Source organism: Pinus tabuliformis, chromosome 3_1, assembly GCF_031772625.1.
Source record: "Pinus tabuliformis cultivar Carrire ecotype Pingquan chromosome 3_1, CPIR1, whole genome shotgun sequence".
NCBI classification, from domain to species: Eukaryota; Viridiplantae; Streptophyta; class Pinopsida; order Pinales; family Pinaceae; genus Pinus; species Pinus tabuliformis.
In genome coordinates this window covers 172,603,691-172,747,869 of record NC_142301.1, presented here as the reverse complement: position 1 = coordinate 172,747,869, position 144,179 = coordinate 172,603,691, and the positions used below count along the sequence as shown (strand labels likewise).

The 144,179-nt window shown below is 38.4% G+C and overlaps 1 protein-coding gene across 1 annotated transcript; it reads right to left on the bottom strand.

The window, feature by feature from the left end:
- Positions 1 to 29,353: 29,353 nt before the first annotated feature.
- On the bottom strand, positions 29,354 to 121,734 carry LOC149186354 (putative copper-transporting ATPase HMA5). Its single transcript, XM_089412604.1, has 6 exons — positions 121,287 to 121,734; positions 32,618 to 33,973; positions 31,946 to 32,200; positions 31,670 to 31,792; positions 30,570 to 31,052; positions 29,354 to 30,045 (listed from the first exon to the last, which is right to left on the bottom strand). The coding sequence occupies exons 1-6, from the start codon at positions 121,644 to 121,646 to the stop codon at positions 29,632 to 29,634; spliced, it is 2,991 nt and encodes a 996-aa protein (XP_089268730.1). The 5' UTR covers positions 121,647 to 121,734; the 3' UTR covers positions 29,354 to 29,631.
- Between the last annotated feature and the right edge of the window lie 22,445 nt (positions 121,735 to 144,179).

Below are 144,179 nucleotides of genomic sequence, written 5' to 3'. Positions count from 1 at the left end.
GAAACTCCTTTTACAATGATTTTGTACTGGTGCAGTCCTTTACCAGTACGCAGGATGCAACTTGCAGAGAGCTACAACTCTCTACTTTTCATAAAGCATCAAATGATCATCAAGTACATAACAGTTACTGTCTACTACAGTTATCAGATCAGCAATAACAGAATTAACCCAGAACACCTTATCAACAGAGAAATATAATCAACAGAACAGAGACGCAGTTTTCCCTTCTGTGGCCTGCGACCAGACGCAGTTAACCTTCTGCTCCCCTGCGTCCACACGCAGATATCCTTCTGCTGCGCTGCGTGCCCACGCACTGTTCCTTCAACTGTACTGCGTCCTTTTGCTACAGGGACGCACCCAAGAACACTATCGCGCCGCGTCCTGTTACCCCAAAGACGCACCCAGAGACACTATCGCGCCGCGCCTTTTTACCTCAGGGACGCACCTGAACCTGGTCTGTCCTGCGTTCCCCCGCAGATCTCCCGTTACTGAGCTGCGTCCCGGACGCACCTGAGCCACGACTGCCCTGCGTCCCCACGCAGGTTTCTCTCTGCTGCGCTGCGTCCCGGCGCACTTGGCCTTCACTGAACCTGCGTACCTTCAGATATGAATGATTTCAAGACCTTAAGTGTAACCCAAACAGTCAGATCTACAGATCTGATCTTGCGCCAAAGAGATCTTAGTCCTTCAGTAGATTCGCCTTCTTTAGATTTAGACTAGATCTCACCTAATAAGATATTCAACCAAAGACATACTCAAACCAAATGATCTCCTTTGCTTTATATGGGCAAGCTCCTCCTCAAATCAAGGAACAATACCACGAGCCGACACCTTAAAAACACAATACCGTCGGCTAGATACCAGGAGTAAATCACAAGAAACCCCCACGTGTGCTTTTCTCTGCCTTAAAAAATGTGCACTGGGTGGACGCACCTTCTGAACGGCTGGACTGCGTCCCTGGACACGGTCTATGCATGGATTACCTGCGGGTACGCACTTTCTGAAAGGTGTACCTGCATCCTTCTTAAATTTTTCAATAAATTAAGAGCTGATCATCAATCTTTGTTGCTGACATGAAGAACAGTGATCTACCACCTGAATGGGTTGCCATCAAGGACAACACCTGAACCATAATGCCAACAATTTTCCCTTTTTTCCCCCATTTATTTTTAGATAAGTAATTGTCTAAAAATAGGGAAAGGAACAATTACTTTTGTACGTGTTTTTAGGAGGAAAGGCCTGAAATGTTTAATGCATTTGAAGATTGCAAAGGCTTTCTTTTCAACCTCTGAATAATTTAGCTCGGCTCCCTGTAAATTGGAACTAAAGAAGGAAATCAAAGCTTCAATTTGTTGCTCATTAGGTTGAGTCAAGGTTGTTGCATAAGATTGTTCGGAAGAAAAAGTATAAAAAATGAATGGTTTGGCAAAATTAGGGGTTGATAACTAAGGGAAATCAATCATTTTTTGTTTTATTGATTCTAACTCTTTTCTTTCGATCAACCCCCATTTGAAAATCGACTTCTTCTTTGTCATAGCTTGGAAAGGAAGTACAATATGAGAGAAGTTTGGAATAAATATTTTAACAAAATTAATTTGTCTAAGGAAGGATTGCATGGATTTTTTGTTATGTGGTAATGGAATTTCATATATTGCCTTAATTTTGTCTAGATATATGAATATTCCTTCTTTAGATACTATAAATCCTACAAGATTTCCTTCTTCAAGAGCAAAAAATGACTTTTTAGGATTTAGGGAGTTTCCAAACTTTCTACATCTTGGAATAAATTATAATGTCATCTAGATACACTACAACTATCTTATTGATCAAACCTCTGAAAGTGATATCCATAGCTCTTTGGAAAGTAGCTCCAGCATTAATCAGTCCGAAAGGCATTTTTTGATAAGTGTAGTTCCCCACTTAGTCCTAAATGTGGTTTTCAGTTTGTCATTTGGATGTACACGAATTTGATTGTAACCTGAAAAGCCATCTAAAAAAGACATTAGTTCAGACCCAACAACCGATTATAAAATTTGTCCCATTGGTGGCAAAGGAAAGTTATCCTCTTCACAGGCTTTGTTCAAATTTCTGAAATCTATACAATATGAATATCCCCATTTTTCTTTCTAACTGGCACAAGGTTTGAGACCCACTTGGAATGTCTGACAGGAAAAATGATTTCAGCTTTAAGAAGCTTATTCAATTCAGTTTTAATCTGAGATTCCAAGTTAGGGTGGATTTTCTTGAGCTTTTGTTGGATTGGCTTGAAATTTGAAAGCATAGAAATAGTGTGTTGAAAGATGGATGTTTCATAGGTTTTCAGATTATCATAATTCCATGCAAATATATCCTTATATCTTTTCAACAAATTAATGAAAGCAAATCTTTAATTTGGTGAAAGTCCAAGGTCAAAATTAATTTTCTGAGGCTTATGATTAGATCCTGCGTTAACCAATTCAAATCTTTGAGTTGAACTTTGAAGTTTTCAATTAGTTACCCTTTTGAATCTATCTTTCAGGTCATATAAATCTTCTAGTTTAACTACAGGTTCAGGTAAAGAATTTCCCTTAGAATATTTATTCAATTGTTTGTCATGTCCATCTTCATTGATAATCTGATCAGAGTAAGACCCTTCAGATGTTAGAAAACTCAAGATGTCATTGTCATCATTAAACACTCTCCAATTAGTAATGTTGTCTAGAATGGAGGGGCGAAAAATTAATTCAATAGAAAATATATCTGGATTGAAATCTTCAAGTGGAATGAGTTTGGAAGCAACATTTGCTAGGAGGTCGACACCAAAATTTTGTATTCTCGGAATAAGAACTATGTTGAATGCAGTGAAATGAGAGATGTGAGTTCTTGAGTCAAAGATTGATAATGCTTAAGGTGACTAGAAACACAATGGATGTTGTTTCTAACTTGTTTGATAGCAATATCTGAGTCACCAAAAAATTTAAGATATTTGATATCAAGACTAATAGCCTTATGTAAGTCGTGTACCAATGCTTCATATTCTACAACATTATTGGTACATTCAAACTCTAATCTTCAAGCTAGCAAAGTTTTTTTTCTCCATAAGGATTAACCAAAATGCAGCCAGCTACTGCTCCTTCATTAGATTTTGATCCATCAAAATAAAGGGTCCAAAATACACTATCATGCTTATTTACAAGGTTTTCTACAACATTTATACACTTAGAAGAATCTGTTTGGGAGAAATTTTCAATTTGAGATGAAACAGAGTCAACTAAAAAAGGAGATTCATGCACTTGAAAACTGCCAAAGAAAGACTCAAAGGAATAACTTCCAAGAATATTGTTTGTAAAAACCACTGATTCATTTTCTTCATCAAAATCAGTGACTGAATGTTTCATGTGTTTTTCCCTATCAACATGAATTTTATTGGGTTTTCCATTGTAGGGAAGCCACATGTGTGACTAATCGGTTGCAAAGTAACCATGTCGTTTTTTAGACTAGTCTCTTCTTTGAATAAGACCATAAAATTCAGGAATGCTTCAACTATTATATCTATTATTTGACAAACCTTTGAATTGGAAGCTAATCTTATTAAAACAAAATTCATTTCTCCCAAAACTTTGACTTTTGTCCGATCTAATTGAACAATTTGGACAAAATCGTGTTATATTCAATTTAAGACATATTGCATAAGGCATGACATTTGATGATGCACTAGTATCCACTAGACAGTTATGAACATTCTTTTTAAAAATATCAAAACTCAATAAAAAGGGACAAGTATGTGAATTTGATCTATCTTCGATCAAAATGGAATCTGATGAGTCAATCTTATCTAAAGAGACATTAGGAGGTTTTCTCCTCCCTTTTGAGGCTTTTGTAGTGACAACAGTAGGTAATGGACATGCAGGAACTACATTCAATTATTTAAATAAAATCTTTGTTGTTGTTTTAATTTAATAACCTCATAAAGGGAGATGTTGGATTTGACCTTTTTCATGTCCTCAACAATATTGTATTCCATAGTGTTAGAGATTATCAAAGTCTTGGATGAAGAAGGAGATTTAGAATTAGGCAGAAGAGAATCTGAAGGAGTAGAAGACTTTTTAATTATGTTTTTGTCATTATTAGGGAGAGTAGGGGACTTCTGTTTTTTATTTGTTGTATATGAATCAACAAGTCCCTTACTTATAGTACCTACTGGAAGGGCATCTTCTTCTTCTTCATTTTTTGAAGTAGTTAGGATGAAATCCCATAAACCATAAGCTTCTGCTAACTCTTCTTCTCGGGATTCTTCAACAGATAAAGATGATTCTTCTTCTTCATCATCTTGATAAAATTTAACATTTTATATAATGGCAGGTGGTTTTGATTGTGATGGTTGAGTCCTTTTGAAAGGTCGAAAGGCATTTTTAGAGGTTTCAATTACTTGCTTTTTAATTTCTACCATTTCATTTGACATTGTCTTCAAAACCTTTTGTAATCCTTCCAAGTCAAAAGGATCATTGAGAAATTTATTTTCGGATTCATCTTTAACAGTAACATTTTTTATTTGCTTTCTTTCATCAAGAGCAATTTTATTTTCAAGGGTAAGGATTCTCTTTTCTACAGATAGAGATTATTTCATGTTATCAAGCATAAATGTTTTGTTGGCTCTATCTACAAACATAGTTACATTTGAAGGAAGAGCAGAGATATACCATTCAATTTGCACATCAGTCCCTAGTCTAGAAGTGGCTGGGATCTTATTCAAAAAGAAATTGAATCTGGAATTAAAACCTTTGATTCTTTCGTTTAGATTGGTCTTAAGATTTGATAAGTCACTAATCAAAGTGGCAGTTGTTTGATCATAACCAAGTTTCAATAAAAAATTCTCTTCGAACATATCCCAATTTGTTATTGATCCATAAGGAACAGAAAAATACAAGGATCCTGCAGAAACTTCAAATGTGTATGGAAAGAGTCTAACAGCACAATCTTCTTCAGTGACTTCATTTAGATTGATGGATAACATGAAATTATGAAGTTATTCCTCTGCAGGGAGGTCATCATCATGATTAAACTTAGGAAGCCACCTCTCTAGGTGTTTAGGAAGAGGGTGTAATGGTGGATCCATCTATATTGCCCCAGAGTTATTCCATGGTCTTTGGGCCATTATCGGAGCACTCGGAGCAGAAGAAGTAGTATGAGATGAGGGGGAGGATGGTGGTGATTGAGTCATTGTGAAAGATGTTCTTGTAGTACTACTGATTATAGTTTCCCTGCAGGTTTGTGTTTGAGGAATGTGAATGGATGGAATGAGAGGTTGATTAGAAGAAGGTAAAGAGGTAGAAGAAGTGGAAGGACCAAGAGAAGAAGTAAGAGGGGAAGATGGTGATGTAATCTTGCTAGTGGAAGAATGAGTTTCTGGAGTAGTTTTCTTTCTCCAATGAGTGGTTAATGGAAATTCAATAGGTTTAAATCCAAGTTTTTCACTTTGGGATCTAGTTAATACACCAAAAGACTGTAAAGATGAGGAAACACTTCCTTCAGATATATTGCTTTGGACAATTTTTTCTCTAGAAATGGAAATTCCTTCCAATTTTTGGATCAAAGACTGAAATTCAGGAGACTCAGTTGGTATTTGAGAAGAAGTTTGGCCAACTGACTTTGGAAGTGTGCTAGGAGTTTTGGTGGATTTTTGAACAACTTCAGATCTTGGATTAGGAGATTTAGAATGTGATCTGGAAGTTGGTGGTGATTTTGAGGGAGACTGACTCTTAGAATGAATTTTTGATTTAAGAGTGGATCTTCTTGCCATTCATAGTCTGAAGGCCCTCCTTCTAGCACCAAAAATGTTGAAGGCTCAAAAATCTCTGCCTCAACATTGGGGAAAACCACCTGGTCGGGAACTTAGGGCAGCTCCTTTTTCGTTTAGAATAGTGGCTCTGAATGGGTTTATGAGACCATTTTCCCTTAATAAAATATAAAAAGAAGATGTGATATATAAGTGTGCAATTGATTATGTAAATAAATTTACTAAAAAAAGAAATACATAGACTTAAACTATCTATCTCACGAAAGATTTTTCTGTACATGTGACTTATAAAGATCTCGCATTAAACATGATAATATAGATCATCAAATCCTTTGTGAGGTTAAAATATATAAAGATAACTAATTTAATTAAATAGTTAATTAAATCAGTTGTTGAAACATATCACACATATCATATATCATTGTTCATTCATATACTTAAAATATTTCAATTAAGCACATCAATAGTGATAAAGCTTAATTCTTTGCAAACATGTATATGATAAAAAACAAATACAGTAACCATTCAAATCATAAACAAAGAACTAGTATTCAGATAATAGTACCTGATAAACGTTAACTCTGCTCATAAGTGAAATAGTAGTGGTTCCTCTTTCTATTAAGATTCCTCCAAGATACAGTAGTGCAAACCAGAAGCTTTCTCGCAAAAATTCAGAACCCTTCCTTCATAACAATGAAGGGGATTTATAGTTCACAATCAAAACACAAATCTAGAAAAGAACCATATAATGTTGAAGAGGTTTTAATTAACCATACTAAAAATAAATTAAAAGACAATAATCATTTGCAGTTACAACAACTTGACTATTCGTTAGTTGTTGAATCTCTCATATATTTGTCGTTTGGCTTTTAACTCAGCTGAATGATGGAGTTGTATATACATATGTGCAGTGAATAATGCCTATTTAAGTGTTGAAAGTAAATGAGTAGTGGTGTTGGAGATACGTCTCAGTTTCAGCCACCAATTATAAGGTTTGACTAGGAAATGCCAATGGAATTCCAAGTCAATCTTTGATCCTCTTAGCCTTCTTTTTTTATGATTCTTGCCATACTTTAGTCGCCAATTTTACATATGGCAACAATTTGAGCAGTTCTTTAGCCGAAGGATTGATTTGCTGCCTAAGTGTTGGCCTTTCTCGGTCTTTGTTACAACAATATCTTTAGTGTAGAACTGTGTTGTGGCACAAGGCAGAGAGTCTTCAAAAATTCTGGATCAAACTGTTACTTTCTCCTTATCGACCTTGGGTTCATCCCTATTTCAGCCAATCATAGATTATTAGTTCTTTTATTAAACTCAGATGAAAACCAAATTGAAATCTAAACTAACAAACTTCCCACAAAACCAACGAAAACATACTTTTCAATTATTATAACAACGACCCCATATGGAAGTGACAAGTGGCAAGAACCATATGGTATTGTGGAAAGGCTCTTCACAACTTTTAAAATACAACAACATGAAAAACTTGTGATATAGGTAGCTCCGATATGGATTGGATGCAAAACCATATTCAACCCTTTTTTATAACTATATCGAATCCACAATATCAGAGCTTTGTTTCAGCAATGTGATATCGGAGGTCTCATTCAAAAGTTTCGATTTGACAAGCAGACGCAAAAATATTATTAATCAACATTAAAACACATATCGAATCTGGATATCAGAGCAAAGGGTATTTCATGGATCAGAGGTCGGAGGCGAATGGTTATCGCACATCAAAGATTAGTGGTTCAGGAAATATCAGAGATCAACAGATGGACGATATCGTAGATCGGTGGATGGAGGATGTCGGAGATCGGTGGATGGAGCTATGTATATTAGTGACATGAGCATATTTTTAAAAATTCTGATATTGAAATCTATGATATCCTACATGGAAATCCTGTGAGGTTGGGTTTTGTTGTTATATTCACAAAAAAGCGCATTTATTACTTTTTAGGCTTAAACGTTTGAAAACTCATTCAAATAAAGTTTCAATTCACAACTTTTTAAAAGAGGCAATGTTATCATATTTGAAAAAAACCCCAATAAATTTTTGTCGATAAGAGATTTTAAACATAACCTAATGTTTGTGAAAACGCGTGATGGACCTAAGCTTTGATAAAGGTTCCGATAAGGCAGATTTATCATTTTAGTCAAGCTTTTGGAAAAATGAACCTAATATTATCTTATTTTATTGAAACTTAGAGGATTTTATTGTTGGGTTGTGTTATATCTTGTCCAAGACTAGCCCACATAGTTAACCAGGGGGTTAGAGGGGGGGCGGAACCCCCCCTTCGTTGCGTCGATTGTGTAGCGGGGAAGTCACAGGGGGTCTGAGGGATGCAGGTAACCCCCCTCTATGGGGTCTAGGACAATGCCCCAGAAAATTTTGTTTTTTGGACCCTATATTAGATTGGGTAGACCTACCTATGGTTTTGTGAATGATTTTCGCACATAGTTTTGTGCATGATTTTCGCACATGGTTTTTTGGACCCTATATTAGGTTGGGTGGACCTACCTATGGTTTTGTGCATGATTTTTCGCACATGGTTTTGGACGCGATGGTTTTTGGTCCATGGTTTTGGACGTGATGGTTTTTGGTTCATGGTATTGGATGCTTCGGCATGTATAAATATGTATTGTAACATTGAAAGGAACATAATGAAAAATCAAGCTGGTAGTCTTCGTTTTTTGATCTAGGGGAAAATCTCTATGTATATGTGTTTTATGTGTTATGCTCTCACACTATTTATTTTCTGTGTTTTATAATTCATATGTAGGTAATTTTTGTACAGGGTTAAAACCTACATTTGGTATCAGAGTTGTTTTGGCTTCAAGGGGACGCCTTTGTTGCTGAGGGGTTTCGCTCGGGCCTCTGGTAGACCCTGTTCAATGGGAGATCTGCGAGATCGATTTTGGTGGTGAAAGAAGATGACGAGCATTGGAAAAATAGAGATTGAGAAATTTAATGGTCAGAGTTTTGAGTTGTGGAAACCCAAGATGGAAGATCTATTGGTGGATAAAGATCAATGGATCGTGGTAGATCCGAGTACTAAACCAACGGGAGTGTCCAATGAAGAATGGAAGAAGTTGGATTGGAAGGCAAAGAGCATAATACGATTGTGTGTCTCAGATTCAATATTTTTGAATGTATGAGGGGAAGCTACGGTGAAGGCTTTGTGGGACAAGTTAGGGACCTTGTACCAATCTAAGTCTTTGGTGAATAAACTGTTCCTGCAGAAAAAAGTTATATAACCTTAGGATGAAAGATGGAGACTCAGTGACAGAGCATCTGAATGCATTTAATACTATGGTAAGTTAGTTATTATCTATTGATATTAAAATTTCAGATGAAGATAAGTGCATCAGTTTGTTGTGTTCTCTAGAAGATTCGTGGGATAGTCTAGTTATTGCAATAGGTAGCAATGCAACTGCCTTGCAGTTTGATGAAATAGTCTCATCCTTGCTAACCGAGGAGATGAGACGGAAAAATATGGAAAGACAGAATGGTGATGCCTTGTCTATACGAGGATGGTCCTAAAACAGAGACAAAAATAAGTCATCGAGTTTGAGATCTAAATCTAGAGGGAGATCTAAATCTCCAGGAAAACCTATACAGGTGGTGTGTTGGAAATACAGAAAGGAAGGGCACTACAAAAGGGACTGTAAATCTAAAGCTCCTGATAAAGGAAAGGGATCTGATGATGCTCCTTCTGCAGAGGCGAAAACCACCTCAGATGAAGGTGGGGATGTGTACTTGGCTTCTTCAAGTACACATGTAGATCATGAGGCATGGTTTATTGACTCAGGTGCATCCTTTCACTTCACTCCCCATAGAGAGTTGTTCTGCGAGTATGAGAAATACGATGGTGGTGATGTCTTCTTAGGGGATCATAGGAAGGCTAGAATCGTTGGTCGCATAAAAGTAAGGTTGAAGTTGCAAGGTGGAATGGTTAGAACACTTCCGGGTGTTCTGCATATTCTTGCATTGGCCAGAAATTTGATTTTTTTAAGCAAGCTGGATGATGCAAGTGTAAAAACAGTGTTCGAGAAGGATACCTGCAAGATGGTTCGAGGAGCACTAGTATTGATGCGGGGAGTTCGGATTGGAACTCTGTAAAGGATGCAAGGTAGCACTGTTGTTGATGGGTGCAACAGCTCTGTGGTTCTTGAAAGTGGAGCAAAAAATCTAGTGGTCTCTAGAGAGAAGACCATGTTGTGGCATCAAAGGCTTAGACATATTAGAGAGAAGGGACTTTGAATACTTCATGGTAAAGGTATGGTAGAAGGTATGAGTAATAGCTCTCTGGATTTTGATTTCTGTGAACATTGTGTATATGGGAAGCAAAATCGGGTGAGTTTCCCCTCTGGTGGTAAGAGGGTGAAACAAATAATAGAACTTGTGCACAGTGACGTGTTTGGACCTGTGAAGGTTCCATCACTGGGCAAGTCTATGTACTATGTATCATTTATAGATGACTTCCCAAGGAATACACGAATATATTTCCTTAAGAAGAAATCTAAAGTCTTTGATAGGTTTAAAGAATTCAAGGCTCTGGTGGAAAACTAGATAGAGAAGAAGATAAAGGTGTTGAGGAAAGATAATGGTGGAGAGTTTTGCAGTAAGGAATTTGAAGAATTATTTAAAAGTGTGGTATAGCATGACAGAAGACTACTCCATACACACCTGAGCAAAATGGAGTTGCAAAAAGAATAAACAAGACGTTGATGGAAAGGGCAAGAAGCATGCTCAGTGGTGCCGGGTTAGGACAAGAATTCTCGGTAGAGGCGGTGGAGGAAACATTTTACCTGGTCAACAGATCACCTTCATCAGCGTTGGAGGATAAGACTCCACAAGAGGTATGGACTGGTAAGAAACCCTCTCTTTCACATCTGAGGGTATTTAGATGTGATGCATATGTACATGTTCCAAAGGAGAAACGAACCAAGTTGGATAGTAAGGATGAAAAGTGCATCTTTATTGGCTATAAGAATGGTTTAAAGGGTTATAAGCTTTGGAACCTAGTAACAGGAAGGTTTTGTACAACCAAGATGTGGCATTCAAAGAGGTAAAATATGTTATTAAACATGAAGTCCAACCAAAGGAAACTAAGAAGATAGAGTATGAGCTTAAGGAGGAAGAATCAGACTCTACAATAAAGGAGGAATCAAAAGATGAAGAGCCACAAACTCTTGATGTAAGAAGATCAGTGCGAGAAAGAAAACAGCCATAAAGGTATAGTCCATCTTATTTATGTTCAAATTTTGCTTTATCTATTACTGACAATGATCCCAGAACTGTGAAGGAAGCAGTAGATTCAGAGAATGGCAAACTTTGGAAAGAGGCCATGGTTGATGAAATGGCATCTTTGCACAAAAATGAGGCTTGGGATCTGGTGGAGTTGACGGCTTGAAGGAAACCCATTGGTAGCAAATGGGTGTTCAAGAAGAAGACAAATACAGAAGGAAAGGTGGAGAAATACAAAGCTCGGTTGGTAGCAAAAGTTTATTCCCAAGTGCCGGGAATTGATTTTGGTGACATTTTTTCTTCTGTTTCCATGGTAACTTCTATTAGATTACTTTTATCTGTTGCTGTTGCTTTTGATTTTGAGGCAGAATAGATGGATGTGAAGACAACATTTCTTCACGGGGATCTGGAAGAGGAAATCTACATGAAGCAACCTGAAGGCTTTGCGGTGAAGGGTAAGAAAGAACTGGTAAACAATCACCAAGGATGTGGTATCAGAAATTTAATACATTTATATGGGAACTTGGCTTCACCAAAAGCAAAGAAAATCACTGTGTGTATTTTAAATTAATTGGTGACCATGTTATTTCTTTGGTCTTGTATGTGGATGATATGTTGCTGGCTGGAAATGACAAAGAAATTATCCAGGATTTGAAGACCCAGTTGTCCTCCAAATTTGACATGAAAGATATTGGTGCTACAAACTATATTTTGGGCATGGAAATTAAAAGAGACTCGGCAAAGAGGAAGCTCTAGTTAAACCAGAGGAAGTATGTCGAGACAATACTACAGAGGTTTAATATGTAGGGTAGTAAACTGGTGAAGGTTCATATTCCTATTGGTGTGAAGTTATCTGTTGAACAGTGTCCCAAGACACAAGAAGAGGAAGAGGACATGTCCCGTATTCCATATGCAAGTGCAGTTGATAGCCTGATGTATGCAATGGTCTGTACTAGACCAGGCATTGCACATGCAGTGGGAGTATTGAGCAGGTTTATGTCAAAAACAGGGAAGGAGCACTAGACAGCAGTGAAGCAAGTTTTCAGGTATTTGCATGGCACTAGTGATTATGGTTTGTGCTACCAAGGAAGACCAGGATTGGACAGTGTTGGATATTCATGGGTTTGTTGATGCAGACTGGGCTAGAGATCTGGATTAGAGAAGATCTACAAGTGGGTATGTGTTTAACCTATTTGGAGGTGCAATCAGTTGAATGAGTAAGAAACAATCTGTAGTGGCACTATCAACTACAAAGGAAGAATACATGGCATCCACTCATGCAAGCAAGGAAGCAGTTTGGTTGCAGAGATTGTGTTCAAGTATGGGGTTAGTACAAGGAGCTATAAGGATAGACTGTGACAGACAAAGTGCAATTTTCTTGGCAAAGAACCCTGCATATCATTCAAAGACAAAGCCCATTGATGTTTAGTATCACTTTGTGAGGGATATGATAGAAGACAAAAAGTTGTTGCTAGTAAAGGTAGACACTTTGAAGAATATTGCAGATGCATTGACAAAATCTGTGAGCTCTGAGAAGTTCTCTTGGTGTCGAGAAACAATGGGCATTGCAGGGTTGGATAAATGACTAAGCTCTCTTGTGGCCCCCTGTGGAAAGAAAACAACAAGTGGGAGAATGTTGGGTTGTATTATATTCTTTCCATGACTAGCCCACGTAGTTAATCGAGAGGTTAGAGGGGCGGCGGAGCCCCCCCTTCATTGTGCTGATTGTGTAGCGGGGGGGGGTCACAGGGTTTTAAGGGGTGCAGGTAACCCCCCTTTATGGGGTCTATGGCAGCGCCCCAGAAAATTTTGTTTTTTGGACCCTATATTAGGTTGGGCGGACCTACCTGTGGTTTTGTGCATGATTTTCGCACATGGTTTTGGAAGCGATGGTTTTCGGTCAATGGTTTTGGATGCGATGGTTTTCGGTCCATGGTATTGGATGCTTCAGCATGTATAAATATGTATTGTAACATTGAAAGGAACATAATGAAAAATCAAGCTAGTAGTCTTGCTTTTGGGATCCATGGGGAAATCTCTGTGTATATGTGATTTGTGTGTTATGCTCTCCCATTGTTTATTTTCTGTGTTTTAGAATTCATATACAGGTAATTTCTGTATAGGGTTAAAACCTACACTTATCCTAAAATGAAAAGGGTCCCCCATATTTTATTAGTTCTACTATTAACTATAATGGGAGGGTCGTTGAGTAGTACAACAAGTTCCTTCCAAAGCATGCTCGAGCCTGAGTCCGCTGGAATTCATCTTCTCAGTCTTGGAGAAAACGTACAACACTGATCTTGTAATTTGAACCTCTTTGACAAACTTCAAATTCTCTTGTCTACTGTGATTCTAGCTTTGATACCATGTATAAATTCCTTGTAGATTCAAACTGCTTATGTAATATGCTAAAACAAAAGACTTGAATCTACTCTAATCATTAGCGAAAACAATTAATCAATCGAGAAATAACAACATAAACATGAGACAAGTTTCAATCACATATGCTCAGAGATTTATCTAAGGGGAAAGCTATTACTCAAAATCCCTTCCTATTTGTATTGCATTAGTCAAAAAATAGAGAAGAAATACAATGCTTTTTCAAGTCTGAACAATCTCTGCACTAGTATAATCTATCTCACTGCCTCACAAGCTGACTCTAGCCAATACTTAGCCAATTATGTTGTCTATCAAGCTCTTATTTCCTTGCATTGTTTCCTTGGGAATTATTCCCCTATTAATTAGGGAAATTCCCAATTAGAATTGGCAATCCCTGGAAGCCCTTCTCTGATTGCATGCACCACCTGTACAACTCTGAAAATTATACAACTGATAGTACACTTCCATTGAACTCCAATCTCAACTGGGTAACTCGAATTTCATGCATGCATGAGTTAATTGTGGTTGATTTATCAGTTAATTGGTTGAACACCGAAGTTGCACCCCACTACTAGACCTCCCACTAGTTCCTCCAGCATTTGGAACTAGTTTATATGACTTTAACTCACTTTAATTGAATTGAATTATCACAACTCAAATTAAACTCAACCTAGGCTCCTAAAATTTAGGAACCACTCTACATGACTCAAGCTAGGCCCTCAGCTCGAATTAACTGAGCTAACTAAGTGAAACTAACTTAGTTAACTCATTCTTGTTGTCTTATGATGTGGAATTACAATTTTCTCCTAATTTAATTCTAGTTAAAATTAAATCAGGATTTTCTTGTTGCCATTTTCAACAACGTGCAAGGCGGGGTATTGGGTTCCTCCGGGTCACAAAAAATAAATATTATTATTATTATCCAATTTTAAGGTCACGTCCAAGCTAGACATTAAATTGGTGTATGAGACCCCCTTATTTGTGGGACAAGGGACCCACCTCCACACAAAGATTTAATTGTTAAGTCTACAAAGGCATAAATCCTCTACCCCCTCCAGTTTTGAACCTATGACCTCTTAGGAGGAAACACATGCTCTTAACCATTAAGCCCACTCAAGCTCTCTCTCTCTCTCTCTCTCTATATATATATATAGAGAGAGAGAGAGATATCAAAAAGGAAAATAGAGAATAAACAAGGAACAATAAATAAATAATGATTTATTTAATTATTGCAAGGTGATTAAGTCAAAAGTGATAATAAATAATTATTTCTAGATAATATTAAATAAGTAATTATTTGTTTAATTATTCTCATTGGGTATTTTAGATTTTAATGAGAAATAATTTAGAAAACTGATCTACTAAATTATTTCCTATGGTGAAAGTGGGTTTTACTATGGTAAAATTAATCCTACAAGGTGTATTTCCATTCACCTAGTAAGAAATAGCTAGGTGAACATTTTTTTGGGTGATAACAACTTTGTCCCACCATAAAGCATCATGTCCTTTCAACTTTGTGACAACAAACTTAACTTGCTTGTCTTCTGGTATCTATGCATATTCAAAATTCTTATTCAATGCATTTGTCGAGTCCACCAATTCGTCTAAATCCAAACTTCCACTATATGTAGGTACTTCTTCTTTTGACCCGAAACTTAGATAAAAAACTGACTTCAAAATCTCACTTTTGAGGGTTCTACAACTATTTCCTCTACCTCCTCTAGAAGTTCTTCGTCACTTATATCACCTGTATGATCATGATGTCTGATAGCTTCCATGGCTTCTGTTGTGTTGATGGGGCCTAACCCAGGTTCAACATTATTTGCGACAACCAACAAAACCTTAAACTACCAGCCCTTTTGGCAACAACCCGTGTAGCGCAGGCTGCAAGCTCACCCTAAGCAATACTGGGGGATGACAAAACTAGGTTTTTGCATCTAGAGGCATGTGTGATAGGTTCCTGCGGCTCCTAGGGCTTAGTTCTACCTTCATGAACCCTAATCCTTCCAAAACAGATAATTACAATAATTCATTCAAACAACATATAGACCTTTGCGAAGGCATTTAACTGTTTATAACATGTATAATTTGTACTGATCTACTACTTTCACACACAAATTAAACATTCATTCATATAAAGTGCAATATAGAGCGAAAATATAGAAAATTGTAGAAGTAAGAATAAACACATAGATGCACAAGAATTGGATCAAAACAGTCTTTATTAGATGTAATCGTTTATATACAAACTCTTTTTCCTTGTGCACTCAGTTGCAGGGGCCTGCGCACTCAACCTACAGACTTACCAAGGTCTCTGCGCACTTAGCTGCAAGAGCCTTCCCCTTCGCCTAAGTATAAGAAACAGACCTGTCCTACCTTATCTTACTTGTCCTTACAAAGATTTCTACCAATCAGATAATCCCTTAGACTTGATATGAATATTCTATTTATAGCCTTGCACTTACAATACCAAGGTTTGTGGACCATGGGCAAGTCTCAAAACCTTCCTATCATCTACCCACTTAAGGGAATAAATCCACTTCGACTTTGACTATCTTCGTGCTTCGCTTCCGCATTTCGCGAAGACTTTACATCTTTACAAAAAGGAATTGTAAAATTTTACCAAACTTTACCCTAGGGACCCCATCCCAACAGGTCCCCAACACAATTTGGTGACTCGTCCTTGAGTCAATAAGTTGGCGTTGCAATCTTTTCCTGGGGTTCGTGGAACTCCAACTTCAGAACTTGCAGATCAATTGTGCCTTGTATAGCTGCCTGTTGTACTTCGTCGATAAGAATTTTTTGTAGTAGGGCCTTCCACTGCGAGGCCCATAGTCCTTTGTGTCTGCTGGATGCCTTTTAACTTGTTTTGCATGGACAAAGTGAGTTGGTTGGCTTCCTCTGTCCAAGGTTGGGTTCTAGCCCTTAGAATGGCCTCTTTCCTGCGTAACTCTTCAATTTCAGTTTGTAGCTACTTCCCTTCCTGCAATCACGTGAATCGCTGTACAAGCGCCAAACTGCGTGCATTCGACCTTATTTCATCAAATTGTTGCTGCTTTTCTCTAATGTCAGTGCCAATCTTCTTCAGAGTGGGGTCCTCCTGCAAAGATGTCCAGATCTCCATGGTCTGCTCAAATAATTTGGTGCAGTCCTTGACTGCTGCATCTAGTGTGGCCATTCCCTCCTTGATAGCTGCTTTGCGCTGCTCCCAGACCTCTGGCAGATTTTTTGGTTGTAGCTTCAATTGCAGTTATAAAATCTGCACCTGTAGTTCAAATCAGACTTGGTCGATTTCATCCTTTGACTCCATAAATTCTGCAACCAACTTCTATATCTTCTCTATTGATTATTCTTCTGTTGGAATATTGAGTTCAGGCAACACATTACATGCCTGTGTAATCGATGCTTCCAAGTGTTGGATGTGCGTGGCAATTTCTTATTTCTCTTTCAGTGCCTATGCCTTTTCTGCGAAGATCTGCTGGTTGTTAGTCTTAACTTCAGTGATCACTAGCAGAACGCCCTATTCTGGAGGAGGTTTGAACTTACCTATACAGTTATCAATTAACTCCTAGAGCCCTTCTACCACCTTTCTATCCCATAACAACTTCATATGAGTCTTCAGAAATGTAGCTGATAACAAAGGATCTATGTCCTGTGCTTTGTTAATTCTGCTAGACTTTTCCTGACTTCCTGAGGTGGAGGCCTCAACAAAGCTCTTTTTGGCTTCCATAAAGGTTTCTTTGGCCCAGTTTAGATCAAATCCAACTTCCTTCTCTGCAGCCTTGTGTACCCATCCTTCACTTTCTAGATGATTTCCCTTATCTTCTCTTGTGGCAATACCACTTCGCGTTATGATATTAATACTAGGCTCTTCTTCGTGAGGCTCCACTCTCATCATTTGAATATTCTGTGTAGGTGTTTGAGCTTTCTTCTCTTGAATCTTGGTTATTAATACTAGGCAATCTTCTATAACATGATCAAACTGTCGGCAATACTTGTAAGAATGATGCGTTGGGCTCTGACAGTCGTGCGCAAAATGACTAGCCTATCCATAATTATAGAAAATTATTTTTCTGCGACCCCTTCCAACCCCTCCTCCTCATCCTCTTCCTCAGCCCTGGAATCCTCCACACGTTGCACCCGCGCCCTGATCCTGGGGCCAGTTTTATATCTGCATTCTATACATGGGGGTCTGCTCCATCATTAGTTTGTAGCTCCGACAATTGCACTCATCATGGCCAACTGATTTACATAAAGTACAAAATAACTATTGTAGTGTCTGCACAAAATTTTATGGGAGATGACATTTATCAGTCATGTGCTTCCTGGCTATCTGATAGATAACGCACCATAAGGATACTCCCGCGCTCAGTCCAACGATGTTTTCCGGTTTTAGAGGAATAGGACCTCCCCCAATGAGGTAGTTCTGATAAATAGGACAATGATCCTTATCATGACCCTAGCCTTTATATTTCAAGCACCAAACTTCTGCGCGCACCTCGGGCTGAACTTCCTTTCCCTTCTTCAGGCTCTGCAATTCCATGTGCAATCTTGCCAGCTGCGATTGAACCTGTTGCAACCCTATATTCATAACCTGCACTGGTGAAGCTTCTAATCTCATGGAAATCTCCATTGCTTCTACTTTTGTTGTTATTTTCTACAGCGACAATGATAATCTCAGATGCGGTAGGAGCGAAGCAATGTACTAGTCTCTGTGTTGATCATCCATGATGTTCATATTCCCCTGTTGAATCAAACACTTCAATCTTTGATCAAAATTCCACGTGAACTCATTTACCCTCTATTGAGTGTCCTTGAGATCTGTTACAGACTAGGTTTGAGATTTAGGCTTCTTAAACTCATTATTCAACGCTTGTTGAGTTTCCAGCATAGTCGCGTTGGGCTTATCTGTGAATAACTTGATGAACCAACTCAACACCCTATCTTGCAGCGTTGTGACTAGCTATGCTTTATTCATATTATCATCAGTGATTTGTTGTGTCGTCCATACAACATCTGTGACAAACCAAAATTGTTCAGGGTCTTCAGTTCCCACACCCTTAAATACATGCATCTTCATTGTATTCACCATATTAAATGATGGAAGTGGAGGTGGAGGTGGAGGTAGAGGTGTAGGTGTAGGTGTGTGAGGCAGAGGTGGAGTAGATGGATGAGGTATCCCTGCGATACCCTAGCTCACAAGCTGTAGAGCACCTCGTAGTATTCTCAGAAGATTACCCTCTTCGTCACTATTAGAAGATCCTAACAGCAAGCTATATTTAGAACTTGACTCTTCATTCCTTCTGAATGCTCTCCCACTTTGCATAGTCCCAAACATCAATGTAAGGGCATAAACCATTTTTTGCACAATAGCATCTTAATTCAGGTCTTCAGAGATTTTAAGTACTTACCTCTTGGTCCTTTGAAGAAGTTGCACTCTACTTCACTATAATTGGTAGACAAATAGATCGCGAACTCAATGATGAATCCTCCCAGAATACGTTTGATCCAGTGGCCGATGACCCAGGTGATGTTATTTTCTGAAGCCTCCAAGAACTTAACTAGTTTTGGGGTCCACACAATAGGGTTGTCAATCTTCCATGTACCCTGACTATCCGCCAATCTGGACAGCCACTCGTGTAATTCACAGGGAAAGAGAAGAAGAATATTTTGAGTTCATCTGTGAACATGTATCTATTCATCCAATCTTCCTTTGATAAGCATGGATTTCTGTTCTCCTGAGCTGCAAATGCGTGAAACTTTCGATCGATCCACTTCTCAATTTCCTTATTAGTTGGGAACCATTTATTCGACATCACACATTCCTTAGATAGATCCTGGTCCCAGTAACGAAACCATTAGTTGGCCTGAGATGGCCTGACCCAGGTCCAACGTTATCTGTGCTAACCAACAAAACCCTAAAATGTTGGACCTTTCGGAAACAACCCGCATAGTGTAGGCTACAGTCTCACCTGAAGCAGTATTGGGGGATGACAGAGCCAAGTTTCTACATCCAGAGGCCTGTGGGATAGGTTCATGTGGCTCTTAGGGCTTAGTTCTACCTTCGGGAACCTTAATCCTTCCGAAACAAATAATTACAGTAATTCATTCAAACAGCATCCAGACCTTCACGAAGGCCTTTAACTATTTATAACATGTATAATTCATGCTGATCTACTACTTTCACACACAAATTAAGCATTCATTCATATAAAGTGAAATACAGAGTGAAAATACAGAAAATCACAAAAGTAAGAATAAATACACAGATGCACAAGAATTGGATCAAAACAGTCTTTATCAAATGTAATATTTCAGATACAAACTCTTTTTCCCTGCGCACTCAGTTGTAGGGGCCCGCACACTCAGCTTGAGCACTTACCAAGGTCTCCACGCACTCAGCTGCAGGAGCCTTCCCCTTCGCCTAAGTATAGGAAACAAACCTTTCCTGCCTTAGCTTACTTTCCCTTACAAAGATTTCTATCGATCAGATGATCCCTTGGACTCGCTATGACTCTTCTATTTATAACTTTTCTTTTACAATACCAAGGTCCGCGGACCATGGGCGGGTCTCAAAACCTTCCTATCACCTACCCACCTAAGGGACTAAAGTCCCTTTGACTCTGACTATCTTCGCTCTCCGCTTCCACATTTCGCGGAGACTTTACATGTTTACACAAATAAATTACAAAATTTTACCAAAATTTCCCTTACGGACCCAATCCCAACAACTTCCAACCTTTGCCGGAGAGTTATCATGTAACAACCCTGGTGAAAATCCCATGTAAACATATATAATACCACAAATGATGGGACATGTATTCAAGTTGAATGGTGGGGGAAACATCCTAGTTGGCATTGATTTAGTTTATTATGGTTAAGGAAATTGGCAAAGGCTAAGGCTAAGGCATTAAAAGGCGAAAAGCCATTTTTGGCACAATTATTTATGAAAATAATGGAAATTAGGAGAAAAGTAAGGTGAAAGGTCACAGGTTTCTTGTGAAGAGAAAATTGAAGGAAAGTGATGGAAGTTGAAGAAAATAGAGGCCTCATTTGATAAAACGGCTTATGAGGATCAGTGTGCAGAACTTGGTCAATTTAGTGTTGGAGTTCTCTCTCTCATTATTCTCTCTCTCTCTCATACTCTTGGATACTTAGAGTTTTCTTGGAGCACTATTTGAGGGTGTGGCATACTTGGATTCTTGGAGCAAGAAGCAAAAGGAAGAGCAGGAAAGTACAAGAAGGCATTGGCATCAGCATCTACATCAGATTTGCTTGCAAGTACCGAGTTGCATGTATGATTTCTTCACTAGTTTTGGCATGCATGGCATATGCATGTGGATCCTTGGTTATGATCTGCCATTGACATGGAGGATTTCTTGGACTGACAATGGATTGCCTAACCTTTCCATTTCCTAGATAGTCATGGTGATTGTGGGTTTACTTTCATTGTTTTTTTTGTTGGTTCTCATGTTTCCTTAGCTTGGGTTGAGTTATTAGTCCTGGAAGCCTTGGTTGGAGAAACGCTCTGGAAGCCCTATACCAACTTGAGTTGAGTTATTAGTCCTGGAAGCCCTTGTTGGACAAATGATCTAGAAGCCCTTGGTGGGTTGAGTTACTAGTCCTGGAAGCCTTAGTTGGACAAACGCTCTAGAAGCCCTGTATAAGTTGTGGGTTGAGTTACTAGGTCTGGAAGCCTTGGTTGGATAAATGCTCTAGAAGCCCTAGAAGGCTTGGATGGAGACCAATCTGATGATGTCCGACTGTGTGGTGGAATCGTTGTTTGATGGGTTGAGGTGGATGGCCTCTGGAATCCCTGGATGAGTTTTAATTGATGTGTTCTATGAGATCCCACATTCATGCTTGGAATATGGCAGGGGGGTGAATGGTTGAAGAGAGATTTGGCTCAACCATCCTATGGTCAGGTCGAATGTGGTAGTCCCATCTTTGGTTGGTTCATCCCATTCATTAATGAGAAATCCATTCCATTGATTTTCATGTGTAAAGGTACTGATGTATTTATGGATTTGATGGTTGATTTGTTTATTGTATTTATGTTCCTATTATGCTGGCTATATGCACATTTTATGACAGCAACTATGAATGGCTCTCAGCATGTTTTTACTTGTATGTGAATGGATAATGTGTTTATGACTTAATGGAGTATAATGCAACAAATGACATGAGGGAACAATGGTTCATAGCGATTCTCAGATAAGTATGAGATCCCTACACTTAATTATGTTATTTACACCTGTAGATTACATGTCAATGATATGTTTGACGAAACGATTATCATGGCTAGTAGGGTTTTGGTTATGGTCTTGTTTAGTTTATTGCTTTTGCATCCTTGTTTCCTTGTATTCTTACCAATTTTAAGTGATCATTCCATTCTAGGCAGTGTCTCGGGCTTTGGGTTAAAAAGGTGGCTCAATTCCCGAAATGCTAGCAAACAGAGCGTTAGTTTAGAGACTAACTCACCTTGTTAGTGTCTGGGGAGTGTTATAACTCGCCTTGGCAATGTCTGGGGAGTGTTATAACTTGCTTGGGCAGTGTCTAGGGAGTGTTAATATGCCCTATGTCTCTAAAACAATAGTAGGACCTAGGGACAGGTTGTCTGAGTGGCTGACTTGTCTCCTGAAGGTTCTGTGGATGATGTTGGATGATTGTGTGTGATGTTCCATCGATTCCATTGCCTTAAAGTCGCCAAGGAGTTTGAATCTTATCATAGTGGCCTCTCGTCGCATGTTTACCCCGGCTGGTCGATTGCTTGGGTAGATGTGGGAGGAGGGTGTTACATCTCACTTCTTCCCTCAACTCTACATTCACAGTTGATTGACCCCTTCATCGGCCTCTACCTCTTCCAACTCTAAATTCCATCTTTGATAGAATAAATCAAATATAGGGACACTTAACAATGTTTAAATCCTTCCTTTCCAAGAGCTTGTCGCACTCTGATACCACTTGAGGCAGAGTCGGCCCTTCACTTTTCCTCTAACAGTTTGAAACTGTAAACCAATTCACTCTTCAACCTTCAAATTGCCACTCGCATCACATTTGCCTTGTTGTAAGTGACTTTTTCCAATGCAACACTCAGACTTTTTCTCTCGGCTCTATCCAACAAGGGATTCTTTTTCACATCATAATCGAGACGCTTAATGGTTCTGGAATTGCAAAAATACCCATTAACTTTACAACCATATGACTCCTCCTTTCAATAGTCGTATATCAACCTTCCAAGGATTCGATCCACTACTAAATTTGATGACAGGTTGTTCTCCCTTATTCTGGTAAAAGACTCAAGTTCCCATGAAACCAAGCCTTCGTCACGATTTCCATGAAATTCTTACGATGGATCAATCAAATACTTTATATCTTCACAACTTCTGTCACTGTGTCCTTTGTGATGTCATATCGATCTTAACCTTCAAGTTGCCAAAGACTCATTGCGATTTGAAGATAGGGATTATGATCATTACTTTGGTTCTAGGCATAAGAAGAAATCCCAGAATCATCAATAATTACGATACCTTGAGGAACTATTAAAATCACAACTTCCCTTGTAGGATATTTGATCACTACAAACCCCCATTGAATCACCTCTATTCAACACAATAAAAGATGGACCACTATATTCCCATCGTTGTTTCTTGGATCTGCAATGAAAAAGACTTATACTAGAAATTGTGATGCCACTACAAAGTTGATCTGTGTATTTCTAGGTCAACACGATCCATGCAACACTTCCTGCAACACATTTGATCCGGATTTAAACAAGAATGCAACAAATTACAGAGGTAACCATAAACACCTATATGCAGCGGAAATAATAATTCATTTCATTAATGTAAAATACTGAAATATGCTTATAAACAGTAATGGAAATAAACCAGCTAGGGCGATGGTAACTTATCTCTGAGAAGAGATGTGGCGGCTACATGCCTCTGAACTGTGTTACAATAAGGCTCGAAGGCCTATTTATTGTTGAGAAACAATGGAAAACCCTTTACATCCCAAAACCTAACTCTAGAAGATGAAACGCCAAATTGTGGGCCCCGTTTTGGGTAAGTTTGTACATCAACTTCCCGGGGTCGTAACTTTGGCATACGATCTCTGTTTGACGCGTACAATAGCTCATTAGAAAGATATATCCGAGCACTACACACTTTGGGAAGGGCAACATCGATCCATGGGCCCATGTTGCTCCCAAAGTTTCCAAAAAAACGTCGTTTAGGGCCTTAAAACGGCTCCGGAAGTTCAGGACCCGAAAAATTGCTAAAAATAGTAAACTGTGCTACAATTTAGGAAACTGAAAAAACTGAAAGAGACAGTTGTGGGGGTCCAAATGGGATAGGTGGGTGGCCACCAACATCCACCTAGATCATTCCTGCCCCCTTAGGAAGCATTGGTCCCCATTGCGTTGAGTTCCTCCCTGGGATGAGGAAGCTTTTGCTGAGCTAGGTCTCTGGTGAGTTGTTTTGCAATCTCTAATGTGTCCAGAAATGGTGGGAAACATGGTCGACGACGGTCCACATTGAACACTCGGTGCAAGCAAAGGAATGGAGGAATGTTGTGCTTCAAAGCATTGTTGCTCGTAGCCTTGGTATTGGTGTAAGGACCATGTCGGAGTGGTCTGAGTTTCTGATGAGTTCTGGTAAGGTATTCTCTCTGCAAATTTAACCAAACTTTGTCGCCCACCTGAAACTTGTGTGGTACCCCCTGTGGGTGAGGAGAAGTTGTTCTTGTGTTCTTTCATGACCATATCCCTTTGTTGCTGCTGCTACGTGGAGGAACCCTTTGCGGGGGTCATGGATGTAGCAACGATCTTCCCCTTACTTTGGGAGCGAACTAGACAGGAAATGAATTTCCTAGTCTGGGAGATGAGCTTGCTGCCTTTCTTAGCAGTGATCAAAGAGGTGGTGGTAGGTGGGGCTACCTCTGGTATCCTATACAATTAATTATCCAAAGAAATAATGACAGCGCAAGGCCTTGACTCATACACAACATGTCACCTCCACAAGTATGGCTGGCTTAATAGTGCATCGCAAACATCCAGAGGTGTAACATCACACAATACCTCATCTGTGAAAGGCTTGATGCTGTAGGGAAGGCGGCATTGCTGGCGAACTTTGAGATCTCGTCCTTCATGAAGTCACCCAATATTGTACGGTTGCGGGTGTGGTGTAGTCGGTAGGCCCAATCGCTTCACGACCTTTGCTGAAATGAGGTTCTTTTGGCTCCCACTGTCAACAATGAATTGCAGAGGTGAACCTTTCACCCACATTTGTGAGTGGAAAAGGCGTTCCCCCTCCTCTGGGTCTTCAGGCTCATTCTTCTGGATCTTGGCGGTGGCAACAGTGGCGCTGGGCTCTGCATCAATGATCTGCTTCCCTTTGCCATTCCCCTTATCGAGTTCTGGCTCAGGGTCGGAACATGCATTTGATTCGGAAGCCTTCAACTCGGCCACCAGTGACTGCTTGGCTCGACACTCACTTGTGTTATGAGTGGGACTCTTACACCACTTTCCTGTGTCTTCTTCGACTTCGTGGTGTTGTTATTTTCTTGCGGCTTCGATGGGTTGTCTTGGGTCACCCCGCCTTGGCTTTGTCCTTTGGGCTTCGGATTTGCAGATCCAAAGTCTCGCTTCTTTTCTTTGAACTTTTGCTCGATTTTGACAGTGTATCGGTATGTTGTGCCGAGTGAGGAGATGTTCAAGAACTCCATCTCTTCCTGGATGTATCTGTGTAGGCAGCCGCGGTATTTGAGTACCAGATGCAGCTCAGAATCTTTGATACCCAACTGTGTGCGAAGGGTATGAAAAATGTTTGTGAACTCCGACACATCTTGGTCTTCCCTGCCGCAGTGTGGTCCATTTGATGTATTTGTCCTCATAGCTTTTGACAGGGTAGTACTACTCCTTGATGGCATCCCGGAAGTCATTCCAAGTGGGTGCGGCTGAAAATAGTGAGCCTGTACTTTCATCCTTCTTCTCGCAGTAGGTTTCCCACCAGTCCTTGACGTGGGGGCCTGGTTTGAGAAGAGCGAAAACAATCTTTTCCCGACTCGAAAATTCATGAACAGAAAAATACCCATCTAGCAAATTTAACCATTTATCTACGACATCTGCGTCTATTTGACCCTCGAAGATGGGGATTTCAGAATTAAATTGTACCTTAAATGGTGTGGCGTTTCCAGAGTAGCTGTTGGAAGTCGATGCGTCGCCTCTGGGTAGCCGCTGAAGGATTTGCACAAAGCTATCCATCATCACATTCCTTTGTCGCTTGAGGGCTTCTTCGAGCAAGATCTTGATAGGATCTCTTGCCCCCTCGTCTTTCTTCTCATCCGTCATGGGAGGCCGTCAGGATTTGCGAGGCTGGTCTTGCAAAGGTTCGACCAGTTCAAGCCCTAACTCCTTATATCCCAACCTTGTTGGGGACATGCAAAGAAAAACAGAGAAAAAACATACCACTCTCATACCACTAATCCAGATTTAAAGAGGAACGCAACAAATTACAGAGGTAACCATAAACACATATATGCAGTGGAAATAATACTTCATTTCATTAATGTAAAATACTGAAATATGCCTACAAACAGTAATGGAAAGAAACCAGCTAGGGCGATGGTAGCTTATCTCTGAGAAGAGATGTGGCGGCTACATGCCTCTGAACTATGTTATAATGAGGCTTGAAGGCCTATTTATTGTTGAGAAACAATGGAAAACCCTTCACATCCCAAAACCTAACCCTAGAAGATGAAACACCAAATTGTGGGCTCTGTTTTGGGTAAGTTGGTACATCAACTTCCCGGGGTCGTAACTTTGGCATACGATTTCCGTTTGATGCGTACAATAGCTCGTTAGAAAGATCTATCCGAGCACTACCACTTTGGGAGGAGCAACATGGGTCCCAAAAAACGTCGTTTAGGGCCTCAAAACGGCTCCGGAAGTTCAGGACCCGAAAAACTGGTAAAATAAGTAAACTGTGCTACAATTTAGGAAACTGAAAAAATTGAAAGAGACAGTTGTGGGGGTCCAAATGGGATAGGTGGGTGGCCACCAAAATCCACTTGGATCAACATTCCTGTAACATTTATGGAAAAAAATGAATTATAGTAAAAACAGATGGTTGCAACAGGATGATTCACAATTTCCACACAAGATTTTCCAAATCACACCTCACTCGCCTCTCCTGTGCAGGTGTATTTTATTTATTAAAATGTGGACACAAAATGGTTACAAACAAACAGTGTTTCGTTTAGATACAAAAATGTAGGATCTAATTGACACAAATAGAAAAGGAATCATATTTAAATTTTATAAACACGACACACAACAAGTAGCTCCCAACCTCCGAATAATTGCAAACTACACTTGACCAATAGCCATTTAGTAAAACACACTTCATCATCCACTCAACAAACTTAGATTTTCGAGAAATTACATGGAAAACAAAAATTTTGCATGATGCTACTGCATCAATGGATCTATATGTTAGTTCTTAAGAATGTGTGTGTGTGTGAATTCCATGTTGAGCATGTGAATCACACTTCTCCCACATGTTCAAAATCACACTACTCAAATGTTTTAACAGCCATCTTAACTCTAATCTATCATTTGCCCAAAGCTCTTTGCTTGTAAATCTTTCCTTAGGTTTTTTTTTGGGGTTAAATGTGGATACACATCAATTTATAATAAACATCAAAACCTTTACTTCATGATACATCTCATCTTGATTAAAAAAAAAAGATAAAATCTACGTATATTATAACTTTATTATTATTATTAAAAGAATTAATATATAAGTTAAACATAGGCACATTTAAAAAAACATGGAACACAATTTTTAATCATGGAGAATTATCTCCACTTCATCATGAAAATTTATAATATCTAAATAAGTTTTATTACAATACCGTGACTTATCAAATCCAAATGCCCAAAATACCATAACTCACTTCATATGTGATTTGTTCATATAGTATTTTTTTAGTTAATCAATTAAATTAAAAAGGATAAAAATAACATAACTATTTTGAAGATAAATATCAAACATTACTTTATGTATATTATTATAAATATGGTAAAATATTCTATAAAAAATTAAATCTTTATTATCCATTTAATAATAATTATTAATTAAATTAAAATCACCCTATCAACTTAATTATAATATATTTTTAAAATATATATACTTTTTAAAATACATTAAATTTTTATATCTCTTTAACTGGTTATCGTCTTTATTTTCTTGATTTTTCAGATGGCAATGATTGGTTTGCCCAATGGCGTTTATATTTGCTACTTCTTTGCTTTTGAATGGGGATAATGCTCTAGCATTGTAGGACTGGGTAACCAATTAATTCTTCTAGAAAAATTCAACAATTCCAATTTAATAATCCTATAGACCTCTCTTTGTACCTTTTGAGACAATTGCTAATTTTAAAATATATATATTTTTAAAATACACTAAATTTTTATACACATAAAAATTTGAATGAGCGAAAATGTGGAAGGCCTCCTTTTCTTTATCGACGAATGACAAGTGTCTCTGCAGGTAACATCATATTTTTTCACATCTCACAAAAAGCTACGAGGAGCTTAACTATTTACGTTTAGGTCCGCAACAAGGTTGAATTGTTAACTTATTAACTTTGAGACATTTTCCACTTATTGTTAAGTGGATCATATAGTTTCCGCGGCATTTCCAACGTTTTCTGGTCGTTCATATTAGGAGCAACTAGTTTCTAGTTTCTAGTTTCTGCACAAATTAGGTGAGGAGCGTTGGCAAAAGGCATGAATCAGACCCTGAATAGATTTTGAAGGAAAGCATTATAGGCGCCTTTTAAATTTACACGCTGACTCATATGCTAGCCTCCTTCCGTCAACGCTCTGCTCGTTTTGGTTTCTGGCATTATCTTTTGAAAATGTCCTTAGTTCACTGAAGAGAATTTGTGAAAAACGAGAGGCGAAAACTTAAATTTCAAGGCAATGGACAACATAGCAGAGATTAATGCTCTCTCAATCATTTCGGGCCTTCAATTCCAGGTACATCCTAGCCCCGCTCTCAGAAGCCCTATACTCCCTATATCTCTCATTTCTGCTATCTCATTCATATTCGTTAATTTGTTGAGAGCAGTAATGACGGTTGGGTTCGGTTGTGAGCTGCGTAAATTGTCCCTGAAAATATTGGATTTTCTAGTGAGATTTTGGTGAAATCCAATATTTTTTTTGGGAATTCTTAGTTATAAGTTTCAAGATTTTAAGGGTTTTTAGAGTTTTAATTGTGTTGAATGAATATATATATATATATATTTTTTTTTTTATGAAAACAAGATTCAAAGCCAAATTCTAATTTGCAAACCAATTTACTCCTTTGCTAGACAACTTGGTTGAGCTAGGCTTCTTGCATTACCAAACTGGATTGTCGTTGTTAATTTCTCTATCAAAAGCCCTACGTTTTTCCTCTCGAAAGCCGTAATCCTTTCATCGGCTTTGGAATGAGAGATGGGTTCCGTTTTGAGCTCGGTTGTGGATTGCTATTATTTCCTATGAGACCACTTCTCTGAGCGCTCTCAGGAGCCTGAGTAGCTTAATTTAATGTGGACAGACGATGAGGGGCTAAGGTTAACACTTTTATTAAAACACCTTTGATAGCTATGACTTTTACTAAACATTACAGCTAGACTATCTAAATTACTCTCATAATGTATGAAATTGAACTATTTACACGGTATATTGGTTAAATCTTCCCCATACTAATAATTTGCATAAAATACCTAAAATTCATTCCATTTGTATTTTATATTTACTTATGAAAAGAAACATAACATAAACCCTGTAAATTCGCTTATTATCATTTCTGTATCGAAGAAACCTCATCTACTGAGTCCATAGATCTACCATGAAGAAAGAACCGTCATACCACATCATATGCACATAATCTGTACCTCAGAGTTGACATTAAACGCCGTGTTTTTCAAACTTATGCAACCCCTGAGCAGAATTTTTTTGGATGTAAGATTTAAGGCTTCCCAAGCAGAATTTCTCATTGAATGCTAAATGACTAATGCATTTATTGATTATTCAAGAAATCCCGGCTTATGAAACCGTGCAAACATCATCTGGTAATCTGCATTTCTGACTAACGTAGCATCGCCCAAAAGTAGATCAGTAAATTATTTTGCTTGATCTTAAGCTTGTAAAGCGAATTCACTTTCAATTTTATTAAATTTTGACTGCTTGCATTGGAAACAAGTCCAGCTTCCTCGGCCTCTTGTAATATCTTAATAACAGTGAGCAGCATACAACACTCAAAGAAGAAGCTCCCATGGCAGCCCCAGAGATCCATGGAGGAAGAGGGAATCTAGTAAATGGAAACAATAATCCACCTGCTAGGGGGATAGCCATTACATTATAACCTAATGCCCACAAGTAGTTCAGTCTGATTCGGTTGAATGTGCTCTTTGAAAGGTCAATGGCAGTAATGACATCTTCTAAATTGCTTCTCATCAGTACTATGTCAGCAGCTTCAATTGCTATGTCTGTACCGGCCCCAAGTGCCATGGCCACATCGGCGGCCGCAAGAGCTGGGGAGTCATTGTTACCGTCACCTACCATTGCCACCGTCATCCCAGACATCTGCAGAACCAGAAGCACAGGGAAACAACTTCTCTTAGTAAGAAATTGAACACCTTTCTACAGTAAAAAGTTACAGTAAAAAGTTAAAATATTGAGATGAAAAAAGTTGTTTTTGTTTTTTGTTTTTAATTAGGTTAGGGCTAGCCTCAATGTTGGATGGAAGCTATTATCGGGATTGTGCGAAACTCAGTTGAGTTTGGATGCCCTTTGGATAGTTTAATTCCCCAAAATGACTGCCCAACCTAACCCCTCCCATGAGATTTGAACCAATAACCCAGTGGAAACTAAACCCCAAAGAGAGCACTTCACCTACACTTGATGGGTTGAGAGATGAAAAAAGTTTCCAACCTCTTGTAATCATACAGTATACAGAAAAATGTACCCAATCAGAGTAAATAAAATGGACCCAATCAGAGTAAATAAAATGGACCCATTCAGAGTAAAAAATAATTTAGGGAGGAGCAAATGACTTGGGTGGTCATCAAAAGAGAAACTGAAATGGTGCTAGCGGGGATATAAAATACCTGTAGTTCTTTCACTTTTTCTGCTTTTACTTTGGGCAACATTTCAGCATTGACAGTCTCAATTCCAACCTCCTTGGCAATGGCTTTTGCAGTACTCCAGTTGTCTCCTGTGACCATAATGCTTTTAATTTTCATCAATTTCAAAATGGACACCACCTCCTTTGCCTCTGGCCTAACTGAATCTGATACTGTGATAATTGCAACCAACTCTCTGTCAATAGACACCAAAACCGCCGTTCGAGCCATCCCTTCAGCCTCATTCAAAATGTCATAGGCATCTTCAGAAACAGATATTCCGGAATCTAACATCAGCTTAATGTTGCCCACAAGAATATTCTTGTTGTGAACTCTAGCCCTAACACCATGGCCAGTTACCCACACAAAATCCTGCACTTCAGGCAGCCTTCTTGTTTCTGAATTTCCTTCACCAAGTGTTTTGGCATACTCAACCAAAGCCTGAGCCACAGGATGCTCGCTCTTTGCCTGAAGCACAACCCAATGTTAAATATCGCTAATGAAAAATAAATCCCTTGGCCCTCAACTTAAAAAAGAAAAAAGACGGATGCAACTCAATGGTAAATATCAAACAATAATGTGTTTGCAATAGATAATGGTAAGTATCAAGCAATGGACGGTTACAGGGTTGCAACTTCAAAATGAAACCTTTTGGACAACTTTATTGTTAATTTTGATAGTTGTAACCAGGAAGGTAGGTTTGGAAGAAGTTTTAACAGTATTTGAAGTATTGTCAAATTCCACTTGTAGATGGTTACATAGGGTTGTATTAATGTGTACTTTAACTTTATTATCATTCTTTTTATATTTTTATGATCTGCATCGTAGGTCAAATTTGGCTTCCCTTCACAACAATTTTTATCTGGTACAATTGGTTCTTATTCTCAAACTTTTCTTTAAAATTTGAATCAAAAGTCTGGCACGGATTAAATCTCACACAAATCAAATTTGAATCAAAAGTTTGGCACAGACTAAATCTCACACAAATCAATCATCGAAGCAATAACTTTAATCACATAAATCACTCAGAAATCAACCAATTCCGATATAAATAAGATAATCAAATAGTAAAATGCAGGACTCACCTCTGCGGCAGCAACAATTTTGTAGAAGTCACGAGGGACCTTGTTCTGTAGAAATTTAGTATCAACAACAATAGGTTTTCCAACCGTGAGTGTCCCCGTCTTATCAAATATAATGCAGTTCACCTGTGGATAACAGAAACTCCATTCATGAATGAACTTTTTCTTTAGAAGGGCCAAACATAACAGGACAGGAAAAAAGTACTTCACTCGCACCTTTCAAGTTCACACAACAGAACATAACAGGAAAAACCACCCAGCAGCTAATATGTCACTTACTTTATGTGCTCTCTCCAGCACCTCTCCCCCTTTCATTAGAACACCTTGCATGGCACCTACTTCAGTAGCCACCATGACTGCAATGGGTGTTGCAAGGCTCACAGCACAGGGACAAGCAATAACTAAGACAGATATCCCAAACTGAAGAGCAAGCTCAAACTCATCCATGGAAGAAGGGATCCAAGATTTGGGGTATAAGCCAATCATGCCTGCTACAAACCATTCTAGCCAGGTAGAAAAGGAGAGAACAATAACCTACAAAACAGGGAACAAAGGTAATTGATTTCAGAAACATATTTCTATATGAGCTGTGTTCAACCTACCAATACTTTTTCGCTTTTGGTGGAATCATAAAACTACCGAAATTTTATATTGATTGTTTGTAAAATAAATTTTTAATTTGAATTTCTATATTATGATTGTAAATGACAAATTTTATTTCTTGGTTATCAGTGAAAAATGTTATGAGTGAAAGATATTTATCTAACTAATTATACAATTATAAAATTACCCTGTATTAACAAATAACATCATGAGAATAAAAAGAATAGTTGTGTTGGAACCATGAAGACATCCAATTATCTCAACCAAACCGCATTCAATAATATGGTTGTGATAATTTTGCTAAATCTAGCCAAGCAGGAAACTACTAAAGAGCATTTTGCTCAATACCATTGGGACTAAGAAATTTGCAATTTTGTCTGCAAACTTCTGCACCGGTGGGTTAACCATTTGGATTGTTTCAACAGGCCGAACTTGTGTAACTCTTATATGAAGTACTCCATTTTCATTTACTGTTCCACCAATGACTTCATCACCTATTCGCTTAGTAACAGGCCTGGCTTCACCTCTTATCATACTTTCATTGACATGACTTCGTCCCCAAACAACCAAACCATCTACAGGGACTTTCTCACCTGGTAAAATCTTAATAATATCATTGCGTTGGATAAGCAGACTGCTAATTGTTCGTTCAGATAAAACATTCCCATGGCTGTCAAGAGTCAATAAAGTAGCCATAGCTGGTGACAAATTCATCAACTTGGCAATAGCTTCAGAGGTTTTTGCTTTGGCCAGAACTTCCAAATATTTTCCCAGAAGAATAAAAGAGATACGCATGGCACTAGTCCCAAAATAATCAGTACCCTTGAAGGTGTTATCAGTTGCAGCCCTGAGGATTGTGTAGACTGAATAGAAATAAGCTACATTTGTTCCCAAGGCAATTAAAACATCCGTGTTGACTGAGCCATGGCGTAAAGAATTATATGCATCGGTATAAAAGCGCCGTGCAATGATAAATTGCACAGGAGTTGATAAGATGAACCTTAGAAGTTCTCCTACTGTTAGCATATTCACCAACTTGAATTCCCTGGCTGCTGGAGTAAAGATAAAAATCATGTTCAGGAAAAATACTGGTACAGAGAAAACCAAACTCCATAGAAAAGACATATAGTACTGCTTAATCTCTCTACTTCTCTCAGCTCCTGCTAGTCCTCCAGGCTGATATAAAGTTGCCTTGCAGCTTCCAGGACATGTGCCCTCAATCACGTCGATGAATGTTCTGGGTCCAGTCAAATCTGGGTTAAATGACACAGTTATTTTCTCTAGTTGTGCATCTACTTCTGTATCTTCTACTCCTGGCAATGCTTGGAGTGAATTCCGAATCACTCTAATTTCCCCCTCAGAAGGGATTCTCTCCAGTTTGAGATGAACCTTATTCTTATCTTCTCTGGTACTAATCAACGTAGCTTTGTAACCAGCGTTAACAACTGCATTAATCAATTGTTTGTAATTAATTTGGTTAGGATCATATCTGATTTCAGCTTCTTCAGTGGCGGGAGAGACTGAAGCTTTATTCACTCCTTGAACCCTTTTCAAGGCAGATTTCACAGTGGTAGAGCAAGAATTACATGTCATTCCTTTTATGCGAAGACGACATACAGTTCTTGCAGATGTACCATCCACATCTTCCGTTATGATGGCTTCCGAAACAGCATCTTCAATTATTTTCTCCGCATTCGATCCCTCCTGTAGACATGTCGAAAACGGTTTTACCAAAATGAGAAGAGTAGATCACATAGTTGGAAAAAACCATAATTAACTTCGATTAAATGGCATGTATAATTTAACGTGGGAAAATTTATGAAGTTTATTTTTCAAGGAGAAAGGGGTGGCAGCCGGTGGTATTTGTATGGCCTCGAGGCCATGGGTTCTTGGTTAGTGTTGGTATTTAATATTATAAACAAGAAAGAAATGCACATAAGAAACAGAAACTAAATTCACAGAAGTAGAGAAGTAGATATGGAATTTTACTTGGTAAAACTTGACAATTTATTAAGAGAACCTCTACCGGGTAAGGGATTAGAATTCTTATTATTTAATGTCAAAAATGATTCTCCAACAATACATCAAGCCTCTCGCTTCCTATAGTTACACAATTGTGTAAAGCTAGATCCACTGAGGTAATTACATTTATAACAATCTTTTAATTGTTGTTATTCTTAACAATCTTCACCTTGACAACAATTTTCCTAATCCATTGCCCATGCTCGTTCATCATCTTTTATGCAAGCCAAGAGAAGCCAAACATCGCTGCAGCTTCTTTACCAATACTGGTTTTGTGAACATGTCTGCACAATTCTCTTGTGTGGACCTTCTTGAGAGGTACTTTGCCACCATCAATTATGTGTCTTACATCAATATGTTTAGTCTTGCTGTGATAAGCTGGATTAGCAGTGAAATGAATAACGCTCTGACTGTCGCAGAATGCATTCACTTTTTCCTACATCCTTCCAAGCTCATAAAGTAGACCTTTCAATCAGATTGCCTCTTTACAGGCATCTGAAGCAACTATATACTTTGCTTCAGTAGTGGACAATGCACATGTTTCTTGAAGCTTTGACATCGAACTAATTGCTCCACCTGCAAGAGTAAACACATCCTGTACTATATCTCCTCTTGTCTAGGTCACCAACATCAACATATCCGCACACTGAATCCCCACAATAATTAAAGATGATACAATGGTCACTTGTGCCTCTCAAATAATGAAGCACCCATTTCAATGCTCGCAAATGTTCTTCTCCTGGATTTTCCATGAACCTACTCGCAACTCCCTCTGCATGTGAAATGTCAGGTATTGTAAACACCATCGCATAAATTGAGTTTCTTACTACATTTGAATATGGTACACGAGACATATACTTCTTTTCTTTATTAGTTCTAGGATTCAAACCTGAAGAAAGCTTAAAATGAGAAGCTAAAGGAACATTAACAGGTTTCAAATTGTTCATATCAAACTTTGCAAATATTTTCTCTGCACACTTTCATTGTGATAACTAGAGCTTTCCATTTTTCTTGTCTTTGTGTGTCTTCATGCCTAAGATTTGTTTTGCAACTTCAAGATCCTTCATATCAAATGTCCTAGAAAGTTGAGCCTTTAACCTGTTGATCTCTTCCATGTTTTTGCTTGCAATAAGCATATCATCAACATACAAAACTAAGATAATGAATATACCATTGAAATATTTAAAATACACACAATGGTCATATTCACTTCTAGTGAATTTTTGGCTCACCATGAAGGAGTCAAACTTCTTGTATCATCGCATGGTATGCTGCCTCAAGCCATACAATGATTTCCTGAGCTTGCAAAATAATCTCTTGTTGCGACCTTGTACAAAACTTTTTTGTTGTTCCACATAGATCTCCTCATCTAAATCTCCATGAAGAAAAATTGTTTTAACATCTAACTGTTCTAACTCAAGGTCAAGTTATGCAATTAGTGCTAACACAGTATGAATAGAACAAGTTGTTGTTGTTGTTGTTGTTTGTTCTTGTAAGTCAAGGGAACTAGAGACCTCCATGGATATATGCAAAAACCCACAAGCCACATATATCGAAAACTCACAGTTTAGCCTAGGACTGAGACGTCTAGAGACCACTGAAACTGGAGTCGGGATCCCAGACTCTAACGAGACGCCTATCCTTCCAACATTACTATGACCGGCCATGTCTTCGGGGTCTTGAACTCGGGTGGATGGGATGGCAAACCACCATCCCTACCACTCGAGCTAAGCACTCGTTGACAAATAGAAACAAGTTTTACGACTGGTGAAAAAATCTCATGAAAGTCAATACCTTATACTTGAGAGTACCCTTTTGCTACTAGCCTCGCCTTATATCTTTCAATACTTCCATCTACATTTCTCTTCAATTTGAAGACCCATTTGCATCCAACAACACTTCTCTCTTTAGGAAGTTCTACAAGATCCCAAGTTTTGTTCATGGCTAAAGAATTCATTTCCTCATTCATAGTCTTCCTCCATTTTTCACTATTTGCATCATCCACTGCTTCCTAATAACGAGAAGGTTCCCCATCCTCAGTAATCAAAGATACAAATGAAGCATAATCTTCATACCTCTTGGTTGTTCTTCTTTCCCCTTGTAGACCTCTTTAGAGTGATTGGTTGTTGAACTTTTACAGTTTCCTTTACATCTTCTTCACCTTTTTTTTTAGAAGTTTCTTCTTCCTTCCAACTTCCCGAAAAAGGTTGAGTCTCCAACTAAATTTGTTGATTCGGTGATACCCATTCCTGTTCAACTTTTCCAACATTTGATTTTAGGTTGAAGATTCATCAAACGCTATGTCTCTACATATAACTATCTTATGTGAAGAAGGATCCCACAATTTGTTTCATTTCACAACATCGTCATACCCAACAAAGACATAACATTTTGCTTTTGACTCTAATTTAGAACATTGATTCTTTGGAACAAGAGCATAGGCATTACAACCAAAAAATCTTAAATATGAATAATGACAACACTGACCCGACCAAACTTCTTCAGGGATTTTGCAATTAATAACGACTGAAAGTGACCTATTTACCCAATAACGAGCAGTGGATATTGCTTCTGCCCACAACGCCTTCTATAGATTAGCATTGTTGATTATACTTTTGTCTCTTTCCATAAGAATCTTGTTCATACGTTCGGCAACACCATTTTGCTGAGGAGTATAAACAACAATTTTGTGTCTAACAATCCCTTCATCCTTGTAATATTGTTCAAATTCTAAGGAAGTAAATTCACCACCATTGTCAGTTCTTAAATATTTAATTGTATTCTTGTTTTGTTTTCCACCATAGCTTTAAACTATTTAAAAGCATTAAATACATCAACCTTTATTTTTAACATATAGACCCAAACTTTCCTAGAGTAGTCATTAATAAATGTTACAAAATAGGATGCACCTCCATAAGACATTGTAGGAGATGGTCCCCAAAGATCAGAATGAATATAATCCAAAATTCCTTTACTATTATGACTACCAATTTTAAATTTTTGTCTACATTGTTTTCCATATACACAATGTTTGCAAAAATCAAAACTCAACAATTTCAAATTAAGAAGTAATTTGTGATTCATCGGTACTTGAAGGCCTTTCTCGCTCATGTGACCCAACTAGTGATGCCATAGGCGAGTGTCTTCTCCTACCTCCTCATATACAATTGCTTTCTCATTGATCTGAGTACTTCCTTTAAATCTGTAAAGGTTTCTAATCTTTTCCGCCTTCATAACAACTAGAGCACCTTTTGAAATTCTCAACTCCCCACCTTGACCTGTAAACTTGTAACCTTCTGAGTCCAATATTCCCGAAGAAATAAAGTTCTTTTTCAACTTAGGTACATGTCTAACATTAGTCAATGTTCTAATTGTACCATCATACATTTAATTCTGACATTTCCCACTCCAATAGTTTGACAAAATACATTATTACCCATAAACATAGATCTTCCATTCATAACTTGATATGAAGTGAATTTCTTTATGTGGAACATTGTTTTTTCCATTCTGGTTATCTAATCAACGATGATTATAGGGGGGAAATTTGAGGTTTCGTGTCTCTCTAGTTTGTTTCCCTATCAATTTGCAGTGTACTTTATTACTCCTCTCCTTCCCACCTCGCTTGTTAGCCCCCTAACCCACCTTGCCATCAAACATAACTCTTTATTGTCTTACACTAGATGGAGGTTAGGGAGATGGAACAGGTGGACTTCAAAATCAATCCACCCCTTGACCCTATTTTTGGTTTCTAGCATGAATTCTCCCTTCCCTTGGGCCTCTTGCCTGTGTCCGTCGAGGTTATGTCTCCATACTTTTCCAAATCTTCTTTGAAAGGGATAGGTGTTTCCTTACATGCTCCTTCTTTTGGTTTATCTACTCTCATATATGATCCCTCATTCTTTTCCATTCCCCCATCATTTCCCTTTCATCCTTCCCCATCATCTATTCCACCTCCTATTGTATCAGTTCCCTTGTGTCAGTTTGAGCCTCCCTCCACCTTGGCTAGCTCTGCAATGTTGTGACAATTGGGACAATACATGTGTAAGTGAAAAGAGGCAGTGTGCTTAACTATTGGTAAGGATATTTTTTTTTGTAAGCTTGGTAGGATTTTTTTCGTTCATTCATTTTCATCAAAAGCAGGTTACAACCATAGTCAAGATGTTTAGTGTCCTCAACCCACCCATTGGGAAACCAGGTTTGTTGGCCATCGAACAACATTATATGCCATCGAAAAACAAAATATGTTAACTTTGTTTAACAGTGCCTTGTAGGACCGAATCTTTGGAAACCATTTCAATCCTAAATATCTATAGCATAGAAACCTAGTCGACATATACATCATAAAAAATTAAACAAAAAAAAAGTGCAGCCATAAACAAGCCAATTGCTAATCATCAAAGGACTCCACAGGAGCTGGGTCCTTTGCACTTGAACTCAGTAATTCAGATTGAGGAAGACACAAAATGTGTTTTTCAATGCGGTTGAAAGAAACATTTTGCTGTTGAATTTAGAACTGTATGAGTTGAAATTCTTTCTGAATTTCTTGAAAACCTAGATCAGATTTGATAGAGCCATCTGGAGAGGTCATTAGAGCCTTAAACACATGCTTTTAATCAACTAGTAGAGGTGAACAATTTTCTTGTATTGTTTGGTGCAACCTCTAGAATGTCTTGGGTCAGGAACTAAGTCATGTCACTCTTCCACCTGAACTTTTGCTTTTGCCGCTGGTTCAATTCAACTTCCCAATTTGAAATTAATTGTCGAACTTGAGCTAGAGTACCTATTTGATAGGCTTGCACTGCATTGTAGATGATCTTAGAAACTGGTTTATGGCCACGTCCTCACGTTTGACGAGCCGAGGATGGGTTGTTACCTCCTCGCTTCCCCATTTTCCTTCCCGACCATGGCCACCTCTACCTGAAGAACTGGCATTGGCGGTTGGGCGAGCCATATGGGTTTTCCACCAAACAACAGAAAAAACAAAAGCCTTAAGCCACATAGAATGAACCACGAACCTGGGCAACATGTCTTCTTGGAGTCAAGGTACTTATAGTGGTTGTGAGGACCCGACACAATAACATAGCATAGAAGCAAGGTGCAACTTACATTAGGCTCGAGCTTGTCAAATATCCTAAGGGTTGAATGGGACTGCCAACCTTGACATAAGATATCGAATCCTGGTTCCCTGAGCCCAAGTGAAACCATAAACAAAGGCAAGCCAAGGTGGGTCTGTCTCCCGAGAAAAAAGGCTCCATAGACCAGTTCCTCGAGCCCAATTTTAGCAAAACCCAAAAGAGAGACACAATGAATCAAATGCAAAAGGTTCAAAATCCTTCCCATTCTTAGAATCAACAATTCAATAAAATATCCAACACCGATGAACAGACATGCACCAACCAGATAACTCCAAACTAGGGAGATATAATACAATCCATGTGAGATAAAATAATGCGAAAGAGGATAGATACATTCATAGAAAACGCAGACAACACATAGGACAAGACAACGAAAACTTTCCAATTTTCGAGACATCGATTCCATTTCCCTTACAAATATTATATTGCAGGACTTGTCTTTTAGGATCCGAGAGACAATAGAGTAATTTGCAGACCACAGTTGGAGAGGAGGAATAAAGAAAATTACATACCCAACAGAAGATGCCATTAAACTGAGGAAACCAGCTGTGTTCGAGAAACTGACTCACCTAGTCTTTCTTTTAGATGAGAATATGCTTACCAGGAGCCTTCAGTCACCACGAATTACCAAAACTATACGCAAAATAGTTAAACACTTAGAGTTGTGAGCCCTTACCACTTGGAGGGAAAGTTCACACTTGCTTGTCTCATCACCATTAAGAATTAGCATGCGCGCTGCCACCCAACATTGACAACCAAGCATGTGAGGGCATAGGTAGAGCCTCCCTCGTGCCCCTTCATCAATCGACATACTCATAACGTGGATCTTGAGAAGAGCCATTAGCTGTGTCGGACCCCAATCAAGGATCTTGGTTCACTGCATTGTCAGAGGTCTGATTGGGGGAAGCATCCTACACCAAGATCTACTTCAGAGGGTCCATATCTTCACTTTCGCTTAACATGCGAGGGAATGATGTAATCGAAGCAAGGAATGAACTCGATTATATCTTGAACCAAGCGGGTTGTCCTCCAACTGTTGCTAAGATTCTCCCAGTGAGTGCCATGATTCAATTTTTTAACTATTTCAATGACTAGATTAGAATCTCCTTCAACCACCAACCTTCTGTAACCTTCTCTTCTAGCAATGAGGAGCCCATGTTTTACAATAGTGAATTTTTCCTCGCTGTTGCTTGTAAAGTCGTAGTTGGTTGCATAAAATATTTACCTAGAACTAGGAGTCCTTGAATAAGCCTCTTTACCCAACATCTCTTGGGTTACCTTGGAGGCCCCATCAAAATTAAGTTTTAAGAAAATTAACAGGAGGAGCTAAGACGCTGAAAGGAGAGGATCTAGGGGAAACCAAAATATTCCAGGAGGATGGGGCAAGGATTTGTGGAGATAGATTCAAAATATTGAGGATCCTTGCTTCATGAGGGACAACCTGCTAATCATCTAGATGCCATTTCTTAGCTAAGATAGTTTCTCTGATATTCTGGATGACCCTTGTCCATACCTCTGCCTGGGAGAGTCTTTTCTCTTTGAAGATCCTTTTATTACGTTCTTTCCAAATTGCACATAGGAGAAAACCCAAAGCAGTGCTCCAAGCCTATTCAAGATAGGGCTTGAGAAAATTCCATTCCTCCACATGTCAATGGAATATTTGATACTATTATTATCACGGTCTAGGTGACCAAAAAGTTGATCGATGTTTCTCCATAGTTGGTCTGCGAAGGGACAAAGGTTCAAAAGATGTTCCATATCTTCGTTATGAGATTCACACAAGCTGCATAGGGAGGGTCCTTGGACACCTCTTTTCTGGAGTTGATCCCATGTAAGAATTCTTAGTCAGCACAACAACCACAAGAAGTATGTCACCTTCGACCAAAGGTGTCTTGTCGATATCTTCCTCCATACAGGGCTAAGGTAGTCTTGAAGCTCATCTGTAGCAAGTTTATAGGCTTCCTTGATATTAAACATTCCTCTGGTTGCATAACCACATCGTAAGATATCTTGGCCTTCGAGTTTTGCAATCTTTCTGGATTGAAGCTCCTTCTCCATGTTCTCCTAGTGGTCAAAGTTTGGGGGATTAGGCCAATCTTGTTTCCCTTTTCAATGCCTCCACGCGGGATCTTGAGAAGGATGCCAGAAGTGCTCCACATATGTACATTGATGCCTGCTCGTAAAGAGGAATATGTCCCCAAGATCCTGCCTACTGAAGAACTTAGCTCGTTGTTTCCATGAATCTTGTTAGAAAAGTGCTCTTATTACATCTCAGATTTCCCAGAAAGTGTGTGATCGAATGAGATCTTTATTATTCGATGCTAAATTCCAGATTGAGGAACCTTTAGGGGTGTCCTGAATTCTTAATTTATCTTCAATAGAGTCAGGGATTTGGTATTTTTAGTTCCATATAATCTTCCATAGATCTGATCCGCCCAGAATCCATCTCCACCATAATTCCGCACCCATAACTTGATTGAAGGTATAATGATCCCGAAGACCAAGGCCTCCTGCTAATTTGTGCTTGGTGATATGGGTCCATGAGTCTAAAGCCCATTTCTTGGCCTCTTGAGCACCCCTCCACATAAACTTTTTGAATATTTCAACCATATCAGAGCACGAAGATTTGGGAGTAGCTAAACCCGATAACTGGTAAATAGACATGGATTAGAGAACAACCTTCAGAAGAACCACCCGACCCGCTAAATTAAGAGCTCTAAAGGACCAGCCATGGAGCCTGGATTGAATTTTCTAGAAGGTATTTCCAGCAAGCGGTTCTTAAGGAGTTAAGCACCAGAGGAATGCCTAAATATTTGGAGGGAAAATATCCAATGCTAAAACCTAAAATACGGGCCAAGAAAGATTGGGTAGGGACTGGGGTATTTAAGAAGAAAATGTTAGATTTTTCATTATTGATCAGAGTACCAGAGGCCTACATAAAGTCATGGAGAATATTTTTATTCTCTCTAATTTCCCAGATGGAGACTTGGGAGAAGTGCATGATGTTGTCCACTACATGGACTAGAGAACAACCTTCAGAAGAACCACCTGGCCCGCTAAATTAAGAGTTCTAAAGGACGAACCATGGAGCCTGGATTGAATTTTCGAGAAGGTCTTTCAAGCAAGCGGTTCTTAAGGATTTAAGCACCAGAGGAATGCCTAAATATTTGGAGGGAAAAGATCCAATGCTAAAACCTAAAATACAGGCCAAGAAGGACTGGGTAGGGACCGGGGTATTTAAGAAGAAAATGTTAGATTTTTCATTATTGATTAGAGTACCAGAGGTCTGCATAAATTCATGGAGAATATTTTTAATCTCTCTGATTTCCCGGAGGGAGACATGGGAGAAGTGCATGATGTTGTCCACTAATTGTTGATGAGTAAGTGGAAGGTATTCACCCCAAAGGCGGATGCCTTTGATGCAACCCGATTGAATTGTTGATTTAATGTAACAACCCAAGCCTTTTGCAGCCAAAATAAAGAGGAAGGGAGAGATAGGATTGCCTTGTCGAATTCCTCTTGAAGGATTGAAGATTCTCGACGAGGAGCCATTGATTAAAATCGAGAAAACCAGAGAGGAAATGAGAGGAAACCCAGTGGATCCACCGGGGGTCAAAACCGAAGGCCTTTAGGATATTCAGTAGATAGGGCCAGCTAAGACGATCATAAGCTTTAGAAAGGTCTAGCTTGATCAACATACCCTTGGCTTTGAGATGCTGAAGAGAATGAATAACTTTCTGGGATGTTATAATTCCATCTAAAATTTGACGACCTTGAACAAAACTGGTTTGTTCATGGGAAATAAACGAAGGAAAAAGAGGATTTAATCTCGTGACCATGATGATGGATATAATTTTATAAACTAAATTATACAGGGCAATAGGTCGGAAACCTTAAGGATCCTCAAAACGAGCATATTTAGGAATTAATGCTATAAAAGTGGAATTGAGAATAGGGTGTACCTTTTGGGATTTGCGAGATTCCTCCACCACCTCTAGGATGTCTTACCCTAGAAAGGACTAGGTTGCCTGAAAGAACTCCACCGTGAAACCATCTGGTCCTGGCGCTTCATTCTTAGCCATCACTTTGAGAACCTCCTTTACTTCCTCCAAGGTGATGGCCCTCATTAGAGCCAGGTTCTGGTCCCTACTAACCAGTCGGGGGATGTGTCTGGTTATTCTTTGTATAACTCCCAATCGATCTGGACACGACTTGAAAAGGAGGGTATGAAAATGGTCCACCAAAAGGTTTTCCATCTCATCATGATAAACTAGACGATTTCCTGATGAGTGTTCCGCTCCCCTTCTCTGAGCCACTGGATCTGAGATTTTTGTTTCCAAAGGATTTCTTCTTGCTTTTGCCTTTCTTCTACCCAGGTGAAGATTTGTCCTTCCTCTACTACAATGGCCCCTGAGCGTCCTTCAGTGATCATCCGTTGTTGAATATTCTGCATTCACTATTGGAGGTGGTGTTGGTCCTTCATGATATGGCCAAATTCCATTTGGTTCCACCGTTTAATTTGTTTCTTAAGCTCCTTTAGTCTAAGTTGGAAGGTATGCATGCAGTTCATGCCTTGCACCGAACTAGATTTCCACCAACTCTCTATTTTACCAAGAAGGGAGGGGTCGCGAAGCCAGAAGGACTCGAATCTAAAAGGCCTGTTTCTGGGGGCCAATTTCAGATCCGAAGAATAGAATATTCAAAGAAAATATCTCTGCTTATGATATTTTCTGATACTAGGAATCTATCGAGGCATGAGGAAACTTGGTGAGATCCCCCCCCCGACAATTATTCCATATGTACACTCCATTAATGGTAGGTATGTCTACTAATTTCAGATCTGAAATCAAGTCTCTAAATGTCTCCATCTCCGGATCCTATCTCGTGATCCCTCCATTTTTCTCCTCAGTCAATGAGATAAGGTTGAAGTCCCCGCCAATAATCCATAGTTCATCCAGACAACTATTTCTAAGCTTTCCTATATTCTGAAGGAAAGCAACTTTCTCTCCTGGAATGTGAGGACCATAGACAATGGATAACAAGATCTAGTGTCAAGTTTTGATGTGTCTGAATCTCCCCGAGAGAATTCGAGGCATGCTGACCCAGTGTTCAAAAAGGATCTTGAATGGATTCCAAAGAATGGAAAGCCCACTCGAGCTTCCCCTTGCATCTAAGGTCATCACCTACTACAAGGGTCACATACTTCTTATAATTGCCTTTAGTCTCTCTTCAGACACCTTAGTTTCTTTGAGAATCACAATACTCAACGTTTCCTGTTTTAAGCGTTCCTTCAAGTACCTTTGTTTGCCTCAACTGTTGAGGCCTCCTACATTCCAGGAGATTATGATCATTGGGAAAATTTATTGATTTGGTGGAAGACCGCCAAGAGAGGCACCACCCTTCCTGAGTTGACCAACAGATCTCCAACCATCTGTATTGATTCTTGTAATTCTTGCGACCCCGTTTCTTACCTCCTTTTCCTTATCCCCCTTGATCTGTGCTATTACCTAGCTGAGAGCCAAGTGGGTTAGGAGGATCTGGAGGGATTTGGATTTGCTTGGCTTGGTATTGTTGAAATGTGTCTCAATACAACTTATTTTGATCTTCTGATATGAATCTCTCATCTAGATTATTCCATTCATTCAAAAGCCTCTTCGGCGCTTGTTCCTTTGTACTCAAATCATCCTTTGATCCATCGATCTCCATATTTTTTTGGTGCTTGGGCGGTTCATGATCTTACTTCTCTGATGGTTCTCCTTGAGATTTTCGCTTGGGCTTTGAAATAGTCTTTGGCGGAACCCTACCATTCGCGGTGTCTTTTTGTTGATCTACCACCTTTGAACTTTCACCTCGATCTTTCAAAACCTCATACCTATTATGATTCTCCCGATTTCTCTGCGACGGGGTAGGAGGGTTTGCCTTGCGAGGTTTTGAATTTCGCTTTTTGTGGGGAACCTTCACTATCATCCTGCGGCTAAGGTGATTCATCGGGGGAGTTTGTTTCCACAAAATCCATTTGATTCCAAGGACACACAAGTGCCCATATTCATGACATCTTCGGCATCGAAGGGAATATGTTCATAGTCCAACAGTTGCTGCCAAACCTCATCCTGGTATTCAAGCTCCACAAATTCATGAGGAGGCTATGTGATATTCATATAGACACATATTCGAGCATATAAGTGTATCTCCCGCGGCAGTTAGAATCAACTACTTTGACAATTCTTCCAATAGAGTTACCTATCCCTTCTAAAAATTTTGGATCCCAAAAATCGACTATTAGGGAAAAAAGTTCAACCCAGATCGGGGCTACCATGAATTGTTCCCGATCTGGGTTATAAAATTCTTTCCAGAAACGCATGAAGAGACCAACATTGTAGTAAAAATATGGACCATTTTAAAAAAATCTCTCCTTATCCTCTAAGCTGGTGAAAATGACTGTGAAAAAACCCATGACTCCCATTTTTAAGTCTATATGGCCTTTCGGTTGCCATTTTAACTGGATCCACTTGATCAGATCTCTTTCTGAAGGCCATATGCCAATTAACTTACAAATCAAGGCATGGTCCTTCGTAAACTTGCAGTAGTTCTCCAATTTATTGGATGGGATCACAAATCTTGGTTTTTTGTTTGCTCTAGGCAGGCATTGTCGTCTCAGTCGAGCTTGCACTAAGATCCCATGATTGGATCGTTGTTAGGTCTAACTCCATGATTACTCACTGAGGGGTCTCCTCCTTTGTTGCTCGATTCACCCGCAACAACACTTCGGTAGGAGGGGATCTCTTCCCTCCCCACAGGGGCGCTCATACAACCTGTCAAAATCTGCGGATGTGAAGGAAGCGTCCAAAAGTCTTTAGATATGACACCAAAATATAATTTAGAACCAGTCATCCAAAACCCTAGCGTAGCACATGTTCAACTCCCACTTGGTTGGAATATTTGGAGTTAAAGCCTACACTTCAGCCTCGTTGAGAATGTGGGTTACATCATCCTTACAACCCATCTTAGGATATGCGCTGGCTTTTCATTCGCTGGTGTGAGGATGGATTCCATTTGTTTTTAAGTTGGAAGGTAGATGCGTGAGGATCAAGAACCAGAGGTGGAATTGGGATAAAGACGATTTGCTATTAAAGTTTTTGTTTGTAGGTTTTGACCCCATAAGGGAGCTTGTCAAAACTCTTAGGGTTTGGGTCATTCTGCCCGATTGTCTCTTCACTATTGGAGTATGGAGTGCTTTAAAGCCATTGGGGATAATCTTGGATTATTTGTTTGGGTTAAGGATAGATGAAAAGAGGAGGAGGATTGGCAAATGACCTAGGTTCATGCAGATTTATGCCTCAAGGGTAGTTTAGTGGACAAGTCATTCATTGTAAAGGATGAGTCTTCCTAGCAAAAGGTGCACTATTGGAAACTCTTGTTTTTTCCATAGATGCCATGGGGTTGGTCACATTAAAAAATTCTACCCTCGATAGGGCCCTACTGTGCCTCATCATTTTGCTTCTCAATGCTTGATGGCTCACGCATTAGGGGAACTTCAAGGTAAAGAAATGGGCCCCAAAACAAAACAAAAAATGTACTAACAAAATTAACTTTAAAAGAACCAATAGGATTAAAGATGATGATTTCATCCCCCTCTTGACTTTGATCTGGAAGAACTTTTTAGATTTTTCTCCTCTCTCCCTAGACCGACCTTTGGCTACCATAGCTTCTGGCATGGAAGTTTCAATGCTAGACTTCCTCCATACTTCTTCAGATAACAAAGCTCCTACAACAGAACCAAATTCTAGAGATTCGGTTGTGCTCAAATTGATAGGAGTCACAAAGTGATCCCAAGGCTCAGGAAATGAACATAAGAAAGTTAATGGCTATATCTTCTTCTTCAAATTTGACCTCCATATCAGTCAATTAGCAAATAAGTGTGTTAAATACATTTATGTGTTCTACAATTTTAGTGCTCTCCTTCATTCAGAGGTTATACAATTGTCCCTTCAAATAAATTTTGTTGGTTAAAGACTTATTCATGTACAAAGTTTCTAATTTACCCCACAAACCTCCCGCTGAGGTTTCTTCAACAATGTTGAAGAGAATATCATTTGCCAAACACAACCTGATGGTACTGAGAGTTTGGACATCCAAGTCCTCTCATTCCATATCTATCATGTCAATAGGTCTCTTTCTAACCTCATCTAATGCTTTGTGCAACCCTTTTTCCACTTACAAATATCATACCTTCAGTTTCCACAATGGAAAAATGTTTTTACCAGTGAATTTATCCACCTCAAACTTGGCATTTGTCATTTTTTCCATTTTCCTCCTACACAGGCTCCTTAAATAATTTTATTTTTGACGACTGGATTATTTCAAAAAATTATACTATGAGTTTTGCCTTCAACTAGGGTTTTCCTAAATTTATTTTTTCCTAGTTTCTTTCACTAGGGTTTCTCTTTTTTTAATATCTTATAAAAACAAAATTATGCATCCCTTTTCCAGAATACCCCGAAAAAAGTTGTTTTTTGTCTTTCAAAAGAAACAAAACCCTACATCCTTTTGACAGAATGGAAACTAGAAAAAAAAATGAATTCGTTTACACAAAAAAACTTCAACAATCTTCGGAAGCCCTACTTATTCTTCAACAATCTTTAGGAACCCTACTTATTTTCTCATTCACAGGAAAAGTCAACTCTTCAATGATTATTTCTAGAAATAAAACTCTACAAGGTTATTTGAAAAAATTACCCGACATTCACAGTGAGCTGCGTCTAGCTCCAAGGCTCCTCTGCGACCCTACTCGATAGTTCTTCTAAGGCTCTTCCTGCTTTGTGCATTTTCCACAAGTTTATTATGACAACTATCTTTATGTGTAGCTTCCCAAATTGATCAGTTATGCGTGGCTTTTCTTTCATGCAAATTCCAAAAAATAAAATTGTGGCTTTCCTCCCACCAGATCAACGCACTACGTACTTACCTCAATTTACCGCTGCTACCAGACTTCTCACTGACTGAAAATTCCTTCACTAGGTCAACAAACATGCGGCCGATACCCTTGGCGGCTAAACAAAAAACTAGTGGTGGCCTTTCTTTTGCATGATTTGAAAACGGCTAGCCTTATCTTGTCATCACACAAACTGTCCTTTCCTTCAACGACGTTCTAGTGGACGTAACTCACACAACACTGGATGCGTTGTTCACCATGGCCTAAACAAATATTTTTGTTTTTGGTCACAACAAGAATTCTCTTTCCATTATTCCAACTTCGTTCAACCGCATATCAGTGAATGCATATCACGACCCTCACAATCAACTAAGCTTTGATACCACTTGTTGGTATTTGAGCCCATAACTATCATAAACAAGAAATAAAATGAACATAAGAAACATAAAATAAATTCACACAATGTGTCAAGTAATTTTATGTGGTAAAACCCTCACAATGTGTCAAGGAAACCTCCACAGCGCAAGGGATTGAAATTCTTATTATTCAAGGTAAAAAGTGACTATCCAACAATAAATCAAGCCTCTCAGGAAACATCATTAAAATAAGAAAACATCATTACATAACTTCCTATTGTTACACAATTATTTGAACGATAAAGCCAAATTTACTGAGGTAATTACATCTGTAACAATGTTTTAATTATTGATATTTTTAATAGTGATATGACAAATAATCAAACATAGATATATGGTCTTTACCATGGGCTTTTGTTAACCAAAGAAAAAATAAAATTAGGTGGACACACTTATTGTTATGGGAGGTTATCTCATAATCCTACATCCTCTGGTCAAAAGCTCCCTCTCAAAGGAGAAATCTATGGAAAACATTATGAAAAGAATGAGGCAAATTGCGGAAGATATTCCATCCAAAGCATATTGTTGTGTCCTATGAAACTTAATAGAGAAGTAGAAAGTATTCTGATGAGGGGTATAAATTGAAGATAGGTGAATTAAATATTAATGGCCAAATTAGAGCCATTATAATTCCCTAATGGTGGATGAAGTTTGCTAAAAAATTCCCTAGTAAGTTTATAATTTCTTTTTCCTAGTAGTATTATGTGTTGTAAATTTTATGTTTTGGTGGGGCAGTTTTGTAATTTATTCAATAAAGAAATAAACAAGTATGCTAATTGTTAGGATTAGGAAAGAGTGATATAAGTGGTGGTGTTTAAGCATTATTGTGTTCCCAGTGGCCACTGGGACAAATTAGCATTGACTTTTTGAATTCTAAATAGGTTACATTGGGGATTAATACCATGGGCCAAACCATTGGTTGTCATATCCCTGAAGCCCAAAAACCACTGGTAACTTGATTGCGTCAAGTTTACATGAGCCATTCTAACAATCTCCCCCTAAACTTGACTAGGGGAGATTAACCTGGTCTCAATCATTCATTAACCAAATCACCTCAATCATTCATTAATCATCTCACCTCAATCATTCATTAACCATCTCACATGATATTTAACATTCTCCCCTCAAGCTAGGATACTAGTACACCAATACATCTGCCATCATGGTACCTCTCAAAGTGGTCCATCCACAACTTGATGACTCCATGCGCCACTACAATGCATGTATGTCTGATCAAAGATCTAATGCCTTACAACAATGCATATTCCTATGCAACATGTATGCCTAAACATCAGGTCTCACAACCTCCTGAAGAAATATACCTACCAATGACAGGATTTCATAACTTGGACCAAAACCCTTAGGGTGTTCACACATCACACAGATGATCCTCACTAAACATCAACACCACTGACTCCATCTTTGTTTTTTCTCTTGTCCATACCACCTCTCTCTCTTGCTATAGCTTTGCATGATCCATACCTTGACTTCGCTCATACCTTGACTTCGCTTTTAATTGCAATTTATACTTGCCACTTCTATGCTATTCATTTGCGTCCTTGTTATCCTTATCTGTCTTCTCCCTGGTTTTTTTTTGTTCCTCGAGAGTTGCAATATTTTCTTCCCGTGCACGACTTAGTTCTTCAGGTTCGTCCGTGTGATCTATAGGAGTGTGCCAATTTCCTTGACCAACGCGTTTTCTATTGATCTCATAGCCTTGTCCAATACAACTCCAATGTTCATACTACCTCCAAGGCCTCTCAGTTTCATCACTAGCATCATTTATACATCCTCCATTGCCACGTCCCCTTCCATATCCTTGTCCTCAATTGTTGTCATATCTGTTTCGATTAAAATGGTCACCATTGTTTCATGGCCTCCAAAACGTGGATTCTGGTGTCCTCTTCACATACTCCACTCCATGGGTCTCTAGAAACCACTCAACAACCTTACACTCAGATTCATCGTTGGCATACTTATGATCACCAACGTCATGTAACAATGATGCTAACTCCATGATATGATGTTTACTATTTTGTCTCTCTCTTGCTATTTTTCATCAACCTAAACTATTGCCTGGATCCTTTCCTATTCTTTGCTTCACCACATATTTTTTTCTCTGCAAAATTCCTCAGCACAGAGCTAAATTCTCTTCTGGAATTTCTCTCCACAAACTCTAGCTCTTGCACCTATTGGTGGTGGCCTTCTCTTCTACTTGATGTCGTTGTCTATTCTTTTAGTGATTGAATACGCGTACCCAAATATGACGAATCTTCTTCTAACTGGTCGCAAATATTATGATATCTCTTGTTGAGTACTCGCTTCAAATAATTTTTGGGTGTTTATATCTGCTCTACGTGCAAATTGTTGACACATCTAATAAAATCATTTCTGAGCGCTTATATTTGCACTATGTGCGAATTGTTGGCACCTCTAATACAAATAGGAGGAAGAGGGGACAATCTTACATGTATTTATATTTTGAGGTAAAATTAGTTGTCTCTCGGTCCTTTGATTTCTTTCCCAACCAGATGGGACACTAACCATCGTTGTTAAGTGTCACAAAACCTAATAATTTGTTGAACTCCTCATCATTTCTAACAACTAGCTGGATGTGTTGAGGTACAATCATGTTTTTCTTGGTATCCTGTGTTGCATTCCCGGCTAGCTCAAGCACCTGTTGAATGTTTCAGATCATGTAGAACTCTAGTCATCATTGTTCTAGATTTTGTAGAAGTCATCATTTTCAGTATGAGTCAATTGCAGTTAAGTAGATGAATCAATTATATTTAAGTAGAAGTTATTATCCTTTATGAGAAGAACCTGTCATAAATTTTGCGTTGGTCTGCTTTAATAAAATCTTGTGTTTGCGTTATCATATCTCTATTCTAGATATTTATTTAAGTTGGTATCTGAGATAGTGAGTAGTGATCCGACATACCAAATTCAAATCTGAGTTTTGAAAGAGGGTGCGTTGATGGGTGTTGTTGTGTATTCCATGTAAGAGTTGGTGCAGTCATTGAACCATCGTTTAATTGGGCAGAGATACATCCCATCGGATTTGATCGTTAAGAGAGTCGTGTGCAACATTCGTTGGCAGAGCCACTGACTGAGTGTTCATTAAACTATCGTTTGGAAGATCTTGTGTCGTCATTATGAAAGACGGTTATTAGCCTCACCTGTCGACAACCACACTATTTATTTAAGTTGTTTCTATCAGGGTTGGCCTAACGTCGTTGAACGGAAACTCTGACTAGTTACAAAGGTTTAAGAGGTTGTTTTTAAAATACACTTATATATCAAAGTCACCCATATCATAATTGGAGTAATATGATTGGATATTCAATTAATTTTGCTGGATTTTTAATTTGTTTGGAGTTTAAACTAATCCACTTGCCTTGTTTTCACATAAAGTAATTAGGTGTAAGATCTCAAACCTTAAAAAATTTAATAGATCTAGCACTTTTTAGTATTCTAATTATAAATGTTTGCAACTAAATCATTGAACGCAATAACATTTAGAAATGTAGCTTTTATTTATATTATTAATTAAAGAAAATAGTACATGCCTAGACAATAATATCGGAGCCCTGCAATGGCATTGATGGTTTCTCGTCAAAAGAGAAAACAAAAAAATTGAAGCACTATATTATTAACTAAAGAAAATAGTACATGCCTAGACAATAATATCGGAGTCCCTGCAATGGCATTGATGGTTTCTCGTCAAAAGAGAAAACAAAAAAATTGAAGCACAATCGTGGACCCTGGATAGATCCACCAGAAAAATCACACCCATGGGGTTTTCATCTCTGTGGTCAAACTAGAACTGGCCACGCCAAGTTCTCAATAAAAATACAATAAGATAGATAAACTCAAGATGATCCAAATGCCTAGCTCCTATCCCCTTAAATAGGCTTGAGGGACTCTCTAGAAACCTTATTTTATTATTTTCCCTCGAAAAACGAAGGCAAATACTATGGGCAGATCCCATGGGAAAATACCATGGGTAGATTCCATCCATTTTGACCACATCAAGAAAAGGGAATATTACAAATCCTCCCGCCCAAATATTGCTTGCCCTCAAGCAATCCACTTCTATCCATAACAAAATAATTTGTATACTGATACCTGGATCCCATACAAACCAATGTGTTATTCCATGCCTCCACACTAAATGATCCTCAATGGATTATTCGATACTTGGATCCCAAAAAATCCTCTGGCCAATCCTGCCCTCAATAGATTCACATGGATCCCAATGCCACATATGTCCCAGGCCCTGTGGGTTATGATACCATCTCAACCCTCCATCATTGCATGTGCCTAAGAGCCCAAGATGCAATATGTCCTTTGCTAAGGTTATCCTCCTAGGAATCATCCCAATGGTAGAGTTCCAACTCATAACCTCTTGCCAATTCATCTTGTGTGAAGGATCTAATGTAGGAATGCCTAAACATGGAGTAAGTATACTATGTTGATGTTGCCTGATGCTCAACTCATGCTGATCCACTCGGTCACCCAACATGATCCATTTGGAGAACTCTACCTTGCTCTCCCCAATGTATAAAGGCGGGTTGGTAGTGCTGCAAGCCTTATCTATGTACTCCTGTAGAGGGATGCTCTGGAACTCTCAACTATACTCCTCTTGCTGCCTTGTGAGGGACTTGAGTTGTTCCTCAACACTAGACAACTTGGTCATTGATTCATAACTTAACCCCATGAGCTCCTCAATTTCCTATTCTCCTGTAAGACAATGTATCAGACTGTCCAGACTCTCTACTTCAACATCATAAGATGTGTCTTGAAATGCATGATCTTTTCTCGAAAGTCCTCTACTGGAAATTCTAGTGCCCTGCTGAATGCCTCTGTATCTTTTTGCATCGGATGCTCAACTATCATAGCTCCAGCTTGAACCTTTGACTAACTCTCCAGAAATGGTTCATCTTGTGTATTGTATTTGTCATGCTTCCCCTCATGATCATGCACATCATGCTGATTTATTACTATTGGCTCCTCACTTGATTCTCCTTGAATGTCTCCTTCTTGGCCTTCTCCACATGTGGGGACAATCTGTTGTCCACCTTCTTTGGTTTTCAAACATGGATGTACTGGTGGACTATTATCTACACCTGATTTCCCATACTCTTTATGGATGTCCTCCTAGATATCTATGGATTCAATTGTACAAGGGTATACCACATCGTCAAGAGTAATTAACTCCTTCCTTTCCCCATGTACTTTGTCAAGCTAACTAATTATCATTGGCTTGTCATGCAAGTCTCTCTGAAAAACATTGTGTTGTTGTTCACCATTTGTACTTGACTATTCAGATTCTTCATGGGTGCTCTCTTGAAAACCGATGAACCCAACTATAGATTAATCCCCATTATCTGAAGCAATCTTCTCTTGTTATGTCCTTGTTTCCTCCTTCCTATCACCTGGATATGAATGGTCAAGTGCTCAAGGCCCCTTGAAGATAAAGCATAGTCCTCTCCTTCTTAGTTCATTATTGTTGCAAGTTTTACTACATTTGTTCTTGCTTCCTCCATTAATCCTTTTAAGCTCCTTCTTAATCAACACCCTTCTAAGCAAGTTTACGTTTTGCATGACCAACTTCTTGACTAGATCATAGGTGGTTGGTGATACAATTAGTTCCTTTCTCCAAATGGTCAACATTTTGTATTCTTAGCATCTTGCAGATGTCGACATCTCCTTCTAAAAACAAGGACATAATTTTTTGCTTGCTTATTTTGACAAAATCTTGATGAGTTGATGTAATGTTGGTGTAAAAGTTCCAGAACACCTGAAAGATTAAGTCCTCACATTCCAGATTCAGCATGAATGTTGCAAAGTTAAATTTTCCCAATGAGTTCTAAGATTTTGTGCTACTATAGAAAGGTAGTGTTGAATTTCCACGATCTTAGGTCCAGGTTAGAATCTTATATTCTCTGGCGCTACCAAACCAAGAATCTCAACAAGAACTACTTTGCACAACGCAAAATATAAAGCAGTAAATCACGTATGCACAAGTATACAAAATTTTTAACAAATATTGTACAATAATGTAACACCTAATCTTTGTTATATTAAACCAAATCTGAATAATACAACAGTCTATGGTATACACGATATAATGACAAAATTCACTGCAACTTCTAAGTTGTATCTTGTCCTGTTGGTCCTTCGCTCCCCATACTGCTCACTAGCTGCCCCTTAGTCCTTCAAAGGAAAAACATCGAGACTTCAGGAGGGCTACCACCTAACACTGCCGCAAGTCACTTCTGCTGCATGTACACAGGCTGATCCAATCTGCTCTTCTAGGCTGGCCAATACCTGAGCTCCAAACTTCCAATCTAACATTCACTTTCGTACATCCAAGTGCTGCTCATTAGGCTCAAAATTCACCCAACCTTCAACTCTCTTCGTCACTTCAAGATAGCTTGTCTAGGGCTACTTTGGGTAGCGAACACACTGCCCTCCACCAAATCAATGGCTTCTAATCCTCTACTACAAGTTCTTCTCTTAGGATGGACTTTTGACCTCCACAACAAGTCCTCCAAATGGCATCCACAGGTTGCTAAACAAATCGATCCAAAACTAGTCACAACTATGACCCAATCACAAGACAAAACTCAATCAACCATACCTTTTTATTGTTGCTCTGATCTGAAGTAAACTATTGTTGGGCAGTGGATCCCCTGCGCAACGGTTTTGGGGCTTAAAGCCTACAATTTTGGGGTAATTGTGTTGTAAAGGCTTCGCGAATTACACGGAGCGTGAATTGTCAAGAGTCAAGTCAAAGGGTTGTCCACCCTCGAATAATGTAATGAAATATAAAAGTGTGTTGGCCTGCCCATGGTCCGCAGACCATGGGAATGTATAAATAGAGCAAAGCTCTAAGAGTTTGAGGAAGTCAAGAAGAGTATTGATGAGTGATTGAGCGAGAGAGAGTCTGCAAGTCCGTGTCTGAGGTAGTAGAGTAGGTAGGGGTTCCGCAGCTGTGTGCGCAGAGGCCTGGTAAAGTCCGTAGCTATGTGCGCGGACCCCTGTAGCTGTGTGCGCAGGGTAGGAGTTGGATTGTAACTGAAGAGAAAGCATTAATAAAGATAAGTTGGTTTTGGAACATCACGTATCTGTTTCTGTATTTCTGTTTATGCATCTGTTTGCAGTGTATGATTGCGTGTATATCTATTTATGTTGATTAAGTGAATGAAAGGATACTAGGCCTACTTAAATTAATTCAAGGTATATACTAATAATAATCACAGTAAAAGCTAAGGAACATTCGCGCTGAGCAATTAAGCCTTGCGAAGGTAGTGGTTTAAGGTAAACAACTGCACGAAAGCAGTAAAGTGTGCAGGTTCGGATCGCGACCTTCCAAGACACATCAAGACATCCCATGGGTGTGGAAACCTGGTTCCAACACCCTCCCATACTACCTCGGGTGAGACCTCAGTTCGCACTCCGCGGACTGTTGCCGAAAGGGTCGGTAGTTTTGGGATTTGTTTGGCTAATTCACGACAAAATTTGGGTCAGGCCCCATCAAGCCAAAAAATGGTTCTGTTGCCGGGATTAGGATATGCCTAAGGGATGTCTGATATCGGAGCGTTGGAACCCTACGAAGAAAGAAATTGAAGACTGGTTAATTAACAGGATCCATGGGTTCGTGACACAGGAGAACAAAAATCCGTGAATATCCAGGGAACAATGGTTGGATCGGTCCCTGTATTTAGAAGGGCACGAAATTTTCTTTGCGCCATTCCTAGTCAAGTTGTATGAGTGGATCGCGAAGTTGGCAGACAGCCAAGGAAGGTGCAGATTGGATAAACCAATAGTGTGGACGCCAGAGTTAGCACGCAGACTAGAAGCCTCGGAAGATAAGATCGCGTGGGCTGTAGATCATTGGGTGGATTGGGTCATCGGTGGATTCATTACTAAACTAACAGTAGATACAATTGTCAGTTACATCGAAGCAGAGCGACAGTTTCTGAAGGGCCCGCAAGGTAAGTATATTAGATCTTTGAATACTTGGATTAAAATGTTGTTGTGTGAGAAATGGGTTATGCGAGTAAATTGATGTTGGGGACTACGAAGTGGAAGACCATATAGAAACAAAGAAATAAAGGATAGTCTTTTGATTTCACTGCAAAAGGAAAGCGCGGAGGAACTCACGACAGTTTCACCGAGTAGCGCGGTAAGGCCAATCAGAGAAGGGATCTCGCCGATATCTCCACCAACCCCACCTCCGCGACCGTCACCGTTTAGTATGGCGAACACAATTGAGTTGCTGATATTCAAGGGCGTAGGAAATGAAGACCCAGATCAGTTTTGGTTTATGGTACGCGCAGTATGGGAAGCGCATGGTGTAACAGATGATAACATCAAGAAGGCGACTCTGGTGAGTGCGCTGCAGGACCGCGCACTGACATAGTATATCAAATATTCTAATGATCACTCGAATGCAGGAATAGCGGAAGTGCAGACCGCGCTACACAGGGAGTTTAGAAGACCGAAGTCAGAAACACAGTCGATCATCGGATTGAAGGAAAGCGCGATGCTCCCGGGCGAGACCCCCTGGGACTTGGATCAGAGGTTGAAAAGCATGATCCGCGAAAAAAATATGACGTTGACTGATGCGTAGCACTAGGTCTGGTTCATAGCATCATTGGCACCTCACTTGAGAACGACGCTGACACAACAGAAGTTGACCATGCACGCTGAGGCATTGGAGATGGCAATGAGGCTGCATGAGACCCCGATACAGGATCTAGGGTTGGGGGTCCAGCAGATTCACGCGCAGTTGCAGAACCTATGTTTGGAAATGAAGAGTCTGAAGTAAGAAAGGACCGCACAACTGGAAGTACGTGAAGAAGTATGGTGCATTAAGTGTAAGGGAGAGGACCATGACAAGGATCACTGCTCTGTCTTCACGAACTATCTAGTAGGAGGAGGACCTATGCCGCTGACGCCGGAAGCACAGGTAGGGCCCAGCGGGGCGCTTGCCTTGTGGTGTGCTATATGTTAGATAGGAGGGAAGCATAATACGAACAACTGTCATTTGTTACAAAAGTACATGCAGATATCGCAACAACTTTTCTGTAATTTTTGCAGATTAGTAGGGCATGACGAGCGCACCTGTCGGAGTTATGAATTGATGATGGACCAAACACCTGCCTATAGAATGCAGACCGACGCGCGAGGTCCGGATCCGGCGGTAGCGATAGCGCGCGGTGGATTCCATGGACACGGATGAGGGAGAGGAGGAATGGGACCCGGTAGGGGTCGCGGACAATTAATTTGCTATAATTGCAGAGGACCAGGGCACTACGCGCGAGACTGTACGAATCCGACAAGGGTATGTTGTTCGTATTATTCATAGTTTGATCACGAAATGATAGATTGTCCTATGTTGATAGCACAGATGCGTGAGAAAGGGGTCCTTCAGACATCGCCACCTACACAGAATGTGCAGATGATGAGATCGGAACCACGCAAAGAGGAACCGATAGTGAATATGATGCTGAGAAGTGGAATCGCGACAGGAGAAGACAAGGGAAAACAACCTGAAGAAGATAATTGGGTTCGCAAGGCTCCTGCAAAAGAGCTCGAATTTGATTTGGAGCGCGTGAAGGAAACCTTTATGGAAGTTAAGAAGAGCTTCGCGGAAGCCTCCACGTCAGGTAGCCAGGATCAACCAGAGGCAGGAGTGGATCCTTCTATGCTTACTACCTTTCTGGAGACCTGTATGAAGTTGCTACGAGACAATAGGGTAGTGAAAGGTCTACATGAATTAATTACCAGGTGCACAGGATCTGGGGAACCGCGAATGGTATGGAAAATTGGGAAACATGCCTCGCGCACAGGGAGAGAGATGAGGTTGACCACACAAATAGGCGAATATGAGATGGACCAGGTAATTTTGGACTTAGGATCTTATGCAAATGTACTACCGAAATAGACATGGGAGCAAATGGGGAAGCCTGTGTTGCAATGGTCTCCCATTCAGTTACGAATGGTGAACCAGCGGAAAATTATACCGATGGGAAGATTGCAAGGGGTCACTGTTGATATTGAGGGCGCAAGCGCGTTGGCAGAATTTGAAGTAATCGAGATTGTGGATGATAACAATCCTTATCCTGTGCTGTTAGGCATCGATTGGGCTACGGATATGAATGGAATTATTAATTTGAAGAAGCGCAAGATGATTTTCGAAAAGAAGGCATTGCGCGTGGTCATACCCTTAGACCCTGCTGAGGGCGCATGATACATTGAGCCAGTGCGCGACGACGATAGCAAGGACGAACTCGATTGCATTTATCAGATCACTGTGCACGAACAAGATTCAGTGGATCCAATTGCAGATGGAAGAGTTTCGTGGGAATGCACATCTCTTGTACCTCAGATTCGGATGAAGAAATAGAAAGGTGGCAGAATCAGTTACATGAGGTGACAACACTTAATTGCAACACGTTGATAAGATCTCTGTGATGTGTAACTACAGAGGTGCGCAACTTACCAATGTATGATGGGGTATCCACGGTAGAAGAATTTTTGAAAGAATTTGAGGATGTGGTGCCTGAACAACAACGGTTTGATGCATTGACCTGAGCGTTGCGCGGCGCACCCGCGGAATGGTGGAAGGCATATCAAGGAGATTTGGGAAGTTGGCGCGAATGTCAGAAGATGATGAGAGTACCTTTTGGGAAACCCTAGCTAAGGAAGACTGGTGGGTAGAACAACTTGCGTGCACACCTTAGCCGATGGGTACAAACGCAGAACAAACAGATTGCTCCAGCGTGCAGCAGTATCAAGGTAGACAACCAGACCAAGGCGCGGTGGCAGGAAAGAAGGATTGTGCTACTAGTGGTTAGAAAGGAAGCGTTTGCTAAGGTACGCGAAGTCATAGATAGGGGATAGAAAGTACAGTGCACAAAATGGGACATGCGCGTCTCAGCGGCCAGATGGGCGTATACGACAATATGCAAAAACTTGGCCGCGAAGTTGATTCCGAGGATGTGGGATGACAGAGGAACTGGGGTCCCTAGAGAACCTCCACAGGAGACATTGAATGCAATAATACCGACGAAAGGAATCGCGTGCAAAGTCGGGACTAAAATCACAAGGCCGCACGAAGAAGAGTCTGAGTGGATTCAAAAAGCCATTCGACAAGGGAACGAGCAACTTCGCCAACTAGAGAAAAGCAGGATACTGCTAAAAACAAAGAGTATGGTGCTGGACGCGGAGATTAAGTAGCTGGAAATGGAACTAAAGGATGACTTTCTGAACAAAAAACCTGGAAAGATGCAACAAGATACGCGCAAACCTAGGGATGGATTGGAGGAATATCGCCACGAGCTAGTTGGTCAGATGCCGTGGTTAAGACCACACTTTACTCAGGATGGAAGTCAGGCAAGCGCGCTGCATTCAGCAGCGCGTGTGGCGGCAACAATGAAGGCTAGGTTGCGAACTAGTGGAGAAGGCGTGATAGCGTTGCACTAAGGGGGTGCGACCACCTGACTAGCCGAAGAGGAGACAGTCTCACTGCCTCGGACAGTTGAAAGAGAGCGCGAGACTATAAAATAGTCTATCTGGGGGCTGTGCGACAACTGGGGTGTGCGCAAGGTTGGTATGTCACAGAGGTCGTGGACGCGCAGAGGGGGCTATGCTGCTACGCGAACAAGTGGGAAAATGACTGTTGATGTCACTGCTCATTACAAGATGTCGAATTTAAGGCCAAAAGGAGTGGGCAACGGGTAATTAAGATGCGAATTAAATGCTAGATTTGAAAAGATCTGCCGCCAAAGTCGCATTAATGAGCCGCATAAGGAGGGAATGGTTAACTTTGAAATCCACCGGGCCTATAACTCACGAATGGGCATCCACTGAACAACCCTTGACATCTTGAGAATTCAGTTGTTGTGCTATCAGTTGCATATGGATCTTGCGAATTTCCAGGCTTTGAAAGCGAGTCCAGTTTTTGCAACGTTGTCGAAAGCGATGCATGACTTTATGAACAACATTATGTCAACATCCGGAGAAGCCGTGTAGAGCCCAACGTCACCGATCAGAGAAACACCGAAAATTCCTCGATCACCCCAGATGCCGAGACCCAAAAAGGACCCACAGTTTGCAGGACCAGTCTGTATGTCACCGCAAAACCTGCGGTTTGGTACGCTGTCAATGGAGAATAAGGGCAAGACCGTTATTTTTGAGACAGACGATGATGAGGAGGAGGATTTCTAGACCTTCGTCGAAGAGCTCGAACTGGATGTCGTCATGGAGGAAGAAATTCAGCCAGTACGTGCTGCAGCCAATTTGCCCAAATATGTTCCTCTGCAAAAATGTAGAGTGAAAGTTCCTAAAAATTTGAATGTAGTAAATAGTGCCCTAAACACCTCGTTCATCCCTGAAGACATTCCGTTTGAAGGGTCGTTGTTGGGCCGCGTGCCCACGATGAAATTTTAAGATTGGGACCTCATGAATAGCGAGAAGTTTCCCCATTTGGAGACCACTTTTATCATGAATCAAAGCCAAGAAGGGGCAATTACAATGTTGCAGCCTCGGGAATGGTTGCGCGGAGTGGAGGCAGCCGAGTTACTTCACCTCCTAGGGATTCCGCACTTTCACCAGGCACCAATTACAATATTTGTTATCATACAGTTACTTTGTTTAGTGCACGATGGATATATGTGGCTAGAGGGGCCGATTCCCATCACTGTGGAGCTTATTCACAGAATTTCCAAGCTTCCTTGTACAGGGAGGGACCCCGCGAAAATAGCCGACAAAAGTGGAGACTCGGCGCTTGCCGAGGCTATGAAGCAAAAATACAAGTAGGAGAAGAAGCAACATGGCTATGTTATTACTAGTATTCCAAACAACGTGGTGCACGTAGCCACCCAGTTGTTGGCAGGAAAAGTGATGAGAAAGTGCCGCGGAAACAAGGTACCAGTGACGGTCATTTCACTGGCTGAACAATGTGCCGAGGGGGTGCAGTTTAATTGGGCACAGTTCCTCTGTGAGGAATTCCTGACAAACTGTAGGGAGGCCCAGGAGCAGGGGAAGGCCTTCCACTATGCATGGCTGCTCCTCTCCATCCTTTTGGTTGCAGGAGATTCGCCAAAGGATAGTCAGTTCCCCCCGGTGGAGCAAGACTTGCCAGAGGCAGCGAAATATGCGTCGTTGTGGGCAACAAAGGATGCCACGCGCATCCGCGAGACTAAATTTTTTTGGATCCTGATGGAGGCAAGCATGCGGATGTGGATCAAAAAATGACCACGCCTATCCCTCGCACTGTACACAAATGTGCGAAGCTTTGCAGAATTTAAGGTAGACATGCACAATGTCTATACCAAGGCATGGAGGGATCCGGAACAGACATGGACTACACTCCCCTTCATCGCCATTGATGATGTGGTGTTTGCGGTGCTTGATTCGTGGCCACCCGAATGGCGCGCAGTAGATCTAACAACGCGCGATGAGATGGTGATTCAACGACAGAAGGATTCCAGCAAGCAGCTGGCATAGTAGAGAAGGAATGAGCAGCTCACGGAGGAGGTGAGGGTCACTTGTGAGGCCGCGAAGGTTACCGCGGAGAAGAACAAGGCAGCAGAAAAAGTAGTACCACCACCAGGAACTGGGGCACCCACGACCACGGAGGAAAGACACCCGGACCCAATTATAGAATAGGGGACAGATGACACAACAAAAGGATCGTGCACGTCATCAGCCTAGCTGAAACGACCACACAACGTGGAAAGGACAGGGCCCTGGAAAAAGACCAAAGCTTCCAAGTTAGATGGGGAACCTATTACCCTAACCGATGGTGACCTGTACGACATCGGCGACATCGTTCACGAGGTCACCAGGGAAGCATTGCAGGAGGCAATGACGGAGAAACAAATTGTGTTGGGGGCGCTCAGGGTGCAGCTGCAGGAAATTTAGGTGCAACAACCCCAAGAAGGAATGGTAGCCGTCTGCGGTGCCAAGAAAGCGATGGCAACAGAACAATTGGTGTGAACCGACAGGACCAACACCGTCGCTCTACCGGAAGGAGCATTGACCACAGACAGGATGGAGGATAGAGCCGTGCTAGGACAGATCCAGGGACTTGGCTTGAACCTGGCTGCCCTTCCGAGCGAAGTATTATATCATCTACAGGATGGCGTGACAACAGAGCTCCGGGCTCAGGAAGGATGCGTGGAAGAAGTACTCAGAGAACAACGCCTCAACGTCGAGCGGTTGAGTCGCCAGCGCGATGAAGCAGTGGCGCAGAATCAACAGTTGGAGCAGATTGTCGAAGAAGCGTGTCGCCATGTACCTGAGTTAGAAATTGCAGCAGATCTACCAGTGGGAGTATGGATCCACAAATTGGCCAGTGGGTTCTGCGAGGCCAAGGAGGAAGCAGCAGGGATACAGCTGGACCTTAATATGCAGATTTCAGAGCTGCGACTAAAGGGGCAACCATCAACACCCTCAAAGGTTCACGAGCAGCGCGCAGGAGAGATCTAGATGGGACTGAATGAAATTGCGCAGGTCGTGTAGAATTGCACCAAGTTGTTGGAAGAATCCTTCGAGGTCCTCAAGGCCTTACAAGAGGACCCCACTATACAACGACTAGAAACAGAGGTGTTGGAACTCCAAGAGTAGTATGAGAATGTGCACGGGACGGTACAAACAGTAGTCCTCACCCAGTTGTTCGCAAGGCTACAGGAGGCAAAATCATTGAAGGAGCAAGTGGACGCATCATGGCAGAAAGAGGCTATACTGAAAGCACACGTGCAACCTTGGATTAATGAGGCCTTCCTCATCACCTCCGGTATCGAGGAAAAGCTCGCACACATGCAAGAGGTGCAGGTGCTTCGATAGGAATGTATGCCGGCCAGTGAATACTTAGGGGAGCGAGTGGAGCAGATCCAGCGGACGATAGAACAATGTGTTGCGGACCTTCGCGCAACACAGGAGTAGTTGACAGGGTTGCACAGCGGGATCGCCGAACAGTGACTCGAGGGCGAGTCACGATGTTTGTGTTGGGGACTTGTTGGGCAGCAGATCCCCCGTGCAACGGTTTTGGGGCTTAAAGCCTACAATTTTGGGGTAATTGTGTTGTAAAGGCTTCGTGAAGTGTGCGGAGCACGAATTGTAAAGAGTGAAGTCAAAGGGTTGTCCACCCTCGAATAATGTAATGAACTATAAAAGTGTGTCGACCTGCCCATGGTCTATAAATAGAGCAAAGCTCTAAGAGTTTGAGGAAGTCAGGAAGAGTCTTGATGAGTGATTGAGCGAGAGAGAGCCTGTAAGTCTGTGTCTGAGGTAGTAGAGTAGGTAGGGGTTCCGCAGCTGTGTGTGTGAAGGCTTGGTAGAGTCCGCAACTGTGTGCGCGGACCCCTACAGCTGTGTGCATGGACCCCTGCAGTTGTGTGCGCAGGGTAGGAGTTGGATTGTAACTGAAGAGAAAGCATTAAATAAAGATAAGTTGGTTTTGGAACATCACATATCTTTTTCTGTATTTTTGTTTATGCATCTTTTTACAATTTATGATTGTGCGCATATATGTTTATGTTGATTAAGTGAATGAAAGAATACTGGGCCTACTTAAATTAATTCAAGATCTATACTAATAATAATCACAGTAAAAGGTAAGGAACATTCGCGTTGAGCAATTAAGCCTCGCGAAGGTAGTGGTTTAAGGTAAACAACTGCATGGAAGCAGTAAAGCGCGCAGGTTCAGATTGCGACCTTCCAAGACACATCAAGACATCCCAAGGGTGCGGAAACTTGGTTCCAACACTCTCCCATACTACCTCGGGTGAGACCTCAGTCCGCGCTCTGCGGACTGTTGCCGAAAGGGCCGGTAGTTTCAGGATTTGTTTGGCTAATTCACGACTAAACTTGGGTCAGGCCCCATCAAGCCAACAACTGTTGTAGATGAGGCTGCTTGGTTAGGGCTTCCAATTGCCACTTGTTAACCCACTTATCCACCACCTAATAGCATGCTACAATTTCATCTTAGACCCTCATATTTGTTGCTGTCATACACATGAGCATAGGGCTAAAACTAGCCCCTATACTCACCCAACAACCTACTGTTCTAGGAATTGGTATCCCTGCAATTATCCCTATGCCAACCGTTGCCTAAATAGTGCTGAAAGATGCCACAAACTCCTTCCCAAATAGCACAGAAATGTCACCTTGTAATGCGACCTCCTTGCAAGATCAACCAGCCCTTCAAACAGACCCTAGAAGGCTCCATGTTGCCTTCTTTTCCTCACTGAAGTTGCCTTGTTCTTGCGGCCCAAAACTGAGGTGTCTCTCTCCTTGCACTCTGCCTTGTATTGCACTTTTGGATGCCTAAATGACTCCTCCTCACCTCTTATTTATACAAATAAGAGGGCCCCTCCAAAGCATCATAACTGGGGCTTGTACAATTGTCACAAGGCTAAATAACATTAAGCTGACCTTGACACTTCTTGTGCAAACCCACACTTTGACTTCAAAAATCCATAACTTCATTTCTAGAGCTTCGATTTGAGTGATCTTCAAAGCGTTGGAATCAGCATGCCAAGCTCTATCACATCAAATTTTATCATGCTCAAATTCTTCATGGTATTGTCCCAAATCTTGATGGGTGAAAAATCCCTACCTTTGGTTCCAAGCCCACAAGTGACTCTTGTGGCACTTTGTCATCCAAGCCCTGAACCCTAGGGCTTGGAGTACCTCCCAAGATACTAAAAAATAAACACTCCCTCTAAGTGACGGAGGTACTTCCAAGACTAGGAAGTAACTTATCATCATCATCACTACTCACAACACTTGCCCCAATTCTTGGTGCTCACAATTGCAACAATACCTGTTCTGTGAATTACACCTCTCTCGGAAATGTCACTGTCACTGCTAGAAGCACCCTGCTTCTTCTTATTTTCCTGTATCGCTTTCCAATCCTTCCATGATTCCTTCTTGGTAGTTGGAGGAGCACTCTTGTTCCCCACTGACCACACACTCTTCTTGGCCTGTAAAGTCTCCCTCTGAACCTGCATGCTCCCTCTCGAAATCAACTCCCTATAAGTCTCTAGAACCTAGACCTTCTTCTCAGGAACCTATACCTACTCCTCTGAAGCCTGCACCTGCACCTACTTCTCTGGAACTTGCACCTCCTCCACCTTCTTCTCATCATCCATAGGCTTTCCCGTCAGCCTATATAGATCATGCACTCTAACTCCAAGCACGATACCGACGGAACTAGAGCCTCTAGGCCTGAGTCTTGCCTTCCCATCCTGGAACAAGACCACAAACCCCTTCTTCTCAATCATCGAGACAAAGATAACACTATATTTGAGTCCTGATACAAATAATACATCCTAGACCCACATCACTCGTCCTATCTCCATCCTGAATGGCACAACTCCCTATTCTCGGATCTCCTTCCGACTATTTTCGCCTAATACCGTGTGCAACTTTGAGTCCTATTCAACTAGTCTCAAAAACCTCCTATGACCCTATCATATGTTTTGTCACACCACTGTCCACATAGCATCCATCCTCATCGATAGTACCCTCTGAGAAATGAGAGATCATGGAAAAGTCTGCTTCCTCCAATCTCTTAGTGAGATCGTCTATCTCACCAGAAGTGACAACATCAATGACATGTTTTCCTTTCTTCTTCTTTTCATCTCCCTTCTTCTTCATCAGACATCCTGACGAAAAATGACCCACCTCACCACAATTGAAACACTTGACCTTACTGAAGTCATTATTCTTCTTAGCCTTCATTCGCTCTACAAGTGCCACATCATCATTGAAAGTCGTCTTCTTTGGATGAATATCCTCGTCTCGCAACTCTTTCTGAATGAAGTCATCCCATAGTCTATTCCAATCTGGAAATTTCTCTCTGGAAACAATCCCTTTGATGAAGGGCTTCCATTCCTCGGTGAACCCTTTCAAGGACATCCTCACCATATATCCATCTGAAATAGTCACACCAATGACAACAAGCTCATCTTTGACCTAAGACAATCTCATCATATACGAAGTCACGCCTTCACCCTTTATCATCTTGGTTTACTTCAACTTATCCTATAATACCAATACCTGGTTCTTGTTCTTATTCTGGAGCAAATTCTGAAGAGCCATCCACATCTCATGTGTGGTGTTCTTCTTGGACAAATGAGGTATTAGTGCTTCCTTCACACTATCTCGGATGATCAATCTCGCCCTCGTATCCAAATCCTCATACACTTCCAACTCCTTTGGGTCAGTTGGCTTCTTGATGGATTTCTTGGCGAACTCCCAGATCCTGTTGACTTGTAAGACCGACTTGATCCTTTCCTTCAATGGAATATAGTTGGACAACCCCTCCAACCTGTCCTCATACTCGATACCAGCCTGCAACAACGAAATTGTTATCGACAATGTGACCAACTCCCTCTTAAGTTGTACTTCGTTGTGCACAACTTTGATTCACTGACTTCCAAAGTAGCTCAGACACACTCTGATACCATATTGAATTTCCATGATCTTGGGTCTAGGTTAGAATCTTAGAATCTCTAACCCTACCAAGCCAAGAATCCCAATAAGAACTACTTTGCACAACGGAAAATATAAAGTAGTAAATCAACTATACACAAGTATACACAATTTTTAACAAATATTGTATAATAATGTACAACCCAATATTCGTTATATTAAACCAAATATGAATAATACAATAGTATATGGTATACAAGATCCAATGAAAAAATTTGCTGCAACCTCTATGTCATATCTTGTCCTATCGGTCCTTCCCTCCCGTACTGCTCACTAGCTACCCCTTAGTCTTTCAAAGGAAAACACATCGAAACTCCAGGAGGGCTCCCACCCAACACTGTTGCAAGTCACTTCTGCTACATGTACACGGGCTAATCCAATATTCTCTTCTAGGTTGGCCAATACCTGAGCTCCAAACTTCAAATCTAGCCGTCACTTTCGTCCATCAAAGCGCTGCTCACTAGGCTCAAACTTCACCAAACCTTCAACGCTCTTCATCACTTCAAGATAGCTTGTCTATGGCTACTTTGGGTAGCCAACGCACTACCCTCCACCAGATTAATGGCTCCCAATCCTCCAGTGCAAGTTCAACTCTTAGGATGGACTTTTGACCTCCACAATGTTCGGAATCATGATTATTGTTAGACCAAAACCCACAGGTGTTAGTCAATGATCGCATTGCCAAATATAAGGATCCACGAGAGGTGGTTAGTCCATGTCGCGAAACACATGGGGAGAATTGGTTTATCCAATGTCCAACAATCTCCCTGCCAATGCGAGCCAGGTGTGTATCGAACTCGTGACCTACACTCTGATACCACTTGTTTGGAATCACGATTGTCATTAGACCAAAACCCGTAGGTGTTAGTTAACAATCACATTATGAGAGATAAGGATCCATGAGAGGTGGTTAGTCCATGTCGTGAAACACACTAGGAGCATTGGTTTATCCAATTTCCAACACACAACAAGTCCTCCAAATGGCACCCATAGGTTGCTAAACAAATCAATCAAAACTGGTCACAACTATGACCCAATCACAAGACTCAGTCAAACATACCTTTTGACTGCTGCTCTGAAATGAAGTAAACTGTTGTAGATGAGGCTGCCTGGTTAGGGCTTCTAATTGCCACTTGTCAGCCCACTTATCCACCACCTAATATCTTCCTAAAACTGCGGCTTAGACCCTCTTATTTGTTGTTATCATACACAGGAGTATAGGGCTAAAACAAGCCCCTATACTCACCCAAAAACCCACTATTCTAGGACTTAGTCTCCCCGAAATTATCCCTATGTTAAGCACTGCCTAAACAGCGTTGAAAGGTGCCACAAACTCCTTCCCAAACAACCTAGAAATGTCACCTTGTAACGCAACATCCTTGCAAGATTAACCAAAACTTCAAACAGATCCTAGAAGGATCCACACTGCTTTCTTTTCCTCGCTGAAGTTGCCCTAGTCACGAGGCCCAAAACATAGGTGTTTCTCTCCTTCCATGCTACCTTGTATTGAAATTTTGGATGCCTAAATGACTCCTCCTCACCTCTTATTTATACACATAAGAGGGCTCCTCCAAAACGTCATATTTGGGTCATGTAAAACTGTCACAAGGCTAAATAACATTAAGCCGACCTTGACACTTGTTGTGCAAACCCACACTTTGACTTCAAAAATTCATAACTTCATATCTATAGCTCTGATTTGAGTGATCTTTGAAGTGTTGGAATCAACACGTCAAGCTCTATCACCTCAAATTTTCTCATGCTCAAATTCTTCACGGTTTTGGCCCACAACCTGATGGGTGAAAACCCCTGCCTTGGGTTCCAAGGCCACAAGTGACTCTTGTGCGCTTTGTCCTCCAATCAACAAACCCTAGGGCTTGGAGTATCTCTCAAGCTACTCAAAAATCAACATGAAGCATTATGTTGTTCAACCTTTGAAGGGATTCTACTATCAGTTGTAATATCTCCCTCATGATATCATTATTGTAAGGCGGTAGAGGCGATGTTAAAGCTAGGATCCTGCTGAGACAAGAGGAAATTATGAGCCTAAATTCTTCACAGGGATGCTTGAAGAGTTTGGGTTGTATCAACGCAAGAATGGATGGCTTGAGATCCCAACTAAGTTTCTTCCATTCTAGTTGTCCCACCCTGAATAGACACGTGTCTAGTTCCTCCAACTCATGAAGGTCTGTGACTAAATTTGTACGTTGTAATTCAGATCCAAGTGCGAAAAGACACATACTTTTTACATATTCCTTCTAGATATCCTTTGACTGTTGAAGGATAGCATGGACCTTCTGAGAGAAAGGCCTATTGTTTTTCTCTTGCTTTTGATCTTTAAGTTGTTTCCATTTTTTATTCGCAAAAACATTGTAGCCCAGAGGATTAGCAGATGTATTACCATGTTGATTCCTAAGGTGTTTCCAAAAGTAAAGTGATGACATTATGGCTTAGCTTTCTCTCTCCTCGGATTTCTTCAATAAAATCAATTTACACCCTTTTGAGAAATTGATCTATACTGGGCTTGAAAGGAAACAAATGATAAATATTCAACCTCCATAAGGCAATTGAACACTTGCAGGTAATAGTGGAGAAAAGAATAACGCAATGTAACAGACACGTTACCAAAAATTTATGACTTGTATTTATATTTCAATATACAACAAAGAATTAAAGCAGCTACATGTGAATTCTTTTCAAGGAAACCTCGGCCTGGAATGATTACAAGACTGTTGAAGATTTGATCCTCAGTTGTAAGTGTGAGTAGATTCAACCCACAATTGTTGCACATGACAACTCAATAAGGCTGCTAAAGATAAGGAAATTTTGACTTCGCCCTGTTGTTGATAATTAATCCTTAATTTTGTCCTTAGGACTGTGAGAGAGTTTAGCCCTTGGTGAGGAAAAATTTTCAAATGCACCAAGTTGATGCCAAGACTAGAACCAAGCTGATGGAGAACAATTTGTTAATCAAACAGATTGCATGCACTCCAATAAGGTACTTCCGTTAAGAAATAACCATTTCCCAGTTCATGGGGTGAAATATGAGCTTATTAAATCTAATTCTTCAATGGTTACAAGAGAAGATTAGAGGCATAACCCTGGAACATATCAATGAAAAAATTACAAAACCTAACTTGACCTCCTTGATAAATTATTCCAGCTCTTGATGTCACAAAACTTGTCATGCCAAGAAGTTGATGGCGATTTCAAACCAAAACAATATGTGCCTCTAATAAATTCGTGCAATCCTTGACAGAACTTGGGGACATTTTTCTAGCTTCGCAATTCTAATGCAACCCCATTGAGTAAATTTAATAAATTCCTCTCTTGGTACAAAGTTCACTTTGACACTATAATTTTGGAAATTGCAAGCATAATTTGGCCAAGGTAGTACTCGACCTCTTACCTGAAGATGCACCTTAAATTTTGACTAATAATTTATGCAACCTCTTGAGAATTTTATAGTGTTGCAGACTAATAAAATTCGACCTCTTAAATGGATGCAATAAATATGCCCTTCGCACTGGAGAATAAGTAACTTGGCCTCATTTATACCAGAGAATTCAACTCTCAAACCCTGGTCACTGTTGGTGGAAATTAGGCAGAGGAATTCAATCCTGAAACCCTAGTCAATGTTGTTGGGAAACTATGTAGAGATTCAACAGATCATGATTATATTAAGCATTCCATCCCTCTTCTGGTAAAATAATTTTGACCCTTATCTACTCCAACTCTTATCATAAAAGTATTCAGCTTGCAAAGAAAGAAGAAACTCGGCCTCAAATGAGTGGATCTCCTAGAGCATAAATTGACCCCCGTTAAATTCAAATTAGGAACAACAACTCAGTTAAATATGTTATTCGTCCCTCCGGTGATGACAACTTGTTTAATGACATTTGGTCTGCAAGGAAGAGAATTCGACCTTCCTCAAAATGATGCAAACTCAACCTCTACGATCAATCTTCAATTTTTGTATTTTCAGCCTCACTAACTAGATGATATTCAACCCTTTTAAATGATGAAGTTTGGTCTTTGATATTTAATATGGCCTTTCAAATGATTAAACCTTGGACTCCTTCAAAATTTTCAACCATTTAATGATGCTGCTCAGTAGAAAGAATTTGTCCTCCTTCACAATTTTGAACCCTTTAATTATATTACTTAGTAGAAATAATTTGGCCTCAACTTTTTGTAGGAAACATATATATTATCTCGTCTTCATAATGATGATTGATCTCCAATATGTCCTCATGAAAAAACTGATATATGGTGCCAAATATGAGAACAATCACCCCTAAAATATCAACCCTCGATAAGGAATATATTATCAACATATTAGTGATGAACTCAGCTAGGAATATGACCCTCATCTCAGGTGCTTTTAGCCTGTTTAAGGTTGACTACTCAAACCCAACAATCACTCTTAGAAAAGGATGGTATTTGGCCTCTGTGGTACAAGGTCATCATACCCCTCACCAAGTGTGCTTTGGTTTTCTAACCTAGTAATAGTAGTGCTCGAAAAGACAATTATTCAGGTCTGCCAAATAATAACAATAGTGCACAAAAAATGCAATATAATCTTCCCTACCAATATGAAAATGGTAATACCCAGAATTATAAGAGATTTTTGCCTCCCAACAAGGGAGATCACGCTAAGAAGATTCAAGGTCCTTAGCCTTTATCACAATGGTAGCTCCAACAAATGCAATAAAATAACTAAGCTCTAGGAATCTATATAACTATTAGAGTAACTCAACCTTCAAAAGATTTAATAATTCGACCAAGTGGAATAGATATTTGGCTTTTAAAATTTAGTTCTACGCCCTTAAATACTTTTAATCAAGCAATGAACTTGAGCTAAATATTTTCCTCTCCTTTAAAAAATATTCTTCTACAACAAATGACTATCACAATGGCTTCTTCAAAGATCAACTGCAAAACAATAAACTCCGATTTTTTTTTACAATAATAAGCCAATTAGGGAGGCAATAGAAAACCATCGAAATTTTCGAGATTTTGGTTACAGTGAATATGAAGGATCATTGAATACTAGTTTCTCTTAAACCCTCGATCTTCCTCGAAGTTGATCAACAATAAACCCTTAGTCTGGCAGGATGCCCAACTCTGATACCACTGTAAGATCCCAGACCTTAAATATTTTAACAGATCTATCATACTCTAGTGTTCTAGTTAAAAATATTTGCAATCAAAACATTAAACACAACGGGATCTGGAAAGGTATCCTTTATTTATATTATTAACTGAAGAAAATTTTACATGCCCATACAATAATATCAGAGCCCCTGCAATGGCATGCACGACTGCTCATCAAAAGAGAAAACAAAAAAATTGAAGCACAATTGTGGACCCTAGATGCATCCACGAGACAAATCACACCCATGAGGTTTTTATCCTTGTGATCAAACTAGAACTAGCCACGCTAAGTTCTCAAGAAAAATACAATAATATAGATAAATTCAAGATGATCCAAATCTCTAGCTCCTATCCCCTTAAATAAGCTTGGGGGACTCTATATAAACCTTAATTTATTATTTTCCCTTGAAAAACGAAGGCAAATACTATGTGCAGATCCCATGGGAAAATACCATGGGTAGATTCCATCCATTATGACTACATCAAGAAAAGGGGATATTACATTATTATGTGGTATAAGTGTTTTTTGCGTGGTATAAACCTTATTATAAGATATAGTTTTGTGATATAAAGTTTGTTATAAGGAATATTCTATTTGATTTATGGTGCCAATTATATTTGTATATGGTTGATAAAAAAAACTATTTTTTGAAATTTGGTTAGTTGATTGGTGAATTGGGGGATATTTGGATTTTACTTTTATTTTTTAAAATGATAAATCCATTTGCTGATTTATACGTAATTGATCACACAAAGTTAGACGGAGAAAATTATACAAATTGGAAATTTAAGTTGCAGACAATATTGGAAGAAGTCCATGCTTGGTCAATAGCAACAGAGGATGAAACCAAACCAACAACACCAACAACTTCACTTCAATATTGTGAGTGTAGAGAGACTAAAGCCAAGGTACTATTGTAAATGTTTGTAGAGGACAATATTATTCCACATATTATTACATCTCAGGAATCTTGGGAAACACTTAAAGGGTTGTGTATAACTCCCAATACTAATAGAGATTTATTTTTAAAGAAGAGGATTTTCTTAATTAAGATGGAGGTAAACAAAACTATTAGTAATTTTCTTTGTAGAATCAAAGAAATTTCTGATAAGCTTGGTGCTATTAGTGAAAAGATTTCCAATAGTGATCTAGTGCCAATTACATTGAATGGGATGTTAGATGATTATCATATGTTTATCATTGGAATTTCAGCTAGGGAAAATAATCCTACCTTTGATAATTTTGTAAGTATTCTCCTACAAGAAGAAGATGTTGGCATTATGATACATGTATTGTCCTTGATGGCAACTCAGTCAGATGACAGTTCACAGTGCAACAGGTTAACAACAAAGGATTACATATCAGACTCCAAAGATTGAAGAAAGAGAGGTATATGCTAGTTCACTTTGTCCAAGAAGCATATACACGTGGGTTAACAGAACAAAAGGAGTGTATACATATACACGCACTTTCATAGGAGGAAAAGCGCAGACATGTTGGAAAACCAAGGTATTTTGATCCAAGGTATTTGGTCCAAGCTATTTGGTCCAAGCTATTGGCTCTAGGTATTTGGTCCTAAGTGGTTTTGGTCCAAGGTATTGAGAAAGGCCTAAGAGTATATAAGGAGGAGAAGATCATTAGGCCATGTGTGCAAGTACTGAATATTTGATGAAGTGTTAGATCAAATATGCATGTTATGGGTTTATGGTGCTTTGCTTGATCTGAACTAAGGATGAACCTTAGTGGTTGATGAGGGACGAGATCTAATGATGGATTGGGATCTAAAATGAATTATTGTTATCATGGATAGTCTAGATCTGAATACTGACGCATGTTTTGTTCTGTAAATGTTATGATCTGCGTATGACTAAAGTCTGGAATAGCTATGAAAGTTTAAGTTAGTATTTATAGATCTGTACGTTGGTTCGCTTTGGTAAAAGCATGTATACATGCTGGTTCGACACATCGAAGTAGCGTATACCTAATGAAATATGATATTTGAAGTTGCAGTTGGATCTGTTTTCTGGGTTCTGCTTTGTGTTCTAGTGACTGTATTCTAGTGACATTGTTCTAAATATTCAGGTTGATTGATTATGATGGTGGTTAGTATGTGGTTGATTTATTGTATAAGTGAAAAGAAGTGATCTCTGTTGCTGCCCGTGTAAAGCTTTGTAAGTTGACAGTAGATATTCAATATATTGTTGGTTAGTACAGATCTGATTCAGAAGTTGTATGTTTTCAGTAGTTTTGAAGGTATACGCAGGTTTGATTAACGGAAGTAGCATATACACACAGTTTGGGTTCAACAAAGTAGCGTATACATTCTAATGCATGATTTTTGAGGTTATAGCTAGTTCTGAATGATGATGCAGGTTTCTGGGTTTAGCACAGTGTTCTGGTGGTAGTGATCTAATTGTTTAGATTAACTGAATTTTGGTTGGTACAGTTTAAGTTTAAAAGTTTTGATGGGTCCAGTATGAAAATATGATGAGACGCAACCTTCAGATTGTGGTGTTGTGTTTCAGGAGTATCCAGTCTGAAAATTTATGAAACGTGGTCCCTAGAGGAAGAGAGAAGGTGGTAGCCTTCTGTAGGTCGACGCCTACGTACTGGTAAACATATCGGCCAGTACAAGAGCCAGGGGGTTGGAGCTCCCTTCTAGTAGAAGATGGAGAACGAGAGAAGGTTGTAGCCTTCTGGAGGTTGGTGCCTGCATACTGGTATGATTCTGCACCAGTGCAAGATTGTAAACAGGTTTTTCTTATATTAAAAGAAGACATCAACAGGTGGTTTTTGTCCCGCATTGAGTTTTCACCTTAAATCTTAGTGTTCATGTGTGTTTCTTATGTGTGATGGTTTATTCTGTTATTATTGCCCATGGTAACTGTTTATATGGTTAATGAAATACTAATGCACTGATTAAATATCAACATATGATGAATTAACTGAATCATAAGTTTGCTGGATATATGCTGGTTGCTTTAAATATAGTTGCGTATACACGCGAGTCACCTTCATTGAAGTAGCGTATAGAAATCAGAGTATGAAATGAAAAAGTTATCGATTTGACTAATACTAATTCACCCCCCCAATATTATATCCAACAATTGGTATTAGAGTAGGTCCTTCAGAAAAAGCTTGATTGCTTGAAGGAAGATCCATCAAGATGAATAATCATGAAAGAATGGGATCCATCAGACCACCAATCTTCGATGGGAGCAACTTTGTTTATTGGAAAATAAGAACCACATCCTATCTACAATCCCTTGGAACAAATATTTGGGAAATTGTGGAAGGAGGATATCAATTTCCAACAACAATTCCTACAGACACGGCAGGTAAAAAGCAATATGAAACCAATGCGAACACTGTCAATACTTTATTGGGAAGTTTATCACAATCAGAGTTTGTCAAAGTCATGCAGCTCAAATCAGCCAAAGAGATATGGGACAAAATCGTTCAAAGCTACGAAGGAGACTCTGAGGTAAAACGTGCTAAGCTTCAAACTCTCAGAATTCAGTATGAAACTCTTAAGATGCATAGTGAGAGCAGGTCCTTTAGAAAAAGCTTGATCGCTTGAAGGAAGATCCATCAAGATGAATAATCACGAAAGAATGGGATCCATCAGACCACCAATCTTCAATGGGAGCAACTTTGTTTATTGGAAAATAAGAACCACATCCTATCTACAATCCCTTGGAACATATATTTGGGGAATTGTGGAAGGAGGATATCAATTTCCAACAGAAATTCCTACAGACATGGTAGGTAAAAAGCAATATGAAACCAATGCGAACGCTGTCAATACTTTATTGGGAAGTTTATCACAATCAGAGTTTGTCAAAGTCATGTAGCTCAAATCAGCCAAAGAGATATGGGACAAAATCGTTCAAAGCTACGAAGGAGACTCTCAGGTAAAATGTGCTAAGCTTCAAACTCTCAGATTTCAGTATGAAACTCTTAAGATGCATAGTGATGAGAGTATAGCTAGTTACTTCTTACGTATAGATGAGGTTGTTAATTGTATGAAGAATCTGGGTGAAGAAATAAAGGAAATTACCTTAGTTGAGAAAATTTTGAGATCCTTGTTTGCTAAATTTGAATCAAAAGTATTTTCCATAGAAGAAAAACAGGATCTGTCGAATATCACTGTGACAGAGCGTCACAGAATCCTAACTACTTTTGAGATGAGAAAAGGAGGTCCATCATATATGAGAGAAGTCGCGTTTAAAGCTTCAACAAAAGGAAAAGAAAAGGAAGAACATAATGAATTAGGACACATTTTAGAAGAAGAAGATGATGTAAATTTTGTCAAGAAGCTTCAATGGGGTTCTGGAAGGTTCAGAGGTAAGCCACCTTTCAAATGCTTTGCTTGTAGTAGAGTCGGTCATTATGCTACTAGATGTCTTCATAAAGATAAATATGAGAAAGGAAATGAATATGCAAAAGGGAATAGGAAACAAGTTGTGAATAGGAGGAGTTACTATATTCATGAAGATAGCAATGGTTTATCTAATAGTGATGAAGATGAAACTGGTCAAGATTACAGACTTCTCATAGCTTATGATAGCGATGATTTTTGGGATAGTTTAGAAGAGGATAGTGATGGTTTATCTAATAGTGATGATTATAGACTTCTCATGGCTTATGACAATGATGATGATTTTTGGGATGCTTTAAAAGAGGAAAACCTTCATGAAGAAATATCTAAACTCAAAATCTGTTTAGAAGAAAAGAATATGGTCATAGATACCTTGACATACCAACTTGCTAAAAAGGAAAAATACAATGAAAAACTAGAATGTGAAATTGTGGGTGTAAGAAAAGATCTTGAGAAAACAAAATATTTCAATCTTAGATTTGCTAAAGGATCAAAAAATTTAAATGAAATTATCAAAGTTCAGTGTTCTCCTATGATAAAGACAGGTCTTGGATATACTGAAGAAGCATCTCAATCATAGAAGCCGTCAACCTCCACCAAAATCTATCTTGATGCAACAAAGACTAGTGAACAATATGAAAATCGTCAGCATAGACATAAAGATTATCACTAGGTAAATCATACTCAATTTGCTCCAAGGATGAATATCAATAGAAGCCACAACCAACCTCAGGAAAATCATACTCAATTTGCTCCAAAGATTAATATCAATAGAAACTACAATCAACAGGTAAATAGATTTGATAGTCGCAGAAACTTCTTTAATGGGCAATGTTTTTCATGGAATAATTTTGGGCACAAAGTTGCTCAATGCGTTGCTTACAAAACCATCATGACTAAAGAAGCACGAAATCAAAGGAATGTAACAGGGATCAGGAGAAGTTCCTACAATAACTTTTATCCTCTTGAAAATGAAATAGAATGCTCAATTTGTAACAACTTTGGTCATAAAGAATTTGAATGCAGGAGCAAATTTCGGCAAACACCTCAAAAGGAGAAAACACCATTAAATCCCAAGATATGGAGAAGGAAAGAATCTCAAATAGAAAGATGTGGTATCTTTGTATGCAGAAGGAAAATAAAATCAGTGCTACATCGACAGTGGATGCTCCAAACATATGATAGGTGACAAAGAGAAACTTCATTCATATAATGCCTTAGAGAAAGAAAAGAATGTCTCATTTGGTAATGACACTCCAGCTGTCATAAAAGGTAAGGGTTCTGTTTTCCTGAAAGAAAAGGTTAAAGCTGGAAATGTTATGTATGTAGATGGTTTAAAGCATAACATGTTGAGTTTCAGTGAAATCTGTGATCAAGGAACTGAAGTGGTGTTTCGATCAAACGGTTGTGTTGTTCATGAGCTTGATACATGAGAGACCGTGATCAAAGGTACAAGAACTCCAAACAACTTATACATACTCAAAAGAGGACAACAACAATGCTATCTAAGAAAAAATGATGAAAATTGGCTGTGGCATAGAAGATTGGGACATCTAAGCTGTTCTCATATAAGAAAAGCATGTAGGCTCAAGGCAGTTCATGATCTTCCGGATATCAGCATCCCAGAAAATACCATATGAAAACCATGTCAAATCGGTAAGCAAACAAGAGTTCACTTCAGTGAAAAGGAAGGGTCAGGAAGTAAGCCTCTTGAACTCATCCATACTGATTTATGTGGACCAACAAGGAAAAAGTCACCTCATGGAGAATAATACTTTATTTTGTTTATTGATGATTTTTCCAGAATGTGTTGGATAGGCCTTCTAAAGCACAAAGATGAAGCATTTTAAAATTTTAAAGCCTTCAAAGCCTTGGTCGAATGAATCAAATTGAAAAATCAAATGTCTTAGATCTGATCGAAGGGGAGAATTTATATCAGATGAATTCTTTGATTTTTGTGAACAACATGGAATAAAAAGGCAATTCTCCACCGCAAGAACTCCTTAGCAAAATGGGGTGGTAGAAAGGATGAACAGAACAATTCAACAAATGGACCGAGCTATGCTAGATGAATTTGGAACTCCTGCAACCTTCTGGGGCTGAAGTTGCATTTGCTGTTGTAACTATTATCAACCAAGCAAATGTTCGGGTAAATAGCACTCAAACTCCACATGAACTTTGGTATGGTAAGACTCCTACTGTAAAATACTTTAAAGTTTTTCGAAGAAAATGTTTTATCAAAAGGATTGATGAAAAACTTGGTAAGTTTAAACCCATGGCATATGAAGGGATTCTTCTTGGTTATTCTTCCAGAAGTAAAGAATATAAATGTTGTAATAAAAGACTTGGGAAAATTGTTGAAAGCATTGATGTTGTAGTTGATGAAGCATGCAAAAATTCAAAACAGATAAAATCAACAGAAGATTATGACAATGAGGAAGATGGGGATTACTTTCCCACATCAAATCAAAATTATATTGAAGAAAAAACCAATGAAGCACTAGAAGAAGATATAATGGTAGAAGAAAAGACTATGTCCAGGTAAGTTAAGAAAAATCATCCAAAAACTCAAATTTTAGGAGAAAGGGAGGCTGGTGTACAGACAAGAAGAGCTATTACAGGGACCTCAAGATATCTAGCATTGCTATCCTCCACCGAACCTCAAAATGTAAATGAAGTATGCAAAGATGAATGTTGGGTCAAAGTCATGGATGAAGAACTTGAGCAAATTAAAAAAATGACACTTGGAAATTAGTTCCTAGACCTCATAATAAAATTATTATAGGAACTAAATGGATATTCAAGAATAAGTTGAATGAAAATGGAGAAGTCATTAGAAACAAGGCCAGGCTTGTTTGTAAAGGGTATGCTCAACAAGAAGGTATAGATTTTGAAGAAACTTTTGCACCTGTTTTCAGACTTGAAGCCATAAGAATGTTTCTTTCTCTTTCCAGTTTTCAAAAATTCAAAGTATACAAAATGGATGTAAAATCAACCTTCCTTAATGGAGATTTAGAAGAAGAAGTTTATATTGAACAACCAGAAGGATTCATTCTTGGAAATGATGCAAAAATTGTATGCAGCAAGAATTTGAAATGTCCTTACTTGGTAAACTTACCTATTTTCTTGGTCTACAAGTTTAGTAATCTAAAGATGGTATTTTTCTTTCACAAACCAAATATCTCAAGTAAATCTTGAAAAAGTATAGAATGGAAGATTCTAAACATGTATGTACTCCAATGGTAACAGGATGCAGTCTTAGCTCAAATGATGAATCAACAGCAGTACATCAACCAACTTACAGATCCATGATTGGCAGTTTGCTTTATCTAACAGGTACCCGACTTGACATCATGCATGCAGTAGGAATAGTTGGAAGATTCCAAGAAAATCCAAAGGAACCACACCTTCAGGCAGTCAAAAGAATTTTCAAATATCTTCAAGGATCTCAGGACTTTGGACTATGGTATCTTAGAGATGTAGATCTTACTCTTCATGCATATACAGATGCAGAGTGGGCAGGAAGTGTTGATGATAGAAAAAGAACTAGTGGTGGTGCATTCTATATGGGTTCCGGGTTAGTGTCTTGGTTCAGCAAGAAACAAAGTTTAATTGCTTTATCTACAACTGAAGCAAAATATGTGGCTACTGTATCTTGCTGCACATAACTACTTTGGATGATGTAAACTTTGCAAGACATTCAGATCACATGTACTCCACCCATCTCCATTCTATGTGATAATACAAGTGCCATCAGTGTTTCAAAGAATCCAGTAATGCATTCCAAGACCAAGCACATACCCATCAAGTACCATGTTCTACGAGAACAAGTGCCTGAACAAAAGGTCAAATTGGAGTATGTTCCCTCCAAAGAATAGGTTGCTGATATATTCACTAAACCACTAGCCAGTGAAACATTTGAATATCTCAGACAAAAGCTGGGAGTAGTTGCTACTCATCCTGCTGTTAAATCCGGTTTTTTCAGAAGAAGGTTATTATACATGGGTTTCATGAAGTATAGTCGCGTATACACACGAGTTTCTATGGATGAAAAAGCGTATATGTTTTTAGGACAGGGAATGTAGTGGGACAGACTCAGGAAAAGGGGTCTGATATGGTTCAGTCAATTATATGCTTTGATTGATGATGGTTACAATCTGCTGATGATATGTGGAAATGTGTTGGTACTCATAAGGTGTTAAAAAGTTGATGTATATCTGATTAATGATGATGCCTTGATGATTCTCACTGATATTTTCAATGATCAGATCTGACAATGAACAATTGGCACAGGTTCAGGGGGAGCATATGCTTCTAATAATGCATTGTTGGCATTATGTTAGAAGATCTTGGCACCTGAAGATGCTTACATTGCTTGATCCACATAGTTGTTTTGATTCAGATGACTCTTTTGATGATGTACATATACAGGCTGTTGATCTTGATGTTGCTGACAGATGCTGATGTTGCAGATCATATATGGTGTATGATAGTTGCTAATGACTATCATGGTCTTGTTTAGATTGTTGGTCCCTGTTATAAATGTCATGTATATCATTTGATGTAAAGGTCATGGAAAGACCTAATTTGTAACCCTACTATGCATGGAAAAGATGATGTAATAATTTCTATTTCAGTCATGTATAAACATTTGGTATATCCACACTTGGTTGGGTGGATGAGTCAAAATTGGTGTATCCCCACTTGATTGGGAGATTGATGTATGTATGAGTCATTGGTGATAGGAAGGTCATACTCACTTAGTTGAGTTATAGAGTCATGTTATTCTTTTGAAAATATTTTTGCAGACTTTACATGTGCTCAGGGGGAGCATGGACGGTTTAGTGCATCTAAGCATGTAGAAAGAGGGGGAGCTTAATAAGAAATTTCAGCATGTACTCAGGGGGAGAATTTAGTGGTCGGCCCTTTGCCCTTGATGTCAAAGGGGGAGAGTGTCTTGGTGTTGCTGTTGCCATCAAGTCTAAAGGGGGAGATTGTTGGCATTATGATACAAGTATTGTCCTTGTGGCAACTCACTTAGATGACAATTCACAGTGCAGTAGGTTAACAACAAAGGATTACAGATCAAACTCCAAAGATTGAAGAAAGAGAGGTATATGTTGGTTCACTTTGTCCAAGAAGCGTATACATGTGGGTTAACATAACAAAAGGAGCGTATACGTATACATGCACTTTCACAAGAGGAAAAGCGTGTACATATTGGAAAACCAAGGTATTGGTCCAAGGTATTTGTCCAAGGTATTTGGTCCGAGATATTTGGTCCAAGGTATTGACCCTAGGTATTTGGTCCAAGGTATTGGTCCTGAGTGGTTTTGGTCCAAGGTATTATGAAAGGCCTAAGAGTATATAAGGAGGAGAAGATCATTAGGCCATGTGTGCCAATACTGAATATTTGATGAAGTGTTAGATCAAATATGCATGTTATGGGTTTATGGTGCTTTGCTTGATCTGAACTAAGGATGAACCTTATCGGTTGATGAGGGACGAGATCTAATGATGGATTGGGATCTAAAATGAATTATTATTATCATAGATAGTCTAGATCTGAATACTGATACATGTTTTGTTATGTAAATGTTATGATCTGAGTATGACTGGAGTTTGGAATAGTTGTGAAAGTTTAAGTTAGTATTTACAGATCTATACGCTGGTTCCCTTTGGTAAAAGCGCATATACACGCTAGTTTGACACATCGAAGTAGTGTATACCTTATGAAGTATGATATTTGAAGTTGCAGTTGGATCTGTTTTCTGGGTTCTGCTATGTGTTCTGGTTACTGTGTTCTGGTGACAGTGTTATAAATATTCAGATTGATTGATTATGATGGTGGTTGGTATGTGGTTGATTGATTGTATAAGTGAAAAGAAGTGATCTCTGTTGCTGCCTGTGTAAAGCTCTGTAAGTTGATAGTATATATTCAGTATATTGCTGGTTAGTATAGATCTGATTCGAAAGTTGTATGTTTTCAGTAGTTTTGAAGGTATACGCAGGTTTGATTAACGGAAGTAGCGTATACATTATGATGCATGATTTTTGAGGTTACCGTTGGTTTTTAATGATGATGCAGGTTTCTGGGTTCAGCACAGTGTTCTGGTGTCAGTGATCTGATTGTTTAGATTAACTAAATGTTGGTTGATACAGTTTAAGTTTAAAATTTTTGATGGGTCCAGTATGAAAATATGATGAAACGTGGCCTTCAGATTGTGGTGTTGTGTTCTAGGAGTATCCAGTCTGAAAATTTATGAAACGTGGTCCCTGGAGGAAGAGAGAAGGTGGTAGCCTTCTGTAGGTCGGTGCCTACGTACTGGTAAACATATCGACCAGTACAAGAGCAAGGGGGTTGGAGCTCCATTCCAGTAGAAGCTGGAGAACGAGAGAAGGTTGTAGCCTTCTGCAGATGGGCCTCTGCGTACTGGTATGAGTCTGCACCAGTATAAGATTGTAAACATGTTTTTCTTATATTAAAAGAAGACATTAGCAGGTGGTTGTTGTCCCACATTGGGTTTCCACCTTAAATCTTGGTGTTCATGTGTGTTTCTTATGTGTGATGGTTTGGTTTGTTATTACTGCCCATGGTTACTGTTTATATGGTTAATGAAGTACTGATGCACTGATTAAAGATCAACATATGATGAATTAACTGAATCATAAGTTCGCTAGATATATGCCAGTTGCCTTAAATACAGTTGTGTATACACGCGAGTTACCTTCATTGAAGTAGTGTATAAAAATCAGAGTATAAAATGAAAAAGTTATTGATTTGACTAATGCTGATTCACCCCCCTCTCAGTATTATTTCCAACAAAAGAGAGAAGGAATAATATCAATGATAGATCTCAAAGTTTAGATTTGGCATTGGTGACAAAAGGGAAGCAACCATACAAAGGAAAGTTGTGGGACAAGAGAAAAGGAGGCAAGTCAAATCCAAAACCACATGAAGGCACTACACACCCAAGGACAAATACCTATATGAAGAGGAAGGATGTATGCCTCTACCATGGTAATCCTGGACACTTTGCTTAAGATTGCCATAAAAATAAATTTGTTGAGTCCAAGCATAGAAGGCATTCAGGAAATTTTTTTGATCAAAAAGCTTTAATTAGTGATAATCTCAATATTATCAAATTATTCATTTCAGGAGCTACCTTGTCAACAAAAATTGATGATGATAATGTATGATTTATTGACTCTGGTGCTTCAATTCATATGAAATGCAAAAAGGAATGGTTTAATACCTACCATGAAAATAACAAGGGCTACATAGTATCTAGTCCCTGTTGCTCAGTTTAAATATAGCAAAATTAAAGTAGAAAACAATAAAAATACAAAGATTTAAAATTTTAAAATGTTATAATTAAATTTTAAATTGTAATTAAATGCATTATTAAATTTTGTAAATTAACATTATTTGTATTGCAACATAGAAATAATTATTAATAGTTTACATTTGACTTTTTATAGTTTGTGGGTATGGTCTTATGAAAATCTTATTATTAGACCTAGGTATAGAGGTCTTATCATAAATTCTATTATGCTTTGGTTTGTGAATGTGATAAATTTTATATTTATTTATATTAGAAACATCTTATTATTTTGAATATCATTCATTCATTAATAGTGTAAAATCTATCATATATGGTTAAGTTCATACAAAAACTTAAGTGGCCTCTACCCTTTAAAAATATAGTGTAAAAATAAAAATATATCTCTCACATACCCTTAATAAATCTTTTTAAACTACATATGTGATTTTAAATTATATATGTATTTTTAAATAATATATTTTTTATTAGATTATATTAATCATTAGCCATTTTTATAAATAGGAATATGAAATGATTATACCCATTAGCAAAAATTTTATCACCTTCCCAAAACAAATTGTGTCATAAATGCCCATCCTACACCTTGATGTGATCTATGTACTTTTGTTAATTAATAGAGGTAATGGGCACATTAATAGAGGCAAAGGGCAATAACATGTTCAATTTGATAACCAATCAAATTGAACATAAATAAATTAAATTATTTAAAAAAATCATATATTCCAATGTGTAATATTTTTTTTTTGAATTGGTCTACTTCTATATTGATACAAAATATGCTTACAGCGAGGCAAAGGCCTCGAGAGTTCTAGCCCATGAAACGACATACTGACAAAAACGTTTGACAAACTGTCCCGAGGACTTACATAAAGACTAGCTTCAAGACTTGGAATAACTAAAATCCATAACGAAAGACTTAGTGTCCGGGCAGTGACCAAAATCTGGCTTGTAAACCACCTTAGCCAAGACAGTAACCAACAGACAGGGAAATGCCGCCCAGGCAGGGGAAACTGACCCTCAGGAAGTTGAAAAAACCTGATGCTGGGAGATACAAACATAAGATGACCTTGCATCCTGAGAGGATTGAACAACCGCTTTCATCAATTGAACAGAACCAAAAAAATGCAAACTTGTTCAGTCTTCATGCTGTGTTGGAGGCTGCTCTTCAATAATGCAACACCCATAATGATCTGGTTCTTCAAACTCCGCGGATTGACCCTCTTTTCTTGCAAGTTCTTCTGTTGTAGGAGCGCTCGGGCCAGCAAGAGTGGGCGAATCCTGAATAGCAAAGCCCCCAATGTCCCGTCTCTGCGAAGTCACATTCGTCGAGGGAACATTCTGGTTTTCCATCCGCTGGTGCTGAGGAACTCCTGAATCGACTGTCTCCGAACCCCCAACATGCTCACTCAGCTCTACAGTGACCGATACAATGAAGGAGGAATTGCCAAGACTACAAGGGAGGCGGAAGCGAGCCGTGTGCGTACTGGAGTGCTGAGAGCTCACCTCTGACATAAACTGCCTCCTTCCTCTGCCACGCCCACTTCTGGTCGCAGGATAGCAGTAAAAACTGAAATCCGAAGCCTCAGACGAAGGGTCTGAGGTTGTTGAGGACGCCTGGCGGAGGACCCGGCCACGAGAGCTGCCTCTTCTGCAGCCCATTCTGGTGCGCTCTCTGGGCATGTTGAATTGAGCTAGGGAAGCAGAACAAACAGTCAAAGAGGGGAATGCGCAGTGGCGACAGAGGAGAATGCGAAACGGATAAATTGGAGCATGAAAGCCTGGAAGAGTGTTAGCTCCTCGAACCAGAGCCAGACAGTGCCCTGAACTGTCTCTAGCACAAGAAGCGTCAACCTTGCTTTGCCAGCATGAGCAGATGGGAAGAGTAAAAATGAGAACCGTGCCGAGCACCATTGCAGTTAGGCTATCAAATTGACGCGCCTGAGAGAGCTGCATTAATGCAGTAATAAAGGTAATTGTATGAACCATTAACTGCTGCGTCCTGCAGCTCCATCTGGCTGCGGTAAGCGGCCACGCGCCCACCCGCCAAGCCATCTTCGTACTACATTCCAGATTGTTCACCCGCATCCGGGAATTCCAATGTGTAACGTTATACTATCAATTTTTTTGAATTTTTTTTTGGTCAAACACAAACTGGTATGGGTTTGACCAAAAACACATTGCAATATCCACTTCCTTGAGAAAAGGATAATAATGTGACTCACATCTATCTAGGACATAATTGATCTCATGAAATCAAAGGTTATGGTGATGTATGTGTAATCTTACCAAATTACCATGTAAGATAAATACATGATGCAATGTATGTTCATGGAATCAAGAAGAATCTAACCTCAATGTCCACCATTGCAGATCAAAATCTCAAAGTTGAATTTCTTAAGTCACATTGTGTTATCAAGGATATACAGGATAACTAAAACATAATAGCAAGAGGAATGCAAATGGGAGGCTTATACAAGCTTGATGTGTCCAACAAAAGTCATCTTGTGTTGGCATCCACAATCATGACAACAAAAAATCTTTGGCATCAAAGGTATGGCCACCTTAATTATCATGACTTGTTGCGAGTACATAAACAAATAATAGTAGAGGGACTTCCATTATTAAAGAATGAATATTCGATAAGTGAAGGGTGTGCTTTAAGGAAGATGCATAGGGAAGAGTTCCCTACTCATATAAATAGAAGAAAAAGGGATATTCTTGAACTTGTGCATACAAATGTGTGTAGGCCTATGCAAACTAGATCATTAGGAGGAGCATATAATTTCTTGATATTTGTTGATGATTGCACAAAATATACTTGGGTTCATTTCATGAGAAATAAGAGTGATGTATTTGAATATCTCAAAAAATTTAAAAACTTGGTTAAGAAGCAAATAGATAAATACATCAAGGTCCTTTGATCTAATCAAGGGGGAGAATATCCATTAGGAGAATTTCTCAAATACTACAAATCCCATGGAATTGTACAAAGGTACATGGTTCCACATACTCCACAACAAAATGGAGTAGCTAAAAGGAAGAATGAGACCTTAGTGGAATGTGCGAGGAGCATGATGAAAGGTAAAAAACATTACTAATGCTTTTTGGGCTAAAGCTATTAGTACTGTTGTTTATTTAAAAATAAATTTAGTCCAACAAAAAAGTCTAAATCATAAGACTCCATTTGAAGCTCTTTATGGTTATAAACCAACAGTAAGTCATCTAAGAATATTTGGAAGCAAAGCATTTGCTGCATGTTCTGAAAAACGATAGGAGAAAAGTCGATGCTAAAGCTATCAAGTGTATTTTCATTGGTTATTGTTCTGATCATAAATAATATAATATGTTTGATCCTTCTACCCATAAATTTTTTCCAAGTAGAGATGTTTTGTTTCACTGTGAACATGCAGATCAAGGCCATAGGGAGGACAATTGATGCATGATATATTCCTTATGATTGCAATGATATCATAGAAGAAGTTGATGACAAACATGAGCAGAAAAAAGAGGAAATGTCTAGTGATATGCACACTTCAAGCAGTGAAAGCACATCTAGAGGATCAAATAAGTCACCAAAAAGTACAAGAAAGGATGAAATAAATGAACAACCAAGAAGGTCCTCATGCCAAATTCAACCACCGGTAAGGTATAAAGACTATGCCTTGATGAATAAAGTGATAAATGTCCTGGAACCTTTGAACTTTAAAGAAGCTAATGAACATGAAAAATGTAGAAATGCAATGAAGGAAGAATATGATTCTATTATAAAAAATGATACATGGGAATTGACAAAATTACCTAAGGATAAAGTTCCCATAGGATCAAAATGGTTGTTCAAAACTAAATTTAATGTTGATGGAACTATTGATAAATATAAAGCTAAACTTATAGCAAAGCCTTATTCATAGAAAGAAGGGATAGATTATGATTTTTGTTTTGCACCTATAGCATAAATGAACACCATTAGAATGATGATTGCATTGACAACTAAGCATAATTGGAAGTTAAATCAGTGAGATGTCAAATCAACATTTATGAATGGATAATTAAAAGAAGTCTATCTTGTTCAACCATAAGGTTTTGAAAAAAAGGGAGAAAAACATCTTGTTTGTAGGTTAAATGGACTCAAACAGGTACTCAAGTCTTAGTATGTGAAGATCGATAAATTCTTCTCTCAATAGGGTTTTACCAAAAGTAAAGGGGACACAAATCTTTAAATCAAGAGGGATGAAAACTAATATATCATTTTGATTCTTGTATATGTTGATGATCATAACAGAAAGTTCTACCAAGATAATTGAAAATATCAAAAGAAGTTTGTCTCAGGAATTTGAAATGAAGGATTTTGGGGAGTTGCATTATTGTTTAGGCCTTGAAGTTTGGAGATATAATGCTAGAACCTTTGTCACACAAAGAAAATACACACATGGATTAATTAGGAGATTCAATATGAATGGATGTAAAGTAATATCTATGCCACTGGAACAGAATGTTAAACTTAGCAGTGATGATAAAATAAAATAAGTGAATGGCACATTATATAGACAAGTGGCAATACAACAAGATTGGATATTGCATATTTAGTCAACATACTTAGTAAATTCATGGCTAAGCGACATGAAAGTCACTGCAAAGTATCTAAGAGAGTCCTTTGATATTTCAAACAGACTGGAAATTTTGGTATTGAGTATACTAATGATTTGAATGTTGAATTGACGAGTTATTCAAAATTTGATTGGGAAGGAGATCCAAATGACCTGAAGTCCACCTCTGGTTATGCATTTAGTATTGGTTCTGATATTGTGTCATAGAGCAACAAGAAACAACCAAATTCTTCTTTGTCTTCCACTAAAGCTGAGTACAAAGTCTTATGTAGTGCAATCTATGAAGCAATTTTGCTAACAAGAATTCTTGAAGACATGGGAGAAAAATAGGAAGGACCAACAATTATCAAGTGTGACAATCAAATCTCTATCAAACTGGAAAACATCCCAGTTTATCATGCAGGGTCAAAGCAGATTGAGACACAACATCATTTTGTACGAGAAAAGATACAATCAAAGGAAATTAATTTGATCTATTGTAATACAAATAATGTGGTAGACATCTTTACTAAGCCTTTAGGAAAATACAAGTTTATGTTATGTAGAGACAAGTTAGGTGTGATAAATAATTCATTTCTCCATTAAGGGGGAGACTTAGAGTTAATGGAGAAATATAATGTTATGGATTATGTAGAACTCAACTAAATGTTCTAGACTATGTAGAACTCGAGTAATGATTATTCTAGATTTTGCAGAAATCGTCGGTTTTAGTATGATTCAATTGTAGTTAATTATATGAGTGAGTTATAGTTGATTAGGATTTATTATCCTTTATAACGAGACCTTGTCATGTATTGTGCATCAGTTTTGGGCATTGGCATGTTTTAATAAAATCTTATGTTTGTGTTATCATAATTATGTTCTCGCTATTTATTTAAGTGATAACCCTTACAACAACACATTTTGCATACTTGTCGGACTTTAGGAAGCAAACAATCCTTCCAACCAAGAATTACAAGCCAAACTTTTTGAGACCTCAAAGTAGGCATTCCAAACTTCGCCTTCCCTCGACCACCACTGCCACGAGCTTGCTAGTTAAATTTCAACCTTTTTTAACACACAAAACCATTTTGGAATTTGTCTTATTCCTACACTCATGTATTTCACACAATAACGTTCGTAGATTATGTGTTGGATTTGATATTCACTAGGCTCCACAATTTACCACTTTGGCATTGCTACCAATTGTTAGGATCACAAAAGGTCGAGATAAGTGACCAATAATGCCTAAACCATTGTTGTGTTTCCAATGGCTACTAGGACAAATTAGCATTGAGTTTTTCAGATTTTAAATAGGCTACATTTGAGTAGGATAGAAGCCTTTTCCACCTTAAGGTCTTGCTTACAAACCCCCTTTTTTTTTGGTAATTTTAGTTAGGAGAATGATGATTTCTAAGATTTAAAAAAAAAGACAAAGCTAATATCACCACATAACATATATGATCCCTCTACATAGCTCATAGCCTCATAAGGATGTCTATACTTTCCTTTTTCTATTACACATAAAGAAGACGATTGTGATTACTTTGTTTTTATTAAGCTAAGTCAACAAATTAAATATCATGTTCAAAAGGATGGATCATCACACTTAAATAAAAATAATATATTTTATATATAAAAAACATAACATAATGGAAAAATTATTTTTACCTAAAAGATAGTAAGAATATCCCTAGATCAAATTAAGCTCTAACATCATAATTTATTACATCTCTCCTAATGAGAGTCACTTTATGTTTAAATGATAAGAGAATAAAAATGAATTATGAATAGTAAGTTAATTAAATATATTATTAAGCAAATTTGATAAAGATAAATAAATAGTTTTCATTAAAATATCTATGAGTAAAAAATTAAAATATATGGAATAAACAATGCAAATTGAAGTAACTCGTTTTTATAATTTTATATAGAAAAATCCATATACATCTAAGCATGTTTCTCAGTGAATGTATAACTATGTACCAGTCTAGATCCATTTTAACCCTGAATCTATCGAGTGTTGAGAGGGATCCAATCTCTTGAGGTGCAAACCTCTTTTTTGAGTGCAAAACTTGAGGAAAATCCCTCTCGGCCCTTGATATATATGAGGTTAAGATGGATCTAGGTTGGTTATAAAATACCATATAATATCTATATTTGCATTCATGTGTCTCTTTCTTATTCCCTCTATCTATGTCACCACCCAAACATACTCTCTCTCTCTCTCTCTCTCTTCGCCCCCGCTCTCCTCTCTCCCTCACTCTCTATCCATCACTTCCTTGTCACTCCCTCTCTGTCTTTTTTCTTCCTTCCTCCTCTCTCCCCCTCCAATCCCCTTCTCTCTTTTGAGTCCGCTCTCTCTTCATCTCTCTCCTTTTCTCTCCCACCTTCCTTTGTCTCTTCCCCCCATCTCTCTCTCTCTCTCCACAACTTTGTCACTATCTCCCTCCATCTTCGTGTCTCCATATCTCCCTCCCATCCATCGCTGTGTCTCAATCTCTCTCTCTTACCTTTCTCTCCCTATCACTCTCCCCTCCTCACCTCTCTCCATCACTCTCTCTCCATCTCTCCCTTGCTACTCACTCTCTCTCCACATCTATCTCTCAATGTCTTTTTTATTTCCCCTCTCTCTCTCTCCCCCACTTCTCTTCTCCCTCCCGCCCCCCATCACTCTCTCTCTCCGCCCTCTAGCTTTGTCACTATCTCTCTCCCTTTCCCTCCCCTCTCTTAAATTTGATCCCATTGTATTGTGTTTAAGAAAATATCTAAATTAAAAAAACTCAATTGGTTGTAAAATATTAAACCTATATTTTAGATCAATCATGTCAAAGAAAATACAATAATAAAAAACTTAAAAAAAGCATGCATTATCTTTTCTCTATTATTGCTAGTCACTTTGTTTGCTCTTGTCACTTAGATCCTTAGTTAAGATGGATTTATGTTGGTTCTTAATAATACTATGTATATTATATAAATTTCACAACTTCAAATATAAAAGTATTCTCATTTTCAATTTTATTAAAACCTTAATTAATTTATATGGGAATATTTTTAGTAGTCCTTAGAGGGTTTAGATATATCTCAAAAATAATTATAATGTTTTTCCTTTTAGTTAAAAAAAATTATTATAAAATCAAATTAAATTAAAATATTTTTTTTGTGAAATAAGTTACAGTTTTTGGGCATGTCGTTTTGATAAGCGATGGTATTGGCCCATGGTGTTGTAACAAAGCCTATTTACAAGTTACTAATATCCATTAACCCATGGTGTTGTAGCAAATCCTATTTACAAGTTAATAATATCCATGAGAAAGTGACGGTGAATATCCATGGTTAAGAATATTGTCATATTTTTATAAAATATTTTGATTGTGAAATAAGTTATGATTTTTTGGCATGTGGTATTGATAAGCCATGGTATTGTAACAAAGCCTATTCACAAGTTCATATTATCAAGGACAAAGTGGAGGTGAATATTCGTGGTTTAGAATCTTTTCATATTGGTATACAATATTTTGATTGTGAAATAAGTTATGTTTTTTGGGCATGTGGTATTGATAAGTCATATTATTCTAAGAAAACATATTTACCACTTAATAATATCCGTGGTAAAGTGGGGTTGAATATCCATGAATAAGAATATTTTCATATTGCTATAGAATATTTTCATTCTGAAATAAGTTATATTTTTTGGGCACGTGGTATTGATAAGCCATTGTATTGTAACAAAGCCTAGTTTTTACAAGTTAATAATATGCATCCTAAAATGGGGGTGAATATCCATGGTTAAGAATATTGCTATATTGTTATAAAATATTCTGGTTGTGAAATAAGTTATGATTTTTGAGCATGTAGTATTGATAACGCATGGTATTTTAACAAAACCTATTCACAAGTTAATAACTAAATCAAAATATAACAAATTGAATTTTATTATTTTCTTTAACTTTTTATTATTAATTGAGCCAACATTTAAATGTCTGCATTCATCCAGATATCATTTTTAACTTATTTTTTCACGCAATAAGGAAAAAAGTAAGTGGTTTAAAATAGTATAACACCAACTATTAAACAATAAATTATCTTAATGTGATAGACATAAGCCTATATTGATATGTGATTGCATTTATTTATTTATTTTGAAATTATTCATGTAAATTTGAAACTTTATCATATTTTTTTATTAACCAACATAGATCCATCTTTAGTACGGATCTAACATGAGCCGAAAGAGATCAAACCATCTTGATTTTGCATTAAGATTGATCATGGATATATACATGGAGGGAGAGACTCTTGGGCTTCACCTCCCATTGTCTCTTCATATTCCTAATTTCCTTATTTTCTATTTACATTATTTTACATGAATTTCATAATCTCAAAAATTAGGTGTCAACATTCCCCCCCTTAATCTGAAAGGATGTTGGTGAGTCCAAGCATCATTCTGAATCTTTCGAACTTTTCTCTTCCAAGCGCTTTGGGGAAGATGTCTGCAATCTACTCATTTGTGGAACAATGGCATAGATGAATTGTCTTGGCCTCAACATGATATTGAATTAGATGATATTTTGTATTTATGTGCTTCGTTCGATCATGGAACTTTGGGTTCTTGACCAAATTTATTGCAGAAGTGTTTTCAATCATGAGAGGAGTTGAATGCATTTGTTTCTCCTCCAAATATTCTAGAATTTTCTTGAACCACACAATTTCCTTTGTTGCTTCAGTTGTTGCCACATATTCTGCCTCAGTTGTGGAATATGTTGGAACTGATTGTTTGTGTGATCTCCAGGAGACAGCTCCTGATCCAAGACCCATAACATAACTTGAAGTAGATACCCCAGTTTCTTTGTCTCCATCGAAGTCTGAATTAGAGTATCCAATCAAGATGAAGTCACCCACCTATGTATATTCGAGTCCAAAGTCTTGAGTTCCCTTCAAGTACTTCAAAACTCTTTTTGCAGCAGACCAATATCCCTCACAAGGCTTTTGCATAAACCTGGAGAGGATTCCAACAACAAATGAATTGTTTGGTCTGGTAGTAGTTAGATAGTTGAGAATTCCTACAAGCTGTCTATACTTTGTTGCATCCTAGATTTTTTTTTTCCTTCAATGGACGTGAGCTTCAAGTTCTGTTTCATTAGAGTAGTCAAAGGATTGCACTCATCCTTTCGAAACATGTTCAACAGATCTCCAATGTACTTCTTTTGAGAAAGGAATATAAACTCCGGATGTTGAGTTACTTCAATACCAATATAGTAGTGAACATAGCCCAAGTCGTTCATTTCAAAACCTTTCCTCAATTCCTTTATGGATGCAATGTAGCTCCCATTGTTCCTTATTATCAAAAGATCATCTACATACACCACAAGATATACAACAGTTTTTCCAACTTTCTTGACAAACAAAGTTGCATCATCAAGATCATAATGTTTGAAGTTGAGTTTTAGAAGATGTTCAATTAACTTTTCATACCAGGATCACGGTGCTTGATTGAGGCCATACAAGGATTTCACAAGACTGCATACTTTGTGTTATTGGCCATTCACAATAAATCCTTCTGGTCGGGACATAAAAACACTCTCTTTTAGATCTCCATTCAAGAAAGAAATTTTCAGATCCATTTGATGGACTTTCCAACCGTTCTGAGTTGCGAAGACAAAGAGTGTCCGGATGGTAGCCCATTTTGTTGTGGGGGAAAAATTCTCCTCATAATCGATCCCTTCCTTCTGAGAAAAACCTTTTTCCACAAGCCTAGCTTTGTGCTTGTTAAGTGATCCATCAACTTTATACTTCTTCTTGTAGACCCACTTGCAACCAATTGGTTTGGTTCCCAATGGAGGATCAACCAACTTCCAAGTGCCTTCTTTATCAAGGAATCATACTCTTTTTGCATCACTTCTTTTCATTCATCATGAGAAGCAACTTCTTTAAAGGAATTTGTTTCAAAATCTATAGACAAATTCAATTCACAATCATAAGGAACATCCATATCAACGGGTGAATCAAAATCATCTACATCACCTCCATTTTGCCTGGTTGAATTTCTTGTTCCTGTCTTTCCAACCTCATCAAGATTAACACTTGCAAGTGCATTTTTCAACCATTTTGGAGGAAATTTCTGAGATGGCCCCAGCTTCTTAGTTGACCGAGTTGAGATTCAATCAAGATTGAGTCTCCCAATTTTGTCAATCACATCACTCAAATTATCATAAGTGGCTAGAGCTTCATGTGGGGGAGAGAGTGCTTCAGAAGAAGATTCCACAGATTGATCCTGTATAGGAATGCCCCCTTCAAGATGTGGAATCTGATTATCAAATTTTTGAAATGAATTTGCATGTCTGAATCTATCTAAGCGATCAAGCTATTGTTGGAAAAAGTAACTATGTTCGGTCTTCAATAATGTACTTGAGTCATCATGTAATGTACTTGTCAAAAGAATAAAGAAAATAATTTGATTATTATTTTTGTGACTTATTAAAGCATGGGTTTAATGCTTGGGTCACCATGTTTTAGGTCAAAGTCCCCATTGAGGACTTCTAGGATTTATTTTGAGTCTATAGAATTATTGTACATTTCAAGATACCCTTCTTGGGCTTTTAAATCATGTAAATCAGTTTAGTATTGAGTCACATATGAATTATGGAACCTCCGCACCATGTTGGCCTAAGAGAAGATCAAGTCAGACTAAGGACCCATTCTACCCCACATGAAGCCTATAAAAGGAAGGACTATGAATTCATTTGGAGCATCACTTCACATTCTCTCTCTTCTGCGTAGAAGTACGAAAATTGGTTTGTCGGGTAGAAGTGCGAAGTAGGAGGCTGGGAAAGTCTGCTGCTGGGAAGACGAAGTGAATAAGAGTTTGGGGGAGTCTAAGGAGTCAAGGAAAATTAAAATTTTGGTGGTGGTCTATTTCTATTTCATGTTCTGGATTGGGAGAACAAAGTCTCCCAAATTGGACTGTTGTCGGACGCCGTGAGCTGCCGCAAGTTGCTACATAGTCGAAGTAGCTGGAAAGAGATCAACCTTATGGAGGCTGACTTGGTGTGGAGGGAGGGTCTGGTCAAGGTCTAGGGTGAAGAGTCTCAAAGAATACTATTGAAAGGAATAATTAATTTGACTGGGTTTTCCCCACGAGGGGGGTTTTTCCCTGGCATGTGCCTACATCTTGTGTTAATTGTTTTATGTGTTGTTGCTTTGTGTAATTACTTGATGAACTAAATAAAGGAGATATAAAGAATCGTAATAGAAATTAACATCACAAGTAATTATCAAGTTCGAGAAAATATTTACTACCTTTATGATTTTCCAACATGGTATCAGAGCTTTGGTGAAGAAATAAGAAAAAGGCATATCCGTTCATAGGCATTATCTTAGGGAAAGAGTCTATTATATTCAAGGAATATGTGTAACTCAATTAAGGGTGAGAACAAACTTGAAGGAGCATCTAACTTTAGATCCTGGAAGAAAATGATTGAACTAATCCTTGAAAATAACAAGGTTCTATATTTGGTAAAAGGAAATGTAAAGAAGCCTACTGAAGAAGCCAATGATGCCGACAAAAGAGAAATTCAGGGATTTAGAATTTGTGGCTATGAATCTAATGGTAGAAGGGATAAAAGACAATCTTGTACCATTCATAGCTATCATCGATCATCCTTAGGAGATGTATGAAGCCCTGTCGAAACTGTTCACTATTAACAACATTGGTCAAGTAGAAAGCTTAAAGAATGAGTTGAGAAATACAAAGATGCATAAAGAAGATATTGTGTCAAACTTCTTTGTAAAGATAGCTAGACTCAGGGATGATTTTTTAGCCATCGATGAGATTTTTCCAGACAAAGAATTGCTGATCACTGTTATATTAGGATTGCCACCCTCTTGAAGTGCTTTTGCTTTGGGTCTCAATAGTTGGAAGGCAGCTCCCACCTTTGAAGAATTATGGACCACAAGTAGTCAAGAAGAATTAAGGATCTCAATGGTTGCGAATCCTGAAGAAGTATCATTTTCTTATGTTGCTCATCATAAAGAAAATAGATTGAAGGGATGAAGGAAGAAAGTTGACATGTCTCAGATAAAGTGCTATCAATGTCATAATAAAGGCCACTATAAGAGTGTCTGCCCCGAGAATCCAAGGAATAAGAAGAGAGGAAGAGATCAAGTCAACTTTGTTGAAGAAGGAGACTCAAATAAATTCAAACCTAAAGAATCCAACATTAGGGACTTACATTATTAAGTCATTTTCTTTACATAACTTGTTTTATATGTTTTAGAATTTAGAGGTTTTTAACATATCTTTGGAAAATACATTTTTGTATTGCTTTAAGTTTGTAGGTTTCCCTCAAGTTTTGGAGGGAGCTCCCAACAACTCTCAAAGATAAGTATCTCATGTCTTTTCAGTTTTGGGTTCATGTATTCATTTAGTTTCGACTATATTAAAGTACTAATCACCTTTCTCCCTTTTTTGTCTTGGTTAGGAAAAACATCTGCAAAAAGGAGGATCTCTCAAGACAAGGTTAGTCAAGAAACAAAGGTATGTTTTGAATACATTGATTGGATTATTCATTTGATGATCTATTACTAACTCTGTCATGACTAGTTGTATTGAATCCTAGTGATTCTTGTTTGGGTGATTCATCTCTTGATAAATCTACCCACCCCACTCATATTCTTGATTGACTATGTAGAACCCTAGACATGTTTTGGAAAACCCTAATCGAAGGGTATGCTAATGTGAATGTTTGAAATCCTAAGCTGCTTAGGGATATTGTGAAATGATAGTTGAATTTTTATTGATGATGTCTTTTTTGGGATTTTGGTGTGATCTGGAAATCCTAACTTGTTAGGGTTGAATGATGAGGCCTAAAATCCTGAACCTTTGAAGTCTTGGTAATGTTGAGTTTTGTATGTTTCTACATTGGAACCCTATCTCATTGGGGTTTGGTGGAATATGTGAGAAAGATCCTTACATTGTCTTTAAAAAAATTCCTTTGGTATGTGTGTGTTTGTTTGATCAAACCCTAGTGTAATCAATATGATTGTGTGTCTAAGTCTTACTTAATATTGTTGTGAAGTTAGGTTTGACTTTCACATGATATGAAATGTATGTTTCATGATGATGAAATCTAGGCATATAGAGATATGTATTTTTGGTTGAATCACTAGCTTGGTCTAGGTCAAATGTATTAATGTTATTGCACATATGATATGCTTTGGTATAGTTATGAATTCCTAGATGTGTATGTTGACTTAGTCGTTGATGGTCATGAGTTTTAGGATTTAATGGAAGTCCTTGCCTGAGATTCTAGGATGATGATATTTGGAAATCTAGGGTGTTGTGGCTAAACCTTAGTGAAGTTATAATTGTCTAGTATGTGGGATTGTGAAAATTGAATTCTGAAGTTTTGGAATTAAACCTTAGTCAAAGTAAAATATCTGGAATATGATGATTTGAGATTTGTATAAGATTGTTGAATTTGTGAAAATGAAAATCTAGGGTTTGCAAGTAACCTTAGTAGTATTTGGTAATGTTAATAACTGATTGATGCTTGATTGAAAATCTAGGGGCTTGGAACTAACCCTAGTGGGAAAGATGACCAGGATGATGACTAAGCTATGATTGACTTTGATTGATTTGTTTGTATGAAGTCTAGGATTTGTATAAATCCCTAGTGAGAAGTCTAACATATGAAATATTGTTAGATACTTTGTAGATTTATTTGTGATATTGTTTCTAAGGTGTCTAGGGTGTATGAAAAATTCCCTAGCAAGATGTTAAAGAGTATATGTCTCTTGTTTGTAATTAAGTCAAGGTATCTGATATATGTATAAAATGCTTCCGTGATTCTGATATGGCTAACATCATGCTTCTATAGTTTTGGTTGTACTTTCTATCTAAGTTGTGTAGGTACACAATCTTCAACTTGGTGAATATATGATGAAAATGATGGGGATAATGATAACTCTGATGAAATGGTTGGAAGCTGAAAGATTCTTCGATGTCGAAAAGAAGAAGTTGATATTTCGGAGGAAGCATGAATAGAAGAAGATCTCCCTAAGATTAAGAGGGGGTCTGAATAAAAGTTGCTTCCTAGTTGAGAGGGAGTGACATATATGGCTCTCTGCTTCATGTGTCATGCAATAGACCAGGAGTAACAATCGTAAGTCTGCGTTAAGGCCAGGAACAGGAAAAGGAAATTGGAGAATTCATTTTGTAGTGCTTTTGAAAGAAGGAAAACATGATCTGATTGAAGAATATGTAGTTGCATCTGAAGTAGGAAGGAAAGCATATGATCAAGGAATCTTTTGTCAAATATTCAATTGATAGTCCTACTATGAAAAGATGAGAAGAAACATTTGTTGTCTATAAAACCCCGAAAGTTTGTATTTGATTATGTACATGTGAAAGATTGGGGTTGTGTTTGTACTAGTGAATCTCTTAAAGGAAAGCATGTTGATTACCAATCAGTTTGATTGGGAGAGATGGGTTATTCTTGATTTGTTGGACCAAGGTATGTTGAGGCTTTGCGAGTGAAGAATTTCCTGGGGAGACATCTGGTTGACACTTTGTGTTGATGTCTGAGTCCCCAAAGTCAGAAAGGTGGCGTTGGTCATTGAGCTTTGACATGCACCTGGATTTTTGGGTTGGTGGTTAGCAAGTAAGCCCGATGGTACCTAGAGGGGATGAAAGCTCGAGTCCATCTTAGTCCCACCTGGATAGATTTCCCTGGTCAAGAATCTAGTCCATGGCATTGCAGTGCCTAAACTATTGAGTGACTAGTTGGATAGATTGCCCTGGTCAGGAATCTAGTCCATGGCATTACGATGCCTAAATTGGTTGACTAGTTGGATATATTTCCCTGGTTAGGAATCTAGTCCATAGAATTGTGGTGCCTAAAGTTCTTCATGGTTCATATAGTTTGAGATATTCCATTGTATATGTACATTATAAATATGTCCCTAGTTAAGAGGGAGTGTTGGGAAACGTAACTATGTTTGGTCTTTAATAATGTACTTGAGTCATCATGTAATGTACTTGTCAAAAGAATAAAGAAAATAATTTTTATTATTATTGTTGTGACTTATTAAAGCATGGGTTTCATGCTTGGGTCACCGTGTTTTAGGTCAAAGTCCCCATTGAGGACTTCTAGGATTTATTTTGAGTCTATAGAATTATTGTACATTTAAAGAGACCCTTATTAGGCTTTTGAATCATGTAAATTAGTTTAGTATTATGGAACCTCCACACCATGTCGGCCTAAGAGAAGATCAAGTCGGCCTAAGGACCCATTCTACCCCACAAGAAGCCTATAAAAGGAAGGACTACGAATTCATTTGGAACATCACTTCTCATTCTCTCTCTTCTGGGCATAAGTGTGAAAATCTGTTTGTCGAGCAGAAGTGTAAAGTAGGAGGTTGGGAAAGTTTGCTGCCGGGAATCTGAAGTGAATACAAGTTTGGGGGAGTCTAAGGAGTCAAGGAAAAACAAAATTTTGGTGGTGGTCCCTATCTGGTTCATGTTCTAGATTGGGAGAATGAAGTCTCCTAACTGCACTGTTGTCGAAAGCCGTGAGTTGCCGCAAGTTATTACATAGTCGAAGTTGCTAGAAAGAGATCAATATTTTGGAGGCTGACTTGGTGTGGAGGGAGGGTCTGGTCAAGGTCTAGGGTGAAGAGTCTCAAAGAATACTATTGAAAGGAATAATTACTTTGACTGGGTTTTCCCCTCGAGGGAGTTTTTCCCTGGCATGTGCCTACATCTTATGTTCACTATTTTATGTGTTGATGCTTTGTGTAATTACTTGATGAACTAAAGAAAGAAGATATAAAGAATCGTAATAGAAAGTAACATCACAAGTAATTATCAAAATCGAGAAAATATTTATTGCCTTTCTAATTTTCCAACAACTACCGCTCAACAACATTTTCAGCCTTCGAAGATTCAAGAAAGATCACATCTCTAGATACAACAAACTCTTATTAATTTCATCATAGAGATGGTATGCTTTGGAGGTATTTGAATACCCCAAGAAGATACACTTATGACTCCTTGCACCAAGTTTCTTTCTTTGCTCTTTTTGTATCAAGGCATAAAAGGTGGAACCAAAAGGAATGTGGCCATACCACATTTCATAAGTAGTCTTGTTTCTAATAGCATTAGATGGACATATAATCTTTACATACACAACACATAGAACTGTATTATGTTGAAAATAGCAACAAGAAATGCTAAAAATAGAATTCAGTATATTCCAATTTTAATTTGTCTTTGAATTAAAATCGAGAATTAAAATTTGAATTTAGTCTCACCAGCTGCTTGAAAAATAATTAATTAATTCATCTTGGATTAATTAGTTGGAGAAATTCAAGCTAGAAGTCTTTGTGAAGTGATGCAACAGTTATCCATTAAATTAAGGAAGTTATCCCTTAGTTAAGGAGATAAGGATGAGTTGTATTTGAGTTGTAATTAGTTAACTAAATTAAGTTCAGTTAAATTAGTTCCAAACAATTTGAGGAACTAATTGTGAGTTCAATCAGTTAATGCATGCATGCATCAAACTAGTGTACTCCAGATAACTGAATATTCTCTCATGAATAACTCATGCATGTCAGTTCAGACAAAGACCCAGTTGAGATTAAAGACAGGGACAGTGTACTATCAGTTGGAGGAATTTTTCTATAAAGGAAACTCATCCATGCATAAGGAATAAGGTTCCTTGAGGATTGCGCAGTTTTGACAAGGTGTAGGATCAATGTGAGTGATCAGTCTTCCACTTGGTAACAAGAGGATCACCCAGAGAAATTGCGCAAGGAAATAGGAGGCTTGGAGGGCAGAGGAGAAGGCTTAGGAGAAGTCTTGTTTGCTTGTGAGCATCCAGGAGGATTGTAGTGAGAGCTGGCTAGCTATGAGAGCTAAGGATTTGTGTAATCCTGATGTATTTCCACCTTCTATGATAAACAGATAGTGGGGTTTTTAGCTGAGGCTTTCCCTTGAGTATTTTCTGTGTTTCATGTGTATTGCTTCTTCTTCTTATGGTTATATGTGTTCAGCTTTGATTCAGCTAGATCTTTAAGCTTCCACAAAGAAAATTGATAGAAGTAGATTATAGTATTTTTCTTTAGTTATATTGCATTATCGGGTTGATCTACAATCAGATTTTCTACATAGATCTCAGAGGTAGATTTGTAGAGAATTTGCAAGAAATTCTACATGGTATCGGAGCTGAGTTTATCAGAGCTGTGAACAATATACGAAGAAGAGAATTCGAAGTTTGAATTTCGGGGTTGCAGGTGCAAATTGAATTCATCTCATACTTCAAGGTTGGTCAATGGCGTTCTATGGCTTGAGACTCGAGTATGCCTTGGATGGTAGTTCGAATTACATAGCATGGAAAGATTGCATGGAGGCTGTATTAGAAGATAATGGTTTGAAGGATTTCATTGATCAAGAAATCCAAAATCCAGCTTCAACTAATGCACAAGAGTTGGTTGAGTGGAAGAAGTGTGTGGCGAGGGCGAGACAGATCATCCTTGAGGGAGTTCGAGACCATATTGTCTCGAGTCTCTATGGGAAGGATATTCCATATTCAATGTGGAAGACATTGAAGGACCTCTACCAGAACAGTAGCATCCAGAGGAAATTGGCACTCAAGGATGAGCTTCGAAGAATCAAGATGGAGACGGGCGATACTATTTCCACATATCTGAACAAGCTCACCACCTGCAGATATGACCTTGGTAGTGTGGGAATAACTACTGCCGATGATGATATGGTGAGCCTCGCTCTCCTTGACCTTCCAAAGAGCTGGAATAGCTACCAGGACTCTGTGAATGGAAGGGATAAACTACCGGATTGGGAATGATTGTGGTCGGATCTCATGCAGGAGGAGATCAGGAGGAGCACACACAATGGTTCTTCATCCAAGGAGAATGAAGAAAATCTGGCCTTAGCGAGTAAGGCAAGGAAAGGGAAGGAGAAAGATTCTCATCCAAAATCGAATTCTTCTCATGGAGGGAATAAGGTTGACAAGTCTAAAGTGAGATGCTTTAATTTTCATGAGATGTGACATTATGCAACTAATTGTCGATCGAAGAAGTCCAAGAAGGGATCCTCGGAAGGATCTGAAGGTGAGGCATTAGCCTCTCAATTTGAGATGGACTTCACCCTCATCGCATCCATGGTGTCATCGATGATGGGTTGTGGTTGGTTTCTTGATAGTGGAGCCTCATTCCACATGACCAATGATAAAAGTTTATTCAGTGCTTTGGAGGAGAAAGACCTTAAGATTCGCATAGAGATGGGTGATTATGAAAGGTATAGTGTTTCAGGAGTGGACATGGTTGTTTTTCAGAGGGAGCATGGAGCTCCTATCGCCTTGACTGATGTGAAGTATGTGCCTGGACTGAAGAAGAACTTGGTATCGATCGTGGTATTAGAGGACAAAGGCTACGATGTTGTCTTCAGTAAGGGAAAGGTTTTCCTTAGACACATCACCACGGGACAGGTGAAACAGATCGGTTCACGGGCACAGAACCTGTATGCTCTTGAGGTTCAAGATGCATGCAAAGCCTTGAGGAGTAAGGCAAATGTTAAAGACTTGGTGGTTGAGAGGGAGAGTAAATTACCTCTCAACATGTAGCGACAGAATAAGTCTCAGACAATTGTGGAGGAGCCACAATTGGAGATGCCGAGAGGAGACCGAGTGGAGGCATCCACTCATGCAGAGACCTCCAGTAGGGGGAAATTTCAAGCCAAGTGGGCAGAGGGATCACATGCAGCCATACCTCCAGGTGTGAGGTGGGGCAATGTGGAGTGATCGTCTTAAGAAGGCTGAAATTGGGCAGGGTCCATTAAGAGGTTTTATCTCATGGATCATACCTTGATACGGGAGCCCAAAGTACATAGTAGCAGGAGGAATCAGTGGGATTGATGCAGTCAGAGATCAAAGTGACAGAGGCTAGAGTAGTCAGACACTAAAGAGCACAAAGGTGTAGAGTTTTCAGTCAACAGAGGCAATAACAGTCAGAGACTTTGATGACAGATGAATCATTCTAATTCAGGTTGGATGTTTTTTTGTTTCTGATGTTGCTAGAGCAACAACACTAGAGAGAAGTGTTACATGCAGAACATTCCAAAGGTTCAAGATCGGTATTGAGTTGAATTCCTTTCTTGTTGAGAGGGAGTGTTGAAAATAGCAACAAGAAATGCTAAAAATAAAATTCAATATATTTCAATTTTAATTTGTCCTTGAATTAAAATTGAGAATTAAAATTCTAGTTTAGTCTCATGAGCTGCTTGAAAAAGAATTAATTAATTCATCTTGGATTAATTAGTTAGAGAAATTCAAGCTAGAAGTCTTTGTGAAATCATGCAACAGTTATTCCTTAAATTAAGGAAGTTATCCCTTAGTTAAGGAGATAAGAATGAGTTGTATTTGAGTTGTAATTAGTTAGCTTAGTTAACTGAATTAAGTCCAGTTAAATTAGTTCCAAACAGTTTGAGGAACTAATTGTGAGTTCAGTGAGTTAATGCATGCATCAAACTAGTGTACTCCATATAATTGAAAATTCTCTCATGAATAACTCATGCATGTCAGTTCAGACAAAGACCCAGTTGAGATTAGAGACAGGGACAGTGTACTGTCAGTTGGAGGAATATTCCTATCAAGGAAACTCATCCATGCAGAAGGAATAAGGTTCCTTGAGGATTGCGCAGTTCTGACAGGGTGTAGATCAATGTGAGTGATCAATATTCCACTTGGTAATAGGAGGATCACCCAGAGAAACTACGCAAGGAAATAGGAGGTTTGGAGGGCAGAGGATAAGGCTTAGGAGAAGTCTTGTTTCCCTGTGAACATCTAGGAGGATTGTACTGAGAGCTGGCTAGCTATGAGAGCTAAGGATTTGTGTAATCCTGATGTATTTCCACCTTCTATGATAATATAGATAGTGGGGTTTTTAGCTGAGGCTTTCCCCTGAGTATTTTCTATGTTTCATATGTATTGATTCTTCTTCTTATGGTTATATGTGTTCAACTTTGATTCAGCTAGTTCTTTAAGCTTCCACAAAGCAAATTGATAGTAGAAGTAGATTATAGTATTTTTCTTTAGTTATATTGCATTATCGGGTTAATCTATAGTCAGATTTTCTACATAGATCTCAGAGGTAGACTTGTAGAGAATTTGCAGGAAATTCTACATATTAGCCCGGAACATCAATTTTACATTCTTGAAAAACATCATAGAACGTACCATTTTTAAGATCGTCATGTTCATTCTTTTAGCTACTCTGTTCTCTTGGGGATTATAAGGCACAATTTTTTGATGTTTGATCCCATGTTGGCGAATATAGTTTTAAAATTCATTTGAAGTATATTCTTTTCCATTATCAGTGTGAATAGAGCCAATATGAGTTTGTGCATCATTTTCAATCCATGCATGAAAGTTCTTGAATGTTTGAAAAACATCGGATTTTTCGTTCAATAAAAAAACCCAACACATTTTGGTGTAGTCATCAATAAATGTCATTATATATTTATTTCCATTTGCATAAGGAAAAGGCATTGGGCCGCATAAGTCTGAATGAATAAGTTCAAGTTTTCTATGTGCTCTGGAATGCGAATCATGAAAATACTATTTTCTATGCTTTCCTAGAATACAAGCATCACATTGCTTAAGTTTCCTTGGAATTGTAGGCAAACCAATGACACCACTTTTCTTCAACATACGAAGGTTTTCATAATTCAAGTGTCCAAATATAGCATGCCATAAAAGACCTGATGGAAATGTACCTTCATCATAATGAAAATTGTATGAGAAGTTTTATGCACAAGCAGAGGTACCTTGCAGCTTCATAAGTCTTTCTTCTTCTAACCCCGTCATGACAAGTGAGCGATCTGATGATTTTCTAACCTCAACCTTGCCATTAAACATATGAATGGTGTGTCCTTGCTGGTGGACGTGGACCAAGGAAAACAAGTTTCTCCTCAACTCCGGGAGATATAAAACATCATGCAAAAGAAAGTTTGGAAGACCAAGCAGTTTGAGCTTGATGGTGCCAAGCCATGATGGCTTGAGTTTTGGTTTGTCTGCAAAGTATACTGCTCCATCAACATTGTCAGTAAATTCTTCAAAAAAATCTCTTCTAAAAGTCATGTGGCAAGTTTCTCTTGAATCAAACAACCAATCATTTTTCCAAGAAGCAAGTGAAGCATTAAACAAGTCTTCAATTACTCCAATATTAGAATGTGCCACAACATAATGAGTGGATTCAGGTGCTTTACCTTTCTCTTTGTCATGGGTTTTACCTTTGGCTTCATTTCTTTCTTGCTCAATTCTTCCCTAAGGCAACTTACATGTGGATGCATCATGTTCATCTCTATTGCAATGTATGTAATGAAGAGCATACTTTTCTCTTTGAAACCAGTTGCCGTCCTATTGTGGTAAAACACAACCCCCCCATTTTTTTAATTTATGTACTTCAATAATGAGGACTCTTTTTATTAATTTTTGGCTAAACACCTTCTATGCTTTTTATTAAGTTAATTATTCTGCAATTTTTTTTATTTTTCATTTTTGTCAAATTTCCATTTTGATTGTTTCATCGAATCCGACTTTTCACAAGCTTTCCATCGATATTTGTTTCGACTTATTTGGTCAACCGATTTGTAAATGATGCTCCTTTGAAATTTGATCATGTTCTTCCCTGGACTAAAAATGTAAAATATTTCAATTTTTGTAAGTAATTAAGTCCAATAGTCATTTATTGTAAATATTGACTTTTAGTTAAATTTTATTAATTTTTTATTTTTTCACTAACGGTCCTACAAAATGACCCAGCTAAATCATACAACGAATGAAAACGTGTTTCAGAAATTCTGGTAATTTACTCCAATTATTGTTTTAAAATAAATTGCCAAGACCAAATTTTCAAAATTCCAAAGTGGCTATAGTCCAATTTGTAGGATTATTAATTCCACGTGGGCCCACTTCATATCACTTCTTTCTTCCAAGAATTGCGATTTTAAAATCCCGATTTAAGAAGTGCGATCAAAATTTGTGATGCGATATTGCGATATCGCATATCACATATCGCAATTTTGTTAAGCTACTCAATTTACAAAATTTTAAATTCGCAATTGGAAAATGCGAGGAGTTAACAATTTTTAATATAAGGTTCATGCCCCCTCCTTACGACTCCCGTACCTCCACCTCACCTCATCCTACCTCATGCTCACCTTATCCTCCACTCACTTCCCTCCTCCATCACTCTTCTTCAGCTGGATGGTTTTGTGTGACTTTTAAATTGATTCCAATGGTTTGGGAATTAAATTTTTAAATAAATATTATATTTGTATTACAATAATTATATTATAATTTTAATATTTATTATAATTTTAATATAATTTGAATTATAATATTAATATAATATTAATTATATTTTAAATTAATTCTTTCGAATCATTTTTATATCAATTTAATTTTATAACTTAATTAATTTTTAATTAAATGAGCATTAATTAAAATTAATTGTATATATTAATTAATTAATAATTAGTTTAAAATTAGTTACTAAATAATTAAAATCTAATTTATGATTAAAATTTAATTAATAAATTCTGATTTTTAGGCCCAGACAACATAATTTCCAGAATTATGTCAGATTTGACTCATCAACTTTGGAGGCTAATAGATTGAGTTTTACTTGGCCAAATGAGGCATAGGATGGCTCATTGGAAAGATAAAATCATGGAGAATATTTCCGAGGAGGTTTCATTAATATATTTTATCATTTATTGGGTCTACAATCCAGCATAAGATCAAGCTCCGAATTTTTAATAAAACTAATTTTCCTAAGTTTTATTTTCTGCATTTTCATTTGCCAAAGCCTCTTCTGAATGCAAATCCATTCGTCAATGATATCTTAGGCCAATTGAATCATCATAAGAATCAATAGAGAGCTTGGATTTTCTTTTCAATTATTTATTTAATTAAATTTGATTAAATTTGTTTTAATTCCAGATTTGGCATTTTGATTTTATTTTTGTATTTTAATTATGTTTTGATTTTTTTTTTTCAGGAAAACAATTGAAGGGATGAAGAAAACAAGATTTCAATCAATGTGAATACTTCAACAATTGAAGAATGGAATTTTGAGCAAATGAAAATTGATTGGGCAAATCTCTTCTTCAACAAACTTTCTTGTTAAGAATTACCTTGCAAATAGTATAAATACCAGATTGCAAAATATAATAAGGGCTTCTCTCCTCTGCAATTCTGGAATTCTAAAAATACTTCTGTAATAGGGATTTAGAGTTGTAGGTGGGAGGAGAGGAATCTTAGATCTGGAGATTATTGAGGTTTTTCTTTTACATTCTGAGTTATATATAATGAACAGAGTTTGCACTATTGTAGCTTTGCTTTTGAAAGAAGAAGCTCATGCATTGTAAAGGACTATTAGAGACTGGAGCTGGAGAAATGGATTCAATAAATTGGTAGTTCGAATACTATTATTTTAAATGCTGGTTTCATTTTATGATGATAGGAATGTCTCAATTTACTTTCATATTTGTGCACTTTTGTCGATAGGGTAATTTGTCTCAATTTTATGTTATTATGTATCTCTACTCTTACGGATTAAATTCTGATTTCTTAGTAACTGTTTACTCAAAAATTTGTCTTATAAAATTGATTTATTGAATAGTGATATGTTGTGAACTTTTTCCGCATATTATTGTTTAATTATTCAAGTTACTGCTTAAATGATCAAAATCTTTCTGTGAATTTTTTTTCTAAGTGTTGTTCGTTGACTATTTCAGTTAAGAGGTTCCTAAATAGGATGTGTTTGATATCCATAATGTCAGTTAATTGAACTACTTCGTTAGCTTGACATTCATTATAAGCCAGACATATTTAAATCCCAATACTTTAAATATCTTGCTCTCGGTTGGGTTAGATCTATATTTGCCTAATTGAGATATGATTAAGATAGTTCCTTTTGCTTGCATCTTAGGATAAGTTTGCATTAAATTAATTTATACATTCTTTTAAGTCCTCTTCACAAAGAGGCAAAACTTTAGTAGTGGCTTGGCTGAGCTCCAAATTAGCTTAACGATCACTTTCTTGCCTGATCATCAAGAGGGTTGATCTGATGTCTCTTCTCCATTAGTGGGTGAAAGTCATATTTTAAAGCCATTGGAGATTGAGAGAAGGTAATTGGACTTAGTTGAAACAGTCGGAACCAGTGACCATTCCAAACGGAAAATGAGCTACTTTAAGGTCCGGACCGAGTGGTCATCCCCCATGTTGTTGCAATGATTTTCGAGGCTTCAACACGTCCCTGCCTCTAAAATTTCTCCTTCCTCTACCTCTTCGTCCACCTCTTCCTCTAGAAGAATCTTGTGCATGATTATTTTCTTTATGTGCAAGGCACAAAACTTCTTCATAATATTGATGAGTTGTCTCCTTCCCAAAAGCCTTCTCTCTCTCATCAAACTTCTTCTCAAGGGAATCAAAGGTAATCTCCTTGAGGTTTCCACTTGCTTGCAATGAATCAAGATAATTTGAATAAGTGGGATATAGTGCCTTGAAATAAGCTATAAAAGGAATGTCTATTTGAGCACCAGTGGTTTTGATATCATGCATAATAGATCTTACTTTTGATACTAAAGCAGGAGGATCATCATTTTTCAATTCAAGACTGAACAATTTAATCATCAATTGAACAACTTCAAGTTTAGAGTGTGAGTCATAGAGTTCCTTCAACTTCTGTAAGGCTTCAAAATCATTTGAAAATGGTGAAATATGGCGACTCACTTCTTCGTTTACAGAAGCTGCAATCAAGGCATAGGCCTTGTTGTTCTTGTTTTCCCAAATGGAGATCTCCTTATTTGAGGTGGGTTTTGCAAGTTCATTATCTCCTTCGCATACTCAAACTCCTTTCCACAATTCATTGAAAATGAGAGTGTTTATCTTCCGCGACCATTCAGGATAGTTGCCTTTCCCAGAGAGAACTACTCCAACAATAGATATCAATGAATGCATTTAAAAATGTATATTGCAAAAAAAAATGGTACTTTTGGTGGCAAACAAATGCACTTCTGGTGTAATATTGAAATCTGATATATCTATATGGGATAGAGGTATTACTTGGGGGATTTATTATAAGGGGGAGGTATGTGGGAAAGGCTTGTATGGGGAGGCGGGTCAACATATGACCAGTGGGAGCAACGTTCAATGGAGTTACCACACAAAAAACGTGATATGGTAGCTTGGGCTTCCATTGCGCAGTGGGGAGAGAGATCGGTGAGGCTGATGGTATGACAACTTGGGGTTCCGTTGCGCAGTGTGGAGAGGGACCGGTGAGCCCAACTGCGAGAAAGTGAGGCTGGCAGATAACGGTGAGAAACAAGAGTGGTATTGTGTGAGAGCTGCCGAGATATGTGAGGGGAGTCGACTGTTGTAGTGGACGGGGTACCGTTGCAGGAGGAGAAGCGATGGTACTATATATGTGTTAATGACAAGGATTCTCTATCCAATCCTGTGTGAACCTCAGAAACTCAACAGAGATGCGGAACGACTTTGGATTCAGCATTTTTGGTCTTGGATTCAACAAGGTTTTCCACAAAGTACAATCAGGTTGAAATAACTACGAATATATGCAACCCTTTCTCTTCCTAGTTCGCATAGATGGTTGTATTCAGCATTATTACACAGGTGGTTTGGAGGAAACTAGGGATAAGGGTGTAGCTCAACATGCTAAGCGGTGGGTGGTGGTCGTAACACAATATTTTGTAGTCGGGGTATTACCAACAGTGTGCAACCAGACGAAAACAAACTCATTCAAACACATACAGGCTGTAGAGAATGGAGCAATGGAGCAATGACAGAGGTGTCAGTTCTGCAAAATAGGAAGAACAAGAGGGAGTTACCAGGGCATAAAATCTAAAATGGAGTTGACTATCATACCATGTTAGGCCAGAAGGTAACTCCACAATGCAAATTATGATTTTGCATCAAGATTGCTCATGGATATATACATGAAGGGAGAGACTCTTGGGCTTCACCTCCTAGTGTCTCTTCATATTCCTAATCTCCTTATTTTCTATTTACATTATTTTACATGAATTTCCTAATCCCAAAGATTAGGTGTCAACAATGTGCAAACTTCTTTAGAGTGCAAAATACATTGTGTTAATTTTCATTGTTTAAATTGTATTTTTTTATAACCCACATTGAATATTTTTTTATATACCACATAAAAATATTTTAGTTTAACAATTTTTTTTTCTATATATAGATATATGTGAATTTGAAATATTTTTGAAAAGTATAAGAACTTTTTTTTTTGTTAACCTTGGTAGGTCCTCCGTTTCTATTAAATTTAATTAGCAAGTTACAACCATCTGAGAGATTTGTTAACTGGCGTCAACTTGCCCTGTAGGAAACCAACTCTTTTGGCCACCTAACAACATGGAATGCCATCCAAAACCGAAGCAGTTTTATCCTTCCTATCCAAGCTATGCAATACTGTATGTCCATATCTATTTTCCTATTTAACTGCAAACTAACATAACTATAATTACAATTGAAAGTAAATGCTATCCGCATCAAAAACTAATACAAGAGACCTTGGTTCACTGATTTGCATCCTCTGCCGAGGCAGAATCCACTGGTGCTAGGTCTTTGACATTCGACCCCGGAAGCTCATCTGTTGGCAAGATGCAAGGAAAATGTTTCTCAATCTACTAGAGGCGACCATCTTGCCTCTGCAACTGAAACATGGTTTTATGAAATTCCCTTTTATAGTCCGGGGATGTATGCATTGTGGCGGCCATGTTCAAGCCAATTTGTTCCAGGGCCTTTCCCAGGATTCCTTTCATTGACTAGTAAAGGAAGAGGGTGTGTTTGAACTGTGTTATTCTGTCACGGGTGTGACTGGGATCCGGTACCAAGACCCGCCAATCCTCAACTTCAATTTCCATGGAGCCTGCCTGCCGATTCAGGTCGACCTCCCATTTTTCTATGAGTTGCCAGATTTCTTCATCAATGCCCTTGTGGTATGCTTCTGCCGCTTCATTGATAATGTTCACCGTCGGCTTGTGGCCTTTCGGCTACTTCCTGGATTACAGGACTCCCCTTCCTCATATTTTCCTCTGGCTTTTTTGCCTTTGCCTCGGCCGCGTGGCGCTGGGCTGCTTGTGCTTGGCGCTACCCTGACCATCTTAACTCACCCCCAATAATATACTATATGGCAGTGGAAGTGTTTTGACGGGTTGAACCACATGCTTGTAGGTTGCCCGGGACTCATTCCTTGCAATTTACCTATACACAGTCCACCTGACATGCATAAAAACTGGTCGAGTTTTTCACCATCCAAATTAGGTTCAAAACAATTTGTAATTCGATTTCCAGAGACAACACAAACAAATTTAGATGCTGCACTGTTATTTCCAGGCTCCTGGCCCCATACTTTGCTTCTTCGACGCAAGAAATTACTCAACTCTCCCTTAGCCTCTCTTCACTCAGAGTCCCAACACCCATCAGGCACGTTCCCTGTTGGGTCTGCTTTGCTATGTTGCAGAGCCAAGGCCACCGTATCCCCCAGCTGGTCCATCATGGTGATGTTTATGTCCCTCCGGATTTCAACCACAACCTAAGGCCTTTTGGCCTAGAGTTTAGCGAGCCTCAAAATTGCAATTCCCCCACCCTGCCTACCCTCTCTAGCTACCCTCCCAACATGCATGATGAGGAGGATCCCTCGGCAAGAAAGACAAATTCCAAAAAGCATGGAAATGGTGGCGTCTCCAGGCTAATTTTCTCTCCAGACCCCCAGACTCAGCCTTAAACAAAACAAAACAGGACTCCGACTTACAAAACCCCGCCAACTGATACCCTGCCAACCCAGACCATAAACCTCGAAGACTTCCAACATTGTAACATACATCATACCAATGGGACAAATAAAATACCAATTCACCCTCGTTATGGCGGTCTGGATGCGAGCTTGGTATGTCCACCTTCCTAGCTATAACTCTCACAGCTGCCTGATGTGACCCTGCCAGCCTTGCCATGCATGTGGAAGGTGGTGGGTTGACACTTTGAGGCTCTCACCATTAAATTCCTTGATTTCATCGATCACCAAGTACGCACCCCGATCGAGGGGAAAAGTACAAGATTTAAACATCTTACTCGCACATTTTTTTTTTACTTTTAATTACTTTATAACAAATTCATTTTTTAAAATTATAGCCGACATTATTTTTCTATTTAGAACATAATTTTTATTTTTTATTTTAAAGAGGGACGAAAGAATATACTTACACATCCCCTCATACTGGATTGTAGAATGAACCTTTCGACTCAAAGAATAAAATTAAATATTATATATATATTTTTTAAATTTAAAATAATTTTATAAAAAAAAATTATTTTATAAACTATATGTGTGTTATATTTTAACAAATTAAAAATACTTTTTTAATATTCCACGAAATAAAGGATAATAGGAAGCAGGATTTCAAATTGACGCTTGTATAGATGTTTTTATTTTTTTTAGCCATAAAAGACAGCTTGTTTTAAAATAAACATGTCATTTGTAACTTTCAAATAATTTTGCAAAGTGTCGTAATGATGGGTATATAAGAAAATTAGAAGTTTGAATATATTTGTTGACCAGTGGCAACCACCATTATTTCACTTCCGAAATCAGTGAATGTATTCAAGTCTGGTCACTCTCTTTTTGTGTCTAGTACCTGCCATTTCAGAAATCCTGACAAATTAATTTGAAAACATCGCCTCCAAGAATAAGGACACCATTGTTTTCTCTTCATGGAGACCACCAGGCTTTATAATTGGAGCTTCTCTTTTAACACCGAGCGAGCACGAGGGTTTATAGTTAACAAGCATACTTGTTGATCTGCATTGAATTCAACTGATATATTTTTGCAGACGCACGAGCGTCGTTCTCAGCTGTCGATATACCAAAGTGCATGTCGTTTAATCGGTTAACCCAATTCGCAGACCCTCTCAGGATTCGATATAGGGACATGTAATGCTATGGGGTTTGGGACAATTTCACTAAGCAGACTTGAAAGGAGGAGGTTCGGTGTTTGACCCTGGCCCTAATTTGATCAAGATTAGTAACAAGATTTTTCCCTAACTTCCCATTTCGATCTTCAATTATTTCAGTGTTGGCAATCATGAAAATAAAAATCCAAAGGGTTTTTTTAGGTTGATCGGTTTTCTTGAAACACTATTATTACTTTCGTTTTAAATGGAATTGATGGGCTTGCAGTAAAATTTTGAAATTGTTGATTTTTGTTGGTTGCTACATTTTTCTGAGAAATGGTTGGGCTTGCCACAATGGCAACAAGGATGGAGATCAAAACACTGATCTTCCATATGAATGGTTCTTTGACAATGAGAACATTTCGGTTGGACATTAACTTCAAGTTGCGTGCAATTCTGTTTGTCTGCAATTTTCTCAGAACCTGCTGAGGTGAGTGGTTCAAGAAATCCTGCACTCACAAACTTAATTGGCTTGGAATAATCTGGGATATGTAAGTTGGTGTCATCAGTGACATATCCTAAGCCTCGTCGATTCTTGTTATTTTGAATCTCTTCCCAGGGCTTGATGATGGGTTTGGAAGAAATTTGAATTTGATCATGAACAACTTCGACACTTGAAGTTGTTTGGATGAGTGATTTGGAATCAACATTATTATCTTCATCTGTATGGTTGAATGACTTGGAAGAAGCACTCTTTTGTTGCAGCTCATCTCTTTGTAGTTGCGACTCTAGTTGAAGAAACTCAATGGTTTCATGTGTTTGTTGTAGATGCCGTGAAAGATCAGCAAGAGTTTCTTTGCTGATGTGCACCATGTCTTCATCACTGGAGATGATCAAACTGTGAAGAATGTGTAACAACTGAATATGTTGCGCCATCTGAACTTGCTCACTTGAAATCATGCTCTCCTGTCGTAGATGTCGTGCTTTGAATTGTTTCACTTGATTTTGTTACTTGAATGACAGGCTCGCTTGCTATGGGACTTGAATGGCACACTCGCTTGATATGTTGCATATTGCACTTGCTGGGAACACTTGCTAGAGTTGTAGAACTTTCTTGCTTAAACTTTGGAATTCACGCTCGCTTGATGACGATCGCGTTTGTGTGAACGCTCACTTGCCTTACTTCATGACTTCACGCTCACTTGAATGAATAGCCACGCTCGCTTGATGTCAATCTCAACTTGCTTGATTGGTGTTAGAGTGGAACTTGCTTGGTTGCTTTGATGGTTGCTGTAATGAACTTCACTCTGGCTCGCTTGAAGGTTTGAACTTTGTACTGTTTTGATGCAAATTGCTTGAATGAATACTCACGCTCGCTTGTAGGAGATGTGAACTTGTTGTTTGTTTCATTTAGAGTTAAAACTAGTGAACTCACGTGATTGTGCTTTAAAAGAAGGGTGTCGAACACTATCGAAAATGCACCCAAAAAAGCTTACAATGATTTTAATGACTCACTACAATGAATTCAATTTGACTCAATTCAAGACTTGGGTGTTGGTTTCAACCGAGAATGCACCCTTACAATTCAATGTGATTTGAGTTTGATTACAAGTTCAACAATGTTGATGTAGACTGTGCTCTGAAACGTTGAAGTTTAGAAATTCACTAACTTGATTGTAGAGATGTAGACTTTGCTTTTAAAATGCTAGAGTCTGCAGATTCATGAACTTGATTGTATTGAGTGAATTTGTTTGTTGAGGTAGAATGTCGATGTTGAAAACTTTGATTATTTGTTGTAGTGACGCAAATGCATGTGTTGAGCTTAATTATCCTTCCTTGCAGCTATTTTGTTACAGGTGTTGTGCTTGATTGCATTGAACTTTATGTGTGTTAAATGAGATCATTTATGTGTCAAAACTAGACACAAATAAAAAAGCAAAAACATGAAGCCATAAAACACATGCACCATCAAACACACATAGTGTACCTTAGATCCCCTTATTCAATTTCGGGCGGATCTAGGACACAATCACCACAAATAATATGTCTTTATTGAGTATTAAGGTCATCAATCTTTCATCTTTTACAACATTGCCACTGAAGCGCTTTATCAAACAATGAGAATCTGACGCTTGCAAATTTTGGAAGCAAATGCGTTCACAGAAATGCCTGCATTGATTTAATCTCTCTCAAAGTAAAAGATTACTTTGGATTACAATAATGATTCTCACTTAAACCAATAATCCTTATCGCTCCAGAAAACTAACTTATCTCTCCAAAATATTACAAAATATACTCCTTAAAAAAAAACAATTTAATGAATTTTTTTTTTTTAGAGTCACTTTATCAAAAGTGAATTACGGTTGTATTCGTTTAAACTTTACATTTATCCATGTAATTTTTCCTTGAAATCATTTTCAAAAAAAAATGATTGGCACGTCTCAATATTTATATTATAAAGCCATAGCTTTATGAAAATGGTTTTTTGGAGAAGTAAATTAATTCAACTTGCCTGGAAAACGTTGGTTCTTAGACAATTTTCTGGCAAACGCTGGCAGCTTCTTCTGGCAAACGTTGATCCTCGGAGCTGGAACTCGCTTTAGAAGCATCTTCTCTTAACTTGAGGTCTGTTTCTTTTTCTTCTAAACCATCAAAAAGCATATGAATCTCATCAATGCTATTTGAGCCCTTTTCATCTGGCAAAGGAATTGCTCCTGTTGCATGGATTGGTGATGGATCACCAAAGAAATCAATATTTCTCAAACCATGCTCTCCAACTGCAATCAAGTCTTCAAGCATACGCTCAATAGCATCAACTCCATAAACTTCCACAATACTTAGAGTGCACAAAAATTCAGAACCATAGTGGCTAAGGAATTGCAATTTCAAATACCGTGCCCATTTAGGTTTTTGAAGAGCGAACCTCTGGACATGCTTAACATTTCCAGCAGTAAAATTCCCAAGAAGAACCCAATCATCAGTAGGGTAAACTAAACTACTAAAAAGCTCAAAATCCTTCAGTTTAGATGAATAATGTTCGAAATTTGCAATTGCTACTGTATCAACCAATGTTTCCTCAGAAAGCTCTATAACAACGAATTTTTCTTCTGCACTGCAGGGATTCCGAAGATACTTATCCTGGTCTTTGTCAAGGATATTTTGAACACCTTTTACTTCTTTATTGTGGGCTAGAATTTTGGCTCCCTTGGAAGCAGCAGCATAATTGTATTCACTTCCTCCAGGTTCACGCCTGTGCGTGATGATTCCAAATTGATTACTGGTAGGCCGATCCTTTTCATTTCTAGCTTTCTTCTTAAACTCATTTAAACCTACAGGAGTAACACGAGATGATCTATGAGTTTGTGGATGTATTTCTTTATTTTCGGTCACACTAATTTGAGAAACAGCAGTGTCATCATAGGCTCGGGCAGGCTCCTCTACAGTGGCTATACAACGGCTCTTCCGCGCGGTTGGCTTAGTTGCTGGCTTCTGCTGGCTTCACGTTGGCTTTGCTGGCTTCTTTGTGCTTGTACGATACCGAAATATAATCATTTTCCAACATTAAGCTAGGCTGGAGGGAGCAGATCATGCTTGACTGGTCCCGGGGAAGGAGATTCGCATTTCTGAAATTTGACTTTAAGATCTTCAAGATCCTTTGTGTATTTAGTTTCTACACCGTGGTGGATGAGAATGCCGAGAATTCAGCAAGGAAATGCATCAGATATTCCTCGTCGGAGCCTCGCTTATCATCTTTGCACATCGCTTTGCAATCATATTTCATTAAGAGACCATGATGAACTTGGCAGATCCGTAGTGCTAGACTGCAAGTGCCAAAATTAAAAATAGTGTGAACGACTCAGAGATCCCAATGGATTCTCACGATTGGGATAAAGCGAGTGGATCTTCAAATCAACGTATCCGATCGTATATTCTGAAATGAATCTCATCCACGGTCTTCCATAACGCTGAACACTGATTTTCTTAAACCGTCGAGGGTTTTATGGTCCTGAGCTCCAATTCGGCAAGGATGTGGCGAAGAGTCGCCCGAAACATATGTTCCTCTTCGACAGTCAATACGATTCCATCATATCACAATGATCAGATTCTCTGCAGATCGACCTCTTTAGGCACTTCGCCGATGGGAGGCAGCGGTTCTTAAGTTCAGTCTATCCTTTCCACACAAGGTATGTCTAGTGGAATGAGCAAAGGATAAAATCTTCAAAAATTCTGCCACAGTTAATCAGCAACCACACTCAATCGCTCGCACGGTCATATTATTCTCCTATTTCCCTCACAGGCTCATGTAGCTCTGATACCACATGATGAAAATGAGATTAACTCAGACAAATATATAAATCACACATAAAAACCAGACACACAATATTGGCGGAAAAAGGCTGAAGCTTCATGCTTCCTCATGTATTATCTCTCATTCATACAAAAAAAAATTGAATATAGTGTTACAAATAAATAGATGAGAGATAGTGTTCTCAAGATAGTGCGTGCTATCTTAGACACTTTTGGTTGAGATAATTTCTCCTTTGGTTGAGATAATTTCTCACCAGACACACACCAATATAGGAGTTACCTAAACTAACTCCTATCTTAGAGGAACAACCCAAGAGTTAGGCACAAATTCCTAACTTGGAATATTTAATTAATTTATTTATTTTTGGATTTATTATTGTTTTATGAGAGAGGCTAACAGATTTTAGCATGTTCTATTCTATGTACTTTTTTTCTCATGGGTATAGTTATATTTTTCTTATATGCACATAAATGAATATAAGAGTTTGTGTTATTTACATGAAAGGATTATTTCTCTTCTTCCTTGAGTTGCACATATGCACTGAAATAAATGTCAATCAGGCTTTTTAACCAATTTATAATGAATATAAGAGTTTGTGTTATTCACATTAAGAGTTTCTTTCACTTTTTCCCTTTAGAGTTGCACATATGTACTCAAATAGATGTCAATCAAGCTCTTTAACCAACTTATAAAAAATGTGAAGAGCATAGTTGCCCAATTAATTAATTTATTTTTCCGAATTTCTTAATGTATTCACCACATAGGTATTGATATTAGTGTCAATGGTGTCTTCCTAGCCCAAGTTGACCTTTAAATATCACTATTTGGGGAATCTATGCCCAAGCACTCTCACAAGTGAAATGAGGTCGTTAAAAAGACACAAAAAAAAATAGCACCCTTTCTTAGGCGACTTGGTCGTGTTGCCGTGGTGGGAGGAATCGGCAAGAGCCGAAGACCCAAAGAGCAACGCGCACTGTGGCAGCAAAGTAGCTCGGAGATTGAGCTTGGAAGAGCTCCTTGTTGATGCATGTGTTGGAGGAGCTGTGTGGAGGTTGCCAAATCGCTGCAAGCCCTGCGTGCTGGAAGAAAAAGTTGAGCGGTGAAAACATCTTCTTTGATTAGTGGCTGATAGCTTCATGTTAAGGGATTGCATACCGAACCATGGTAAAGGCGTCGGATCCAAGCCAGTAGACCCTTATTTCAATATTGCTGGGAGCTTCAAGGCGTCTGTTTTCACCTTCTCAGTCCTTGTTCTTGTCAAAGTTATTTGATCCTTTCCAGTCGGTTTATGAGCTCGAAGGAGAGACCCACTCTTGGCGGTGCGCGGATTAAGACCTACAGGTGGAACATAGCAGCTCCCTTAGACCCTACGACATTTGCGGATGCAGTGGTAACGGCGTGTATAGTCAAAGTCGAAAGGAGAAATTGACTGTTTGTTGGGACGAGTATACTGACAGAGGAGGCGGACTGGTGTGGTGAGCCACTGGTCAAAATAATTCTTTGAGGAGCGGTCAAAGGAGCAGACAGGAACGACCTGAAGGAGCGGCCTTGGCCACTTTGGCGGTGTTTGGTGATTCTTCACAAAGTTGCAGGCATACTAGTCCGTGATATATACTGGAGTAGTCATTAGAGGAGTTGTTCTAGTGAGTTATGCTGGTGGACAAGACTGGAGTTGGAAGCTCTGTTCGATCCTGGATAGTTGCGAACAAGTAGCATCATTGTCGGGTCGTAGAGCGCATTGGCAAAGATAGTGTGTGATTTCTCTCAAAAGAATTTGGAGTGAAATAAATGGTGTTATAAAAATGGATCTTTTCGATGATGTTTTTTTCATGTGGACATTTGGAGGCATTAGTATGAGTAGTGTTTTCAAATGACAAGAAATTTCAAAAAAATGTGATTCCCTGGATGACCACGAGAATCAAGAGGCTGTTGTGCAAGATTCACGAGTGCAAGAGTTGATTTTCAAGAAGGGTGTGAAGAAGAACAAAGTGTTGAAGATCAATGGGATGAGCCACAAGAAGCTGATTGCAAAGACATGGCAGAAGAAGATAAAGATGGAGAAAATTTAAATTTAAATTATGATGATCTCATTAATATTTCTGTGTGCGCAGAGGTTACATCAATGAATGATGAAGACATCATCGCTGACTTTCAGATGGTTGACATCAGAAATAGTGAGAGAGAAAATTCCTCTATCTAACCTCTCATAATCTTGAGAAGGTTCCTTCACGGGGAAGAAATGAGGTGAAAGTACATCACTACCTCATGGCAAGGAAAGTAAATGAAGCCTTGACCCAAGATGAACAAACATGGGCTCTGCTGCAAGAAGGCAAAAATGAAAACCTCTGTTATCAAGTTGTTTCATGTTTTAATTGTAAGCCTAGCTGAGACTAGACCAGCTAGTATATGTTATTTTTTTTTAGTACTGTTTCTCCATTAAGCGGAAGTGTTGGAATTAATGGAGAAAGCTAAACTTAGATTACTGTTATGGGGAGGATAAAATTGAGACTCTAACCTTAGATCTAAGATCTTACTATCTAGGGAGTGGTTGAAACCACCTTAATTGTGTGAAAGCCTATATGTACTAGGCTGTTGAATATAGATAGTGTATATTATATGTAATGCTTGAGCACTCTCCAAATATCTCACATGAAGAGCCATTTAATTAATAGATCGATTTTTATCAGTGGATAGTGCAAATGTAGTGATTTTAAAACCTGCCTGGGTGATGACGATGGGCATGGCACTCACACTGCTTCAACCGCTAGAACTATTACTTAATTTCGATTATGTATTATGAATCGAAACGTAACTATTACTTAATATATTTTGAAAGTGGCAATTTAAAAATAAACCTTTCATAAAAATATTCGCTAGTAAGTAAGGGGGCCGTCAAATTGAACCCCTGATAGGAACCCATGTCGGTACTGCAATAAGTGTAAGTGAGAGCCATGAATCTCTCAAAGTTGCATTAAATTTGTGACTCTACTCCTGTTACTGAATTTAAAAAAAATAAATGTCACTGGAAATAAAGAAAAATAAAGATTTGTTAACGTTTTTATATCTGTAATTAAATTCCAAATTCCGTACAGCTTTCAATACATTAATTACAAATTCCGTCCAGCTTTCAATACATAAATTCAAGAATTGAACAGCTGCCAGCACATTCAAGAAGCATGAAAAAACAGAGAAAGAAAGCTTACATTGAGGAAGGAAGGATGAGGGACGACATGTGCCCTGCTGGGAATATCATCGATGAGTGCATCCTCCATCTGTTTAACGGTCTTGTCGATGGAGGCAGAGCATGCAGAGCGCCTCATGCTACACACTTTCAACTCTGCCTTACCATTCTCGTACTCTGACGGCCACAGAGATGATGAATTACACCTCGGCATCGATACACATCGCAGAGGCGGAACAACAACATCAACGGGTTCTTGCTTCCCTCCATTTTTCCACACATACTTCGACATTGATACAACACCCATAAATTCTTGCTTCCCTCCATTTTCCATGCATTTCAGATCCTCCTGGGAAGATAATGCCAAGACCATGCTCCCCATTCTCGGTCTCTCACTGCCACACAATACCTAATTCAAGCCTCAGATTAGGTGAACCATGGTAGCAGAACACAGGGCCGTGCAGATTTAATGCTTGGTTTGAGCTCGAAGGTCAACGTCTTCCCTTTCCGAATTTAAATATATGTGGTGGGCGTGGAGACCATATTTTAAAGCTGTGCACGTACAGATTCTGTGCTTGGTTAGGTAGAGCATATTTTAAAGTCAATAGCGTGTAGTTTAGGGCAATAGCTAACAAGCTGGCCAACGGGCATTAAATGCTTCGCTACATGCATCTGTGATAGCGGTTTAATACACGTTATTATTTTTTATTTATCTAGTCACCGCGTGCATGGCATTAAATGCCTCGCTACATGCATCCGTGATAGCGGTTTAACACAAGTTATTATTTTTTATTTATCTAGTCACCGCGGGCGTGTGTTAAACAGTTATAGAAGGTGCATGTAGCCAGTCATTTAATGCCCAATAGCAAGCTCGTTACCTCTTGCCGTAATTTAGTGCTTAGTGTTGCATATAGTCGAACTCGTTTGGCATCTTTCTTGTCAATTTCATTTAAATAGTAAAAAATACATTTTAAATAATTAAATTTAAAATCAACATATGTCTTGTTTTCTGGGTTTTAAAAAAAATAGGTATTATTCAGTTTTTTTTTTGCAAATATAGTTGTAAAAGATATTTTCTTATTAAAAAATTGTTTCATTTTATGTTGACATATATATTTATGAACATTGATTACACAATTTCTAAAACTATATATATATATATATATATATATTTTGCCAATTCATGAGCGTGTTGTAGATATTAGACACAATTGGTCTGGCTTATCAGCCCTAGCCGAGCATGAAGAGAAAACAAAACACCGATTCCGACTCTGACTTTTTGATTCTAACTCCCTTTCTTCTCCCTCATTATTTTTATTTCTAGCTTATGTTTTTATTTTATTTGTACTATTGTTTTTTTAACTTATGAATCATTTTTCTTGTTTTCTCTTTTTATATTATACATTTTATGTAACCCTCTAGATATTAGTTACCATCTTGTTTCCCCTCTTAACCTTCATTTTTCTGATTTTTTATAAAATGTGAGTCTTTCTCTAATTTTTATTTTTAGAGTCAGTTAATATATTTAATATATGTATAGAATTTTTTATATATAAAATATTAATAAGTAACTCTTTTTTCATTTTTATATTTTAATTTATGGAACAATTTATTAAGCTATAACTTGAGTTTTATATCTTGATTTTATGTATATTATTTATTTAGATTAAGTTACCCTTGAATAATACTTTATAAATTGATAATATCTAATTAGTTATTAAAATATTAAAATAAAATGTTTACTCCAAAATAGATTTAAAAACTTTAATATATTATTTCACTTACTTTATTCATTAATTTTTAAAAAACTGGAATCAAATATTGTATAATAGCTAGTTTTAAATAAATATATAATATTTTAACACTTTAATTAATTATTAAAATTAATACAATGTTTATTTATTCATAATCACTAGTTTAAATAGATATATTATATTTTAATATTTAATATTTAATTCATTCCAAACTTAAACTAAATTCTAATAATGTGATTATCCAAAAAACATCTATCTACATTATGAATTACAAAAATCTTAAATCTAACAATAAACATTTTATTATTTAATCAAAATAATTATATTACAAATTTCCTATATCAAAAATAATATCCTATAAATAATAATATCATATTCATTTTAAAAGTAACTTGGATCTTTTCTATTATATAAAAGAACTAGTACGTATGTGTTTTATTAATTTTTTTGAAAGATTAAAATTTGTATATTTAAATCAACAATGTTATATTCTTTAAAACTCATACACATTGAACTTATCAATGATCATCTATTATTTTCACTTCGTATAATTAGGCTCCAGTGAGATCAATGTGTTAACCTATAATCAATACATCATTTCTCAAAGAAACAATGAAACAATTAGGTATAGAGGTATAAAAACAATTATATATACCAACTTTTGTCTTTAAAAGTCGTTAATAACAATGTATTTGTACTTGCTTTTACATGATAAAATCAATTATCGTATTTTATTGAATTGTTTGTGTGGTCCTTGATACAGCTTGAGTGGGCTTAATGGTTAAGAGCACGTGTTTCTTTTTAAGAGGTCACAGGTTCAAAACCAAAGGGGGTAGAATATGTATGCCTTACTAGACTTAGTAGTCAAATTGCTGTGCGGAGGCCCATTGTCCCACAAACAAGGGGTTTCATACACCAATTTAGTGTTTGACTTGGCTGTGACCTTAATACGACTTGTGTATTTTGGTTTATTATATTAAATTTTATTCTGCAAAGTTAAATGTCAGAAATTTTGTTGTTTTTGATAAATTCAAATTAATATAACTTTGATAAAAAATTCAATACAATATTTTACTGGCTAGAAAAATAATTATTATTATATTAAATTTCATTGTGCAAAGTTAAATGTCAAAATTTTGTTGTTTTCAAATTAATATAACTTTGATAAAAAATTCAATACAATATTTTACTGGCTAGAAAAATAATAATTATTATATTAAATTTTATTGTGCAAAGTTAAATGTCAGAAATTTTGTTGTTTTTGATAAATTCAAATTAATATAACTTTGATAAAAAAATTCAATACAAGATTTTACTGGCTAGAAATATAATAATTAAATTAAAAAAAAAGTAAAATACCATCAGATTTCAGAAAAAACAACATTATCTGTCAAAACTACTATCCAACGAACCTGCAGCCTGTTAAGGCGACGGCTCACCTGCCTCAATTTATATTGCAAAATCTGACTTTCTAATTGGGATGTTGCAGGTAACGAATATACGTCCTGCGTTACGTAATTCCTACAACTTGCATCATGCATGTAATGCTTGCGATTGCACCGCACCTGTCTATTTAACTATCTGTACTCTCTAGTTGTATCCATCAAGGTTATATCATATTAATATTAAAATCATGAAGTTTCTCTTAATATTATTGGTATTATATAATGATGTTAATATATCATATAATATTAATATTATAGTTAATGTTGTTAATATTTAAATGGGGCAGATCACATAAATTGTAAAAATCAACATTTCTATGACGCGATCATGCTGAATTTTAATTATTTATTTAATAATATTGTAAAAATTTATTAATTTTAAATTATGAGTGGGACGTTTATTATTGGTTGTGGTGAATGCAAGGTGACTTATTATTATTATTCAAGAAAAATTAGATCACTTTGAATTGGTGTAGGCTTTTACCACTGGGTCTTTAACTTGTTTCCTTATATGTGAGGAAGACTAGTTATTAGCTAAGAAAAAACAGTTTTTGTTAGTAGTGGAGCATAAATCTGAATATTCACATACTCAATAGGAGACAAGAACAATTAATCACTGGAGGGAAACTCTCAACGAAACTTAACTAATCTAGAATAAACTCAAATAGAATGTGACACCTAGCAAGCGGTTGGAATTAATTTCTCCAACACTCCCCCTTAATTACAACCACATAAATTTAAATTAAGATGCGTGTTGGTCTAAGTTTCAGCTAGGCTTACAATTTAAAAAATATGACATCAAAAAGATTTTTTTTTTTTTTTTTTTTTTTATCTTCCAAATCTTGTATTCTTTAAATTGCTTTAACTTTTGCTTTCAAATTCTTCATTTGATGGGGCAACCCTTCCATTGTTCCAAACTGTCTAACCATGTCCTTGACTTCTTCAAAAATCGTCTTATATGCAAGTGCCACATGTCATCTTCTATTGTGTTCTTTTCATCATCAATATTCTGCTGCAACATAAGTCTATAATAAAAAATTATCTCTTTAGGACTCCAACATATGAACATTTCATTAATGTTTTCATCATCCATGTTGTATTCAATATTCATTTATGCAACTTCTATACAAACTTCATCAAAACATGGTGTTGTAAGACATGCTTCCATGAACTTTAATTCTTCTTCAAAATTTTTGTTTCTTCATGATCATCCTGTTTCCCGCACACTCCAACTCAATTTTATGTTACAAAATCATATTGATTGTGTTCTTTTTACTCTTCAATGAGATCTTTTTCTTCTTGCACTTCTTTCTCTGCCTTCTTCCACTTCTTTATGAACCTAGACTACTTCAAAGTGGTTTTCTTTTATCTGGTTTTCAAACCAAAGTGGCATTCTCTCACCAAATAGAAACATGTCAATACGATGTTTTTGTTGCATCATGTGCAACCACTTATCATTAGCCAACAATTCTTCATCAAAGTTTACATTAACAATATTTATTGTTAGATTCACCATAGCATTGGCTGCTCCAATGGCAGCATCATTGTCATAAGCAAGCACTGTTGTTGGATTCACCAAATCGTCATGTACTTGTGGTAGTGCATAGTTGGATTTAGGAGCATCTGTGTGCTCTTTCTCTGATTCTTCTGCAAATTCTTCACAGTCTTCATTGTTATCCATTTTCAAGTGGGATTCACCAAACTCTTCATTTCTTTGTAGATCTGCTGCTATAGATCCACATTTATCTTCAACTTGAATACTCCCCCTTACACCAAAATTCCTCTCAATGGTATCCCAGGCCTCCTTGGTTGTCTTTGCATCTGTGATGAACAGAAAAATGTTGTCATCTACACGTTCTTTTATGCATTTCAATGCGAAGACATTATTTTTCCTTTTCACTTCCAAATCTTTCAAATAGATCTCAAACAACTCTATGTGTTGCTTTGACCTTCTCAACTGCTTGGCTTTTCCCATTTGTTGAGTGCTAATTAACTGCGGGTCAAGAAACAAATCGAACTGCAAACATAACGACTTCTCTAATGTCAACTTTGACTATGACAATGATGATTATGACTATGACTCACAATAACGACATGCAATAATGATGGCTCAAAAATACCTAATAGATTCACTTTTACCATTCAAATATGCCCGTCAAATAAATTCAAAAAAATTAATAATAAACATTACCATTCAAAATTACTTTTCCTTTTTGAAAAGGAATTTGAGAAGCCAAAAACGAATTTAGACAACACCCTTATAAAATTTCAACAACACATAAAAGACCCCACTCTTTTTAACATAACCCTTAATTTCTAAGACACCCTCGTATAATTTCAACAACACATAAAAGACCCCACTCTTTTTAAGATAACCCTTTTAAAAATAATACCACCACATTTCTCATTCAAATATTATATAAGCCTTTAAAAAAAATATTCCTTTTTTTTAACTCATAAAGAACTCACGCAATTCACAAATGTCTCATGGGAGCATATTATAACTTATAAGTACCGACAAAGTAAATTGTTGAGGGATTAGAATCTCTCATTTAATAGTAAGAATACTTGAATCTTATTTTTATGATAGAAATAGATTCAATATCATCAAAAATCCCAAAAGCATTTAAAATATTGAAATTTGACCATTATTTTCTGAAGTAATTTATTCCATTTTTAAACCGCACATATTATAAGTTTTCATAAGAAATGAAACTTTTTTAAATTTAATGCTACCGTCACACTTGTAGGAACAGAGTACTATGTTGAGTTGGAAAAATTCCCAGTTTATCAAGCTACTCTTCTTCATCGCATCTTTTTCTCTGCAGGGATGCAATGATCTCCTCTGTGTTTTTTATTTTTATTTTTTATTTATTTTTTATAAATTCCGCTGATTGGTGACTCTCTCAAATAATCCTCATACTGTAGAAAGAGATACACTGTTGCTGTCGTTAGGAGTCGACGTTTTCTTCGTTAGAGTGGGAGCAGGTTTTGAAGTTCACATACTTTTCAATGCACTACATTCAACTTCTCTTCAACGCCTCACTTTTCATGTTGGTTCCTGCTCCAACAATCTTCACACAATAAAAAATCTAAAATCTAATCGAATACATGTAGTAGCTGCTGCTTTCCTTCTCTACTCATTATCTTTTTTGGGTGTGTTCAGTTAGCTCATGCGTTTTCTGTTTTTTTTCAAGGAGTCTTATACAGACTGGGCTCTGATACCATGTTAGGGAATGAAAGAAGTGGAAAAAAAGTCTCAATTTTCACATTACTCAATCGTTGTTAAATAAGATTATTTTCACATTACTCAATAGTTGTTAAATAAGATTATTTTCACATTACTCAATCGTTGTTAAATAAGATTATTTTCACATTACTCAATCGTTGTTAAATAATATTACATAAGAGACAACAGTAATTAAAGACGAGAGCAAAAAGAATGAGAAACGACAGAGGGAGCAGGCGACCATGGAGGCGACTAGGGTTTCGAAACCTGGAAGCTGCTTGGAAACTCGCAAGGGCCACGGTTAGTCTGCAAGGTCAGAGGGCTGCAGAACAGCTGCCGGCGCGGGTTCACTGTTGACTGGCAGCTGGAAGTTATACCCTGCGACGGATTAGGCCTGTTGACATATTCCCGAGTTACCATTTCATTTTGTTTTATTACAGCTTGAACAACCGCATTTGTTTCGTTTCTCCCAACAAGAACCGAGAAGTTTTTCGCCATTGACCAGCAACTGCTACTTGATAACCATGGTTAACCCCGCAGATTTAGTCGATTTGGACCCAGCATTAGAAGACATTTTGTCCATGTGGGGGAAAGAGACTAACGCTCAGGCTGTGGAGCATTATTTTGGGGCTTTCGACCTGTCGAGGCTTGGAGATATAAATCCGAATGATACCCCTCTGTTTCCTTTAGTGGACAAGGCGGCGGGAAATGCGAAACTTCATTCAAGCATAGAAGACGGTTCCAAGCAGAGTGACGGCGTTTCGATTCCTAGAGGAGTAGCAGAAGAAGGATTACCCTTGGACCCAAAAGGTAAAAAAGACATTTCGCGTTTTCAGCTGACTAAGGGTTTTGAAGATCTTCCAATCTTAGGGCTCGCTGCAAGTAACAGCCCTTTAAGGGCCCCTGAGGGGCTTCCCCCGATTACTAGGGCTTCGCTGCCAAGGGTATCCCACACCCTTGAAGGGCCGTTTTCTCAAGGCCCCGGAGATCTACCTGTTGAGGTGCGGGCAGTTTCTGATGGACCGGCTAAGGGACTGTCATCTTCTGGGAACGTGGAAGCAGTCTTAGCAAACCAAAATCCGCCTCAGCCGGAGATAACATCCAGTGGGGGCCTTCCGCAGACAAACACAGAAAGGAACGTTAGCCGTAAGGGTTATGGTACCCAGGTGGAAGATTTAGGATTCAAAGGGGCGAAGAGGAAGTCTCAAAGACCCATTGGATCTCAGGCGATAGAGGGCAATCTGGTCCTTGGAATGGAGGTATCTATTGAAGAATCCCTAGCTGTCACAGAATGCACATTGGTAGGAAGAGCCCGAGGTAAGAAATACTCCTCTGAATTTCTGCAAGTGTGGGGAGAATCCTGTTTTGTAACGGATAGACCGCTTCAGTTTGAAGCTCAAGTTCTAGGGAAGGGCTGCTTTAAGCTCTGTTTTGTAGATAAAGACTCGGCAGAATGGGTTTTCCAGCGCAATTGGCATATTGGGAACATTCCCATTCTGCTAAAGAAATGGACACCCATGTTTGATGCTTTCAAGGAGAGAGCCGACGAGTTTCCTGTGTGGATTCGTGTCCCGGGTTTGCCTTCCTTCCTGTGGACTGAAGAAGTGTTTAAAACCATTGGTAACAGGTTGGGGATATATCTGGAGGCAGATATGACCTTTTTGCACACAAAGGATCGAACGATGGTGCGTATATTGGCCACCCTTAATCCGAGCAAAGGCTTAGCAAAAACAATTAATCTCCAGTATAAAGATTACGTATTTGAGCAGATATTAGATTATGAATATCTTCCGTTCCGATGCCATCTCTGTCATGAGTATGGGCATTTGGCTAAAGATTGCCCACTGATGCGAAGGAGGCGACACTTTCGGCGGGCCTCAGCGAATAGAGGAAATGTCCAAGACCCTGATCAGCTATCCATGGAGAACGAAATCCCGGAGATGCACGGAGTAGCGGATATGGAGGCAGAGGAAACTGATAAAGTCCCAGTGGATGCAACTGTCCCGAACCAAGAGGGAAATCAGGGAATTGCAAACTTTTCGACAGTGCATGTGGAGGAACCTGTCAAAGATTCGGTGATCGTGGAGGAGCATGTCAAGACAGTCCCGGCAATACAAGCTCATTGCGAAGACGAAGAAAAGGGTATGTCAAGGACCTTTCCTTCTACACATCTTTTGCCTGAGCATGTTCCTGTTTCCCCGCATGTTACATCTCAAACCTGTAATGTACATGAATATAATGTTTATGAAACCATGGAACATAATTCCGTAATGCTTCAAACCGGTAATGTACATGATAATAATGCTGATGAATCTGTGGAAAATAATCCTATATCCCCTTCCATAGACATTATTGCTGATGCTTTACCAGCTCTGGATATTAATCGTGAAGACCATTGGCCCCCCCTCTCTCTTTCGGTTGCCAGATCTCCCTGTCCCTATAACCTGAGATCTTTGGGAGGGAAACTTAGTGATCCTGGGACTGTAGGTGGATTGGGACAAACCTCTGAACAAAGTTGCCTCAAAAATAAGCGAGGTAGGAAGTCGGATATGTCCAAAGCAAAGATTAAAGCCAAGCTTGACGTTGCAGATGGCAAACAATACTCTATCCCGGGGGTTCTTAGAGCAGCCCATCCCCCTGAGAATGTTATAAAATGATCTTGACATCCTGGAATTGTAGAGGTTTGGCCAGCAAACCTAAAAAACTGGCATTAAAAGAGTGGATAAACAATTCTAATCTAGATGTAATCTTCCTGCAAGAAACTTTGGGTAAGGCCGTAGAGGTTGAGGCCTTGCTAAAAACTCTTTTACCAGGATGGATTTTTACTGCTGTTGACTCTTCTGGTCATTCGGGGGGCATTTCCATTGGAATTAAAGAAGGACGGATTAAAATTATAAACCAATGGGCTATGAAATCTGTATTGGGAATGGAGGTTCTTTCCCCAGATTTCTCTTTCCCTATTACCTTGGTAAATGTCTACGGGCCCTGTCAGGGCAGGGAATCTTTTTGGGACAATCTGATGATGAAATCGGTGATGAAGACCCCTTTCTTGCTTCTGGGTGGTGACTTAAATTTCTCCATTGGCAGAGCTGAAGCTTGGGGGCCATCTGCCAGAGAAGACCCTCTTTCAGATTTCTTCCTTAACCTCATATCGGATAACAATTTCACTGATCCTTCTCCGATCAAATTAAAGCCTTCTTGGAGAAATCGAAGAATGGGTGAGGATCGAATTGCTAAAAGACTTGACCGTTTCCTGATAGCTGAGCCCCTGTTAACAAAAATTCCCATGATCAAACAGTGGGTTGAGGAAAGAGGAAACTCGGACCATTTCCCTGTTTTTCTAGACCTTTTTCTCCCTCCTCCCAAGCCTCCCGCCCCTTTCAAGTTCAATCCTGCTTGGCTTCAAGATCCCTCTTTCTGCAATCTGTTTAATAATACATGGAGCCACCCTGTTCCTAACTCTGATGAGGATAGGAGTTTTTTGTTCATGGAGAATCTTAAAAATCTGAAGAAAGCCACAATCTCCTGGGCAAAGGAAAGAAAGCTGAAGCAAAATGAGGAGTTGGGAAATATTAGGGAGGAACTGAAGCAGTTGGAAAGTATGGAGGTTGATGGTTACTCCTCCCAGTCATCCAAAGACAGAATCCTCCATTTGGAGAAACAACAAAATAAAATCCTACTGGATAAGGAAGAAGAATGGAGGATAAAAAGTAGGGCAGTCTGGATAAAATCGGGGGATGAGAATACTAAGTTTTTTCATAACTTTGCTAAAGGTAGGAAAGCTGCAAATACTATATGGCGCCTTAAAAACGAAGAAGGGAGGATGGTCAATTCCTTCTCAGAGCTCTCTGGGTTAGGGAAAAGACATTTTCAAAATATTTTCTCAGATTCTGGGGAGGCAACTATTGCAGAAGTCCTCCAAACGGCACAAAGCTTTCCTAGGTTCATTGAGGAAGATGAAACAGAAGCTCTGTCCTCCCCGGTCTCAAAGGAGGAGGTTGAAGCAGCTATGAAGCTCATGGGCAAGGACAAGAGCCCAGGCCCAGATGGCTGGACAATAGAGCTGTTCCTCCATTTTTTTGATCAATTGGGAACAGAAATAACTGAAGTAGTTGAAGAGTCGAGACAGAAAGGAGCAGTCTATAGACCCTTCAACTCAACTTTTATAGCTCTTATTCCGAAGAAGGATGATCCGGAAAGCTTCGAAGACTTCAGGCCAATATCCTTGTGTAACTGCATCTACAAGATTATTGCAAAGGTTATTGCTCTCAGATTAGCTCCAATTCTATCTCGAAACATATCGATGGAACAATTTGGATTCCTGGATGGAAGACAAATTCATGAAGCCATTGGGGTTGCCCAGGAGGTTATTCATAGTATCAGGATGAAGAAAAAGAAGGGAGCTGTGCTCAAAATTGATTTATCCAAAGCATATGACCGGATCAGTTGGCTCTATTTGCGGATGTTGCTTACACATCTCGGCTTCAACTATTCTTTTGTTAGCTGGATCATGGGGTGCATCACAAATGTCAGTTTTGCAGTTCTGGTTAACGGTGCAGCCTCCTCTTTCTTCAACAGTCAGAGGGGATTAAGGCAAGGGTGCCCTTTATCACCCCTTCTGTTCCTTCTTGTGGCAGAAGGACTAAGCAGACTAATTCATAAAGCCAGAAGGACGGAAAAGGTAAAGGGTATAGAGGTAGCAATCAATCTCTTCATCACACACCTCCTTTTTGTTGATGATATTTTGATTTTCACTAATGGCTCCCCTGATGAACTAAAGGAATTAAAATGCATTTTTGATCTCTTCCTTAAAGCTACTGGAATGCAGATTAACTCAAGAAAGTCCCAAGCTTGTGTGGCAGATTTTGAAAGAAGGGAAAGGAACAGTCTGGCTAATTTATTTCCATTCCCTATTCAGCCCCTGGATACTCCTTTCAAATATTTGGGATTCTGGTTAAAGCCTGTTGGCTACAAAAAAGAGGATTGGAACTGGCTCATAGCCAAAATTGAAGCTAGAATATCACATTGGAGCTTCAGGTGGTTATCCAGAGCTGGGAGGCTGACTCTTATTAAATCAGTTCTTCTAGCTATTCCGGTATACTGGGCTGCCCTGACGTGGATCCCCAAAGGAGTGCTGGAGAAAATCAGGAAAATATGCAGTAGATTTCTATGGGCTGGCACAAAGGAATCCTCAGTGCTGCCTTGGGTGGCTTGGGACAAAGTGGCCAGACCAAAAGAATGGGGAGGATGGGGCATTAAAAGACTTCCAGAATTCAGTCTCTCTTTAGCTGCTAAATCCGGATGGAGGCTAATAACTATGGAAAACTTATGGACAAGAGTGGTAAAAAGGAAATACATTGACCCCATCCCCTTGGAAGACTGGATTCGGAGTCAAAACAAGAAGATAAAAAATGCTTCTGCCATATGGAAGGCCACGGTGGAAGCTTTCTCCGTGATCGAACAAGGCTTAGCTTGGAAAGTTGGTGATGGTAGACTCATCAGGATTGGCAGAGACCCTTGGGTAGGATGCAATGAAGATTATGCTCTGTCACCTGGACTTCTCAGACATCTGGACAGTAAAGGTATTACATCACTAAATCAGGTGGAGAAGGTTGGACAGTCTACTATTTGGGGACAGGCTTGGAAGGATGATGTCGATTTGGGAATAAATGTCAGGTGGAAGGCTGAGTGGGAGGTTTTCATAAAAGAACTTCAACGTTCAAATGTCAGGATAAAAGATGAACCTGACTGCTTGCTTTGGGCCCAGAGTAAAACAGGGGATTACTCGCCTAAAGATGGATACCTTTTCTTGATGGGAAAGAAAGGCTGGGGCATTCCGGATTGGTGGGCCAAAAATTTGTGGAAACTCAAAAGCCCAGCAAAGGCCAGACTTTTTCTATGGTGTATCTTAAAAAGGAAGGTCCCAACTTGGGAAATTCTACAGGAAAGATTCTTAGTTGGGCCTGGTAGATGTCCACTGTGCAAGTCAGATGATGAATCCATAAACCACCTTTTCATATCTTGTGCTTTCACAAGACAGATCTGGGAGGAGGTCACTACGCTGCTCAAGATAAATGCTAGGTGGGGTCTCGATTCTTTGGAGTCAGCTTGGAGAAAATGGTGGCAAGACTTTCCTGATGGAAACCTGAGAAACCTGCCTCTCATATTCTGCTGGGGAATATGGCTTGCCAGGAATAAAAGCATTTTTCAAGACAAGGACATTCCCTCTTTCGTCATTGCCACTAACATAGCGGCCATTTACTCTGCATTACCGCCCCCTGAGCAAAAAGATCCTAAGCAAAAGCAAAAACAAATCAACATTCAGGAAGGCATCCCTTGGGGTTTTTTTGATGGGGCTTCACAAAATAACAGGGCGGGAGCTGGCCTGTGCATACATATCGATCCTGATCACTCACTAAAAGCTTCTGTTGGGCTGGGTTATGGCACTAATAACTATGCGGAATTTTCAACTCTTCGTTACCTTTTATGCTGGATTCTTCACAGAAACATAAACATGGTACAGATTTTTGGGGACTCTCTTAATGTCATAAATTGGGTCAATGGAAAAGCATCTTGTCATAATCAGATATTGAGGATTCTAGTGGAAGAAATTTTCTTATTAAAGGCATCTTTTAATATTTTTTCTATCTGCCACATTTACAGGGACAAGAATGAAGAAGCAGACCAGCTATCTAAAGTTGGTGTACAACAGGATATGGGCATCTGGGTCATAGAAGAGATCAGACAGGGGCATTCAGTCAGATCAAATATGCCTCCTTATGCACAGTCTCTTTGACATCTGACCTCCAGCTTTATTTTGACAGCAGTTTTGTAGCGGCATTATATATTATATGTATATTTATGTATTTTCCAGCTTTGTTTTCTTTAGTTCTTGTTATCAGTAGCAGCATATTTAAAAACATAGCAAACAGACTTTTTTTAATTTCTCTCCGTTTTGGAACTGCTCACGGGCTTTAAGACATATATTTTTTGTATTTTGGGGTTGTTTTCCTTCTGTTGAAGGAGACCCCAGTTTTTGTTTCGCATATATGCTACATGGTTGCTTTTGCACCTCCGTTGGGAGGTTGAATGTAAAGGTTTCGTGTCCAACAGAACAGTAGAACAGCTCCTTAAATGTTGAGCAGAATAGCAGACTCCTGAGCCAGATGTGGTGGCATATGATTCAATCGCTTGTAAAACTTTTTATCGCTCTTAATAAAAAGTTTTGATTTTTTCCCCGGAAAAAAAACAGTAATTAAAGACGAGTGAAATTCTTAATTAAACTTAATTGAATCGGACTAAACTCAAATAGACTGTAACCCTTGGATTCACTTAGCCGGTGATTGGGATTAGTTTCTTCAAACAGTTTTACTACCTGCTGAATTGTTTAAAGCCAATCAATCTTAATGAAAATAGAGTTTTTTTTCTGTGTAATAAATCATTTTGTGAATAGCTACCTTTTTTCTATAATATAATAAGGTTGTAGTCTCTCATACATTTTTTAGGGTTTTTTGGCATATTTCTAGTTTAGTTTGTTTAGAATTTGGCAGAGATAGTTCTGGTGCAGAAGTATGCAAACAGAATTCCAAATTTCTGAGTTCAAATTGTAGCAAAATCTTCACAACATTATTACATAATGTGGTTTGGTGGATATACTTGGATGTCTTTATGGTTGTAACACAATCATTCATTTTATTGTCATGTTAATTTAAAAGTAATTTTATAATTTTATAATTATTTATTTGTATATTTAATTATACTTTGTTATCTTAATATCTTTTATTCATAATATTTTTCAGTTCTGAAATTTATAACCATAATATAGAAATTTAAATTAATGTATTATTTTACAGCTTGTTAATTTACATATAATTTTATAATTAATTATATTCGTTATCTCACTATCTTTTATCTATAACATTTTTTACTTCTAATCATGTAATGAAATTTATCATTTATAATCATAATATAGAAATTTAAATTAACAAATATTTGTTAATTTACATGTAATTTTATAATTGTATATTTAATTATATTTTTTATCTCAATATCCTTCATTTATAACATTTTTCACTTGTAATCCTCAAATGAAATTTATCATTTATACCCATAAGATAGAAATTTAACTTAAAATATTATTTGACAAACATTCAATATAAATTTTTGGTAGTTTTACAATTCCACCAAAAAGTAAAAAGTATTGGTAGGTTGAACACAACTCATATAGAATTTTGTTTCTGATATCAATTACATTTACTTTTGTTCCCCGTTTTGTAGGTTATTGTGTTGTCCTTCACCACCTGGTTAGAATGGTTTGTAGTAGGCATGATTGGCTAAAAGTAAAAAGTATTGGCAGGTTGAACCCAACTCATATAAAATTATGTTCCTGAAATCAATTACATTTAGCTTTGTTCATTGTTTTGTAGGTTATTGTTCTTTCCTTCACCACCTAGTTAGAATGGTTTGTAGTAGGCATGATCCCTTCTTCCATAAACGAGTTTGACTCTTGCTTTTCAGTTTGGGATATTTGTCTTGGTTATAGCTTGTCCCTGTGTTGTGAGCCTTGCAACACCCATTGCACTCATGGTGGCTACTAGAGTAGATGTTATGCAATGTGTTCTAATGAAAGGGGAAAGGTGTTGGAGAGAGCACATAGAGTAAGGTCGTAGTTTAACATGGAGTAAGGTTGTAGTTTAACACAGTGACAACTTCGCCTTGGAAACTGATTCGGCGGATCAAAATAATGCTTAAAATTGAAAGTATGTGACAGAGACCGAAACCTATACAATTGGATAGATCTCAACAATCTGAATCCAACGCAACACATTTCACTCAAATGCGACATCAGATGCTCTTCGAAATGCGTTCTGATCCTTTTGGGAAACAACTAAAAATTTTGGAATTTGAGCTACAAGGATGCCCAGTTAGCAGTCTCAACTGTTGATTGGAACATGACATGGAAAGGTGACGAGACCATCATCGGCCAATGGTTGTGTTGTCACTCACTGCAAAATGTGTTTTTAGTTTCTCAAAGTGCAAAAGAGCAGTGAAGTATGAAACCATTTTCCAAGCCACAAAATCTCTCAAAGATAAATCAAATCCTCTCCAATGGATAGTGCTCGTAATTAACTTTCCAATGGTATGTGGAAGTCCCATAATGGACTCCAGAATCAAAAGCTAGAGCAGATTGAAGTTTCCCTTTGAAAATCATAAAACAAGGAGAAAATGCCTAAGTGTAAAATCCATGTTGAAGCTTAAAAGAGGAGAAGGAGAACTTGTGGGGCCAAGATCTCAAATTGTTTCAAGGAGAACAAACACTCCTCAAGCTTCAATAGTCAGGGCACGTGAAGAGGGTCCTGAAGAGATGTTCGAAGATGAGGAGGCCTTCAGAAAATCATTCTTTGAAATATCATAGATGGTTAAGGTTATCTATGAGGAGAGGAATTCCATACTATTTGGAGAAAGCTCAAAATCTCATGGGAGAAAAGGAGACAAGCCTCCAAAAGGAAATGGAGGGAATGTTGACAAAGCACCACCTTCACCTTCATTATCATCCTCATCTTCATCTTCAGCGTCATCTTCTTCTACTGCTACTACCCTTTCAAAAACACCTCCAAGTTCCCCAAGAGCGCATGGTAAAACTCCTTTGCTTAAGCTTAATATTAAGTTTGAATTGCTTATGTACAATAAAGAGGTAAATGCAAAAATATTAGACAATTGGATTTTTCAAATTGAAGTGTATTACACGATACAAAGAATTGAAGATGATGAAACCAAGATTCAGCTTGCTTCTCTTAGATTGGAAGGTACAACACTAATTTGGTGGGAAGCCAGAACTCAAGAGGACATGAAGAAACATGGTAAGATTTTATCCTCTTGGAATTATTTTATTGTTTCAATAAGAAGACAACTTTATCCATTAGCATACATGCAGAAAGCTATTATGGATTGGCAAAACTTTAGGCAAGCTAAAGGGAAAAATGTGCAATCTTATACTCAAGAATTTAGGAAAAGAGCTTTGATTTTGGGTATAGATTTGTCCTCACAAGATACTTTTCTCAAATATATTGGAGGATTTCATAGTTATTTGTGAAATACCATTCTCATGTTTAACCCTACGAAACTAGATGAATTTTGTGTTCAGGCAACTCATTTAGAGGTAAGACGTAAAAATGTTTCTGAAGAAACTAGTGAGAGTTCCTTTGAGTTTGGAGAAAAAGGAAAAGGTAAGTTTAAAGGAAAGGGGAAGAAGAATGCTACCATCAAGATGGATAAAGACAAAATCACATGTAAACACTATTCCAAAGATGGCCATGATGAAGATCATTGCTGGAAACTTCATCCAAAAACGAGACCCAAAAAGTTTAAGAACAAGGAGAAAGAGAAGACATTTGAAACTACACAACATGATTTATGTTCAGATTCTGGAGATGAAACAAAGATCACAACCATGGGTTTGAAAGGTAAGGACATTTAAAGTACTATTTCTTCAAATTGTCTCAATGAAACTCAAGATGAAAAAACAAGAATAGAACTTTTCCATATTAGAGTTGTTTCAAAACATACCAAGATAGATACATTGTTTGATAGTGGTTCACAAGCAAATCTTATCTCAGAAGATATTGTTAAGAAGTTGAATCTAGAAACCATTCCTCATCCTAAACCATATCCTTTAGGTTGGGTATGTGAGAATGCAAAATTGCAGGTGACAAAGAAATGCATACTTAGATTTGAAATCACTGCAAACTTCCTAGATGAGGTAGAGCTTGATGTAATTCCAATTGATATATGTGGTATTGTTTTGGGAAGTCCATATCTATATGATATGAGAGCTATTTTTCATCGCCATGAGAAAAAATATCATTTGTTCAAGAATGGGATTGAGTACATTTTTAGAGCACACAACAAGAAGTTGAATGCATCTCTTGTAAATGCGGGACAAATGAAGAGGATTGTTAATGCTAGTAAGAAATTTGCTTTCTTAATGATTAAACATGAAGGTGTTGAGGAATTTAAAGCCTTTAAAAGATATGATTCAAGTTTGAAATATGATTTCATTGATGTTTCAGGAGTCTAACATGTTGTCTCCGAAAATAGGTAAAAAAATGAAGTAAATTTGCAACAGCATGCATCATTGTTGAACATTGGTGTGAACAAGATGCTAGTGTTAGAGAGTGCAAAGGTCAAAGAGAAATGCAAAAGAAAATTGAAAAAGAGGACATTGGTTCCAAAACTTCTTCTTGTGGGTTTCATAATGTGTTGGCTTTGAAAATGGATGGTGCATAGCGATGGCGGTCACATTTGGTCAAGAGTCGAGCGAAGTACAAAGCAAGACATCGTAAGCATCGTCATGACGACAATCTTCAAGGTGAGAAAAATTTGAGATTGTTTAAGTTTCCTTTAATTGGAGACCAAGGAGGGAATACGTTTATTCCTTCAAAGGAAGTTTGTTGTTTTGCATATTCTGGGAAATTGCAACAATATGTCATCTATGACAACAAGATAAGGACTCCAAAATCATGGAAAATGATGTATTTTCATGAAAAGATAAAAATATCAAATTCAAGCAACGTTCAGTGGATTGAGACTGGTGGCTTTGACTGCTACTAGATGCCTCTAAGTCCTGCGCCCTTAACTTGTTTCCTTATATCTGAGGAAGACTAGCTCTTAGCTAAGAAAAAACAATTTTTGTTAGGGAATGAAAGAAGTGGAGCATAAGTCTTAATATTCACATTACTCAATAGGAGAAAACATTAATTAATGACTGGAGTGAAATTCTCAACTAAACTTAACTGAACTAGAATAAACTCAAATAGATTGTGACATTGTTGTAGCGTCTACAACCACCCTCCAAAATTTTTTCCTTAGCTTCGTTTTGGAGCCTCCCTACTAACTTTTCACAGCAGCTTGCCTTGCTTCGTCAAGTTCATAAGCTCTAGTGTTTTTCTTGCACAAAGGCAGCCTGTCGATCATAGCTCGATGCATTCCCCTCACAGGTTGTTCACTCGAACTTGGTCCAGTTGTAGGCTAAGCAGCTCCCCCAAGAAATTGAGCAATTCTAGAGGGCAACCAGCCTTCCCTCCAAAAATTGCACAATCCTGACTCGCAGCCTATTGGGCTCCAGAATTGTGCAATTCTGGCAGTCAAAACTCACAGTGAAAATTGTGTAATTTTTCCCAGCAGGGCTGCTCAGCCCAGAATTTGCACAAATCTAGGCAGCAGTTAGCTGCTCTGTTGAAAAATTACGCAAATCCCCTAAGAAACCAACCCAACTCCTAGCCAGAAATGTGCATTTCCTCCCATCAGTTGAGAAGCCTCTTGCATATGCAGTTGAGTTGAATGTTTCCCTTCAGGACTGAGTAAAACTAATTTGCATGCATGAGTTTCTTCTCCCAAGGCAACATGCAAAGGCATCCCTTGACTCAGGCATCTATTTTTGGCAGTTGGGGGTTACATGCAAGGATCATTTCAGAAACCTCCCACCAAGTGTCGCTTCCCCTAGATTTGTGGCATGTGTGTCACAACCTTGATGCTATCAAAATTCATCAACCAAATGCTATAGATCTCATTCCTCACATCAACCTTGCAGCTCTGACATCCCACATCACATCTAGGAGTTGTCGGCACATTCAGCTCAACTGTTTTGGGGTAAGCTCGCTTTCCATGCCTTGTGTTGCACTTTTTTCACTTTTTTGTGTTTTAGCTTGTATAAATATTGTTTGCTTGATTTCTTTGAACGATTATTATCATTTACATGTATACTAGATTGTCCTAGCACTGTTTCATTTTTTGTTGATATCTGACTGCTATCGCATGCATGAAACTGTTTTTCACGAATGGTCGCCGATTCGGCGACTCGCCTCACCCACATGCATGTTGTTCCATTTTTTGAATATGTAATTCACCATTTTCATGCATGATCATTAACTTATGCTTACGCTTAGTATCACCATGCATTCGCACTCACATTCACGTTTAGTTTCTTGTCGGCGAATCTAGGTAACCTTGGCCTACACTCTTCCTTCATTGAGACAACATTGCAAAATTCGGGAAAGGAAGGCTCTATCTTCCTCCCCAGAAATGTGCATTTTTGCCTAGTGACTATCCTCCACGATTTTTTGTGCATTCCTGAGGGACAGTGATTGCTAGCCCAGAAAATTGTGCAATGTAGTCATTAAGCCTGCAACCATTGCCAGCTGAGGTTGCACATTGCACAATTCCAGCAGTCAACAGCCAGATTGGACTGTGCATTGCGCAATTCCAACATTCAATCAGTCTCCCAACATCCCAGACTATACCTTGCATAGTCTTGGCAGTCAATCTCCCGACCTCCCGGCCGAAATTGCGCAACCTTCATGATCAGTCACATAGGTATGTTGCAAGTCAGTTCTCAAGTTCAATTTGGTTTTCCACTAACAAGTTTCTTGCCATGAGTGTTGCCATGTCTCCAAGTATTGTAGGTGTTCATCTGCCTCTCAACAGTGCAGGTACAATGGTTTCAAGAGAGGAGAGTCGAAGACACCATTCAAAGCACACCTATAGATATAGTCGATCAAATGTCTATGAGCTTGCCTACTCACGAAGATATCAAGTTGTTCGTAGACAAGGGCATCAAGATATGACAACAACAACATCACAACGAGTAACATCATGAACAATGGCTAACGACAACATATCTAATGCAACGAATGCAAGAGCAAGGTTGTTGACAAAACAGAGGCAGAACAAAGTTGCAAGCTCAAGCAAATCCATTGATGATGAAATAAAATTTGGAGGCTCGTGCTATGAGGTGACGACTCGACATGAAGATCACGTAAAGACAAAGAATGGAAAAAATAAGGAGTTGCATGACCTAAAGCAACAACTCAAGAAAGAACATGAAGCTGCACAGATAGACAAATGAGTTGCAGCAGGAACAGGAACAACAATGGGCACAACATGCACTCACGAATGAAAGTGTGCCCGTACAACTTATAGATCTATTCCAGTAGCTGGACCAGAGCAGACATGGTGAGAAGTGTTGTTGATCGCATGTAAGGGATCCATGTCATTGTGCGCACGCATGCGATCCAACCCATTCAGCACACTCACCAAGGCGAAGATAAGAAGCAATTCCAACTGGAGCTGAACATGTACTTCGACAAGTTGATGCGCATGACCACCAGCACACACTTGAAGATCAGCATGAACACTATGCATCAGTGTGTTTTTGGTTCGGCCACACCTAAGAAGACCATACGCATGCTATCAGACAAGTTGGATGAAGGAGATAAATCAATGCATTGGTTGCAACAGAGGGGAGAGTTCGCTTTAGCAAGGTGTCACCTTGGGGTGCATGCACACCATCATGGATGACCAAGCTTGGCATTAGCTCACCACCTTCGCCATCACAAGCATGTCAAAGAGTTGGTCTCATCACAACAGACCGAGTGTCAGTCATGTCTTGCATGGATTGCTTAAGCCATGTTGTCTCACATGAGTACATGTGCATTGTAATGTAACGTCACGTCAAGTGTAAGTCAAGTGTCAATAGTTGGATGTAACAGTCATAGAGTAGGTGAAGAGTCATGAGGGTAGTTGAACTATCACAAAGGGGAATGTCAAGGGTCACCCCACAATTTGCTATAAATAGTCCCTCATAACTCATTGTATGGGCTTTTGGTCAGCTAAGCTTCCGATAAGACTATCTTGGAGAGAGCTTGGATAGTATTGTAACGCGTCTTGGCTTCTCCACTACACGGAGCTAGTACATCTCTTTGAAGGAGCAGGCGGATGTGACTGTAACATTCCACTGTTGGGGCTAGTAGGTTTACATGGATGTATTGTATGATTGTAACTTACACTTCTTTATATAATAAGAGCCAACACGTTTTGATGCATATGTTGTTATTGTAGTTGGACTATTTCGATTGCTTTAGCAATGTATGTTGTTTAACTTACGTAGTTGTGTATGAACTATTTTTTATGCAATTATATGAATCTTGTTGCAAATGTGTTGTTGGTTTAACCATCACTTTGGATTGTCGACTGACCTGCTTTCCATCTTGTGATGCATCTTGGCTCGTGTGTTCTCTTCCCAGCTGAGTACTGTTACAGCTTGCCAAGGGGCTGTTACACAATAATTTTTCACTCTTCATTCATGATCCCGAAGAACCCTAGTAGTGACTACTGTGTTATACTTTCACCATGAAACCTATGCTCTTGCATCCCTTGAATTTTGAAGAAAGTAGTCCCCACTCCCTTCAGAACGTTTCCAGAGAATCCTTCTTAAAACCCAGTTTTTAAGATCAATGCTCTTTCCCAGTGTATCACCCGCGCTGATGGTGGAGTTTTACCGTGCCGATCAGTGCTACTGTTAGCCCAATATCCGTGTCGATCTACTTCTGGAAAGTTTTTATAAAAGCAAACGGAGTTTCACGTTTAGAAACTTCTAGTGGCAATGTGTTGGATGTTTGTTTGGTTGGATAAGGGTCGAGAACTCCATATAAGGTTCTTTCCCCCTTAAAAGTGGACCTTACCAAGGAGATAAGACCTTTTTGAGTGGATCTCATTATTATCCTCCTCTCCCTATATAAACCACTTCCTCTTACCCTTTTTGGTTACAATACACACAATATACAAACTAGCTGCAAAATTCTGAAATCTTTATCTTTTGATAGAAGAAGATTAGTCTTAGATGAAAAAAGACTAGTCTTTGGTAGCTAAAGTATGGGGAAAGAGAGTTAGATCTTGGAAGACATTTCATGTCAAGCTAGGGCAGGAAAAGAGTGCTGAAAAGGCGCGTAGCAGGACTTGGATACTACAAAGGAGATCTCCAATGTCAAGGCTTCGGTTGTATGTCTCTTTGAATTTTATTTTAATACAACTAATGGTTTATTTCCTATATAGGGTGTAATATTACATTTGATAGCTTAGAACTCCTTGACCTTTTAAGTAGATTGAATTCGATGTTATGTTATCACGTTGTTGTTGTTTCTTGCATGTTTGTTTTAGGTATTTGAGAAAAAGGAACAAAAGGAAGTTGGAGCAAGGAAGCATGATAAACATCAAGTGGATTAGCGCTATAAGAGGTAGGCCCTCTTATTTGATTGTAATCTAAGGAAATTTACATTAGATTGTCTTGTTTGTGGCTAGACCCACTCTTGGGCTAGAGGGATTGTGTCTGTCCGCAGAGAGGATTTACTTACTCCACAGGGCGCACTCAGCTCAACCTTAGAACCTCTCATGCACCTTCCTTGACTCATTGCAGTGGTCACACCCTTGCTACTGACAGAGTTATTTTACTTGCCTCTGTGCGAAATCGCGGTCAAGGCATTACCATATGACCCACTACTAGGACGCCTACACCAAATAGTCTGAGGTCTAATTGGGACTTCTTACCAGGGAGATCCCCTTGACATGTTGGCAGGTCCAACATTGTCAACATTTCTGGCGCTAGAAGGAGGGCCTAATGACAAGCTGTGTCCTCTCATCCAGTTTTGAACCTT

Excerpts from the sequence above, each read along its gene's own strand:
- LOC149186354 (XM_089412604.1), bottom strand. The coding sequence starts at position 121,646 with ATGGGGAGCATGGTCTTGGCATTATCTTCCCAGGAGGATCTGAAATGC. Across the intron at positions 33,974-121,286 it reads CTCATCCTTCCTTCCTCAAT|GAGGGATCGAATGCGGAGAA; the intron begins GTAAGCTTTCTT and ends ACATGTCTACAG. Across the intron at positions 31,053-31,669 it reads AAATTGTTGCTGCCGCAGAG|GCAAAGAGCGAGCATCCTGT; the intron begins GTGAGTCCTGCA and ends GTTGTGCTTCAG.